General features: G+C 34.5%; 1 long non-coding RNA gene across 1 annotated transcript; it reads right to left on the reverse strand.

Moving 5' to 3' along the window:
• Positions 1 to 59,571: 59,571 nt before the first annotated feature.
• Positions 59,572 to 113,173, reverse strand: LOC135841078 (uncharacterized). The gene is made up of 3 exons (XR_010557836.1): positions 112,967 to 113,173; positions 69,036 to 69,321; positions 59,572 to 59,896 (listed from the first exon to the last, which is right to left on the reverse strand). It is a non-coding gene; the product is annotated as an uncharacterized LOC135841078 (long non-coding RNA).
• Between the last annotated feature and the right edge of the window lie 6,723 nt (positions 113,174 to 119,896).

Consider the following 119,896-nt stretch of genomic DNA (forward strand, 5'->3'; position numbering starts at 1 on the left):
CAAAAGAGAAAGACTTTGAATTTTTTTTTCTAATTTGTTCATTTTTTGAAAAAAAATATCTTTCAAGTTTTCAAAGAGATCACATCGCAATTATATGCTGGTTTTGTGAGGGTAGATTTTTGAAAAACTGAAATTTGCTAGGTGGGTAAATAGGATCATAAAAATGAAAGTGAAAAAAATATTTGAATCACGATTCTCGAATCACATCTTATTTTATTGCTTGAAGATTTATTCGAATCAGGATTCGTGAATAAAGATTATTTTGATTCAAATCGCGCTCACTTCTGCTGTTTTTTCCAACTGTTCCTTAAAAGTGAGTGATTTTCCAAATGCGGAGCTAAATTCAATTTTAATCTTGTGATCGCTTCAGCTGTTTATTTTTACAAGATAACTACGATCCGGTGCATCTTTTTGTTAATAAAGAGTCACTCACATAGGTAAATCAATCTCCTGCAAAAACTTTTTGAATCAGACAAAGTTCGACCGAAACCCCATCCAAAAATATACCATTATCAAAATATGAATTGTTGAAGTACAATTTTCGATTTTACATAATTAAATTTTAATAATTTTGGCCATTAAATTGGTAAAAATCAAAATTTTATCTAATTTACCTTGTAAGTTAAAAGTGGATAATGTACCTACTTATCCTATTTTTCATACACTGAATCGTTTGAAAATAGTCCCTGAAAGCCCCAAAACCGCTCGGTTTTTTGTTAAAATGTCGTTGTCGTCTGATGTATTTAGTTGACTGCCAGATATCATTTTTAAAAATGTGACTTTTTCCCTTTTTTTTATTAGGGATTCACGAATCAATCAAAAATCAATTTTTGAACAAACCCTTCTAGAAGGTCGTGGTAATCATTCAAAACGCTTGAAAGGGTGCCCAATGAGCACCGTCAACCTGTAATAGGATCTCAAGTTCATTTTTTAGCCCCAGAGTAATTTGGAATTTCTGGGAAGTACAACTTGCTAGCATCTTTGGAATGGCTTGAAACTTGTCATTTTCAAATTGAGAGGTTGAAATAAAGTTCCTAGATTACCTAAACACTTGATTTTATTCTTCACCTCATCGATTCATATTGTATGAAAAAATATGGATGAACTTGGATTAGATGTGGAAAAGTTGACAACCGTTTCCTATATAAGCTTTAAAAAAAAAGAAGAAATTCACCGATCAAAACCAACGAAAACGACGATTATACTGTTCGGTATGGTTTTATGAATTACCTACTTATCCCAATTTTATTGGTAGAGAAAATTTGGAACAAGACGAAACATTAATCGAAAAAATAAGCAGGTACCTAACCTACGCAAAAATACATCAGTTTTCGAATTTTGGCGAATTTTCTGAAAATCAAATTTGATCCAGAAATGGTATAAAGCATGGCTTATAGTTTTACCAAATTGATTAAGAAATCTGAAAATGTTTGTGTAATCAATTTTTAGCCCCTCGAATCAATTACATGAAACTGTATCGTACCGTTTTGGGCAGTTTTGAAGTCCACAACTGATTTTTGACTGATGAATTTTTCGCAAAATGTACCATATTATAGAGTTGCAAAGTTGAAATTAACTTCATGCGCTAATTTCAACATACTGGTTCAATCGGAGGTAGTTTCTAGCCGTTCTGGAGCCTTTGAATGTATTTTGGAAATTTCAATTTTTTTTTAAAGTGTCAGAAAAACCGTCCAAATTTTGGGAAACTGGAATTTTTAAAATTTTCTAACCTTCGATTGACTCAGCTTGTTAAAATTAATAGAATAAATTTTAGCTTTCTAAATTTTATAGATATGAAAAAATTTTGGGTGAACATTTCAACTTTGAAAAATCTGCTGAATGCTCCAGAACTGTTTATAGTTTCCAATCGATTCGACGAGTAAAAAATAGGGCATTTAATCTATGTATTTACATACCAAATTTCAGGTTTTGAGGTCAGTTTGATAAAATTGTGATTTCTTCTTCCCATTTTCAACTTCAATCGTCGCGTTGTCCAAAATTACCTACACCATGATTCAAAAATGCTCTTCGACCTCTAAAGTTTTGACTGCTGATGTTGATGTATCGTATGTATATTTATTTACATGGACTTTAGGGTGTGGTGTCTCCACTTCTTTAGTCCAACCTATCTTCGTTAATTTCTGTTCTGAGTGAAAAGAAAAATTTTATACTAGCAAAAATGAATCGGAATCTTCTACACTCTGTACATAACCAAAACTTACGTATGTACCTATTAGGAGCTTATAAGGTATCATTCAATTGTCTTCAGTGCCGGTTTTAAGGGGGGGGGATTTGGGTGATAATCCCCCCCCCCAAAAGGCCAGTTTTTTTGGAAAAAATTTTGATGCTATAGGCTAAAGTGGGAATTTTCCAAGCATTTTTGCGCTCTTGTTTCACTGAGATGGATGCCGATTACAAACCGATGTTCATTTTTTTCATATTTTTTGAGAAAAAGAAGCCTTTTTTTTCTTCTCAAGCCCACATTATACCTAGGTATATTCGTACACGATTTACTTACTTTGAATAATACTTTGCAGGCAAATTTCAGTCACTGAGGTCCCTCCTTTTTAAAAATTAAATAAATAAACGACATATTTATTCAGTGGCGTGGCCAGAAAGTGAAGGGGGCCATTGTCCTCCCTTGCGAACGAAAATTTGAAATAAAACATGCAAAAGTGAACTTTTTTTTTGTTGTTCAGACCCATTTTTTTCAAAAAATTTTCGCTCTCGCTTCGCTCGAGCAGTAATTTTGCCTTCCTTTTCATAATATAATCACCACACATCACGATAGGTTTCCAGAAAATGACTCCTAATTTCGATTTTTCATGCATAAAAATCTGGTTTTGCCTCCTTCTTGAGGAAATTCTGACTAGGCCACTGTATTTATTTGATTTCTGCTCTCCGAGAAGCTTAATTATACCCCCCCCCCCCCACCCAAAAAATGAGACGGCAAAATTGTTTGGTTCTGACCCAATTATCCCCCTCCAAGGAAAAATCCTGGCACCGGTACTGATTGTCTTTCATTGTGTCGTTGTTGTAAATTATTTTAACAAATGAAAACATTTTTTCAAATGTTCAAAGCAGTTTTTATTCCGATAAAATACACTTTGCTGACAGTACTTGCACAAAACAGTCTTCATACATTTTTTAGTTATTTCTTCTGAAAAAACGCCAAGTCTTAATTTAAAATGGAAATTATTTACAGTATTTAGAGGGAAAAGGAGCGAACTCCTCTCATTTAGGCGATAAATACATATTTATCAGACTTCAATCAGTCTAGTTCTTGTCTAATTCCAGAATCTGAACTGCTTTGATCGTCACCTTCCACGTCGGGGGTGCCTCGGATAGATTGTAAGTTAAATTGATGACTACTTACTGTCCAACTCACGTTAGTATCCAATCCATCGCATGACAGCAGAGCTGTAGATTCATTTAAAAAAAACTTGAACATGGTGGGTTGAAATACCTATGTGACATTTACCTTTTTATTCGAGAAGTCGAATTGAAAAATTAGGTTGGGATAGGTATTTGAAAGGAAAAAAATTGTATTTGACAATGAGTCACCATTATTTTTGGAGATTTTGGATTTCCTCAAAACAATTATTCAGAAGAAACAAAAAACTTGTCGATTAAAAAAAACTTGCCGTGAAATTTCACCCCCTAAAATTTTTTTCGATTCATTTTTCCTCAATTTTTTTAATGAGGCTTTTAAAGACCTACCCAAATCCAAAACACTGAATCCATTCGCTTGTTTTTTCATAACTTATGGTTAGTCAATCATGAAAATTTTTCATGTCACCATAATTAGAATGAAACCGGATCATGTAATTAAGTCCCCTCCCTCATTCAAGTACATACAATGGTTCAGATTTTCATCAGATGCTAAAAAGATAGTATTGCATGTAAGTAATTACTAAAATATTTTATAGTTGTTTCACTTTTCCAACATTTTTTGTGAGGGGTTTAGAAAATTACTTACCTCACTCTTTGAACTAAATTTATTCCAAAATCAAAATCGATCCTTCTTTTCACTATGCTTATACCTACATATATATTTTTGGGATCAAATTCGTATCGAAAACTTTCGGTTATAAGAAAAATGGCTTCTAATGAGAGGAACTTTGGAAATTCGCGCCTTTTTGATCTCCTGTCATTTATTTTTTGATTTTATTCTGAAAATTTTGTAATTTTTCAGTTATTACATTGAAATGATATAACTACTTACATAATGCGGATTCACTTCAGCCAACTCCAACAGAGCCGAATGGACGATGAACTAAAAAACATTTTAATACCTATGTAATAGGTACTTATACCTAACGAGGGTTGTTCAAAAAGTAAGGTTCGCCCACCCTATAGAATCGACTAAAATGGAATTTTGCGAAAGGGCGAGGTCTTAGTAAAACTCTCTAGGTAGTTTATTATGCTTCAAAATTTGTTTTTAGCCAAATGTTGGTAAAAAATGATGGTTATTGCGGTAGGGTCGACTTTTTTTAAGCTACACGAAATAATCGGACATCACCTTTTTGAAAGTTGCCGCCAACTTTGAGGAACACTCATTAATTTACTTTTTCAACCATGAATAAAAAAATCATCTATAAATTTTGGAAATTTAAGGTAAAGTAATGAATGATCGATATGTTCAAAGATGATATCGTGGGATTTGAGGCGAAAGAGCAACATTGGAATTGATTTTGAAATACAGCAACCGATACTCGCGAAGTTTCTTCAGCTTTTCGCACCAGATTTGTTTGACTGAAAGTGACAGATCGCCGCTCCTTAGCTTATCTTTTAAATGCGTTATTCTTCCACAAAATTCGTAATGCAATCTCCGAACAGGGTAGGTGAACATTTATTACTAAATCTCAGATTTCCGTTATTTATGGATGAATTTTGATTCATGGTTAAAAAAAGTGAATTAGGGAGTGTTCCTCAAAGTTGACGACAACTTTCAAAGAGATCACGTCAGATTATTTCTTGTAACATTTAGTCCGGCATATGACAATAGGAGTAATTGCACTCCCCCGCCGATCCTCCGGGACAACTTTTTTCTTAAAGGGGACATCCTAAGGAACATTTTAAAGCAAACTTGCCAAAAAAAAGTTGACCTTACTTACAAAATGGCGGCCATTTTGATTGACAGGTCAGCCGAATTCGCAGATTTTGCGTTTTAACACAGGACTTGCACGAACTTTTTCAAACTTTACAATGGTAAATCGAAAGATCATGCAAAAATTTATCACCTGTCAAAATTTCAAGTGCTAAAGTGCGTTTTTCGATTTTTGGTGAATTTCTGAAAATCGAATTTAGGCCAAAAATGAGGGAAAAAATCAAAATTTTACCAAATTGACCAAGAAAGCTGAAATTTGGGATATACCCTATTTTCGACATGCCAAATCAATTGGAAACGGTTTCAACCCGTTTAGAGCAGTTCTGGAGCCTCCAGCAGATTTTTAAAACTCGAAATTCCCACAAAATTCCATCAAATTGGAGTTGTAAAGCTAAAATTTATTCTAAAAACTAATTTCAATACGCTACAAAGTACTGCAGATGAATTTCAAGTCGTTTTGAAGCCTCCAGCGACTTTTTGAAATGTTGTATGACGTTTTTTTTGAAAATTGAAATTTCCTAAAAGTGGCTGGAAGCTTCAAAACCATTTGAAACCACCATGTAGTCTGCGAAGTAAATTCCAGCTTGCCAACTCCATTTGATAAATTAATGTTGGGGAAATTTCAAGTTTCGAAAATCTACTGGAGGCTCCAGTAATATTCAAAAAATTCACTGGAGGCTCTAAAATGACTTGAACCCACCTGAAGTCGTCTTCAGAGGGTGTTAAAATTGGACTGTAGGATAAATTTCAGCTTTCCATCTCCATTTGATGAAATTTTGTGAAAATTCAAAGTTTCAAAAATCTGCTGGAGGCTCCAGTAATTTTCAAAAAAAGTCGCTGGTGGCCCTAAAATTACTTGAACCCACCTGAAGTCGTCTTCAGAGGGTGTTGAAATTGGAATATAGAGTAAATTTCAACTTTTCATTTCCATTTGATGAAATTTTGTGAAAATTTTAAGTTCCAAAAATCTGCTGGAAGCATCAGGAATTTTCAAAAAGTCGCTGGAGGCTCCAAAACGACTTGAAATCCACCTGAAGTACTTCGTAGCGTATTGAAATTAGTTTGCAGAATTAATTTCAACCCTCCATCTTGGTTTGATGAAATTTTGCGGAAATTTCAAGTTTCAAAAATGTACTGGAGGCTCCAGTAATTTTCAAAAAAGTCGTTGGAGGCTCTAAAATGAATTGAAATCCACCAGAAGTCGTTTTCAGAGGGTGTTAAAATTGGAGTGTAGAGTAAATTTCAGCTTTCTATCTCCATTTGATGAAATTTTGTGAAAATTTAAAGTTTCGAAAATCTGCTGGAGGCATCAGGAAATTTTCAAAAAGTCGCTGGAGGCTCCAAAACGACTTAAAATCCACCTGAAGTACTTCGTAGCGTATTGAAATTAGTTTTTAGAATAAATTTTAGCTTTACAACTCCAATTTGATGGAATTTTGTGGGAATTTCGAGTTTTAAAAATCTGCTGGAGGCTCCAGAACTGCTCTAAACGGGTTGAGACCGTTTCCAATCGATTTGGCATGTCGAAAATAGGGTATATCCCAAATTTCAGCTTTCTTGGTCAATTTGGTAAAATTTTGATTTTTTCCCTCATTTTTGGCCTAAATTCGATTTTCAAAAATTCACCAAAAATCGAAAAACGCACTTTAGCACTTGAAATTTTGACAGGTGATAAATTTTTGCATGATCTTTCGATTTACCATTGTAAAGTTTGAAAAAGTTCGTGCAAGTCCTGTGTTAAAACGCAAAATCTGCGAATTCGGCTGACCTGTCAATCAAAATGGCCGCCATTTTGTAAGTAAGGTCAACTTTTTTTTGGCAAGTTTGCTTTAAAATGTTCCTTAGGATGTCCCCTTTAAGAAAAAAGTTGTCCCGGAGGATCGACGAGGGGGGTGCAATTACTCCTATTGTCATATGCCGGACTAATTGAAACAAACAAAAAAACTTACAGTATTTTGGTTTGAAGTAAGATAAACTATAGAAAGTTTTAGCTACAAAATGGTAGGTACCCCTGTTACTCCCAAAAGTCCATTTTAGTCGATTCTATATGAGAATGGAAATCTTTTACTTTCTAAACAACCCTCGTACTCGTATTTAGTAATATGATGTGTGAGCTAGGAATTTGAATGAAAAATATTTCGCATTTATACATACCTACTTTTAGGAAGTCTGTTTCCATCGCCGTTGTTCTAATGCTAAGCGGAATGGTATCCTAAAAAGTCACCAATCTGCGCCATCAACGTATCAACCAATTCCAACTGATTTGTAACTGCGATTAAATTATTTGCATGATTATTAATTGAATATTTTTATTTGCTTATTAAAATTACCTTAAGTTACATAAAAATGAAATCTTACCACAAATACCTTGATTAAAATGATGGTAAACATTTAGTGCTAGGTTCAAATTGATCGCGTTTTAAACTTCCAGGAGCGATGACTACTGCTTTATGCACAATGAATAATCCTCAACACATGTATAGTCATTCAGAATCGATGAATAATTCTCAACACATGTAGTCATTCAGAATCGAAAAAGTTAGGTGTAGGTCTTACATAGAATTTTAAATCTTTAAAATGAATCAAAAAATTGAGTAAAAAAGTATCAGGAAAAAAACAATTCACCGCTTGGTATAAATTAAATGAACGAATTACACATTTAGATTTAGAAAAAAATTAGTGGATGATGGGAACAACTACTTGACTACCATCCAAACCGTCTTATCTGCAAAATGAATATCTATACCTCCTAAATATAAATCCTCAAATTTTGATTTTTGGTTACCATATTAGTTGAAAAAATAAAAGTAACTTTATTTCAAAAATTACAAAATTGTGGATGGGAATGGCTGGAGGTTCTGGAGGAGAGCTGGAGGAGTGTAGCAGAAAATCTGACATCATATTTGCGTTCAGAGGGTTCACTGTTCAGTTCAAAAATATTGGAAATTGAGGGGGAAGAGGTCCTCGGAACGCGCAAGTTACAGTTTACCAGTTTCTAGGATCTAGCTTCTGTTCTCAGTTTTAATTTTCAATCTGACCTTCATCTATTTCTTCTTTCTTGAACATGAAATTGTTCAACTATGTAAGACAGAACATCACACAAAATAACAAAATAACAAAATAATAGGTACCTATATACTTTATTTACATCTTGAGCAACCGGATGAGGTAATTCGACTAGACTAAGTACTATTTACTCGTATGATTAATTGAAATTCCAGTTTCATGATTACTTACTTTTTAACATTTTAAAGAAATTATAGTTCGTTTCCTCTAATTTATCGTTTGGGAAATTACGAACGGAAATCTGAAATCACAAAAAATACTTAATAAAAATAAAAGTGTACCCAGTTTAATACATTGATGGATTACAAACCTTCAACTTATATAAGGACCCGTCAACTTTCTTCAGAATCTGAAAAATAAAAATTCATCAAACCTTCAGTTTACTAAAATTTTGGTGATTGCTATTCTAAGATTTCAAGTTTTTTATCAAACTTTTTCAGAATGTAAAAATTCTAAAATGAAGCATTACCGGACATTTTCCCGAATCCACTTCCTCGAAAGACGTTTTCCCGAACGACAAAATCCCGATTTGTGTATTCCCGCATTCATTTACCCGAATGCCCTGTACCCGAACCAGTAACTCGAACGTCCGAAATCCCGAATGCCTACATCCCGAATGCCTACATCCCGAATGCCTCAATGTATCCCGAATAATACATAGTACATTTACCATGGAAATAAAAATGATCAGGTGTAATAGGTACCTATACCGTGTAAGCACCTCAGATTACTCATATGAAAATTGAATATTCTACGAGTATAAAAAAATGGCCATCAGTGACAGGAAATTATTGTTGCAAGGATACGTACCTACGGTATATGTGAAATCGAAGATGAATACAGATGGAACCAAAACGTATTGAGAGATCAGACAGACGGATCAAAGACTTTAAGAGGCCAGATGGGCACCTTTGGGAAGCCAGACAGACGACCACGCGAAGCTATGGAGACATTTCAGAGATCTTATGTGATCTGGCAGGAAGACTGACGACCTTGAGAGGTTGAACATACGGACCAATGACCTTGAGAAAACTAATAGACAAACGACTTTTTCAAGCCAGATGGACGGGTCAATGATTTTGAGAGGCCAGACAGGAGAACATATTATGATTTTAAGAGAAGTTACTAAATTGCTGAGAGGTCCCCAAGAGAAAATAAACAATTTTTTTAACTCAATTTTCTTTCAATTTTCGGGTGTAGGTCTTTCGGGGAAACGGATTCGGGATAAAAAAAATCGGGATTTTGACATTCGGGAAAACGTCTTTCGGGAAAGTGGATTCGGGGAAGTGTCCGGTTACCAAAATGAAGTCGTTTTGAAATCGAAACCTGTTATAAAACAATTCACTCCGCTTCAGTCCAATTTTGTCGTGATGTAGAGTTTTGCCTTGTGAGCTGTTGGAGTTGCCAAAAAAAAAAAAAAAAAAAAAAATAGGAAGAAATCCTATTGTAAATCTTGAAAATATTAATTGTAGGTGACGAAATTTTGTACCAGATTTCTGTCAACTTAACCTTTCATTTACGTCTGCAATCTGCATTTTTGAATTTGGTTTTGGAAATCAACATATCTTTTTTGAGGGAATTAAAGTAATTCTGAACTCTTTGGAGGTTCTCTAGATTCTAATGTTGAGGAATCAAATTGCTTTGAAGAGTGTAATAGGGTACCCTGCCCATTGACTAAATCACAAAAAAATTGAGCTTTCAATGTAAAATTATTTTGGAAAATGATTTTTTTTTCTTAAATAATTCAACATTATGAGTAAAAAAAAACGAGATTTTATCACTTGATAGAAAATCCTTTCTTAGTGGCCTAGATTTTTGAACTGCCAGATGACCTTTTTTACTATCGTTATTACGATTTTTTCCTTATCGATAATTTTTCAAAAATATTTTCAAAAAATGCTTTTGACCATTGTTTTGTACGTTTATGTTGTTGAATTAATTATTTTTGAAAAAATTTCCAATTTTGTATTCATTTATTTTGTTGGAAATTAAGTATTTGAGCTGTTTAAAAATTTTCATTTTCCAAAATGATTTTTTATTGAAAGCTCAACTTTTTTGTGATTTGGTCAATTGGGTAGAATACCTAATTACACTCTCCAAAGCAGCAATTTATTTTCCCAAAATGGGAACCAAGAGAACCTCCAAAGGGTTAATTTCCAAATCGAGTATTGAGGTACGCGAAAGGAAAGTGGTCCACTTATTCTGACCTATGTTCTTTCATCGTCATGTCCATGTAATTGGTTCCATGAATATTGGGTTTCTAATCATGGAAGAATAATCAATAACTTACATACTCGAGTACGAGTTGAGATTGTCGTTTAGATGTCGTATGCGAAATTGGAATGCCTTATTTGGAGTCTGTCATTTCTAAATCGCATTGTGCCATCTGCCTACCTTTCAACAACGAAAAAAATCGTAAAAAATAGTGACAAAGAAAAGAAAGACGATCGCTGCGGTAGATCTGAGGTAGTGCACACTACATTACGCATACAAATACCTCCGCTTAATGCTTGTATGCATAAGGTAAGGCAAATCTACACAACATAAAGTCTATACGCGTACAAAAACGTAGGTAAAACAACGCACCACAGAATGAGAATACCACCCACACACTCACACATATGCAAGAAACAGCAAAAACAGCTAAAAAGCTTAAGTACCAGACCACCTTGCAACTTTAAGCTGAAAAGATTGTTATGACTGTAAAACTTTGTTATCTTTTGGCGGGAGTTTTCTGAATAATAATAACCGGCAACCGCTAACGACTACCCGGTGGTTAGCGCGGTGCGTTTGCTCATCATGCTGTATGCTTTCTCGTTTTTATGCATATAGCAAAAAGCAACGACAACGAGGACTGGGAACGAGAGGAGGAAACTGAAAAGCTACTCGGTTTCTAATCCTTTTTATGCTGTGTAGTGTGTGTTGTATACCTAGATTTACCTACCTGAACATCTTCCCTCCTTTAAGTGTAAGTATCGTTTCTTATTTCTGCTTTGTGTGCAGTAGACCGATTGAGTGAAGCTTATTACCTAATTATTACCATTACCTATTCCATTCATGATGGATAGGAAAAAATGATGGTTCAACCAACAATTGTTTCAATACGTAGAAGGAAGAACCAGGTAATGCGATAGAACGTAGGATGGTAGGAAAAATCGAAAAACTATTCGAATATTTCAGTTAAGGCATGAGGAAAACCACTTACCTACAGCAGACGGTGGCTTGAGTTTTCGGGAAAATATTATAGGGATATCTGTTTTTAATTTATGACAATAATTGACAATGGACGTCTGCAAAACCTTTTCTTCCAATTTTATTTAAAATTAAAGCCTCAATAGGTAACTTGGCATGGCAAAATTTTCATCTTGATAGTGTTACATAATTATGTTTTGGTAACAATTTTTCCAGGATTGCCACCACAAATCAATGAATTATTATTTAGGTATTCTATGCTGATTCACATTGGCAGAATATTCAGGGCACCTACGTTGAAAAAGAAACGAGGAACTGAATACGAGTAGATACCTATATTTACTTACGCATTTTCCTACAAAATTTTAATAGGCAAATTTTCGGTGATGGTATGATCATCAAGATATACCACATGCCTAACGACGAGGTATTTTGCTAGCAAAACGTGGTTTATTTAATTTTTTCAGGTCAACTTAGCTGCTTTTTACCTAAGAGTCTTGAAACGTTAAAAAATTGACCATGTAGATAGGTATTTCTAAAACCAAACAAAAAAATTTTCGATTGTTTAATAGGTAGGTATTTTTATCATAAGATATTGAACAAACATCAAGGAATTCTATGGAAAGTAATGAACAGAAGTGGATAGCAATTTGTAATTGCATTCATTTTATTCACGTTTGACTTCATGTTGATGTTGAAATTTACGTGAAAAATTATTGAATTTTTCATTTCGTTAAATTTTTTGCTATTGAAGAAATGAAAAATCAGCTTCAAGTTGATATTATTTAAGATCCGGTTCAGCAAACCAATGAAACAATGAACCAATAATGTGAAAGCAAATTCGAAAACCATCTTGCAATCAGCGAAAAGCTGATACTCGTACTTAGCTTGTTTAATAAAGTACGTATATGATGACTGACGTGGCGCTGACTTCGTTAGCATAGGTATACCAGTGTTCATTCTCTCTCCATTTGGATCTTGGCCTAATGATTTTTTGCATTTAACACAGATAAGAGTTTGAATCTTTGAGCAAGACATGCTTGATGTGATTTTTGAGACTCAGAATGAAAGCTTATAAAATTTAAAATAAGATCATTGTGATCAACACAACAGCCTTCAATTTTTGAAAAAATAGCAAAAATCAATTTTTTCAAAAATTGATAAAACCACCAAAAATGGCTCAATCACAAAATTTGATTTTCTTTTTCATGTAGACTGTAGAAGATTATTTCGGAGTGTTTTTTTTTTCAAGTTGGAGTACAAGTATACAGGGTGTCTGGTGAGTGGATATGTCAAAACTTCAGATTTGGATAAGTATTACCGGGTACCTACTACCTACCTATACAACTTGAAAGAAACGTTAGATGGACAAGTTGCATGCCTATATGTATCTTTGAAATATTTAAAGGGCTACTGAGCTTCGGAAAAAATTGAGAAAAACGTATTTTCGACCATGGGAATGGGCACCTAGTACTTTAAAAAATAAACAAATTGTCATTATCGAATTTTTGCCCAACTTTGAAATTAAAGTGGTTAAAAATATTTTTTTTAAAATATCACCAGCCGATTCGATTTCAAAGTTGAGCAAAAATTCATAATGACAAAATTTGTTTCATTTTCTAAATTACATACTGCCGATGCCCATGGTCAAAAATACGTTTTTCTCATTTTTTTCCAAAGCTCAGTTTCCCCTTTTTCAAAGATAAGCAACTTGTCCATCTAACGTTTTTTTCAAGTCGTACCAGGTTGTATCAAAATCTGAAGTTTTGACATTCACTCACCAGACACCCTGTATACATACAATAAGATGTGAGCCTAAATTCTTGTTTCTCAAAAACTTCGAGACAATGATATTTTTCACCAAAGCAGTCAGCATTTTTGGCAAGTATAACCTATTAATTAACCTACAAAAGAAATCTACCTGAAATTTCAATTGATTACGACGAGCGTCAAACTTTAAAGGGGAGGGGAGACCATAACGTACTTGAATTCAATACAAAAAGACATATAAAACACAAAACAATACCCAGATTCATGAAATTCAATTCAAAACTGGCTCAAAAACAAACCTTTCCAGTGACCAAGCTGAGTAGAATAAATGATCCAAGTAAAGAAACTGATCTAGTGAACGAAATGCCATCAAATTGAGCCTCCAATGGCAAATGGGCGAATTTAAAATAAGGCTTGAATAAACTGGCTCTTCAAATAATTATTGGACTCCAAGATAATTGGTTGACTTCTCGATCCAGTATAGTTGATAAAATTAAGACATGTTATCAATAATAAAATAAATCTCACCCAAGTAGAAATTTTTAATATTAGGCATAAAAAGAAAAATTGGGAAATTTTTACATTTTAGACAATAGGTATACCTATTCTTATAAAACAAAAACAGGAAAACCCGAAAATCATAAGGTTAGGTACATGAAACCAATTTATTCATTAGGTTTAAACCTTCAAATTTTATAAAATTGAATAGATTTCCATATCTACTGAATGTTGAATTCAAATGTTCAATGTAAGCTTGACATTTTTTTAAATATATTTTAAAATTTGACAAATCTCTAAAATCTCAAGTTATGATGTGATATTTTTTCAAAATCAAAACTCCGGACACCTTCTCCTAGTTCATTCCAATGTTGCAATGTGAAAAAATATAGTATTGTCAAATGTGTGCAGTCATCTTAAATGTTATCAAGAGTTCTTTGATTTGAAGAAACATTTTAAGCACAATGGCAATAAAGCAGACAATGAGCAGAAGTCAAATGCAAAAACTCTCTTGCAACCAGCAATAATTATTTTAATGGGGGAGTATTCATAAGTACATAATTATTATAATGCACTTAATCCGTTTTTGACATACACGAACGTAGAAAATACAGAGAAAAACCGAAGTCACCGTTTGCATTAATTACACCTATAGGTATTATTTCTATGGCCATTGGCCATGAACTATGAACACACCTGTCGACCAAACGATGTAAATTAAATCAATTATCATTGTGTATGATTCTATATGTACTTACAGAAATGAATTGACTCATAATTTCATTTACCTACTCTTTCTGGATTTCATCAAAAATGAAATTAGGTAATATGTACTTACATTTTGAACCATATTGGCACATTTATAATCGGTTTAATAAAGTGAACAGTCGAGCCTCAAGTGTTTAGCAAATGGGAAACATTTGGCCTCAAAATGAAAGCTCAAAGTTAGGTTGTTCAAAATGATGCATTTTCAATTTTTTAGGATCAAACTAAAAAATTTTGAATTCTATAAATGTTCCATAACATACCTATGAGTACAATGTCATAAGGAACATTTTAAAAAGTAATTGAGCAAAATCAGTTAGTTAGGAGATCCAGATTTATCTTTTTCATGATAATTTAATGTACTTGCCTACATCACACCAGAAACTTAGGTACGACCCAGTTGGCAAAACCGCATTTTTTTAGACAGTGCATAATGACTGCGGATCTGACTGGATAGCAGTCAGAATGTATTTTCTGACTGCCAAAACGGCAATATCTGACTGTGGTTCTGAGTGTGGATCTGACTTCAGATCCACAGTCATATCTCCACTCAGTCTTCTGACAAATCAGCGCCATCTTGGAATTTTAAAAAAATACTTGTTTGTGATTGGTTGATTGTAGTCAGACAGCGAATCTGAGTGTCAAAACGGCAATTTCTGACTGCATAAATGAGCAGTCAGATATGTATCACCAGAAAATATGTGCCAATCGGGGAATAAAATCGACAAATCTCTATTTTAAATACAGTACCTAGTCTCAACACTGAATAAGTGTGTTCGGAAAGATGGTTTCAAGACAGGGAGCGTCCGGTCTGTGTCCTAAAAATTAGGTTATTACAAATATTTGCTAGCATAAAATTTGAAAAATACAATTGATTACTTACTTCTAAATCTGCCTCAAATTGGTCACTATGCTGTGCAGCAGCCTCCACCATAATTACTTAATATTTTATTCAATCTGTCCTGTATTTGCAGCATGTGATGAGTCAAGATTACCTGGAAAGTGGAAATAAAATTCAAGAAAGAATAAATAATTATCCAATAATGGCCAATGAGAAAGTATAAGTCGGAAAAGGTAAATATTTTCATTTTTTTTTTTTTACTAAAAGGATACCATAACTCCTTGGCTAGGTCTGGACCAATGGTACAGATCCAGTGACAAACAGTGTGGCTATATAGGGCAGTTAAGTATCCGCAGCCAAAAAAGGTACAACCCAAATCGCACCTTTTTAGTGCTGTTTTTGAAATTTTAACCCACGCTTAGGAGGTGTAAGTACCACATCATTGCTTTCTTTGTGGTTATATTCGAATTTCTGCGTTTTTGACAGTCCACCTACGCTGACACCAGTATGTGTCCACGACATGATCGAGAAGTGGGCTGAAAGACGAACGTTCCTGGGGCAGAAAGTGTCCAATCTGTGCTTGATAACAAACCATTCAAATGTAATTTCCGACTACCGAGGATTTATTCCTATAAAGCAAGCGCGAAATTTGAAAAATACAAAGATTACCTTCTTACCCAATCTTCCCCAATTTCATGATTAATGTTCAAATGATCCCCAAAAAAATAGTGATTTCAAGAAACTGGCAGGATCTCCATTAGCATACCAAAACACTGTCAGGGAATCCAAAAGGTATACTAATGACCACACGCCCCTTCAACGACGATATTCATTTTTCTCACATTTCCAGGCATTAGATTACTGCGGGAATGAACTCTTTGATGTCTTGGAAAAGTGTGTAGTACGTGTTTTGAGTAGCTACCAATTTTTGACCAATTAAAAGTTACCTAAGGAATGATTTTTTCAATACACCCACGGCCACATCAACGGGGCGAAAATGGCATGCAGTGAGGTAATTATTTTAGCAAGTTACAAAAAAATTTACCTTAAACTTTAAAGGGGAAGGGTGACCATAACGTACTTCAATACAAAAAGACATATTGTGTAAAACACAAAACAATACCCAGATTCACGGAATCCAATTCAAAACTGGCTCAAAAACAAGCCTCTCCAGTGACCAAGCTGAGTAGAATAAATAGTCCAAGTAAAGAAACTGATCCAGTGAACGAAATATCATCCAATTGAGCCTCCAATGGCAAATAGGCGAATTTAAAATAAGAACTGAATAAACTGGCTCTTCAAATAATTTTATTGGACTCCAAGATAATTGGTTGACTTCTCGATCCAATAGGTGAGCCTATAGTTGATAAAATTAAGACATATTATCAATAATAAAATAAATCTCGCCCAAATAGAAATTTTTAATATTAGGCATGAAAAAATTGTAAATTTTACATTTTAAACAATACCGATTCCTATAAAACAAGAACAGGAAAACATTGAAAATACATGTTAGGTACCTACCTACATGCAACCAATTTATTCATTAGGTTTAAACCTTCAAATTTTATAAAATTGAAAAGATTTTCATGTTCACTGACAGTTGAATTCAAATGTTCAATAAAAGCTTGAAACTTTTTTTTATACCTATTTTAAAATTTGACATATCTCTAAAAATGTCAAATTGTGATGTTTTTTCAAAATCAAAACTCCGGGGCATCATCTCAGTTCTCCTAGCTCAATCCAATGTTGCGATGTGAAAATATTGCCAAATGTGTGCGGTTAGGTACCTATTTTAAATGCTATCAAGAGTTGTTTGATTTGAAAAAACATTTTAAGTAAGGTGCACCGGGGGAAGTTGGAATTCGGGGTAAGTTAGAAAACTTGCTCTAGCGCCTAGGGGTTTATATCTGGTGAAGTGCCACTAAAGGTGACTTGAGGGTACTACCCCTACTTCATCACGGCATAAAAATTTTTGCGATTCAGTTTCATTTTAGATGTCTTTGGTTCAATTGTATTTTGTTGTTGTTTTGAACTTATTTTGAATTTGGTCTAAAATACAGACTTTCTATTTCTTAGTTTTTCGCATATAGCGGACGAACCGTGCGTCCTAGTGAAAATCTGATGAGAGTAATCTCAAAGAGAATTAAATTCTCTACAATTTTGTTATTTATGCAATTTTTCTAGGACGCTCGGTTTGTGATCTACGCCTCTGCAAAGTTTAGCCTGTTCTGACTTCCCCCAATTGGGGTAAGTCAGGACATGGGAACCTACATAATAAAATTTGATCCATATTGGTTCATTAGAAGGGAAGTAACAGCTGGTCAAAGTTGAAATTGCGAAAAATCATTCTGACTTGCCCCGGTGCACCTTATAGTGGCAATAAAGCAGCCAATAAGCAAAAGTCAAATGCAAAAACTCTCTTGCAATCAGCAATAATTATTTTAATGAGAAAATAATTACAATTACTACCGGTGTTAGGTACATCATATCAAGTTCTGACTTACTGATTATATCATGCACTTGAATTGCTATATGTAGTGTATGATGTATCTCAGACAGCTAAACATCAAATATGTAGCTTTATTGTAGCTGTTGGCGATTGATCCAAGATCCTTGAAAAATGACGAATTGATTCTACCTAGTCCTTATCCTGCCAGAATAACCACATCAACTTTGAAGTTTGAAATATTTCTATTTTACACCAGTTGTAGTATTTCAATTACTAGGTACTTATAATAGGTACCGTGTGGTGATCTATAACGTTAAAACTGGGCAAGTTTTGCGCCCAATTGGAGTCTAAAAGTATCCTCGAATCGAGTCGGAAACAGTTTCGGGGGATGTAAAAACCTAAATCGCACCGTTTTAGTGCTCTTTCCGAAATTTTACCCCACGCTTAGGTAGTGTCCAGGTAAAAAGAACACAATTTTTTCGTAAATGATCCCACTTTGATACTCTTTGGCTCTGCTCTCTTTTGGTCTCGGGGGTCAATTTTTTTTATGATGCTTTTCCAACTCAAAAAGTATTCCCCCCTGGTGAATTTGATCCAAATCTGTATTAGCTTTTTTTCCACAGTCCACTCTAAATCTCAATTTTTAAACTTTCATGATGAATTACCAGAGAAATGCTCAACTCTAAACAAAGTTGAACAATTGGGCGTTGAATTTTATTATTCTGTAGATGAATAGGTATCAATATGAAATTGTCAAATGATTCCTTCTGCGATTATTATTTTGCTTTTTTTTTGCCAGCGATAATATCTTTGATACAAAACATGAGGATTTTTCGAATGAACATATTAGCGTTTTGACCTGTCCATCTCGTACATATACAGAATCTCACTGGCGCGATGTTTAAAAATTTACAGTGATGATCATGCCACACCAGTTTACACAGCAATTATTCTTCTGGTACTTAATGGTTATAGGGTGTTTAAAAACTTTTACCGTAGCCACATTATCCACACTCTGATTTTCCTATGAATCTTTTTTGTTTGTTTGTATCTTTCATTCCTAAAGAACCTTTTAAAATTCACATAGGTCGGCCCATCTGTCTATTTCCAATGCTATTTTAATCCTATTAAATTGCGCATGCTCCTTGGTGGGATTGTTAGCCATACACCTTTGAAGAGTGGTCGTATTACACTTCACAAATGAAAGTTTTACTGCACAAGTAGGTACATCAGTTTCTCTCCTATTAGTAGAAGATATGATTGGAATAATTTTTTGTTCCCCTATCCCCTTTCCTTCTGAACAGTAACCTTATCTATTATTTTTCAGCTGCATGAGAATGGCACAAAAAAGTATGGAGAAAGTACCTATCCATTGATGCGTTATTGATTGTGTTGTGTGCAACTGTGCACTGTGAAGTTTCGCAAATCAATGATCATCGTAGTTGAGTTATTTTTCTTACGAAGGAATCATTTGTACTGGCATTCTCCGATTTGAACGGAAATAAGCCATAAATCAAAAGAACGTGCCCTAAAACTCTTTTAAGCAACTAGAATTCTAAGTCCTAAACATCATTTTTGGATTTTTGGTGAATTTTTGAAATTTAAGACTTGGAAAAGCTGTTTTGAGGGCAATTTACTCAACATTTTCAGTACCACAAATATAATTTTTTTGAGCGAAGTGAACGAATGAGAATGATTTCTTCAATTCCGACACGACAACCAGTTAGTTTTGGACCATTTTGGAGGCTCTAAGTATTTTTTAAATTTTCTCTAGATGTTTCAAATCACCCTAGAGGGGCCAAAAATGAATTTGAGCACCTATAATTTTGGTCAACTCTGATTAGATAAATTTTTGAAGAATTGATAGTACCGAAAACGGTCGAGAGGGTGTCCAGCGAGCAGCTACCGAATTCAAACGTCTCATTAAAGTTCATTTTTAGCTCCTGTAAGTAGAGCGATTTGAAATTTCTGTAGAAAATTAAAAAATCATTGGAGACTTTTCACATTGGTTCACTTGGCTCTAAAAAGTGTTTGTGTTGTGAAAACAGAGAATGTTTTAAAATGTCCCTAAAAACAAACTTTTTAAATCTATAAAATCTGAAATAAACTCGAAAAGGTTGAATTTTTTGGAGGGGGAGGGGGTGTTTGTATGTAATTGCATGATTGTATGATCAGTTTCTAGTGACTGCTCTTGTGTGCTTACCAGTCTTGTCTCCCACTGGCGTCGCTAACCTATGTACCCAGTGTACACGGACACACCGGTTCATTTTCCAAAAAAAAAAAAGGAGTAAGTACTTACCAAGCTATTATAAGAGTTTGAACTAGCAGTTTGGATGTCGAGATTTTGATTTATTCCTTTCCTATTAAAAATTCAATTTTTTCAGCTTAAAATGTATATGACTGGTGGAATCGTGATGCATTGAATGAATGAAGTTACTTACTTAATTCTCAGTTCAAAACGAACATAGGTACATAATACAAAAAATTGGAATGGGGCTTTGAATTTTATTATTCTGGAGTTGAATATTAAGATGAATTAATTTTCGCATGATTCCTTCTGCGAATTGTATTTTGATTTTTTTTCAGCGATAACATCTTTGATAGGTACCTACAAAATACGAGTATTTATATGAGGATTTTTCCGGTTAACTTAAATATTTATGGTGATGATCATGTCATACTTCTTGACACAAAAATTATTCTGTTACTTAACGGTTATAGGATGTTCTGGATGTTTAAAAACTTTTGCCGTGGCCACATTCTCCACCATCTGATTTTCCTATGGATCTTATTTTGTTTGTTTGCATCTTTCATTCCTATAAAGAACCTGTTGAAATTCACATAATGTCCTGTAACGTGGTAATAGTTTCACTGGACAAGTAGGTACATCTCAGCTGCTCTCCCACTTAGTATAAAAGATGCAAATAATTTTTTGTTACCCTTTTCCTATCCTTCTCAATGACAACTTTATTATTTTTCAGCTAAATGAGGAAGACACAAAAAATGTGGTGATGAGTTGACCAATAGTAAACCCGGGTGAACTGTTTTCTTACAGAGGAATGTTTTGAACTGACACTCTCCGATTTGAACGGAAACAAGCCATAAATCAAATGAACACGTGTCTTAAAACTCTCGTTGGCAACTAAAATTTTAGATCCTAAACATAATTTTTGGTGAATTTTTGACATTTAAGACTTAGAAAAGGTATTAACCAATACTATACTTTTGGACCATTTTGGAGCCTCCAAATAGGTTTTAAATTTTCTCTAGAAATTTCAAATCATCCTAGATGGGCCAAAAATGAACTTAAACGTCTACAATTTTTGGCCAGCGCATGAGGGTATATAAATTTTTGAAGAATATTAATGAAGAAAATAGTCGAGAGGGTGCTCAATAGTAAACAGCGACCGAATTCAAAGGTAGGTACCATTAAAATTAATTTTTCGCTCTTCGAGAACGTGATTTGAAATTTCTGGAGAAAATTTAAAAATCGTTGAAGGTTCTTCAAATTGGTTCAATTGACTCAAAAAAAAATGTTTATATTGTCAAAACAAAAAACGTGTTTTAAAATTTCCCTAAAATTAGACTTTAAAATTTTTTAAATTTCCAAAAAATCGCCAAAAATCCAAAAATGAATTTGAGCAGCTGGAATTTTGGCGGAGGTTTTTGGACATGAGCTTTTGATTCAGTTTGGTTGGTTCGAATCGGAAAGTGTAAGTTTTACAAGTTCCCTTATTACTACCTACATAGACGAACATTCGAATTGAAAGTTTGTGTATCAAGTGGTATAATATTCGCTTTATAAAATCCCTAATAAACTTGGATGGTTAGAAATGGGGGGGGGGTGTTTGTAATTGCATGATTGTGAATGGTCACTTTCCATTGACTGCTCCATTTAACATGCGATGGTTCCGCTTGACGAATTATGGTTACAGGTTCATGTTAATGTTCTTAATGAAAAAAAATGCATGGAATTTTCCCATCTTCGTATGTACATTTTCATGAGTAAATGAACACTTGTACTTACCTTCGTATATGTTTGATAAACAAAATGCAAAGGTAGCTAAGTTGAAGGATAAAGAACAGTGATGACTGAAGAAAAATAATCTTCAAGATGAAAACCTATCTAAGATTTCAATTCAATTTTTGTGCTTATCAGTCTTGTCTCTGATATTTTACCTCAACACATCTACAAGACTATTTAATAATTTTAAATATTTTTTTTAGTAACATTTAATACTTATATTTTATAAATGAAAATTTCTGTTTTATAAAATTTAAAAATTAAAAATTTAAGAAAAATAAGCTAAAAAAGCTTTTGAACTCAAATTCAAATACTTATATCTTAATTTATCATTTTTTCTTTTTACAGTAGCATCAAATGGGACTCCGATTTCTGCGCATGCTCCTTCAACGGACGCATTACTATGCTCACATACTCCCTTTATTGGTGTAATTGTGCAGTATTCTACTGTGAATTTTTAGAGTTATTGCTGCTAGCAGCTAAAAACCCTATTGCAATTGATTTTAATCAATAATCATGAGTTTTTTTCAATTTGTATAGCCAATCAGTAACTCAACAAAAACAAAAAGCAAAAACCCTTTTGCAATCAGCAAATAGTTAGTGGCTTGTACGCATTGTGCCTCAGTTTCCTGGGACTGGACTGTATGCAGATGTCAAGCTGATATCATTATCCACGTTGGCAAAAATTAAGAAGTACCTTCAACCCCTCACCCCTCCCCACACACACACACAAAAATCGGCAATCCAATCTTGTAAGTGGTACTGAAGAGATTCGTTTTCTCATTTCCAAAAATTGACAAAAAACCACACTTTTTCCACAAAAATTGCAACGTGTTTTTTGTTGTCAAAATTTTCACTTTTCGGCAGAAATTCATAAAAATTAAGTAGGGTATAGTTTTTTAGTGAAATTGGTAAAAAAAAAATTGTAGGTTACCTAAATTATTTCTACCAGCATAATGGACGTGTGATGTTCAATGATGACCAAAAAAAGTACTGCATTGATGATGCCGATAACCTGGCAATTAGGTGCTCATCTGGTAAATTGTGATTTTGCTGGGTTTTAAGGAATGAGTAATTCTCAGTTTATTATCGTGAGCCATTGATTGGAAAAAGTTAATTTTAAATAGCATTACTGGAATGCTTTTGAAGGGGATCTATCTGTTCTAAAAGCAGAAAATTCACCGGGGCATGGCCGATCATTTTTTTTAGCTTATAAGTATGTAATTCATCAGTAGAAAAAGACCATCAACAAAAAGTACAAACACACTTGAAAAATATTTGATTTTCCATTTCAAATTTTATCCAAATTATAAAACTATTAGCTGAAAGTGAAAACCTTTTTGCAATCAGTAGCCTATCAGAGACATTCTTGTTTCAACTGCTTTGTATATCTATACTATTATCTTTTCTAGCTTAAAATGTATGCAAGGGTTTAGCTAATTTCCCACCATGTTAGACCTCTTCCTATTAAAATAAATAAATCTATCAATCCGAACGATTCGTTTTCAATCCAGTACCAGACTATACCAGCTTAATACCACACGAAATCGAGCCCACGAAGAAATCGGTACGAACAGAAGGCTCACAACGCTGCAGTATTTTTACTCGCGTTTCCTTCATCTAATAATAAATTTGGCTAAAAACTCGCTCATCGCGTATGCCACGCCATAAGAAAATAAAATAATGGCTACAGCCTGAGGACATACGGGTGAGTAGAAAAGAAGGATAAAGTGCCATAGGCGAAGAGTTAAGGGTTGTAAAAAGGTCGTTAAGAGAAACTGCAAAGGAAAGCATTATTTTTTACACAGACGAAGGGTTCAGTGGCAGGGTTCACTACGCCGAGTATAGCTATTCGTAACGAAGCAGCATATTTTTCATCCTGATTCGAGTTTCTTGCTTGACGACCTCTGCGACCATCGTCGTCATCTGGTCTCTCTCTCTCGACTGCTTGGTTATTTTTTGAGAAAAAACAGGGCATGCTGATGCTACGCTGGTTCCTGTTTTACATCTTCTTAGTTATTTTTTCTGCGCTAATTTAAGGCTGCAATTAAGTAAAGGAAGGGCGAACGAAGATAAAACCGGGCCAGATCACGCAGAAGGAGGGGTTAAAAGCATCGAGGCAATTATTTCGTTTCGCGAAGAGCATAATTTTTACTCGGTTGTCATGTGCACCGGTAGGCGACAAGCGAATAACACTGTACACTCGGTTAAAAGTTAGTTTTTACTAATGAGAATTAAAAGTTATAACTATAAGCGTCCGCCTCTTCTCACGATCGATGTTGGTGTCTTTTTCTTCTTTCTGTGTATTACGATATAGTAGGTAGGTGCAGAAGTGTGGTAGGTAGGCTAGCACAGCTACGTGTATACCATATATATACCTATAAAGGGTTCTCCATATACACCAAAGTGTAGAGTTTTCTAGCTCTTTTTATCTTACACACACTCGCACGCATACGACGACAAAACAATACAATATACGGTGCTACTCGTAAGTCGGTTTCGTCGGGAAATTCACCCCTCTCTTCACCTCTCGCCCCTACGTGATGGCAAAAGGAAAAGGATACGGCTTGGCGTGAATCTCCACGGGGAGATATTGTCATATACGAGGTCACACAGGCAGGAGGCAGGCCCGAGAGGAGGTGCAAGGTGCGGTACGCTATCCTCAACAGATATCCTTGTGCGTCTGCTGCCGTGATAAACTTTTCTCAACTTTTATAAAAGTATTGCTAGCTCTCTTTCTAACACCGAACTGAATCCCCCAGCAAATGGAAAAAGCTCTCTTTTCGGTCGTGCCTAATTTAAATTTTAATCTTTATTGCTGTTCTTTGTTTTATTTCTTCTACTTTTGCGAAAGGTTTCCTTCTCGCTTCGCCAGCACGCCATTGGCGTTACCGCGACGTATACTGTATTCCGAACAGCCGAGGGTAGATGAATCGAGGTTGAGGGGACAGGGTCTAACTCTGTTAGAAGTTAAAATGTCGAGTATTCCGGCTCGGCTCACGATGTCGGAGATGATTGCCGGATGAAATTGTCGAGAAATTTTTACCACTTTAGTAGGGTTAATTTTTATCTCGGGTTTTTTTCGTGTTCGTTTTCCATATTTTGGGATGGGAGTTTTTGGAATATGTTTTTTTTTCAGATGGTTTAAAAGGGGAGGAGAAAAAATAAGGGGGGTTTTGGATGACTTGAATTTTTGGATTGTCGAGATAGATGTGGTTATGTTTTTGAATCTTTTGAGATGAAAAAGTGTCACTTGTGTGTTTTTTTCTTCTTCTTGGAAAATTTGAGGTGGTGAAATGAAATTAAGATGGATTAGCACCGTCATGAGTTGAGGTATATTTGATGAAATTTTCAAGCTCAAAACTTGACATCGTCGTTCAGCTGAATTTCACGAATTTAAAATTTAAAAAAATTAAAATCACTTACTTCATTTGTTTTTTTTTCTTTTTTCTACCTATTTGCTATTGGAGTCGATTGTCAGCGATGAAATTTTTTGTAGAATGTTTTTTTTTTTAGATGGTTTTTGTGAGCAGGAGAAAAACTAGGGAGGGGTTTTTCGAGTCGAATTTCTGGATTGTCGTGATAGCTGAGGAACTTTTTAAGCATTTTGAAATTTTCAAAAGTTGAAAGTTGAACTTTCAATTTGAAAGTTCAAATTTCAAAATGGCGCTGTAAGTGGGAGCTACCACTTAAAATTTTGAAAAAATTTCCATAGATGTACATTTTGATACTTTTTCGAAATATTTAGGTTTCGAGTTGGGTCTCTTTGACGGAGGGGGAGCACCCCCACCCCCAAATTTGGGTGAAACTTTCAAAAGAAAATCTGGGGCATGTGATATATCGAATTGTATGTTTTCGGCGACGCTGAACACGAATATGATGTCAGATTTTCGATTGGACCCCATCCACGCCCCCTGGCACCTACCCACAGGGGGTAAAAATTCAAAAAAGTGTTTTGTTCGTGCGACACGTGAAATAGTATGTTTTTTGTAACGCTGAATACGAATATGACTTCATATTTTCGATTGGACCCCATCCACGGCCCCCAGCACCTTCCCAAGGGGGATTAAAGTCAAAAAAATGGTTTGATTCGTGTGACACATGAAATAGTATGTTTTCGATATCGCTGAACACGAATATGGCCTTAGTTTTTCCAACTGACCTCACCCATGGCCCCCAGCACCTCCCCAAAGGGGTAAAAGTGAAAAAAATGGTTTGATTCGTGTGACACATGGAATAGTATGTTTTCGATATCGCTGAACACGAATATAGCCTTTGTTTTTCATATTGACCTCACCCATCATTTTTTCACTTTTTTTAGATCACCAGATCACCCCTCATTGATCCCATTTCCCACACGTACTCTCTCCCTTTTCAATTCTTGGCTATCTTTCATATTACTTATGTATTAAGATGGATCGCCTGAAAAAAGTCGGTGGACTTTCGCCAAATTCAGTAGAGATCTTTATTTTGGGCTAGTTACACTGAAAATTTTTTAGGTCAAGAAGGTGTTCCTGGAGGGGAAAAATGGGTCCTCAAAAAGGAGGGTTTTTTGAAAAATCGTGGTTTTTTCGCTTCTGTCGCTACCAAACTTGTTTTAGGAAAAATGACCCAGTCCCTAGTGAAAGTATTTGAGATTTTGCGTCGATCTTTCAATTTTTTGACAAATTGAAAAAAATTGAATTTCTTTTTTTTTTTGTTTAAGTAATGTATTATTTTATCAATTTTTTTATTGTTTTCTAACGACTTATACAATTTTTGTTGGATTTTGTCCAATTTACCGGATTTTCTTCACTTTTGGGTAATTCTCAATAATGTGCCTTAATACAATTTTCAAATTTTTTTGCAATTTTTGCTGTATTGAGCCTAATTAGAGTTTTTGCGCGAATAAACTAATTACATATATTGTAATTTCTTCTCATCATTGCCAACACATAACCAATGAACGAGTAGTATTTTTATAATGCTAAGCAATAATATTTTGGCGCCAAATTCGGAAAAGTTACCTGCAGTTGTTTTCGTCAATGAGGATTTGAAAGGGCATATAGCGATTCAAGTAGGGGTGAATTGGCCCTTGAAACAGATTACAACCGCTCCTGCCTCAAAAAAGGTCAACCATGATGAGAGAAAATGTTGATAGAAATTTTGGACCCCTAGAGCAAGTATTTTTTGAGGGAGGGGCTGAAATGTTTTTTCCCTCAATTATTTCATTTTTCACCAAATCGCGTTTTTTTTAGATGGACGATAAAAATTTCATTGTTAGATATACTTACTTTGACCCTTCATTACAAAATGGCGGCTCAAAATTTTTAAAAGGGCATATATAACTTCCCAAAAAATTGCCTAAATTTTTTTTCCTACATAGAATGGTTTTGTTCTTTGGACTTTCCAGAACTTATCTAAAAAAAACCGCAAAATTTTCATCAGAACTTGGTGGAAAATGAAAAATTAGGGGTCAATAAGCAAAAAGTAATGCAAAAACTGTCTTGCAATCATCGAATTATAGCTGATGGCTGTTCTATCATATTATTCTAGTGAGTTTGTGTGGGTTTGTATTGATTTTGATTTTTTTGGTGGTGTTTTCTATAGTCGTTCATAACATATTTTCATAACTTTTCATGCTAGGTAATTTATCAAAATTTTGCTGAGAATTCATCATTTCAACTCTATTTTTAATGATTTTAATGTTTTTCGGTGGCAATATTTTCGCTAAATTTCAACAAATTTTGTTGGAATTTAATCAATTACTTAATAGGTACCTACTGGCAAATTTTCAAGATTTTGGTGGTTTTTAAATATTTTTATTTTTTTTATTTTGAATACTCCTTGGAATATTTTATGCAATTTTGTCCAAGTTTGGCCAAATTCCGTGTTTTTTTTCATGTTTTTCTACCAATTTCAACACATTTTCACGATGTTTTCTGCGATTAATTGAGCTGAATTTTGACGAATTTTATTAAAAGTTCAACAGTCGTTCAGCTAATTGTAAGTATTTTTTCAACTTTAAATTTTTTTACCATTGAAGCCTTTAGTTTACAAGTCTCAAAATGTCCCCTCTTCGTTTGTTGATGGTACCTACTTTACTTATATTATAGTTGCATTAATTTACATCAGCTTCCGAAGTAATTTCTAATGCACTATCGACTTTCGTCAAGACTACTCATTTGCTCAATGAACAACTGAAACCAATCTGTAGGTGAAGGGGGTGTGTCTGGCTCGAATACATAAATATCTAACAATTGGCTTATGAATATCTATTTGAATATTGTCAATTAATGTAGATGTTTATTCGACATCGAATAGACATGAAAAAAAGATCTTTGTGTGCTGCTAGGGGTTCCAAAATATTTCCCCAGTTTCATGGAATGATATCTTTCAATATTTTTTGTTAAATTAGGTAATGCAAAATATTTGCGAAGAAAAAATTTTCAAAACATAAATTTATCCAAAAATGAACGATTTGCAAATTTACAACAGCTCAGTCTTAGAACCCTAAAAGTGGTCATGGATTTTGATGGCAATCGTATAAATTGACGCAAAATTTCAAATAAGTATACATAGTTACTTTCATTTGAGACTGGGCCATTTTTTCCCAAAAATACAGTTTGAGTAGAGACAAAAGCGAAAAAACACTGATTTTTTCGCAAATGCCTTCTCTTAGAGTGCCCATTTCTTTCTGCCAGGAGCCCCTCCGGGCCTAAAATATTTTCTGAATGAATAACTTTCAACTCATAATTGAGGCCTCTGAGCTGCATTTGGAAAAAATCAACCGATTTTTGTTTGGTGTGATCCGCCCTATTGATTATAGGTACATCCACATAGAAGTAGAAATCTTTTTTTGAATTTTTTTTCATCTTTCGAAGGGTTTTACGTGACTTATGAAAATGGTACGATTTTGGACATGTTCGAAAGTTGCGTAAAATTACCTAAAAAGAAGTGAAAAAAAAAATCAAAAACAGCGTTCTCTCCTCCAAGTGGATATAATATGATCAATCAATCAAATCATTACCTTTTTTCAAATTTATTTTTAGTATAAATTTATGAAAAATTTCGTTTTTCATGCAACATTTATGTCACTTGGGAGGGATAAAGTTTATGTAACATGAAATTGTACTTGGAATGTGCCATGGCACATGTCACATAATACAGCCTATAAGTTTCGTTTTTCATGTGCCATTTCTGAAATTTTAACATGATGCAGAAATGTATCATAGATATGCCAATGAAAAAGACCTCTGCTCATGGTACATTAATGTTGCAAGAAAAACGAAATTTATACTTATGCTCTATTATGTGACATGTGGCATTGCACATTTATGGCAAATACTTGACACAGTCGGTGCAGATGAAATCGTCAAGAAATTTTTACCATAACGGGGAAGAGAAGCAGAGGGAGACCAAGGAGAAAACTCACGGATACCTCAGGCTCATCCTCAACAGGTTCCACACCGCAGCAGACAGGCCAACAGTCCTACCGCTTATAAGGAAGCGACGACGGTTATTTTCATCTGAGTTTTTTTCGTGTTCGTTTTCCATTTTTTGAGATGAGATTTTTTGCAATATTGTGTGTATTTTTTTCTTCTTGGAAAATTTGAGGTACCTAGTGAAATGAAATCAAGATGGATTAGCTCCGCCAAGGGTTGAGGTAAATAAGATGGAATTTTCAGGCTAAAAACTTGGCATTGTCGCTCAGCTGAATTTCATGAATTGAAAATTAAAAAAAATTAAAATCACTTACTTGATTTCTTTTTTTTCTTTCTTCTTTGTAATTGTTGAAGGTTCGAATCCTCTGTCCAGCAGAAAATTTATTAAGAATTGAAGCATGTTCCAGAAGAGTAGTTCAAAAATAAATATGTTAAGAATGGTACTACAGCTATAAATGATGAAAAAACTTGAATTAATAATTAATAAAAATAGTTAATTAATAAATACTGCTAAAACTAATGAAGTGCCATAAATGTGACATTAATGTGACTTCATTATGATACCTTGATAAAAAATCTGTGATATAAATATGGTACACTAGGCACCTTGAAGGCCCACATATGTGACATTAGATCAGGCTTGAAATGTGCCCTAGCTGATGGCACATAATAGAGGATACAAATTTCGTTTTTCATGCAACATTTATGTCACCTGGAAAGAACACAATTTATGTGACATGAGATAAGGCCAGAAATGTGCCATAGCTGATGGCACATAATAGAGCATTTATAAATTTCGTTTTTCATGCAACATTTATGTCACTTGGGAAGGATAAAATTTATGTAACATGAAATTGTACTTGGAAAGTGCCATGACACATGTCACATATCTATAAATTTCGTTTTTCATGTGCCATTTTTGAAATTTTAACATGATGCAGAAATGTATCATTTCCATTTTTTGAGATGAGATTTTTTGCAATATGGTTTATTTTTAGATGGTTCAATTGGGGAGTAGGAAAAGTAGGGAGGGGTTTTCGGAGTTTAATTTTTGGATTCTCGAGATAACTGCGATTATGTTTGAAACTAGGAATTGAGATGAAAAAGCGTCATTTGTGTATCTATTTTTTTCCTTCTTGAAAAATTTGAGGAACCTAGTGAAATGAAATTAAGATGGATTAGCTCCGTCAAAACCTGTGCTAAAATTTATGAAATTTTAAGGCTCAAAACTTGACATCGTCGCTCAGCTGAGTGTCATGAATTGAAAATTAAAAAAGATCAAAATCACTTACTTGTTTTGTTTTCATTTTTTGAAAAAATATATGAGGAAGCCAAATTTTCGTGGTTCTATCAGTGATTTTGGACACTTCTATGATGAAAAAAATGAGAGTTTTACGTTTTATAATACCTACAAATAAATACCGAATTGATAACGTAATCAAAGCAGCGCCATACACCAGAGCATAGCGAGCTAAGGAGGGCAAATTTACCTCTGGCTTGGATTTTGAAATCGATCAGTGAAAGTTTGATTACTGTGGTCCAAAACCTCGGTGACAAAATTCTTAGATCATCAGATCACCCCCCCCCCCCCCCCATCACCCATTCCGACGAGGATGGTAAATTGATACTTATTTTGAAATTTTTTATCTGCGGTAGTTTTCAAACGAATTTCATAAAACTGGCGGCGACGATGTAACCAATAAGGTACTTGACCGATTGACTTGAATGACTAAATTCAGATTTCCTTCTATTCTTCTTCGAGTCGTTTCCCATTCACCGCGACAATGAGTTCTTGGAGAAGGGGGACCGTAGTTGAAAATTGGAAAAAAATGAAGGAAATATTGATAATATTCGACCAAGAGTGTAAAATAATTCCGAATTTACCACCTATCCCTCCCTTTTCAATCCTTTGTTATCTTTCTCATTATTGTAGGGTGTTTTGCCCGAAAAGAAAATTCTACCGGCTTTCTCTAAATCTACAGCGTGGATCTTTATTTTGAGCTAAAAGTTATTCAGAGATTTTTTTAGCTTTGAAGGTGCCCTTGGAGGGGAAAAAAGGGTCCATTTTTCAAAAAAAATCGTGATTTTTTCGCTTCTGTTGCTATACCCAACCTGTTTTGGGAAAAATGAACTATGTAGTTCCAAATAAAACTACCTACATAGGTACATATTTGAGATTTTGTGTCGATCTTAAAATTTTTTGACAAATTGAAAATCCACAGTCAAGTTTAACAATTGGACAACCAGCGAGTAGTATTTTCAAAGGTAGCCAATTAACGAATAGTACTTTTATAATACTAAGCAATAATTTTTTGGCGCCAAATTCGAAAAATGTACCTGTAGTTGTTATCGTCAACGATGATTTGAAATTTTCGGATGAGATTCATAAAAATTTCAAGCAATTTTTAAAATCCTACTTGGTTACAATACATTTTTTTCGAATTCAATTTTATGAAAATCAGACATCTTACTATCAACAATTAGTGGATCTGAAAACTCAAAAAAGTACAATTTTTTATGCTAAATGTCTAAGGCGAGATCACGTTGATTGTGCAAGCAAAAGTTGTTTAATTGAATGTTCTAATTTATGAAAAAAAAATTCCGAATTCATTTTAATAAAAGTAAGTAGGTACTTACATTCTACTTTATAAATTAAGATCAAGAAAAATGGAAAATCAGCTTCAAGTTGATATTTAAAAGCGAACTTAGCAACCAACGCAACCATCAACCAATATGGTCAAAGCAAATGCAAAAAGTCTCTTGCAATCAGCGAATAGCTCTGCAGCTGATGGCTTGTCTTTGTTGTTCGCAATTTTTTTGGATTTTGTCCAATTTACCCGAATTTCTTCACTTTTGGGTAATTCTCAATAATGTAAACACAACTTTCAAAAATGTTTGCAATTTTTTCTGTATTGGGCCTAATTAGAGTTTTTGCGCTAAGCGTGAAAAAACTCTATTGTAATTGCATTTTTATCATTATCAACACTTAGCCAATGAACGAGTACCTACCTAATATTTTTATAATGCTAAGCAATAATATTTTGGCGCCAAATTCGAATAAGTTACCGGCAGTTGTTTTCATCAATGATGATTTGAAAGGGCATAGCGAGTTAAGTATGGGTGATTTGGCCCTTGAAACAGATTACAACCGCTCCTGCCTCAAAAAAGGTCAACCATGATGAGAAAAAATGTTGATAGAAATTTTGGACCCCTAGAGCAAGTATTTTTGGAGGGAGGGGCTGAAATGTTTTTTTTTTCCTTAATTTTTTCATTTTTCACCAAATTCTGATGAAAATTTCACGTTTTTTTAGATGGACAACAAAAATTTCCTTGTTATACTTTGACCCTTCATTACAAAATGGCGGCTCAAAATTTTAAAAAGGCATAAGTACATAAACTTCCCAAAAAGTTGCCCAACATTTTTCTCCTAGAATGGTTTTGTTCTTTGGACTCTCTAGAACTCATCTAAAGAAAAAACCAAAATTTTCATCAGCATTTGGTGGAAAATGAAAAAATTAAGGAACAAAACACAGTTTAGCGACCCCCCCCCCAAATACTTGCTCTCGGGGGCCAACATTTTTGTGACATTTTTTTCTCATCATGGTTGACGTTTTGGGGCAGAAGCGGTCGTAATCTGTTTTGAGGGCGCCATCACCTAAAGCACCATACTTAACCCACTATGCCTCTTTGGAGCGGATTCATAAAAAATTTCCAAACTATTTTCAAATGGTACAAAAATTATTTTTTGAATTCAATTTTATATAAATCAAACACGTGGAACTGAAAAATCAAAAAATAACATTTTTTAATTGATGCTAAATGTCTGAGGAGAGATCATGTTGATTATGCTATCAAAATTTGTTTAACGAAAAATTTGAAAGTACGAACCATTAGAGCAGTCAATGAGCAAAAAGTTGATGCAAAAACTGTCTTGCAATCAGCGAATAGCTGAATGGCTTGTTTTATCACTTGAATGGTAGTTTTGTAACGGTGAGATCTATCATGATGTAGATACGTGAAGATTATTATAATAAATGCCAGGAGGGGATGATGGAAATTATTCCTAAGGGGGTGAATAATTTTGCTCGTTCGGATAGCTCACATACCTATCTAGATCAATCTAGATGACACTGCTCATCTCACAATTAGACTCTCATACTTAATCACTCACACTGATCAAGGAAGAGAATCGAATAATTATACATAATTTATTGCAATTAAATAAATAATACAATATCTATGATATAATTATTCGGAGGACTTAAGCCAGTTATGCCTGTGCAAGGTGGCTCAACGGTTATAGAAGACTTCTTTAGGGTACTCCTTATACCACAAGGGTGGTAGGGGACTAAAAGGCAAACACAATAAATTGTGTTTCCTATATATTTCGTGGATGAACGTAAGGAAATTCAGTGGTTCTTGGGGCCATTGAAAGACGTAAGATTGACTGTAATTACTGTTAGGTAATTACAATCAATCTTAGGAGGATAAAGGAGATCAATTAAAGCACCAATCTCAAACAACTGTACACGTTTACTGCCTCTCCTGCGGTCCCCCAATAAATAAGACCTTTAGCGACAGCACTAGTTTTTAAGTACACATTATCTCGATTGACTTACCTCAATGTCCGGACTCATTGGGTAGTTTCAGGCAAATTTATAAAAATACCTCCTCACCATCGCGATCAAACGGCTAACATGATGAGGAGTTAATCAATTGAATAAAATAAAAAGTATTTACCATCAAGGACGGTTCGATAAATGATTGAAAGCACGGGAGGTCTAGGACCCCAAGAATCATTCAAAGACATTGCCACACGGCTGGCCACTCCGCGAACAAGTGATGAGACGCTCTCAACGATCTTCGGATAACACCTCAGATCATTGTAATAATAGTTAAAACGTTACTCTCTAGAGGGAGCACCCTCTCGAGGTGTATACCATAATCCTCACATACGTGACGAGTACAATATAGACCTCCTCAAGGATGTATTCCTATAATACCCCCTGAGGCAGTCAGGCCATAACTGCTCCTTACAGTTTGTTATATGTTTTGCTTTTTTCGGTGGTGTTTTCTGGCCATTCATATACTCGTATCTGACATATTTTCATATTTTTTTATGCAAATTTATCAACTTTTGCTAAGATTGCATCATTCTAACTATTATTTTCAGTGATTTTTAATGTTTTTCGGTGGCAATTTTCGCTAAATTTCAACAAATTTTGTCGGAATTTAATCAATTACCTATTGGCAAGTTTTCTAGATTTGGGTGGTTTTTGAAATTTTTTTTATTTTTTATTTTGAATACTGCTTGGAATATTTTATACAATATTTTGTCCGGGTTTGGCCAACATCCGTGTTTTTTTTCGTGTTTTTACACATTATTTCCACGATATTAATGGAGCCGAGTTTTGACAGATTTTACTAAAATTTTAACAGTCGTTCAACTATATAAGTATTTTTCCCACTTTGAATTTTTTAGCATTGAAGTCTTCAGTTTATAAGTCACAACACAAAATGCCCCCTCATCGTTTGTTGATTGTACTTACTTTGTAGTTGCATTAGTTACATCAGCTTAATATGAAGTAATTTCTATGCAGTTATCTGCTTGAATTAATCCACGCTAGGTCTGTTCATTTGCTCATTGAACAACAACAGAAACCGGACTGAAGATGGAGGGGGTGTGTCTGTGTTGAATAAATATCTTGAGATATTTAATGTACATAGATGTTCATTCGGCATCGAATAGACAAGAAAAAATAAGGTATACTTAGTTAGACATCTATATTAGGGCGGGTCGAAAAAAAACGTAGGTCTCGGAATTTTCTGAAATTCACATATGTGGTTCCTTTTGAGTTGAAACCACCCCAAAAAAATTTTCAGCCCCCAGCGGCACCATGGGGCTGAGCCACGTGGCCTCAAAGTGGGGCCATTTTAGCTAAAAATTCACTTTTTTCAGGTTTAAAGCTCCAAAATCGATTTTTAAAATTTACGGCTAGCACTCAATTTGTAGAGTTTGAGATGCTGAATCTTCCTGTGGAGTTCGTTTTTTTGTTCGGTGGTCCCTTACGTCTCCAACAAATCCTTGAAAGTACAAAAATAGCTGATTTTAAGGTGTCACGAAAACATTTCTGCAAATTTATGCCCAAATGGTGTTGTATAGGGGGACATATCAATGTAGTAAGTTGTATATGTAGTCGAGGGGTTAAATTTAGAATCATCAATATGCCCTCAGATCGCTGATAAGGTACATGATTCAAGTTTTATACAATATTTTAGGATTTCATCAATTTGAAAATTTCATCAGATAGCTTCTACCTACTTTTTTTCATGTTTTCAAAAAAATTTTCATTTCATTTTTTAAAAATTCAATTTTGAATGGCATGTATGTAAGTATCTTGGAAGTACACAAAACCTGTTTTGAAAAATGTGAAAATCATTCAAAAATATCAAAAAATGATGGACCATCAAAAAACGACAAAAATTTGAAAAAATGTCTCATTTGGGTGAAATTTTGCACAGACTGCTTAGATTATTGAAAAGTACCTCCCGGAAATTCTCAAAATTAAATGATGATTTGTCAAAACTGCAGAAAGTGTGATAATACTTGTCAAAATTGAGCCAAAAACCCTATTGACAATTTTACTAGCAGAATGCTAGCATTAGTAGCACCCACCTAGCATGAGTAGCAGAAAACTAGCATGATACTAGCGTTATGCGAGCATGAAATGAACTAGCATATCATTCTAGCAAAATACCAGCTTATTACTAGCATGATACAAACTAGCAAGAAGTATATTAGCAATGAGATAGCTACATGCTAGCAACATAACTACCGAATGAAGCTAGCATTTCCCGCTAGAAAAATGCTATCATATATCTAGTATGAGATGAGCTAGCACAATTCATGCTAGCAATATGCTAGTTAAACCCTTGCCCCTTAATTACCAAGTGATGCTAGCAGTTCATACTAGCTTGATGCTATCATATCGCTAGCATGGGGTGAGCCAGCAAAATGTATGCGAGCAATGTGCTAGTCAAACCCTTGCCTCATAATTACCTAGTAATGCCAGTTGTCCCTGCTAGCATGATGCTATCATATTGCTAATGTGAGATTATCTAGCAAAATGTATGCTAGGGATATGCTAGTTAAAACTTAGCACCATAATTATCGAGTGATCCCAGCAGCTCCTGCTAGCAAAATTCTACCATAATACAAGCCTGAGATGAGCTAGCACAATGTATGCTGGCAACATGCTAGTTATATCCTAGCATCATAATTACCGAGCGATTCTGGCAGTTTCTCCTAGCATAATGCTACCATGTTGCTAGCAATGCTAGCATGATATGAGCTAGTAAAAAGTACACTAGTCATACACTAGTTAATTCTAGCAGAATAATTATCTTATCAACAATTTTACTAGCAGAATGCTAGCATTAGTCGCATAATACTAGCACGGTGCTAGCATGGAATCAACTAGCAGATTACCAGTTAGAATGGTGTTAGCACTTAGCACTTTGCCAGCAGACATTTTATTGGAAAATTCATCCTAGCATAGAACTGGTATGATACTAGCATGCGGTGAACTAGCTAAAAGACAGACCAGCAATTTGCTGGTTACATGCTAGCAGCATAACCACCGAGTAAAGCTAGCAGTCACTACTAGCATATTGCTAGTGCATTGCTAGCACCCTGTAATGGTGCTAGAATGAGGCGAACTAGCAAAAGGCATGCTAGCAATCTGCTAGTTACATGCTAGAAATACAATCACAGGTAAACTTGCACTAGTCTACTGCTAGCGCTATTCTAACCTTGGTGAAGCTAACAGTCAAAGTACTAGCATGGTGCTGGATTTTTGTTAAAAGACTTCTTATCCAGGTGCTAGCAGTCAAATGCTAGCATAATGCTAGCAAATTGCTAGCGTTTTTCTTTATGATGATACACTTAACTTCTCTTAGATAAAGTATGTAGCCAAGTCGAATATAAGCTCAATACAGTTTCCTGTTTAAATTAAGAAGAGTGAAGTTGGCAAACTAATCACTCAGTTTATGCTAGTGCAATGCTAGTTCTAAACTAGCATTGTAGGGCAATTGCCCATTTTTGGATATTTTTGGGAAACGTACCATAATTAAAAATACCCTATTCTTTAATAAGGAAATTAATGCACTTCTAGCATTATACATATTATACACATGCTAGCATATGCTAGCAAAAAGCTAGCAAGATTATGCTAGCACCAGTAGCACCATTTTGAACACCTGCACTAGCATATCTGCTAGCAAACTGACGCTAGCATAATGCTAGTCCCCCTGCTAGAATTATGCCAATTGTACGTATGCCAGCATATGCTAGAAATATGCTAGCATGACTATGCTAGCACAGGTTGCACCATTTTGAACACCTTTCCTAGCATATCTGCTAGCAAACCATCGCTAGCATAATGCTAGAAAAATGCTGCTAGCGTGGTGCTAGTACCATTTTCCTAGCATTGTGCTGGCAACAGTTTGCTAGCAGATATGCTAGGAAAGGTGTTCAAAATGGTGCAACCAGTGCTAGCATGGTCATGCTAGCACTGTTGCTAGCATTTTGCCACTTGAAATTGTCAATAGGGAAAACAGTTTTTATTTTCAATATTCAAAGAACGAATAACATAGAAAATTTAAAAAAAAAAAAAATACTCAAAGACCTCAAAAATCCTTGTTTGATTCCACTCTAGGCATCGCGTTGATGCTTCTCAATTTATTTTCGATTATTGTCATTTTTTGATGGTCCATTATTTTTTGATATTTTCGAATGATTTTCACATTTTTCAAAAAAGGTTTTGTGTACTTCCAAGATACATACTTACATACATGTCATTCAAAATTGAATTTTTAAAAAATGAAATGAAAATTTTTTTGAAAACATGAAAAAAAGTAGGTAGGTAGGTAAGTAGAAGCAGTTTGATGAAATTTTCAAATTGATGAAATCCTAAAATATTGTATAAAACATGAATCATGTACCCTATCAGCGATCTGAGGGCATATTGATGATTCTAAATTTAACCCCTCGACTACATATACAACTTACTACATCGATATATCCCCCTATACAACACCATTTGGGCATAAATTCGCGGAAATGTTTTCGCGAAACCTTAAAATCAGCTATTTTTGTACTTTTAAGGACTTGTTGGAGACGTAAGGGACCACCGAACAAAAAAACGAACTCCACAGGAAGATTCAGCATCTCAAACTCTACAAATTGAGTGCTAGCCGTAAATTTTAAAAATCGATTTTGGAGCTTTAAACCTGAAAAAAGTGAATTTTTAGCTAAAATGGCCCCACTTTGAGGCCACGTGGCTCAGCCCCATGGTGCCGCTGGGGGCTGAAAATTTTTTTGGGGTGGTTTCAACTTAAAAGGAACAACATATGTGAATTTCAGAAAATTCCGAGGCCTACGTTTTTTTCGACCCGCCCTAATCTATATACGGTATTCGGTGCTGCCAGGGGTTCTAAAATACATTCCCCAGTTTCAGGAATGATGTATTTAAATATTTTTGCTAAATTAATGCGAAATATTTGTGAAGAAATAATTTCCAAAACACAAATTTATTCAAAAATGAGCGGTTTGCAAATTTTTAACCACGCAACAGAACCTTAAGAGTGGTCTTAGAAGATACATTCATTTGAGACTGGGTTATTTCTTTCCACAACAAGAACAGAATCGAAAAAATTTTGTTTTTTTCGAAAATTCCTCCTCTTTGATAGCTGATTACTCTCCTCCAGGGACACCTCCGGAGCTAAAAAAATTTCTACATATTGAGTAGGTAAATAACTTTCAACTCTACATTGAGGTTTCTGCTGAATTTGGTTAAAAAATACCGATTTTTATTCCGGGTGGTCCGCCCTATTGATCATATAGGTACCTATTATTAAAAAATAAACAGAACTCATCAATCATACAAAAATTCATTGGTCTATATTGTATGTATGTATTAAAAAGAAAAATCTTAATGGTTTTAAACAGTTTTGTGGTATTCAAATCCACCATAGAAACATTTTCATTCTTTGGTATCGTCGTTAGCTGTTTTTAAAAAATACTTAAATTGGTAGGTAGTTAGTAGTTACAAAACACAATATAAAATCTTCACAAAACGTTTGGAAAAGTATTGAGATCACTATTAGTGGAAGTTTAAAAAAATAATAAAATATGAATAAATCTTAACTCGCCAATTCGCTATTGAAAATTGAAATCCACCTCGTTTTAAAAAAATACCTACATACGTAAGTAGCTATGTACTAGGCTACAAAAACACAAAATACAAATAATTCATCGCAGTTTACAAAACGTTATAGGTATGAGATCGATCATTAAAAAAAAGTTTCTAAAAAATTTAAAAAACAAGAAAACGTCAGTAAATCTGAGGTGGTCCATTAGCTAGACCCTGTCGTACATTAATTAAGTTGTTGAGACAATTATTTAATTCTAGGTAACGAACAATTAATTCCGCCAAGCATTGTTGCACTTCCAAAGCGAGCTTTTCTATTTTAGTTATGAGTCTATTTGCAGCTCTCAATATGGGCGCTATACAGGTTAACCGAGTTTAAATCAAAATTTGCTAAAACCAACGCTTGTACCTGAGGAGATGTTCAAAAATTTCATCACGGGCAGCAATTCCTTCGTTTACTTTTTCTTCTAATTCATCTTTAATACGAATCTCATTGGCTAGAATCTCGCTCGCTTCTTCCAGTCTTTCTTTCATATAATCGCTGCGATTTTGGAACATTGGATCATTCTGATTCTCGTATTCATATAGAAGTAAGAAAATCCGTTTTTGAATTTTTTTCATCTGTCGCTCAGCCGAATTTCATGAAATGAAAATTTAACAAAATTAAAATTACTTACTTGTTTTGTTTGTTTTCTTTCTTCTTTTTGTGTAGCTCTCAGGAATTCGGATTTTTTTTTCGCATTTATAGATTTTGCAACCTACGGCCGCCTACAGCCTCAAATTCTTTGCTATCTTTCATATGCATGCACTTACATTTATTCTTCAAAACTCCCAGACATAAACATAATACCTACATTTTCTTTCAAAGAATGATTTAAAATTTTCAAAAATAATTATTTTAACAAATCGTCAACTCGTCATTTCTTTTGATGATTGGTACAATTTGGAGGACAAAGTAGAAGTCTTGTAAACAGTTTTGTTAGATACCTATCTCATTTTTTGATTTTTTGTGGCCATATTTTGCAGCTTGAATACTCAAATCAGAAAGTGCTAGATCTGTCAATGAATGCTTAATCTGAGGAACGATTTTGCTCCAATTTAAACGTTAAAAATTCGCCCATCTAAATCCATTTCCATAGAAATACCGATAAATAAAATCTTCAAATACGAATATTTACGTAAAAATCAACGTCTCCGCGTATCGAAACGTTGACGAAGCTTTTGCGTTAAATCATCATAAAATGTCACGTATTCTCGACTCAGTACTTATCGCGTTATTATGGAAAAGGGTAAACGTACGAAACGAGAATCAGCAGCACTTCCGACACCGACCAGAGCGACAACCACCACAGCAACGACAACAACAATACCAGCTAGGCTGAGATCAAAGAAACGTCGTCGTCGAACGAAATCGAAAATCGCCGATTATATCGAAGGCAAGATAAAGCTATCCGGCATTATGCATCCTAGTCGTATTACGACTATCGAGAAAAAACCTCATTTCCAATGCAGCATGGTAAACGAAGTCAGTACACCGGCTCAGCTACACCTGCGCAGATTCAGAAGCCAAATAGTGTGCCGAAAACCACCTCCTTTGAAGGATTACATCGACGGGAAAGTACCAGTTTCGTCGATGCTGCCTCCTGGTAAAATGAACGAAATACCTCAGAAGATCAAACAGTTGCAGATCTATCAACAGCGTAACTTCCCTACACTCGAGACGACTCTAAGAGGACGAGCTGTTTCGCGAAATCGTCATAATTACGATACCGGTTACGTAAAGAATGCCAAGAAGTCGATATCCGCTAAAAAATACGAGAAAGAAAGCGACGACGAAGATAAATCGAAAAAGACTCCGACCACGTCGTGTACTCCCTCGAAAACCTCGTGCAGCGATAGCCTAGAGATCGGAGGAGGTGACGAAATCGATGCTCAAAATGACGAATGTTTTTTAACGTCGAGCTCGAGGCATCGACGTCGTCTTCGTAGTAGGCAAAGACCACCAGATGACGATAGTTTGCACGGTTTATTGAAAAAAATGCAAATGCACGACGAAGAACGCGATCTGAACTCCACCTCGGTTGAAGACCTAATGATAAGAAGTCGCTCGAAAAATTCATACTCTAGTAGAAGCAGTCAAAGATGTATCGATCCGGTAATCGATACTATCGCTCGGACTAGCGTGTACTCGACCGAAGACGGTATCGAGACTCCTTCGGATATAAGCAGTGGTATGAGATTCGATAGAGTTATGCAACAGAATCGAATCATCAAGGCTCACGAAGAAATCGAGAAACATTTACTGAGTCAAATTGTTCACCTCAGACGAAGCAGAGATAAGTATAAACGTTGTTTTAGGGATATTAAAAATTTAGTCAGGATTTTATCGCAAAGGTCGTTAAGTTTTAGGATATTGAATATTGATTAATAATAACGGTTTATTGAATGGTTTACGTCTATCTACTTCAATTGTGCTACTATGAGAACCAACATTTTGCAAATATTTCGTGTTCATTGTCAAGATATCGTTTATGAAGTTGGGGAAATATTTCAGAATGCAGTTGTCTGATTTTTTGGTAATTGATAACTTCAAATAATCGGAAAAAATGGCAAAAAACCGGTAGGAATCAATTTTATTTTTTTATTTTTTGAAATTATTCATAATAATCAGACATCATTCTACCAACAAGAAGTGGAACTGAAATACTTATCAGAGAAATAAAATGTTTAAATTGATGCTAATTGTCCAAAATGGGACTATTTATGTTGATAAGGTATGGCATCAAAAGAGTTGTTAGTTGAATATTCTAATTTACAAGAAATTTATTCGACTTCAATTTAATAAAAGCATAGTTAGTAGGTACCTACATTCTACTTCATAAATTATAAAAAAGATCAAGAAATGAGAAATCCGCTTCAAGTTGATATTTAAAAGCGAAGTTAGCAACCAATATGGTGAAAGCAAACGCAAAAACTTTCTTGCAATCAGCGAGTAGGTAGCATGGCTTGTTTTATTTCCATAGTTTTTAGTTCAGTGGCAAAATGTATATTTTGGGCGATAAACGGCAAATTATGATAAAGCTTTGAAATTTGGTATGATGAACAAGGACACCAAAAGAAAATTTTTAAGCCCGGGAGGCAATCGCCAAGTCCGATAGGAGGGGAATGGGGGTGATTTGGGGGAGGGTTCAACCCCCCATTTTTCCAAATGGGGCTAACGGGGCGATATTGGTGTCAATTCCATATGATTGAACCCCGCTGAGTTCGAAAATACCATTACTTTCAAAATCTGAGGAAGAGGCATGCCTCAAATTTGAGATTTTCTGAGTGAAGTTTTTGCATTTTTCTCAAAAATACCCCAAAATTACAGTTTTTTAACCCTAGACGACACGCTGACCTTCCATCGACATTTTTATGGTCATTTTCGGATTCTACAGATCAATTACAATGCAAATCGACCATCAATACTTTCGCATACCTCTACCGTGGGTGTACAGAGGGGTCTAAAGGGGTTTAAAATTGGCGTTTTTTCGATATTTTCTCGCAAAAATCTGGGTTTTTGAACTGTGGACCGGATACAATGAGCGGGAGAAGGTTCTAACGTCGATTTTCGAATACTACAAAGCAAATGCCATCGAATAAGACTCCGAGGCACTTTTTACACCCCTCCTGGGAAGTAGTAGAGGGGGTCAAATTTGACCCTTATCTTACTTATGTTGAATCAATTTTAGAAATGTAATCAACGTAAGTGTACATTTTCTTACTACCGAGGTAATGATGTTTGTATCAATGTTTCTTGTACCGTCGAACTCAAATTTGCAATCATTTTTTCGATTCCAAGGGGAGAAGGGTGAGACCATATAGGGGAGTAGGTCAATTTTTCACAAAAAATCGACATGTGTATCAAAATGTAGGTTTTCAAGGACGCTGATTTCAGAAATGCCATCAGTTTTTGATTTTGGTTGAAGCTAAGGGGATGATACTGCATTCAAGGGGTGGGGGATGACATTTTTCACAAAAAATCTACATGTACGAAATGTAGGTTTTCAAGGATGCTGATTTCAGAAATTCTATCATTTTTTCATTTTGGTCGATCCCAAAGGGGTAATACAGCAGTCGAGAGGTCGGGGATGAAATTTTACACAAAATATCGCCATGTACATCAATCTTTTTTTTCAGTTACCTACGTTTTGTGTTCCGGCTCAGAGAAGTGGGAGTCTGAATAAATAATTCGACATAATTTTGTTCAAATATCTCCGATTATTCGTGGTATTTACGTGAGTGGCTAGTTACTAGATAAAGATTTTTTAGAATGAAAATTGTGGCATAAAAAATTTGTGCATCTTGAATATGATTTTATGTATTCCATAATCATGATAATTTAACAAGCCTTTCATATCTCATTATTTCATTCCAAAAGACACTATCTCCATGTAAATGTACGCTTAGACCTCTCATGAGAATAATGTGAGAATGAGGTTGAGAAAGCTAACCGAGGAAAAAGTTGGAAAAATATTTTTATAACTCCCAATGAAGCGAAAAAGCAATTCTCATTTTGTCAAAAATTGTACGAGTAGCACAAGCTTTCTTTTCTCTAATGCAGTATAATCTCGTTGGCTTAAACCCCCCATGAAAAATCGATAGCATTTCTGAAATCAGCATCCTTGAAAACCTACATTTCGATATACATGTCGATTTTTTGTGAAAAATTTCATCCCCCACCCCTTGAATGCAGTATCATCCCCTTAGCTTCAACCAAAATGAAAAACTGATAGCCTTTCTGGGTAGCGTCACAAAATCTAACTACCTTGTAATTTAATGGTTTTCTTTTCAAAACCACCTGGAAATACCACTAAATGATTACACAAATAAGAATTTTGGTGATTTACTCAATTTTGAGGAAAATACTCAGACCGGTAGTTAGATACTGTGATGCTAACCATCAGTACGCGTCACAATATCTAACTACCTTTTTATTTCGCTGTAAATCGCGGGAGGATGTGTGCGGTGGTTCTCCACTACGATGAGGAACATTCTCGTGATGTTAAGAATGCCAAATCAACGAATCGATCCGTTTTATTTTGAAAAATTATGAAAAAATTTGCAGGTATGTGTTGTATGAATTCATGTTTTACTTCCTTTTTTTTTTTTTTTTTTTTGTACAAGCAGCTGCAATATGCTATAAAATACCAAGTATAACATTCGAAAGCTGTTACCAGTGCTTCTTAAAAGAAAACTTGATTGTCTTTTTAAATATTCAATCACATTCATACGTTATCTTTTTAAAAATTCAATCACATTCAAATTTCCTTAATTTCTTGCAATATGTAGTTGTAATGATGGTGGTTGAAAATGAAAAAAAAACAATCAAAAAAAAATTACAAAAAAACAGGTAACTACACAATAACTAGAAATAATTAGAATCCATATTCCTCCCATTCTGCAAGATGGCGAAGCAAACAGTAAAACGTTTCCCCTACATTTTTTTAATTTTCGTAAAATTGCCTCCACATGTATTCGTCTAAGTAGGAGGCTTTTAGATCCTCAGGCACGGTCATGACATCCTTCCTCCGGAGGAGCTTCTTCACTCTTGACCAGGCCGCCTCAATTACCTGAGTATGAACTCCTGTCTCCGGATTTACAAAATTCAAGCTGTGATTTACAGTTTGGTGGGTGAACCCAGCCTGCTCCAACCCTGCATACCCCCTGCAAAGATCACTCCAAATAATCGAACCTGCGGCAACATTTTCCCTCAATTTTGCAACCAAAGTTTCAGCACTTCTGTTAGGTACAAAGACCAGGATCACAATCTTGGTCCTTGTATCCAACATGCCGAGTACCCACGATTCCGAAGCTACCAAACGTCCGCGGTTGTATTTTCGTTTTGAGAACACTTATTCGTCGACTTGAACAACAATGCCCTCACCCCCGATCTTAAAATTTTCTCCACCTTCCTCCCCATAGACGCCGCCATGAATCTGCAACAATGTCCCTGCTGTACTGGGACCACGCCACCACACTGTTCTTATGGAGTTCACAGTCTGAATTGGCGGCATCCACACTCTTATTTGAACTCCATAAGTACATCACCTCGAGTATCTTCCGGAGATCAGTGCTCATTTTCGCGAATAACGACCCTGTGAAAATGGATTTTGTACGACGACAAATTGCACAAATGTGCCGATAACCTGCACAAACAAATTTCCCAAATATAAGTGAATTTTGAAAAAAATTCAAAAAAAAATTGGAAAACAAAACCAAAAAAACATCAATGAATGAAACTCACCAATAGCAGTCATGCTAGATTTTTGTAAATACATTTTTGCAGTTTTATTGCGATGTTTCTTATTCGAACAGGTGAATGCAATAAATTGCTCCAAATCTAGTGTTGACACTCTGCTCGAATATTCCCCAAAATTATATGTAAAAGGCATTGATTCGTTGATTTGGCATTCTTAACATCACGAGAATGTTCCTCGTTGTAGTGGAGAACCACCGCACACATCCTCCCGCGATTTACAGCGAAAAAAAAAGGTAGTTAGATATTGTGACGCGTACTGATGGTTAGCATCACAGTATCTTTCTATATGTATTGTGGCAGTCGCCCTTTTTGAGTATTGGAATAATACCAGACTTTTTCCAAAGAGAGGCAATTTTTATTTTTGTGACTAGGATTGAATCGAATAGAATTGTTAGAGCTTTGAGCAGTTTACCCCCCCCCCCACATATCATATATCTGTAAACACAGCTTTATTGTTTTTAAGGTCTTCCATAACAGAATGTAGTTACCTAGTTTTCAATAAAATCTGGCTTGGGTTCACCTAGTGTTTCTAAAAAAAAGTTTTTTTTTGTGTTTAATCTAAATTAAAGTGTAAAATTGAGCATGTTTTAAACGTTTTTAAAGCTTGTTTAAAACAAAAAATTCCGTTTTTTCAATATGTGTAGGTAATAGTTTTAGATTCACTTTTTTTTCAAACTTTTTTGGTACCACTGTAGGTTGCTCAAAAATATAGTCAGAAGAGAATTCAGACCACATTCAAAGATATACCATCAGACTAAAATAGGCTATCAAACATTGAATTCAGTTTTTCAATTTTTGACAAAATTTTTAAAAATTCTGATTCATATTTCAATTTTTAATACCTTCATATGCATAAAAAAAATCTTATTGAAGAGACCTTCTGATAATATTCAGCTTCTATAAGGTCTCGTGACACCATCCTAATCGAATCCGAGATATTTTTCAAACCTTTTGTTCAATAGGTACCTACCTAAGTGAGTGCCAGTTCAAGTTTGCGTTGTTTTTTGAAAATCATTTTCAACAATTTGATTGACCTCAAATTGCAACGAATCGAGTTGATAGTTTACGTTGATGCATTCGCTTCAATTTTTTTTCTTCAAAATATTTTGTTGAAGGTTTTAAAAGCTTTTTAGATTCATCGAATGGGTCACTAGTTCACTACATTAATATAGCAAAGCAGTTGCTGTAACGTGGGAATTCATCGAGTGGGTTCTGTGATAGATAGGTACCTACATCTCAACACATGATGATATCATTACCTACATTCATACAGCACACACGAACAAGGTAAGTGTGATGATTGAATGGATGATTATCTGCGAAATTAATTCCATTCGACAAGGTGCTTCTAATTACTCGTATGTCAGGAAAGAAATGAAGGAGAAAGAAACATTTTTGAGATCAATTTTGGAGCGGTACAGAAATGAAGAAATCACCATCAGCAAATATCTATCAATTTTAGGACAACGATGTCACCCTACTTCCGTTTGAATTTTAAATGAATCGTATTATCTCCCTACTTACTACTTACTACTCACGCATATATTTTTAATCACGCCTGCCAATAAAGCAGACAGTACTAATAAGCCTGTAAAAGTGAGAAGGAAAATATGTGCGCAAACGAGTCGTATTGCCCCTATATGTCCCTAAGTTTCCTGTGCGCAAACGAGTTATGTTTTCCCCCATTTGTGCGCAAACCACTTGCAGCCGAAATTATTATGAAACAATTCAAAAGCTGGAAAATAAAATACATCTTACCGATGTACATTGAATGAAATCCCGGTTTTCCGAACACAAAAAATTTGATAGAGTGATACTCGGATAGATCGGGGTTAGGTGAGGTAGATGGGAAAGACTATCTGGTGGGTTTATAATAATACTTTCTACCTATGGATTTTCTGATAAATATTCCTAAGGGAATATTTTCAAGCACCATGCTAGCTCAATAGGTGCTTATACAGATCAATACGAATACCCTTTATACACATACAATTTCTTATTATCGTGTGGAAATAAAACACGAGACAATTGTTTTACAAATTGTATTATATCATATAAAACAATTGCGGACTTGTATTAATTATGGGGTTCGAAGTCATAATTAATTGAAAATAGGTATATTTAACCTAATGCTACACTAAACTAGTAGTTAAGCAGATTTTGTAGTTATTTCTCGAAAAGTTAGTTAAAACTTAGTAAAGATTAAGCATATCAAATAAAGGGGATGATTCATTTTACCTTAATTTGATCGGGCAAACGCAACCCAGACAGGATTTAGGATACATCTCCTGCCTCAACACTGTACACGTTCCCTGCTCGTCGGGGTGCTACTAATACTAAGCACGTCACAGGGTATTAGTTTTAGATACACATGGCCAGGGGTCGAATTCCTCAAGATCCGGATCGAATGAGGTATTCTCCAAAATTCCATTAATCAATCGACATAACATGATTAATGTTGATAAAACACATTAACCTCGCGGTGGGTTACATCAAAAAGCTAGCGGATTAGATCCTTAAGGGATTAATCGGCGATAATTTACTGAGGGTAGGAACCAAACATCGAATTAGCACTCGCAATTACCGAAACAAAGCACAGAACCATCCTTAAGGGGGCTCATACTTAGTGAGAGAATTTACGTTACATTACACTTTTTTGGAAAATATTTCTAAGTCCAGCCTGTGAAGCAGACTGTCAGAGATTCATTGTACTAACACTTTACCAAAAATTAGGAACCTTTTTACATTGAAGAGAACCTCGAGATGGTCTGTGCAATGGGTTATATAGGCGAAAGTTCAAGGATATGTATCAGAGCTTGGAACGACCTACGCTCGGAGATCTTGGGCTCCAGAAATGTAGGAGAAGTACGTTAAACTTCTTCAAAAGAGGGGTCACGATATAACCTCGGACGAGAGGTTATTGTACTACCTCTCTACGGAGTTAAGGCATATCTGCTCCTTACAAATTTTTTCCTGTTTTTTTTTTTTGTTTTTTTATTTTTTATTTATTATAACTTTAGTTTGAACTTTTAAAACAAATTTCTAAAAAGCAAAGCATATAATTCATTATTAGAAATTCTGCCATGATTAATACATTATTTGAATACCATAGGTTTGCTTTTTCGAAAAAGAACGTTTGACCCCCCTCCCCCGTCTGAGCTCAGTTTTCAAAATTCGAAAAAAAAATTTAGTCGTTTCAATTTTTTTAGTTCCTGCATCTTATTGAGGTTATTTGACCATGATTTTGGTCCATCAAAGTTTGAAAACAGTTGAAAAATGACCCAACCTAATTAGTAGTACCTACCTACTTAGTGGCAAATGAAAAAAAACTGCATTTGATGAAAGAAGCGTGAATTTTGGTATGATGAATTTTTGAACCAAAATGAAGTTTTTAAGATCGAGAGTCACTCGAGCTCCCCCCTCCTTCGAGGGGGGTGGGGCTTACAATTTTGAAAATTTTCCTGTGGATAGAGTTTTTATCAGAAATCCAATATTATGGTGTTTGCTGTTAGATATTGATCAGCACTTTCTATTTTCACCATTGAAACAATCGTCCCCCCTCTCCCCCTTGCGTGGGGCTCAGCCACCTAAATTGTGGATCTGGAAGACGTTAAGACTCGGAAATGTTATTTTGTGAAAATATACTAAGTAAAGTGTACAAATAATTTTGGTGGTTCATTTTTTGGTTCCCTCCCCCCCTCTGACCCCTGTGGCACCTTAAAGCTCGAAAAACTCGCAAAATTGCCGTTTTAATGACAAAACATGGTGGAAGCGGTGAGCTAGCGCCCCCATCAACCCCTAATTGCAAAAAAAAAAATATAAGCTGGTCAAAATTCCATCAGAATTGAAATATTAGGCCAGTTGCTGTTCAATATTGATCGATATGTTCCGCCAAAAGTATCGCATATCTCCTACCCCCTCATGGGGGCAGACCCCTTAAATGTGGAGTCGATGAAAAACCCACTTCTGGAACTGAAATTCTGTAAATAGATATGTACTTCTCTGGTCATGGGAATATATTTAATGGTCCATTTCATCGATTACGTTCCCCACCCCGCCCCCACCCCTCCCCCTTTATATACTATTATACAAAATTTGATCAAAAAGTAACCCCTCCTGCTTTGTTGCACGCTCCATAGAAAAGTTACAGAAGTCGTTGTACACTTAATGGATAGAGAATTTCCTCACGAGGTCGTGCAAACATCCAGCTTAAGTATGTTACCTACTTTTTGATTCACCTTGCTGCCTCTTTTAGAACCTGAGCTCTTGAATTGTGGCGATGACTTTTGACACCCCCATATACCATTCAATTAGATTGAATTATTCGCAGGTTTTCTGGGAGTTGTTGATTTGATTCCTAAAACATGAAAAATGGTCGAATTGATCCCTCGCTCGCCTCTCTTATTCATGTACGAATTTGATTACTACATAGGTACAAGAATTGATTCTCATCTTGTTTCTACTCATGTACCTACGGATTGAATTTGCAACAGTAAGAAGAGTGCCAAAATGTGACACTCAAGGAATAGATTTTGGATCTCGAGTGGCATTCAATAAAAAAAAAAACAAGGAGTAAGAACACTTATTGGCCGTAAAATGGAATTAATGCGGGTATATGTACACGAAAAAACGACGTTGGAATCAATTCGACTACTCCTGATTACTAAAGAATCATTTGCGAATCAACTCATCTACAGCCGATTAGATCATTGAAAGTTAAAATACTCAACTTACTATAAGCCATCAGGTATCCACATCGAAACTAGTTCATTAAATGCTGTTAATAATATACCCTTTCAGTTGCATCTCGTGTGATGAAAACATTTCTTTACCTGATGATTCGATGGAGAAAATTTGAATTTAAGCTTCTCTCAAAAAAAGAAAGTCATTTGTAAAATATCCTTCCAAGCTTTTTAATGAAGGAACTAAAAGTAGTATTTCGAAGAAAAATAAACGCTTACTTACAAGATTTAATATGCAGTCAAAATACTTAATCAACTGCTTGGGCCATAATTCGGAAAACGTTTTTTTTTTTACAAGAAAAGCAAAAATATGAAAATAGGTCGACGTTTTGAAAAATCGTTTTTTCGCCGATTTTGGTTGTTTGCCATACGAACTGTCATGTGATAGAGCCACAACACGTAATTTGGCCAAAAATTGTGTTGAAAGTGAATTTGAAGTTAGCATCTGTAGACTCGAAAAACAGCCACCACAAGTCGCTTTCTGTATTTATGTGTTTTCAATGAGTTGCTTTCATCCGGGTTTGATATTCTTTAAGAAAATGTTGGTCAGTTTTCATGTTTTTCTACTTAAAATGTGTTTTTTTCAAAAACTTGTTTTTCAATCCTGCGATTTCAAAAATGAAAAGAGATAGGAATATATGACATAGGATGCTGGGATTGGTCTCATTGGACTCCTTATGATTTCACGTTTTCAAAATGGCCAAAAAATTGAAAATGAGAAATCCGACTTGTAGTCCCTAGTCTCAGACCTGAAAATCATTTCCAAAAATTTGATGGACCAGAAATTGCAACGAATCGAGTTGATGGATCGAAAAATGACATGTACAAAGCAAGTTCAAGCTTTTTACGTTGACGCATTCGCTTCAACTTTTTTTCTTCAAAATATTCGGTAGGTATTTGAACCACCGGCAGAAATGAAGTTTAAGTTTGGAAATATTTGAACTTGACTGATCAATGGTGTCAGGAGAACAGCCTACACTCTAGTTTTTAGGGGATGTTATATAGTTTAAATTAGGTACTCGTTAAAGGTTTTAAATGGGCTTAAAATGAATCCATTCAAAAGCTGGAAAATAAAATACATCTTACCTCTTACATTGAATTAAATTCCCGTTTGCCATTTGTCTGCAAATTTTTTCAAGTAGGTATGTGACCTTTTTACAAAATTTTCTAAAAAGCAAAGCATTTAATTCAGTGTTTGAAATTCTACCAAGTTGAATACCTAGTACATTATTTGAATATAGATTTGATTTTTCTTTCAATTTTGAAATTATGGTGAGTTGATTCCCAAAACACAAAAAATGGTCGAATTGATTCTCATTTCATTTTTTCTCTTTGCTTACGAAGGAAAAATTTTGATTTTTCTTGTTTCTACTCATATGCGGATTGAATTTGCAACAATAAGAAGAGTGTGAAAATTTGACACTCGAGGATCAGATTTTGGTTCTCAAGTGGCCTCACTGAAAAAAAAAAACAATAAAAATTACTATTTCAGTACAGTAACCGGATCCAATCCAAAAATAATAGTGATTTTTACTCAGCCAAAAAATACATTTTACTATAGAATTAGGTAAAATTTATTACTCTCATAGTAAAATTTACTAATCTCATAGTAAAATTTACTAATCTCATAGTAAAAATCGCAATATTTTTGAATGGGATCCGGTTACTGTATGAAATAGTAAAAATTATCCATAATTTTTTTTTCCGTGCTTCAATGGAAAAAAATCAAGAAGTGTGAATATCTGTTGGCCGTGAAATGGAATTAATGTACGAGTGCATAGGCAAAAACTATGTTGAAATCAATTTTGTACGTACACAGTAGAAAACGACCCGAGAATCAAAATTCGACTACTCCTTATTAATAAAAAATCACTTGCGAATCAAATCATCTACAGCTGATTAAATCACTGAAAGTTGAAATATGTACATGACTTACTAATCCATAATTTTATCTTTGCGTACAAGGAAACTGATTATCGATGGAGAAAATTTGAATTCAAGCTTTTCTCAAAAAAAGAAAGTCATAATGTAAATACCATATAGGATAGGTACTCTCTAAATTTGAAACAGTGGAATTTTACTGCTTAGCAGTCACGACATTTTGCCTTTTTAAAAGCAATAGTTTTTGACTGCAAAACAGTGAAAAACTACCTACCGCTTTGAAAAAAGCAAAATGTCGTGACTGCTAAGCAGTGAAATTTCACTGTTTCAAATTTAGAGAGTACTTCCAAGTTATTAATGTAAGAAAACTGGTATTTCGAAGGGAAATGAACGCTTACAAGATTTAATATTATTCAGTTAAGATAACAACTAATTTCGATTATTCATGATTATCTTTTTTAAATGTGTTTTTCTCAAAAACTTGTTTTTCAATCCTGCGAGTTCAAATACATAATAAAAAGAGATACCTAGGAATATATGACATAGGAAGCTGGGATTGGTCTCATTGGACTCATTATGATGTCTAATTTTCCAAATAGCCAAAAAATCGAAAATGAAAAATCCTACATACTTGTGGCCCCTAGTCTCAGATCAGGTCACATTTGTTCTATAGGTATACCTACCTACATAGAAGTGCCAGTTCAAGTTTGTGCTGTTTTTTGGAAATCATTTACAAAACTTTGATGGATCTGAAATTGCAACGAATCGAGTTGATAGATCGAAAAAGCATACAAAGCAAGTTTAAGCTTTTATTACGTTGACGCGCATTCGTTTCAATTTTTTTCTTCAAAATATTAAGTAGGTATTTTTGAACTACTGCACCGGCAGAAATGAAGTTGAGAAATTTGAACTTGATTGATCAATGGTGACGACACAAGAACAGCATACTTACACTCTTGTTTGTAGGGGCTGTTATAGATTTTCAATTAGGTATTTGTTGAAGGTTTTAAAATGGCATGAAATTATTATGAATACATTCAAAATCTGACAAATAAAATACATCTTACCTAATACCTACAATGAATTAAATTCTACTTTTCCGTCGATTTATTTTTCTTTAGTTTGAACTTTTCAACAAATTTTCTAAAAAGCGAAGCATTTAATTCAATGTTTGAAATTTTGCCAAGGATGAATACATTATTTGAATAATATAGGTTTGCTTTTTTGAAAAAGAACTTTTGACCCCCCCCCCCCCACGGTCCGAGCTCAGTTTTCAGAATTTGATAAATTTCTAGTCGTTTCAATTTTTTTAGTTTAGGTGGTCTTTTGTAATTTTTAGTGTACTTGCGATCGCTTTTAGGCCATTAGACAAGTTCACGACTGAGCGCTAATAAGATCACCTACCTATAAGCTGAAAAGAACCAATTTTTTTCTCAACGCGTGAAAATTCTTAAGAATTTTAAAAACCGTGCGAGCTTGCAGAGCCAGAGAGACGGGAGAGGGTCAAACGGTCTTATTGAGTTATTGAGGTAGGTCATTTGGCCATGATTTTTTGCGAAGGTTGAAAAAAGTTGAATAACGACCCAACCTATAATTACCTATTTATGTACCAAAGTAGACCATAATTTTTCTCTCACAAGGCTATATAAATTTTACATTGGGGACTTGACTTCCCTTGTGGTAGTTCCACACTCAGAAGCGCAAATCTCGAGTAGGTACTTTTCAACAAAATTGAATGAAATTTTGTACACGAGGTCGTGCAAATATCTCGCCTGAGTTACTTTTTGATTCACCTCGCTGACTTTTTTATAACCCGAGCTCTTGAAGTGTGGTGATGACTTTTGCAACGTCCCTATATATTATTCAATTACTCGACGTAGATTGAATTATTCGCAGGTTTTGTGGGAGTTGTTGAGTCGATTCCCCAAAACCTAAGAAATGGTCGAATTGATCGCCCACCTCGTTTCTATTATGTACGAATTGATTTCCACCTTGTTTCAACTCTGAAAAAATCAAGGAGTTTGAATACCTATTGGCCGTAAAATGGAATTAATGTACGAGTGCATAGGAAAAAATGACGTTGAAATCAATTTGACTACTCCTGATTACTGAAAAAAATCACTTGCGAATCAATTCATCTACATCTGATTAGATCATTGAAAGTTGAAATACATAACTTACTAAGTATAAGTCATAAGGTGTTGCTATCATATTAGTGAAGTGGCGTGAATTTTTCTACAAATCTGTTTTTCTCAATAATTTGTTTTTCAATCCATGCGATTTCGAAAAATAAAAAGAGATGGGAATATGGAACATATGGCATTGGAGGCTGGGATTGGTCTCATCGACTTATCTACAGCTGATTAGATCATTGAAAGTTGAAATACATAACTTACTAAAAGCCATAAGGTATCCTATTCTTAAGCATGATTGATAGATTATTACATTATAATACACATACCATACATCTAAACAGGTCCATTATGCTGTTAATAATAGGTATACCCTTTTAGTTAGTTGCACCTCGTGTGATGAAAACATTTTCTTATTCAATAATTTTCTCTTTGCTTACAAAGGAAACTGATAATCGATGGAGTTTGAATTTAAGCTTCTCTCAAAAAAAGAAAGTCATATGCAGTACACATGTACCTACTCCCAAGTTTTTAATGTACGAAAACTGGTATTTCGAAGGAAAATAAACGCTTACAAGATTTCATTTGCAGTCAAAATAACTAGTATGAAACATCTGTTCAGGGTTGATGTTCATTCTTTAAATAATGTGTTTTTCTCAAAAACTTGTTTTTCAATCCTGCGATTTCAAAAAAATAAAAAGAGGTAGGAATATATGACATAGGAGACTGGGATTGGTCTCATTGGACGCATTATGATGTCTAGTTTTCAAAATGTCCAAAAAATCGAAATTAAAAAATCCTACTTGTGGCCTGTAGTCTCACACTAAGTCACATTTGTTCTATACATAGGTATACCTACCAAAGTGCCAGTTCAAGTTTGCGTTGCTTTTTGAAAATTATTTCCTAAACTTTGATGGACCTGAAATTGCAACGAATCGAGTCGATAGATCGAAAAAGCATACGTACAAAGCAAAGTTCAAGCTTTTTACGTTGACTCATTCGTTTCAATGTTTTTCTTCAAAATATTAGGTAGGTATTTTTGAACTACTGCACCGGCAGAAATAAAGTTTAGAAATTTGAACTTGACTGATCAATGGTGTCACAAGAACAGCCTACACTCTAGTTTATAGGGGCTGTTTTAGAGTTTAAATTAGGTATTCGTTGAAGGTTTTAACAGCGCTTGAAATTATTAGATATAGGTATAAATTCATTCAAAAGCTGGCAAATAAAATTCATTTTACCAACTATTGAATTGCAATTGCAGTTGTTACGCGATAGATCTATTTTACTTTTTAAAAACATTTTCTAAAATACAAAGCATATTTAATTCAGCGTTTGAAATTCCGCCAAGTGCAATACATTACTTGAACATAGGTTTGATTCCTATCAATTTTGAAATTATGAATCACGCTCATTTTAATGGGTGACTTGGGCGAGAAGAGAAGTCAAGTCTCATGTGTGAAATTTCATGGTCTCGTCAGAGAAAAATTATTTTCTACTTTTTGGTATATATAGGTAGTTAGGTACCTATGTAGTATCTTTACTGTATTAGGGTGTACCCCTTTTCAGCTTTTTTTTTCAACTTTGATGGACCCAAAAGTCATATGGACAAATGACTTGGATAAGACGCAGGAAAAATTTCCAACTTTTGACCCTCACACCGCCGGGTTGAGCTCAAAGTTTTCAAAATTTGAAAAATTTTTAGTCGTTTTAATTTTGTTAGTACTTGCGATCGCTTTTAGACCATTAGAGATCAATGTTCATTTTTGCCAGCCTCAAAATATTCGTTGTTTCCTTTAAAATACAATGATTTTGTAATTGTCTCCTTAAGATGGTGAAATTTAAATGTTGAACAACTACATAATTTACGTTTAAGTACGTGGTAGTGATAGTGACCGCAAATAAGACCACATAAAAACCGTGAGCTCGAGCCAGGGGTGGGGAAGAGTCAAACGATGACCGAAAAAATTGAAATTTCTTCTGCGTATTATTGAGGTAGGTAGGTTATTTGGTCATGATTTTTTTGCTACGGTTCATCAAAGTTCGAAAAAAGTTGAAAAACGACCCACACCCTAATTACCTACATATTATACATATGTACCAAAGTGAACCATAATTTTTCTCTGACGAGACTATAAATTTCACACTGGGGACCTTGTCTTCCCTTGTGGTAGTTCCACACTCAGAAGTGGAGAACTCGAGTATTTTTCAACAAAATTGAACGAAATTTCATGCACTTTTCATGCACAAGGTCGTGCAAATATCTCGCCTGAGTTACTTTTTGATTCACCTCGTTGTCTTTTTTAGAACCTGAGATTTTGAAGTGTGGCGATCACTTTTTGAAATGTCCCTAGGTATAGTATTCTTCAATTGGAATGAATTATTCGCATGTCTGATGGGAATTGTTAAGTTGATTCCCAAAACATGAAAAATGGTCGAATTGATTCCTTTCTTGTTTCTACTCATGTACGGATTGAATTTGCAACAATAAGAAGAGTGCGAAAATTTGACATTCGAGGATCAGATTTTGGTTCTCGAGTGACTCTCAACCAAAAAAATCAAGGAGTATGAATACCTATTGGCCGTAAAATGGAATTAATGTATATAGATATAAGCACATAGGCAAAAACGAAGTTTGAAATGAATTCGACTACTTACTCATGATTATTAAAAAATCACTTGCGAATCAACTCATCTACATCCGATTAGATCATTGAAAGTTAAAATACGTAACTTACTGTAAGCCCAGGTATCCTACGCTTGTACAAATGAAAAACATTGATATATTCAATGGAGAAAATTTGAAATTAAGCTTCTCTCAAAAAAAGAAAGTATAATTGTAAAATATACTTCCAAGTTTTTAATGAATGAAAATTGGTATTTCAAAGGAAGATAAACGCTTACAACATTTAATAAGCAGTCAAAATAACTAAGTTACTCATATTGCTATATGTATTCTACCTGAGTCCTGATACGACAGAAGGGGCCACAAGTCTGAAAACTTTTTTTTTTTTTGCAATAGATGTAAAAATGTGAAAATAAGGCGGCATTTTGAAAAATCGTTTTTTCGCCGATTTCATTTGTTACGACACGTAATTTGGCCAAAAATTGTGTTGAAAGTGAATTTGAAGTTAGCGTCTGTAGACTCGAAAAAGGGGCCACAAGTCGCTTTCTCACTTTCTGTATCTCTGTGTTTTCAATGAGTTGCTATGATCTAGGTGTGATATTCTTTTTGAAAAAAATTTTTTGGTCAGTTTTCATGCTTTTTTCTCTAAAAACATGTTTTTCTCAAAAACTTGTTTTTCTATCCTGCGATTTAAATAAATGAAATATGTACCTACTTGTACGATAGAAAAATATGGCATGGATGATGGGATTGGCCTCATTGGACTCCTTATGATGTCTACTTTTCAAAATGGCCAAAAAATCGAAAATGAAAAATCCGACTTGTGGCCCCTAGTCTCAGACCCGGTCACAATTTGTTCTATAGGTATACCTACCTAAGTGCCAGACGCCAGTTCAAGTTCGTGTTGTTTTTTGAAAATCATTTCCAAAATTTTGATGTGCCTGAAATTGCAACTAATCGAGTTGATAGGTCGAAAAAGGATACACATTTTTTTCTTCAAATTGGGTATAGGTATTTGAACCACCGGCAGAAATGAAGTTTAGAAATTTGTACTTGACTGATTATACAGGGCTCGGATTTTTATGCTGGACCATATTTTTTGTATGCAAAGGGGATAGGGAATTTTTCAATTATCTCCAGGATTCATGAAATTTCAAGTAAAATGAGCCTAATTCGTTAGAGCATATTTTACCATAAAAGCATAAATAAAAGCATATTTTGGCATTTTTCAGGGAATATTTTGCGTTTTTAGAGCATATTTTACGTTTTTTAGTGGTTTTTAGAGAATATTTTGCTCAATTTAGAATATGTATTGAAATTTTTTTTTTTGAAATTTGAGATGAGCAGAAGTCACAAAAGTAGTCTTCTGTGTTGGATGTGTCTAGTGAGCTTAAATTTATAAAATTCCATTGAAAAAATGAAAAGCATTATTATAACTATGAAATTTTCATAAGCCATCTCTCCCTCCACACATGTTCGGCATCTCTCCCATTTTGAGACTTTTTCTTTTTTCGTAAATTGATCTCACAAATCATTTGATATTGAAAAAGTTGTATAGCTCAAATTAATCTATATTAAATGTACTTTCCATTGGACTATTTGAAAACCAATTTCAGAATGTATTTTGAACGAAAATTTTTGTTTTAAAAATCATGAAAATTAATTTTTCAAAAAATTTAATCACTTTTTAACTTTACTTAAGGATTTCCACACACCATATTATGTTAGGTTGGCGGAATATTTTTGTTGCATGTAAGGTAGTTGGGTATAAGGTATGTTTCTACACTGTTGGATTTTCGAATCAGTGTTGCCAACATACCAAAATTGAAGGTGCGGCATCTCACCCGGGTTTACCTTAATCATCTCCTTAAGGTAGTGGAATTAAAATATTTAACTATAATTTACGTTTGTACGTGATAGTGAAGTGAGCGTTAATAAGACCGTGCCTACATATTACAAGCTGGGAATAGAATTCAATTTTTTTTCAACATGTGAAAATTTTTTTAATTTTAAAAACCGCCAGCTTAAGCCAGAGGGGCGTGGGAGGGCCAAACGTTGATCAAAAAATTTGGGATTTTTCATGTTAGTTTTTATCTAGGATGCTTAGTTTTCGATTCTTATTCAATAATTTTCTCTTTGCTTTCGAAGGAAATTGATAATCGATGGAGAAAATTTGAATTTAAGCTTCTCTCAAAAATTAAAGTCATTGTATGTATACATTATCAAGTTTTTAATGAATAACGTAAACTGGTATTTCGAAGGAAAATACTCGCTTACAAGATTTAATACAGTAAAAATGATCTATTGAATAACTACTTCATTATCGTAGTTAGTCGACTATTTCCTAGAAAAATCATACTTAATCAGACTTGCCTGAAAATGGCTTTTTGGGGCCGTAGAATTGATTTTTCATGTATCTACACATGGTTCATCCCAAAACCAAAAGTCTAAGTATATGGTTAGATAGAATGCATTTACTTACCTTATTTTTCTACTTTATAAAATGCGAATTTTATAAAAACAGAAATGAATAAAGTGAACAAGAAGTACTCTAATTTATTATTTTTGAACAGTTGAACTTCAATTTTAAATAATGAAAATAGGCAGGTAGATGAAACATTGTACCTACAATTAATGAAAGAGTGAAACGTAAAAACACTAATTTCTCTACATTCCACATTGATGGTTATATGCACCTGAATAAATCATCTTCACTGCTGGTATCAGCTGCTTCAGACGGCTCGAATTCTCAGGACTTTTTATGAGAAGGTTTCCTTATCTTCTTAATCTTGTTCTGACCGTTGAATAAATTCAGTAGCTTATCTGCATTGCGAATTTTTGAGTTTTTGAAATCATCCAATCTGCAACCAGTGTAAAGAGACATCTCATTAGTATTTTTATATGTAATAATGATGAACGCATTTACATTGTTTTTACGCAGTTCAAATTTACAAAACTTGAAAATTTCTGCCATTCATTTTTTTATTGTGTTCCCTCCTTTTTTTTTCTTTTTTTTTCGTACTATTCTGAGGGGAATACATCATACCAGCCAGATACACATAATAATCATACGTCGCTTGAAAAATCTTTCTCGTAACTTACATCACCTCGAATCTCGATTTCCACTCCCTTCCCTCTACATTCACTTCCCTCATTTTACCACAAATTCTCATTATCATCGTCGTCATCTTTCCGAACAGATTTCTTTCCTCTTCCTGACTCTCTCCCTCTCTCCTTTTTTTTTGACTTCCTTATAATATATTCATGGTATGGTATATTCTCTCGCGACTTTTTTGAACTTTCTGATACGGTATTATATAATACGTATGCTTCTCGTTCGCGCTATGGCAGAATGAAATTAATCATTTACTTTTCGAAATGGCAACTTTTAAATTAACGAAACTTGCTGGGAAAAATTTAGAAAAGTTATTAAATACGACAGTTATATAATAGTACGTTGTATAGGGAGCTGTATAGTTTGTACATTTTCTCGTCGTCTGTTTCTTTTTCAAAAACTCGCTTTTTAATACTCGTGCTTGAAATATGTCAAGATTTCTTCGAGTTGTTCATATACCCTATCGTTCTAGCGAGTTCACCTGTATACCTACAGCTGTATGAGGTGAATGGGTAGCTGGTAGGTAGGTGCGAAGTGGGGGGACTATTGGTGCAAAAAAAAAATTGAAAATTACTTACTGCAGCAAATTCAAACTTTTTCACTTAAGTGTAATAAGCGCTTTTATTAGATCTGAATTGTGAAATGAATAAATAAAAATCGTCAATTCCTGAAAAAATTACTCGAAACGTATATTCTACCCCCTGAAATTGACGCCTCGGATCAATTTCCACTATTTTCGAGCCAACCTGAAGCCACTGGCAAAAATTGACTGCTCTCTAGTAATTTCAAATAACTCCAGAAGGCGTTCTAATCAACTTCAGCTCCTGAAAATTTAATCCTGTCTATAGACACTGTACCTGTGCCCTCCGGGTAAGACACCGAACTGCAGGTAACGGGGAAAAGGGACGGTAGTAAAATCTTGTGTCATGCCAATTTCTCCCGCTGGGTGATTTTGGCTGCGCTGTACGTCAGTTTGCAGGCAACGGGGAAGAGGGATGGTAGTGATGCTCTTGGCTGCGCGCGCTGTACTTCGCAGTTCGCATGGTACTTCGTTCAAGAATTCGACACCAGCGCAGCCAAAAGCACCCAGCGGGATAAATTGGCATGACACACGTAATTCAGCCAAGATGGCTGCCAGTTCGTTGTCTTCCCGCAGGTACAGTGTCTATAATCCTGTCTCGAGTTCGAGATTTCGAAACGGTTAAAGCACGTGAATCGTTAATCCGAGGATGACAAGTTGAAAAGTGTATTTTTTTTACAAGATGGCGCAAAATCTCAAATATTTCAAAAAAAAATTCCAAAATTATCAATTTTTTCTACTTTTTTGAATTTTTTTCTAACCCTTGGAGTTGCTCCATCATCTCATAGTATAAATCAAGGGCACATTTTTCACATTTTTTGCGAAAATTGATGATTTTGGAATTTTTTGAAATTTGGGATTCTTTATTTGTTGAAAATACTTACACATTTTAACTCGTTATATATGCCTTCAATTTGCAATTTACCCAATCGATTTGGAATGTGTCGTGCTCATGGCAGGATATTGAAACTTTTATGTAGCTGCTGAAATTGACAGAACCGCTTTTTGGAGCGATTTGAAATTCATGGAGAAAAGTCAGATTTTGCCGGAGGCTTCAGGCTGATGGAAAAATGACAGATATTATTTTGAGGATTTGACTTTTCTACAGGGGTGCTAACCTTAATTATTTTTATTAAGGTTACGGTTTCACTCCAATTTTTTCGTTTACATTTTTCGGTTTTTGTTTCGGTTTGGGTTTGGGTTTTATTTACAAAAATTTTGGTTTTGGTTTCGGTTTTTGGTTTTTTCGGTTTACGCATTTTTTAAAAATTTCTTCAAAATTTCTCAATCTCAAAACACAAAGCGATTTAACAACCCAAAAAGCAACAAGTCAACAACAACAACCAAGGACCCAATTTGATAGGTTCATTAAATTTATCAATTTCCCCGGATTTCGAGTTTCAAAAGTCGAAAATGTGAAAAAATCCCCCCCAAAAAATTGAAAAAACTGAAAAAACCCAAACTGAAAACCGAAAAAAACCGAAATAAATTATATCGGTTTAGGTTTCGGTTTCACTCACTCTGCTTCATTATTATTGTTATGGTTTTTTTAGGGTTTTTAATTGGTGTTAATTATTTCAATTAGTTTTAATTAGGTTACTTATTCATTAAGGTCGATGCGCTCACGATGTCGTCGGAGTGAGGCGAGAAGGATTGATGATCTACTCGCCGCCATCACGGTTAGAATACGTCGACGAACGTACGGGAATCTCCGGTGAGGGATACCTTATGACCACCCCCTCGCCAATGTGCGAATGAAACCTCGCCAATGTGCGAAAGGTGCATTGAGTTGACACTTATTCTACATCGACGTATGTAAATGTAAGTAACCATTTGTCATGTTAACCCCTTTCATGTATACCAACGTGTGTTAATTGAATAAGTCATGTAAAGTGTTGTTAAACTCATGCTCATTATATATTTCTTTGTGTATAACTGTAGTTATTTATGGTGAGTGTGAACATCTTGTTAAGAGTGTAATGTCAACCTTTCCTACCTCACGCCCTAGCCGAGCATTTGAGGTATTCTGGTAAGTATTTCGTAGAAAGACTTTAAAGAATATTTCTAGGAAACAACACAACAGCAATGATGCGTGTGCCTGTAGCAATAAATTATGGTACAATCCCATCATGCTTTAAGTCATTATTACCTCTTACATTGGCTATTTTTTTATGGCTTTAAATTGTAGAGAATTTTGTCCTCTTTCCAACGGTACTAAAATTTTTGAAATCCGCAAAAGTCTTCCTTGAGGAAATTGACTTAACGAGCCGGAAAAGGTAGCCAATTTAACATATTGTTCTGTCCACTTTGCACTTTGAGGGGGCAGAACTTTTAAACCATCTCGAGGACCCCATTATTTTATGGTTCCAAATTGTAGAGAATTTTGTCCTCTTTCCAATGGTACTAAATTTTTTGAAATCCTCAAAGGTCTTCCTGGAGAAAATTGACTTGACGAACTAAAAAGGTAGCAAAATTCAACTTATTGTTCTGTCAACTTTGCACTTTGGGGGAGCAGAACTTTTAAACCATCTCGAGGACCCCATTATTTTATGGTTCCAAACTGTTGAGAATTTTGTCCTCTTTCCAATGGTACTAAATTTTTTGAAATCCTCAAAGGTCTTCCTGGAGAAAATTGACTTGACGAACTAAAAAGGTAGCAAAATTCAACTTATTGTTCAGTCAACTTTGCACTTTGAGGGGGCAGAACTTTTAAACCATCTCGAGGACCCCATTATTTTATGGCTCAGAATTGTAGAGAATTTAGTCCCCTTTCCAACGGTACTACAGATTTTGAAATCCGCGAAAGTCTTCCTTGAGAAAATTGACTCAACGAGCCGAAAAGTAGAAGTGAACAGCATTGTTTACAGCTATACTTGTAAGGTTTAGCCTACGATTCACATGGTGCATGTATGCAACCTGAAATGCGCGTTTTGCCCTTTAAAAAAAAATCAACTTTGATAGCTCACAATTTGGTTTTGAATCAGAGTTGTGAAGGTTCTCTGTTTTTTTTTTTTTTTTTTTTTTTTTTAGAAATGAGTCAAATTTAAATTTTGAGATACCTATGAAATTTTAGATGCTACCAACAGCTTATTTTTGAGGAAGTAGGTATTGAAAATATGTAAAAAAAAATTATGGAATTTTTAAAAATTGATTTTTCAATTTTGAAATGGTGTTCATTAAAAATGAATGGTTGGGGGAGGGAGAAAAGCTCAAAATGTAAGATTGACGTAGGTAATTTTGACCTTTTCAAAGGGAAAATGATGGAATTTCAACAGTAAGTAGGTATATAAGTGAGTAACATAACCAAGTTGATGGATTAATGTCAAATCAAATCATTGATAGTTTAAATTCGTAACTTACTCAAACGTCATCGAACATGTCTAACAACTTATGAATAGAGCCTGTATTTTACTCTTCTCATTTCTACATTTTTTAAAGTGAATCTACCTCAGCGTACTTATTTTTGAAAAAACAAAGCATTCACCAAGTCATTTACAGTTATTGAATAAACTTACTCACCAGCTCCTACACACTGCACAATAAGCCACCTAAAATCTACATATACGTAGATTAATATTTACACATCAAGATATGCAGCACAATATCCCATCTATATTCGTTCGCAAAACAACCATCAAGTGCACTGCATACTTATACTTACTAAAAACATTTACAAAAATCTACCAATTTGCATCAACGCAAAAAGAAGAACGTGGGGGGCATTAAGAAATAAGGGATGAATACCTACACGTCGAAGGAAATTTCAAAATAAAGTATACGTATTAGATATACGTATACACATATATACCACATCTTTCAAATGCTTGATGGAATATTTTGACAGCAACAAAAACACATCGCAAAACGTAAAGAAAATAAACGAATGGTTTTCAACTCGCGAATTTCTTCGTTTCGCGGGCGGATAACGAATTAATGGCTCGAAGTTAGGGGGGCTCAAAATTGCAGTTGGCTCGAGCAGTTTGGAATTTTATCGCGAAGGAAGATGTAGAGGATCAATTTTATTATGTGAAAGTGTTTTCTAATGTGAAATATACTCGTAGTGTTCATTGTCCAGCTTTAAAATATTTTCATGGTTTAGAATATTTAAAAGAATGAAGATTGCTTACTCTCTAGTAGATTATTTTTTCCACACTACTCAGGTTGGTCGACATGTGGCCTCTACTATAATAACGTTTTGTCTAGATTTGATGAACAAAAAAAACTTAATCTCAACTGAATCATAAATGAGAAAATTAGAATTTACTCCTGCTTCTGCTACGACTTCATTGATGACTGATGAGTCACTTTTATAATTATGCACTATTGGTTCATGCATAACGCACCTTGAAGCTAATAATTAATTAGCTCATTAGATATACTGTATGTAGTAAAGCTGCATCAGCATCGAAGGTGGTATCCGAGTTAAAAACGTTAAGAAACCCTGACTTTTTTTCTGGGTAAATATCACATGATAATTTTCGTTAGATGAGAAGCTTTTCCGTTGGGATTATTAATGAAGTGTATCTTCTAAAACACCAATAAAAGTGTGAAACGATGTATAAAAGGATGAAACCGCCGCTCCACGCAACGCATCACCAGCCTCTCCTCTTCCTTACTATATTACCACGTTCACCGCATGCATCCTCACCTTCGTCGTTTTCTTCTATTTTCTCTCACTCTTTTTAGTGTATATTTTTGCACGAGTATACAGGGTGTCCCGTCAAATATTTGCATTACCTATATTTCAGCGGTGGTGTGATCAGGAAACAGGAACTGGAGGTTGTTTTTAATCGGGGTGTTTATACTGCTTGATTTTATTTGATGGATTGATAAGTCATTTCGAAAATTTAAAAGTGTAATAGTAGGTATAAATATTCTTCCTACGTACCTACTTAACTATAAGTAATTTAGGGTGCATCGAAAAAAAAAATGGAGATTTTGACGAAATTTGTTGGAGACCTTGATTTTGAGTTGAAAATTAGGTAGGTACTCAAAAAAAGTATATGGGTCTTCAAACAGATGGAATTTTTTAAAAAAAATCGTTTTTATTTTCAATTTTCGAATTGAATTTCGTTGAGGAGAACAATGAATTATCATTTATTCAATAATTCATTCAAAAAATGGGGAATTTCCGGAAAACTTTGAACGTTGGAAACAAGAAAAGTGAAAATCTTCTTGCAGTCAGGTTACAAGGGAAATTTATGTCTATAATTATATCGGAATATTGGTTGGCACGACATTTTTCATTGATAAAAGAAGACGTTAGCACTATGATTTTTTCTGTGAGATAAAATCAGACCTTTTTTGGTCACTTCTTTTTTAAAGGCACGCCAATTATTCTTGAAAGTTGTAAGTCAATCATTTTTTGTGCTCCCTCCCCACCCCAAACATCCAAAAAAATTTACTATCGCGTTCAAAAAGTCCTCTTTTTGTTTCAAAATTATCGAACAAAAGTCTTGGTTTTTGCTAAATTGCTTCAAGTATAAGGTTCTGTTTTTTTTTTGCCAAATTCGTCCAAGTCAAAAAAAGTTAATTTTTGGAAAAGTTGTTAAAAAGCGTCGATTTTTGATATAATAGTCAAGAAGTGCTCATTTTGGCACAATTGTGAAAAAGTGTTCATTTTTGTCATTTTTGTTAGTTTTGTAAACATTTTTAAAAAATGACCATTTCTGGTAAAATTACTAAAAGGGTACAATTTTTGCTGAAATTGTTGAACAGTTCTGCTCTTAATTGCCAAGATTGCTGAAAAAAAATATGTTCTTGCTAGAATTGTCAAAAAATTCCCGTTTATCAAAATTATCAGAGAGCGTCAAAATTGTGATATTTTCTCATCAAAATTCTCAGGAAGTGGTTTTTTGATAAAATAATAAAATGGTCGTAATTTTTTCCAAAATATTGCTAAGAAATTTATGATTTTTTTGCCAAAACATCCAAAAAGCACTACCTAATAATCCATTGATTCTTCTCAACCCCCCCCCCCCAAAAAAATACACTGAAGCGAAGTCGATTAATTATATTTTTTAAAATTAGATAACTACTTTAAGGGACAATTTGCTTTCAAACTCTGAATAGAAATTAGTGAGTTTATGTATTGAATCAAACCGCTCATGTAATTTCTAATTTGAAATCTGAAATGTCTTTTTCAGATTCCAGACTATAAAACGCAGACATGTTATAATACTGGAAAGAGTAACTTATTTCGGTATCTAGATCTACTAACTTTGCGTTCGTAATATTGATCGACGATATTCATACAGCTTCAGTTCCAGAAAAACAACTTACTATTTTCCAATTTTTATTAGTTCCATTAATTTCTGGATATAAGCAGTATCTATCAATGTGTATAGTATTCACTTAATACTTGATTTAAAATGACTCCATTTATCCTAATGCATCGAATAAGCTCTACACAGGAGATGCTGAATATTGCTGCGTCATTTTCTCATCTCAAACATCATGCAAGAATACATCACCGTACAATAATATTTCTGTAGCTGAAAATGCATTTTTCGATTTTTCATGAATTTTCAAAAATCAAAGTCGAACCAAAAATTGGAAAAAATCTAAATTTTATCAAATTTACTTATACATAGGAAGCCAAAATTTGATGTTATACCTACTACATAATTTAGAGTTTCAACATTTTGAATCGATTAGAGGTGGTTTTGAGTCAATCCAGAGGCTTCAGCCGTATTTTAGATGTTCCTATAGTTTGCCAAGAACGCCTCATTCAGTGATTAGTGATTGTTATGTTCATTATCATTAGTTTCAGCCAAAGTAGATTTCAATTCTTTAAAAGTAGATATGTACCATGAAATTGGTGAAAAGTCAAAATTTTTGCGATCCACATAAAACTGACATTCAATTTCGAAATGTAGGCTTTAGGCGCTCTAACCACGAAAAACCAAGTATTTATCATTTCAGGTCTCCCTGGCTTCAATCTTTGACATTGTAGAATAACCGAATTTCCTTCGAGAGGGTTAGGTAAAAAAAAAAGAAAAACATCTCGCCTTTGGAATTTATTGAGTTGGTAATTTATCTTGTGAATGACGTGTACCATGGCTTCACCTCTAGGGTGCGCTGACCTCCATTGTGGATCTTAGCTCCCAAATTGGATTTTTGCCGAGACCAGAAATACTGATTTGAGCGGTAAAATAGCGATGTAGTGTATTAATCGTCACCATGCTAATTCTGCGTCGAATGAGCTATCAGCGAAATCTGTGAATCTCAATTGGCAGGGGGTTGGAGTTGAGGCTCCCAAAAGTGAGGGTTTTTTAATTCAAGTAGACAGGGCATGAGATAGTTCAATTTTCTCAGTTTGATCTGCGGATAAACACTGGACTCGTTTTACATCAATGTGGAGTCGATGGCTACACTCAAGTCGGAAACAAGCTGTCAGTACCTGTTCGGTTTTTTTTCCAGAATTTTCAAAAATCATCCGATAGAACTTGATGATTTTTGGACTCGTACGTTGTGTAGAATAACGCCCTGAATATTGTGAAAGAGCCGTTTTTTTGAAAATTTCATTTCTGGGAATGCTGTGGCTAAAATTCTTAATACGAACTGGAATGTCGTTACCTAGCTGGCTCTTTGGTTTCTATGTACCATAATTTTCGAAAAGACTGTGTGGCAGAATTTGATAATTTTCGAATGTACCTTATTGTGTGGAATTATGCTGTGAAAGTTATGATGACAAAGCTCCTTTTTCAAGATGAATTTCTGTGCGATTTTGAAATTTGTAAAGTCGCACGGAAATGAAGTTTCCAAAAGAAAAAAAGAGTTTGGTCACGATACTAAGGGCATAATTGTAACTATACCCAATATTAGTGTCCTAAAATTTTTAAATTCAGTCAGATAGCTACCTAATTTCTGAAAATTGATTGCAAAACCGACTTTATAAATTTTCATTATAAACAAACTTATTACACTACTTACAAATGATAAGTATTATTTTCTTCAAAAAGGTACTCAAAAATAAATCATTTTTAGCATCATTTCAATAGGTATGTATGCATGGTTCTTTCTCAAACATACATATGAATATGAAAAACACAATTTAATATCTATCAAACTTCTGCCTTGATTGGGTTGCATATGCAACTCATTAGGGTGATTCAGGTTGCATTTTTTTTACTCTTAATGGTCTTACCCCCTAATTTTGTTCTTTTTGACGAAAAAATGACATCATATTTTTGTTGGAAAATATTACGGAATAGGTACCCCAAAATATAAACTTACATTTTAAGTAACTAAAGGCAGTATGTGAATTCACTGGTTAAAATATCTATAAAAAAATCCTACATACTTGATATAGGCGTAATTCCTTCTGGTCCTCCTTGAGTTTCTCATTTAAATTCGTTTTTCTCTTTTTTGAGCTTCTCAATTTTTTGATTTTGGTTTTTCAATTCGCTCGTTTTTAGAGGCATGAATTGCTTCTAGTTCACGATTCTTTTATTTTCAACCATTTGAGCAGTTTCGAGTAGACATATTTTCTCATTTTTTTCTTACAGACGCTTTGTCCTTCTTACGGTCATGGCCATGACCATCCTCAATCGGGTTAGTTCGGCGTTATCATCCATTACAGGTTGTATCTACAGAACAAAATGTTGAAACTTTAAATTAGTGATAAAGAAATCTCAAGTTCTTATGGGCACAAAAATTATCTAGGTACACTCGTTTCGAAAGAAAACTGAGATTGGGGTCTCTATTATGTACAATCCCGTTTCAATTTACATGTTTGTCTCCTAGAAAAAAAAAGAGAATTTATCCGCTCGCCCCTTTCTATTACGCTATCTACTAAATTCATTATTTAAATTAGGTAGGTATTTAAAAAAAAAAAAAAAAAAAATACTTACGCAAAGGAGGAGTATCGATAAGGCCATTTTTTGGGCCCGGACAGTTATCGACTCGACCTTTCTTAAAATGTTGTAATAAATATACCAAATACAAATCTGTGGTTGGTTGACCCAAAATGACCACTTTTTGGACTCCAGGGGTTCCCAAAGTTGCGAATAAAGAAATAATTTTAGGAACCACTGACTATTATTTTCAAAAAGTTTTTCAGCGTAATATATCTGTTTGAACCTTATAAACGTCATGCGAGATGATTTTTCTATTTTTGACCCTCGAGGGCAGAAATTGAGAGGTTTTGATTTTTTGAACATTTTGGAACCAGAATTTTGGAACTACCCCTTTGAGCCCCGCTAAAAAGCTTTTTACAGTTAATTAATATCTGAAAGACGTCCATCTTACCAAATTTTCAGCTCAATAAAATTTTGCGCTGGTACTCAAAAATCCAATTTTCCAATTTTTTGCAATTTCGATATTTTGGGAACCCCTGGAAAACTAGAAACCTGCAATTTGCGCCAAACGTAACGTTTTGAGGTATATATTCAATCATCCAAATGAAAAAGTTTAATTAAGCTCCCTGCATATTCGTAATTTTGAACCCTTATTTTAGAGCCCTCCACTTTAGGCACCCCTAAAAAGGCGTTTATGCATATTTTTTCAAATAATTTGAAGAATTTACATTTGAAACACACTAGCAAGTACTTGATAATTTTTCATATGATTTTTCCTGTAACTTTCAACTGACATTTCTACTACGTTGAAATCGTTAAAACGTTATTTTCACGTCTTTTCGAAGAGTTAAATCTAATTGTTTGATTTGGCCCTTTTTACTAAGTCAATGCAATCATCATCATTGGATTAGGTAGCTAAAAAAAAAAAAAAGAATACTTACCTACTTATAAAGCTTTGTGATTGAAGTAACCATGATGTCTAATTTTGATGATCATTAGTTTTACCCAAAGTACGCTTCAATGCCTAAAAAGTACCATGAAACTAGTTTTGTGAGAAAACTCATAAAAAAAGGAACAAAAACGCTTACAAATGTAAAGTGGACTCAGCCATTGCTCAGCTTCGATTGCAGAGAAAATATGTACTTAAGGCAAGATATTGGTAACTATTTGCTAGATAGCGCTATTTCTTTCTATCCTAACAGAGCTCCCCTAGGAAGACCAGGGTCTCATACAGAGATGGAATCCATTATAATCAATGCTACATCGACTATTTTTCTCAAATAATCGAGCACAATCGTTGATTAATCAACCGATTAAATTGGTCAAATAAACATAGCACAACATGGTGTCATGAGGGACAGGGACGTCCGGTACCTTGACCCGTTGCACCTTAACCATTGACCAATCAAACAGCCTAAAATATTAGTACAATGTAGGTAGTTCTATGATCCGATTAACCAGTCGATTAATCGATGGTGTCCCGACTATTTATTCAGACCCAAATAATTGATTATAATCGGGAATCGTTACATCTCTGGTCTCACAAGATACAAATACATATAGCTAATGTGCAATTGAGTAGTACCTAATAAATGTACATACTATTTACATGGAGCAAATGCAATTGCAAATTACAGGAATATTTACTATGAGCGAGTATAATTTCGATCATTTAGAATGCCAGAACAATTTCGGGATTATTTACAATTATTCTTGAGAACTAATAGGTTCTACTAGAAGCTTAACAAGTTCTTGAACGCCTCTTTGGAATATGGATCCCTTAGCCTTGACCCCAACTTTACATAAGCAGTCTTTGGCATCCGGTTTACCTTTGACGATGCGGCCAAGTGGCCATGAACATGGCGACAGGTTCTCTTTCAGGATGATGATTGAGGACGTCTACAATCAAGAGATTTGGTTCTTCTTTTTTCCACTTCAGGCGTGTTTGTAATTGAGCAAGGTAACTGGATTTCCAGTTATGCTAAAATGTATCGATAATTTGATGCTGAAGAGTAAATCTTTCACCCAATGAAATATCAAAAGGACTAGGATTTTCTGAAAACGCTTACAAAGCTTACTTGCTTTGTTTACACGTGTACTTGCTTTGTTTACTTGTAATTATCATACAAAGGTTATAAGTGGACTGCCACACTGAGAAAAATGTATAGTATAAATTACAGTAAATTTATAGTAAACTTGCTCCAGTTTTGGTATTAGGCTTATACTTACTGAGTCAAAATTACTATTACTAAGTATATAGTAAATGAAATACTAAGTATAATTATGATAAAAAATACTATAATATAGTAAATATTACCATAATTATAGTATATTTTCATTTACTATAGTTATAGTAATTTCGACTATAATGCCAAAACTGGAGCACATTTACTATAATTAATTATGATAATTTATACCTACTATAAGTACAATTTTTTCTCAGTGCAGGAGTGCAGGGAAAATATGTACAGAGGCGAGGTATTGGTAACTATTCGCTAGATAGAGGGCTATTTCTATCCCACTCTCTAAATTTGAAACAGTCAAATTTCACTGCTTAGCAGTCACGACATTTTGCTTCTTTAAAAGCAGTAGTTTTTCACTGTTTTGCAGTAAAAAACTACTGCTTTTAAAAAGGCAAAATGTCGTGACCGCTAAGCAGTGAAATTTGACTGTTTCAAATTTATAGAGTGAAAAAAGTGATGAAAAATCAAAATTTTTGCCATTAACCTAAATCTAACATTAGACGCTCGTCTCCCTGGCTTCACTCCTTGACATTGTAGAATAACCGAACTTCCTTCGAGAGAGTTTCAAAAAAAAAACTTGCCATTGAAATTCGTATCTGATGAATGATGATAATTATTCATTATTTTCAGAATGTAGGTAGTTGATGTTCAAACTTTGGAATTAGACTGGTACACCCTGTATACGGTTATCCTGTATATAAAATACCTAGTTTTCCTATCCTTTTTTATTCCCTGCATCGTGTACTACAGTATATGGCTGGGTGGGATGTTACAGCAGTGGTGTGGCAACTTAAGTGATGACATCTTTTTCAAAAGATTTCGCCAACTCATTAAAAAAGCCCGTCGCTTTAACGACTACACCGACAAGGACGAAAGGTGGAGAAGACGAAGAAGAAATATTGAAAGGTAAAATGCGCTTAATCCGCCCAACACGATGAAAATTTCACCAAAAAGGGAAATACACTATGGTATTTCCTCGCGAGCTGCCCCAGCTTACATGCCACCTCTTGCAACACTTTCTTCTTCTTCTTCTTCTGTTTCTTCATGTTTTTCACGTCGGCGGTGTGTACGAGTATTATCGTTATAGCATAGAAGCGAAATTATACGAGTAATATACGCACACGACGACGAATATCGCTGTATAAATATAAAGAAAACGCAGCAGCCATCATCTGTCTGTATATACGTAATATACTTTTTCTTTATACTTCTTAATGAGTTTACCCCTGTGTATCTCCTCTCCCCTCCCCCCCGAGCCCCTGGGGCATGGCGGAGCATCCTTTTAAAAACGTATTAAGAAGGTGGTTCGATTTATATACCACTGCCACCCTGCACGTGTATCACTCATTACATAATATATCTGTGTATGTACACAAGGTATTAAGATGCTCAAACCCCTCTTCATTCCTCTTTACTCAATTTATTCGTTCGTTTCTTTAAAGAATTTAGCTTGCTTACTTATGGTGCACCTATAATGAATACTTATATTGTAATAAAACTTTTGACGTAACATACTTTTTTTTTCATTCCCTCCAGCAAATTTTCCCTTATCTGTTATCTGTGGCACCCTCGATCTAATTACCCGATTAATATTCGACTCTGCACAGCTCGACGCATCGATACATCGCATCACACGCTACTCATCTGGACGGACAGCTCCACACCCTCTACACACACACACACACACAGTCGTCAGATTCGAGTGGAAAAAAACAACCGTGGTAAATGAGAACATTTTTTATGAATGACCATACACAGCATATAGTGCATGGTACATTGTACTCGTACCTCTGCTTATTGAAAGCCAAGGTGCGATGTGTTTTTAATGGAGTCTGAATGATGACAGATACCTTCCTACCTGGCCCTGACCGTTGCATATGCATTCGTTTATAATTGACTTCGACCCTCTTTTACCCACTTCCACGCTACCGTGCGAGACATTCAAATTAAAAAATAGCCTTTTGGGTGGCAGCAGCCAGATAACCGACGGTATGGGAAAAAAATCACTTTTTCAACGGTTTGAATTTGAAAAGCGAAAGCGAGAAAAAACCACATTAGGTAGCCTAATATGTACCAGACGCATTAATAAAATAAACATCAAGGCGTCAGTTTCACGTGCCACCTGTAACGCCTTGCCTTTTGATGTGTTTGGTGTACTGTACCTATATGAATTGGATAGGGATGATGTTTTTATATAATGCTGGGGTTAATTTCTTCAAGTTTTTATTATTTTTTTTAATGTGATAAAAAAGGATGACCTGTAAAAAATCACCTTACGAAGAAGGTATCCCAAATATGTAGATCTATTATTTATTTTTTTTGGTACATTGATATTGTAAATACAGCAAAAGCTGTCAGCTGCAATAGAATAAATTGAAATTGAAATTTCTCCAGCCAAAATTTCAGATGCCAAAGTGCATTTTTCTATTTTTGATAAAAATTTTAAGAAAATCAAAAATTTATCAAATCGATCTAGAAAGTTGAAATTTGGTGTTTACTCTAATTTTGGCTCTTAAAGTTAACAGGGAACGGTTCCTAATTGTTTTGAGCTGTTCATGAAGCCTCCAGCAGATTTTTGAAACTTGAAGATATCACAAAATTTTACCCAATGAAATTAATAAAGACTAAAATTTTCTTTGTGCTTCAATTTCAACATTCTGAATCGATTGGAAAATGGTCTCAAGCCATTCGGGGATCTCTATGTATATTTTGGGACTTCCAGATTTTCCAAAAAGTGCTGTAAAACCGCGGTCCTGATTGAACTTCAGCGTGTATAAACGCGTTTAATGCTTTTTGATGAATTTTTTGACTCATTACTTATCATTTTCGCAGAATCTGTTAACGCCAGATCGAAAACGAATTTTTTTTCCACTGATTTTAATACGATTATAAATTTTAAAAATATACGGTTCTGAAGTTAAAAACTAATTTTGGAAAATTGCTGTGTAATCATGTCAAGTGGGTCATTAACATTCATCGAACGCGTTTAATCTACAGAATGGTGAAATTCATTTCGGCAGAATTTATCACATTTTTGGAAAAACTGGAATTTTCAAAAAATCGCTAGAGAGTCCGAAACGAGCTAAGATTGTTTTTTAGTTGACTCGGAATGTCAAAAATAGAGCGTAAACTGAATTTCAGTTTTTTTCGTCAAACGGAAAGAACACAGTAAATTTTTCAAGTTTCGAATTGTGATATTGCAAAATAAAAATAACTACTTACCTACTTACATTTTCGTTAGAGTATGGATCAATTTTGTCATTAAAAAGCATTAATCTCTTCTGTATGTTCTGAAATCAAGTTGGACAGATTTTCTTAGCACTTTTTTCAAAACCTGGAATTTCCAAAATATGGCTTCTGGCTCCAGTCCAGAACGGCTTGAAAACACTTCCAATCGACCCAAAATGTTGAAATTCGGGATGGATCCGGTGAATATTTTTCCAGCTTTATTGGGTTACATTTTGCTGACTGGAATATTCAAAAATGAACTAGAGGCTCCTGATCTGCTCATAGGGCTCATACCAAATTTCAGGTTTTAGGGTTAGTTGGCCACAATTTTGATTTTTCTCCATTTTTGACCAAAATTTGATGTTTAAAAATAAGCCAAAATTGAAAAATGCACTTCTTGTAGTTCAGAACCTGGAATTTTGTGTACCCAGCTACCTACAAGCAACTTTTAAGAAAATTTAAGAGGAAATAATCAACAGAAAGCAAAAGTTTTCTTGCAATTAGCTAATACTTGTAGCATTATGGTTTTAACTTCCAATAACAACGATTATGCTACGGTTTGCTCAATTCGGGGTCTTCTGCTAATACAGTCACATGTTAAGTTACAGAAATCCAAAAATAATTGAATTACTTAATATTCGATGTCTCGAATGGGAAGAGTTTCTGATGAAAACCAATGTAATTTCAACTAGTATTAGATATTTCTAAGCAATTGAGTACAATTTTGATTTTTTTCTCAATTTTTGGTCCAAATTAGATGATTAAAAATAAGCCAAAATTGAAAAATGCACTTCTGCAGTTCAGAACCTGGAATTTTGGGTACCTACACCAAGCTACTTTTGAAACTTTCCCCATTTTTCAAAGAAGCTAGGAAATATTCAACACTTGGAGGTTTTTTATAAAATTAAATAACATCCACCTCATGACCGGTTTTTTCTCTCAATCGATTGAAATGCGTGTCGATTCATTTCAGCAACAAAAAAATTCATGATCATAAAAATTGAAAATTTGTGCGAGGTGAACACCAGAAAATAATTCTGCTCTTACACAGATCCGTTTGAAAAAAAGATTCTATCTACCTACCCCAAAATTGCCGGAAACAACGAACATTTCCCTGATTCGGGATGTGATTAGTAGAAGAGCGATCAGGTAATAGAATTTGTATTATTTGGACGAAAAACTAAGAAATTCGAATCATTTTTATTTGGATTGGCTAAGTTTAAAGTCAAGTGTAAAATTTTTTTAAAAAAATTTAAAAGCGAACAATCAACAGGAAGCAAAAACTCTCTTACAATCATAACCTGTCATAAAAAAGGTGAAAATTTGCCAAATGAATCCCAGATAAATGCGTATACCCTCGCTTTGCCACCCACTGCTCAAGTTGGTTTTTAACTTTTTCTGCAGTTCTGATTTTCATTCTTCGTATTTTTTTACGCAATTTTTGAAAAATTCCTCAGTTATTTCAATCTGGGAACGGTATTTTTTTATTCAAGTCCAAGTCTAAGAAATAACCAGCAGTTGTTTTCGTCCGTGATGAGAATTTTAGCACTGTATCCATCAGAAATTTCTACGCAACTTTTAAATAGCAATAAATTTATGGAATTTTCAGTTTATTACCAATCAACAAACAGTATTTTGACATAAAGGCAATCAGCAATTACTGTTTATCAAAACCAAATTCAGGACTGATTTGGAATTTAATTTTCAATATTTTTTTTATTCGTGCATGTACGAATGATTTTATTTAGTTGCATGTTCTGATTTACGAGAAATTTATTTGATTTCACTTTGATAAAAGTAGCTGGTCTAGTAATGAATTATAAAAAAAAAAAGTCAAGAAATGAAAAATCGATTCATGCTTCAAGGTGATATTTAGTTGAAAGCAAATTTAGCATCCGATGCAACCATCAATCAACCAATATGATGGAAGCAATTTAAAGCAAATGCCAAAACTATCTTGCAATCAGCTAATAGCTGATGGCTTGTTCTATAAGTACAAATACGATACACTTTTTTATACCTTTTTGAGAAAATCAGAAATTCAGCAAATTGATCTAGAAATCTGAAATTTGGAGTTTACCCTAATTTCGGCTCTTGAAATTAACGCAGGGAACGGTTACTAATCGTTTTGAGCTGTTCATGGAGCCAACAGCGGATTTTTCAAACTTGAAGTTCCCACAAAATTTTGTCCAATGAAATTAATAAAAGCTAAAATTTTCTTTGTTCTTCAATTTCAACATTCTGAATCGATTGGAAGATGGTCTCCAGCCGTTCGAGGATCTCCAGCTATATTTTGGAACTGCCAGATTTTCGAAAAAAAGCTGTAAAATGGTCCAGATTGAACTTCAACGCCGCGCGTATAAAAGCGATTGTTTCTCGTTGATGACTTTTTTAAAACCAATAATTACACCCTATTTTTGCAGAACTGGTTTGTGCCAGATCGAAAACGAATATTTCTCTACTGATTTTATGATTATAAATTTGAAAAATATACGTTTCTGAACTGGCAAAAACTAATTTTGGAAAATTAGTGTGTAATCAGCGAACACGTTTATCTACAGGTTTTAAAATTCATTTCGGCAGAATTCGTCACATTTTTGGAAAAACTGGAATTTTCAAAAAATTGCTAGAAGGTTTGAAACGAGCTAACGTAAGTAGGTACCTACGTTAATTTCTATGTTGACCCGGAATGTTAAGAATAGAGCATGAACTGAATTTTCTGATTTTTTTCGTCGAACGGAAAGGATGCATTAAATTTGTCAAGTTTTTCAAATGTAAAATTTCAATAAAATACCTATTAGTGAAATAATAATATGTAATAAAAAAAACACGGTTTGAAAGTAAAATAAGTAACTTACTGAAACGAGTGTTTAATTGTTTATAAAAGTGCATAAAATGGACGCAACTGTTCTCCAGTACCAATTTTGCTTTGAGAAAAAAGATCAACATAACAAGTACAACAAAATTGATAAAAAAATCGTCCAAAAATTATGTGAAATGGATCATAATCAATCTAAAATATTGAAATTAGGGTATGGGTGCAGTGAATATTTTTCCATCTTCATTTGGTAACATTTTGTAGGAACGAACATTTTCGAAAATGCACTGGAGGCTTCAGATCTGCTCATATGGCCCATACTAAATTTCAGCTTTTAGGGTTAATTTGGTATAATTTTGATTTTTCTTAATTTTTAGACCAAATTTGGTGTTTAAGAATAAGCCAGAAATTGAAAAATGCATTTCTGCAGTTTCAGCAATTGAAAAACGTTTAAAATTCAACGTTTTGTGATGGGAATTTGTAAAAATTACCTAAGTATTTGGATGAGAAACTAAGAAATTGGAATCGTTTTCATCTGTATTGGCCAAGTTCAGAGTACCGTGTTGTTTAAAAAAAAAAAATTCAAAGCAAACAATCAACAAAAAGTTGGTTTTTTAAAATTCGTTGAATGAAGCGATTCTATCACTCATGGAGTAGAAAATCAAATTCCAACTACCCAACTCCATTTTTTTGATTTTTGAAAGTCAGATTTTGGAAATTATAACGTCATTAGGTAATTACTATTTTTTTCATCTAGTCATACTATACTTTGCTAGCTCTGCTAAATGCTAGTTGGTGCCAAGGACATTAAAATCCTGGCAAAACTGGAGTCATTTCAGCTAGCAACTTTCTGGCCAATTGCTATCATAGCCACAGCTAACGAAAGTGTATGGTACAGGGTGTCCAGAAATATCGAGTACCCCTAAAAAAGTTTTCTACTAAAATACTTTGGTTGGTCACAGATGAATGATAATAATGATAGCACATGATTGGTTGTTGGACTGGAGAGATAACATTCCACCAATCATATGCATCTAATCACACGTTGCCAACCTATATTTTTAATGAAAAACTTTCTTAGGGGTACTCGATATTTCTGGGCACCCTGTGTGCTAGAAAATAACTGGAGAATAACTACAGCAAGAATGATTAGCATATTATGCTTGAATGCAGTCTTGAAAAACAGCAACTTACTTACACATTCATAGGTGGCATGCTCCCTAGCTATATGTTTAATGTGCTGAATTGGGTGCATCTTTAGAGACGAGTTGTGGCCGAGCATGAAGTGGACATCTCACCAAATGGCAATTGAATAATAACTTCAAAAGGAATGAGTGAATTTATTTGAATTCATTTCTTTGCCATTGCGCATGTTATTTCACTCTTGAGTAAATTATATAAAAAATTTTCCAACATAAAAAATTTAAGGTACCTATGTGCGCAAATTTTGACGTTATAATACACTAGGCAACTGCAAATTTGTATTCGAGTTGAAAATGGTTTCAATCGATACTTTAAACTCTAAAACAAAAAACAGAGTAGGGTTTTTCAATTCGAGTTGTTTTTATGGTCAGGAGAGATCATCAAAATTACAATAATGACAGTTTTTGCTCTAGTTCAAGAGTTTGTGGCGACATCAGTATTGTTTTGCAAAAAAAAACAAGGTCATTTTCGGATTCTACGCACTTTTTTTTAGTAAACTACTTTCCCCGATTTTTAATTTTCAATGTTTCAAGCATAATTATACAGAAGATTTTTATTTGTATAATATTTTAAAACTCAGCGCGTGCGACACTGGCATTACTCCACCACGTAACCGTGACGCGAAACTGTGTTCACCCGAAATTCAAATTGAATAAAATTTTTCGTTTTTAGAAAAATTAGTCATACTAATGCGCTTGAAACTTCGAAAATAAAAAAACGGGGAATACTTAAAAATAAAAGTGTGTAGAATCTGAAAATGACTTTGGGTTTTTCGCAAAACAATACGGATGTCGCTACAAACTCTTGAAGTAGGGCAAAAACAGCCATTTTTGTAATTTTGGTCATGTCTCCTGACCACAAAAGCAACTCAGATTGAAAAATCCCTCTCTATTTTTTGTTGTAGGGTCTAAACTATCGATTAAGCCCATTTTCAACCCAAATACCAAAAAAAGGTCAAAAAAAGTTGCCTAAGGTTATAAAAAAAGGTCAAGACCTGAAAAACCAGCTTCATGCTTCAGCTGTTGATATTCAAAAGCAACCTTAGCAACCAATGCAACCATATTAATCAACCAAAATGGTGAAGGCAACATGATGCAAAAACTATCTTGCAATCAGCGAATAGCTGATGGCTTGTTATCTTCATTGTCTGCGTTTATTCTGAGTTCAAAGTAAAGTTTAAAAAGAAAAGTTAAAAGCAATAAACTGTCTACAGAAAGCAAAAATTCTCTTGCAATTAGCCGGGGCCTAGCGAATTCCTATAGCATTATGTGTGGTTGAATAGTTCGGTTTGTGGAAGTGTTCAATCTTTGAATCACCGGTCAACGTGCCTTAAACTCAGAAAAACTGGTAGATGAACAGTTGTTTAATCATCTATTAATCGATTTCACAAAAGTATATGTATACTCGTATGACTCGATGATGATAGCCAATTATAACAAATGGTGTTTCAACATAAAGGCAATCAGCAAATAACTGTTTATCAAAACCAAATTTGTGACTGATTTGGAATTTAATTTTTAATATTTTTTATTCATGAACAATTGATTTTATTTACTTAATTGCATGTTCTAATTTACAAAAAAATTATTTCACTTCATTTTAATAAAAGTAGTAGGTCTAGGTACATTCTACTTTATAAATTATTTTTAAAAAAGATCAAGGGCTGAAAAATCAACTTCCTGCTTCAAGTTGATATTTAAAAGCAAACTTAACAACCAATACAACCATCAACCATCATGGTGAAAGCAAATGCAAAAACCATCTTGCAATCAGCGAACAGCTGATGGCTTGTTTCTTTTAATTGGTTATTAAACTAGCCCTTAATGGAATCTCAAGATGGGCAGATCAATGGAAAATCGAGCTAAATGAGCAAAAGTCAACTCATGTTACATTTGCCAAGAGAAAATGTGATGTTCAATACTCAGTCTACATTAAACAGAATGAAATTCCAGCTGTCAGCCATGCTAAATATCTGAGTATTCATCTTGACTCATAGTCTAACCTGGAGGCACCGTATTGACCAGAAGAAGACTCAAATCAACCTGAAACTCCGCCAAATGTACTGGTTGATCCGACATCATTCAAAAATGAACATTGAGAGTAAAAGGCTAATTTATCAAATGATAATTAAACCAGTATGGATATATGGGATACAGTTATGGGGATGTGCTAAACCGTCAAATCGAAAAATCATCCAAACTGTTCAAAACAAAACTCTCCGAAGTCTGAACAATTATGGGTGCAAAATGGTTTCAAACAAATGAAGCACTGCATAAAGATTTTGAGATAGAGTGGGTGGATGAAGTTGTAAGAGAATATGCAACAAAGCATGAGAAACGACTTCACAGGCACATAAACCCAGAGGCAATTCAATTGGTAGATACTATAGTATGATGATTAGGCGTCTTAAACGTCAAAAGCCTCATGACCTAGTGATATAACATGTTATGCATATAGCAGATTGGTTCACTGGAACAAATCCGCACATGTTACTGGATAAATTTAAAGTTGAATGTATACTTATTTGAGAAGTATCTTAAGATTGTAATACAGTCGGCCCCGCTTATTATGGATCCGCTTAATAAAATCACCCGTTTAATAAAATCAAATGGCTTGGTCCCGATTTTTTGTACCTAATTACACAGAAAATCACTCGTTTAATGTAATCAAACTCCCCGCTTAGCAGAATCATTTTGTGAAAATATTGAGGTATTTTTGGGAAAATGGCTTGTTTTTTCATACTTTGAATCAAAAATTTTGGAATTTTTCACTTATTATTCTCTTATTTTTAAATTTTGATTTCTAACAACTTTCTCTCTAGTGATGATAAAGGGAAAAAGGTCTAAACATTTGAAAATTTGAAAAATAGATATGTTATGTACCTAAATCGCGAATTTGGGAGTACCTATCGTAAATTTAATCCATCTTTTTAGCATGCATGTACATTGCGAAGTTGTAGTAAATTTTTTAATGTGAAAATTGTGTTTTTTCAAAAGTTCGCTTTATAAAATCACCCGCTTAATAAAATCAATTTGCCTCGGACAAATGCGACCATAATAAGTGGGGCCGACTGTATTAAGAAATATCAAAAAAAAAAAAAAAAAAAAAAAAAACTATGGAATTGCTTTCAAAAACCCAACTCATCAGTATAGGTAGAGACTATTTTTTTTTTAAATTTATGGATGTTTCGATTGTTATGTTACAGTGCATAAATTATCATCATTTCACGCACCTACCTATTAGATGATAAATATTGTTCATGTTTTGTTGAAAATGTCAGCAAATGCTTACTTTATTTTTCTGATTTTCTGAGAATACGTCATGTCATGTAATATTTATTGTTCTGCTGTATTTTTCTAACCAATTTTTATTTTTGTACTCAGATCAAAATGTTCGAAGAAAAACGAAGTACTCAGATCAAAATGTTTGAAGAAAAAACGAATGAGAACGTTTGTGGAGGATATCATGTACGATATCGATCAATGGCAGCATGTTTATTGCTTATAGCTCTGAGAAAACCAGGTAAAATTTACTTACTACATCGATGGGCTACTTTTTTTTAGGATCAGGTGTCGATGGACCAAGATTTGTTAAGAGGAGTTGTGGCCGAGCAGATGTGGACATCTCACCAAAATGACAATTGAATCACTCCAAAAAGGAACGAATGAATTCATTTGAATTGATTTCTTCGCCATCGCGCTGCTTTTTTCACTCTGATTAAATTATACAAAATTTTTCCCAAAAAAAAAAGTTTTATTCCTTGCATGAAAAATCACGTACGATATTAAGACACGTACCAATGTGCTTGAATTTTGAAATATGTAATTCTGCTGAGTTGAAAAACTATACACCTATAATTTTTTTTACCAATCGCTTGTTTTTGCTTGACTGACACAATCTGAAAGATCTTGGTACGCAGGTTGAATATTTTTCAAACTTTTTTAGAAACGTAGTTTCCTTTTTTCATCACGAGCTAACGATAATCCAGCAAGCAACCATTCAACCGAATCCATAAATGTATTCATTTTGAAAAACGTCAACGTCGCGTCGACGACGAGAAAAAGCTGCCTGAGTATATATTTTATTTTTCGAGTATACCTAAAATTTTCCATCATTATTTCGTGTTCTCGTATAGCATTAACGTCACCCTGCCCCCTCCTCGCATCCACTGCCTCGTCGTCTTACTCACGCGTATTCATCGGGAACAAAACAAAAATGAGAAAATACGAAACTTTTGCACCCCTTTTTTACTACCACATACACAATATAAAAGGCAAGGCAGGTGGGCAGGTAGGTACTATAGGTATAGCGAAGAAAAAGAAAAAGCAGCGTCAGGTGAAGAAGAACGCGGGTACGCGCGCTACCAACAACGTGTACATATAGCAAAAGTTGCTGGCAAAAAAGGCGAAACGACAAAAGCTCATTTAGCCAAAAGAAAAGAAACTGAGCGAGCATAATGTTGTAGGGGGCAGAAAGTATAGAGACGCGAGAGCGTATTAAAAAAAAAAAGGTAAAGAAGGGTTGAACGCTGCTAGGTAGGTACATGTAGGAAGAGAAAGGGGTAGGTTTAGCGCGATGGCAAAAGAAGTAGTAGAAGAAGAAGAAGAATATATATAAAGTATATACAAAGAATGGTGTAGGAAAAGAAATGAAGAAAATCGAGAACGAGCCGGAGAATAAAGCACCACACACACACACACACACAGGCTCGACGACGACGACGACGAGCGAGAGAAAACGAATCGTCAGGAAAAAGGGTGGCTAATGCAATTTAAATGTAAGAAAAGCTGGCAGCAGTTTTCATTAAAAACTTTTCCCCGAAAGTAGGTATTGTCTTTTATTTGATGAAAGTAAAACTAAAGGTGGGTTTTATAACATTAGATAAGAAGAAAAGACTCGTGCAGTCCGCGCCACCGCCACCGCCACCGCCTCCTCACGTCGCCATCTCGCCATCTTTTTAATGGGAAAAATTCGCCTCATCGCCGCGCCGCCACTTTCATCCCTCTCTCTCTCACTCTTTCGGCGGGTACTATATTTTTCCTATTGTGTTTTCTCGTATATATATATAGAGAGAGTAAGGGTGGCGGAAACAGGGTAGTTGGAGGGTGATAGCGACAGCAGCAGCGTTACGACCACTAAAGGTAGCTTGGTTGGGGGTGGCGACGAAACGCTGGCTCGAATAACCACCCTCTTTTCTTTTCTTTCTACTCTCTTTCTACAATATTCATCCATCCAACCCTCGCCATCGTCGTATCATACCCCTACTCACCATCATCCCTATATAGCTGTACTCGACCATCACCTTGGCGTTCTGCGGCCTGTGCTGATGTTGCTGTCACGTCGACGTCAGCGTCGTCGTCGTACTCTTTTTTGAAAACTTCTCTCGCCGACGACGACGACGACGACGACGTTTTCTCTCTTTTCTAATTTCCCTAACTGACAAAAGAACCTAAAAGGCCTTTTTTCTCCTCGCCTTCGGGTATCCAACCCCTCTCACCCTCGTGCCTTCGCCTCTGACGAGCGACGACGACGACGGTTCGCTTACCTCAACGAAAAGCTGCGCTGGTTCGTTTGGCGTTCTTTTTCTAACGCCTGTACCTCGCTGCCCTCTTCCTCTGGGAATATTCTTCCCACTGGTAGTCGATTTTCTTAGGTTATACTCGCGATGTACAGACTTTCTCACTCTGTCTCATACTTTCGCGTTTCCAAGCTATATCAATACCGCCTTCATCGCCCTGCTGCTGTGCACTGCCCACGATAAAAAGGCCTTCGAAGCTCGAGCTTATATCGGACAAATTTAACCCCGTTATTTTACTTTCTTCTACACATACTGTGCCAACTGCCAACACACCCTTATATTATATGCACGATATTCTTTTAAATGTCGTCTTTTTTTACCCTTATTTTTTCCCTTCTTATTCTACCCTTTCTTCAACATTTATAATGTCGTACGTTTCTGAGCAAATAACATTACACCCTGGTTCGCATATGTACAGATTTCTTTCCTTCTTTCTCCTACAATAAAAATAATCACTATTCTGCTCGGCATCCCATAAGCATTATAAGTTTTTCGCCGAAATGCTTTTTCTTATCTTATTACAAAACGACAGGGTGGTTTTTGTCATTGTCGTCGTCGTCAAGACCCTTTTGCTCGTGTACGAAGATTTCCCTCTTTTTTTCCTGACCCCTTTTTCGAAAAGGATGCGCGTTCTTATTGTAGCGTGTAATATTGAATGCCATGCACCGTGCTATATACGTACCTATACACGATTATTATCCTTTCTTTATGCCAGCGCTTGGGAGAAAGGTTTCTTGTTCTTTAATTCACGATGGTGGGTTTTTTTCTCGTGTTTTACAGAGGGTCTTTTTACATTTAATGATTCGGGGAGCAAAAAAAAACACGTGGAAAGAAGATAAGGGTGGAGGATTTTCACCCTTGATGGTATCCAACTTAAAGATGAGGAGAAGAAAGTGAGCGAGTGGAGTTTTTTTTATTGTTTTTATTGATTAATGTTTTGTTGAAAATAGGTACAATTTTTAAAGAAATTTTTATTAGAGAAGTGTGTTTGAAAAGATTATGTTTTTTTTCTGAAGCTTAAGTAATGGAAAAGATCATTTTGAAAACAAAAAAAAATATTATAGAGGATGGAGATGTGAAGACATCGAAGGTGTAGGCATGGGATAATTATGTGAATGTTTACTTACTTGACTTTGAAACAGAACTCAATTTGATATCTCTGCTTCAGCTAGAAGAAAATCAAAAAATCGTCAACTAGGCTAAATCACTGCTTCAGTATACCTATAGGTATCTATGAAATCAAGTTCATTGGAAAAACTTTACACATAGAAGCTATAATAACACACTACCTATGATACAAAACATTTTTTTCACGTTGAACTTGGAGAGTGATATTACCTTAGTCTTTGGTCATCACGTTCACTTCATCATCTCATTTACGATTTGCTTAGGGCGGTCCACTTCGATGTAAATGTTGTAGGTAATGTATACTGTATTATTTCGATGTTTTGGCTTTATCCATGCGAAATATTGTAAAAGAACAAAAATACGAGTACGTACTTAAGCGATTTGCAAATTTTCAACTGATCAGTTGAACCTCAAAACTCCTAAAATAGGTTGAGTAGCAAAAGTGAGCGAAACGAGTGACAAAACCACGATTTTTTTCAGTATAATTTCAGCTCTTTGAGGGCCAAAACAATGTAGGTTAGAGCGGATTGTCCCAAAAAAAGTTAGCAGATTTTGACCAAATTTAGCAGAAACCTTCACTTTTAGTTGTAAGTCATTATAAAAACATTTTAGCTCGGGAGGTCCACTTGCAGGGGAGAAATGGGCTCTTAAAGAGGGACCATTTTTGAAAAAATTGTAGTTTTTTTTTCATTTCTGACACTACTTAACCTGTTTTGGGAGAAATGACGATTCAGTCTGAAATGAAAGTATTTATTGTTGTCAAAATCCAAGACCTTTTCTAGGGTTCTACTGAGCGATTAAAAATTTGCTAATCGTTTTTTTTTATGAATTCAAGTTTTAAAAATTTTTTCTTCGCAAACATTTCGCATTAGGTAACTTGGAGAAAATATTGAAAGATATCATTCCTGAAACTGAGAGGATACTTTGAAATTATAGTGGTTTCAGTGTTTGGATCATTATTGATGATGATGATTTCAAAAATTCGAGAAAAATAGCCAAAAAGTTGTGAATTTTTTTCGATTTTTTGAAATTCTCAATAATGATTTGGAACCGTTGTGTTCCAAAATATTTCCCCAGTTTCAAGTATGCTATATATTTCGATGTTTTGGGTCATTCCATGTGAAATATTGGAAAAGAACAAAAATACGAGCAAGCGATTTGCAAATTTTCAACTGCTCAGTCGAACGTTAAAACTCCTGAAACAGGTTGGGTAGCGCAAGTTAGCGAAAGGAGTGAAAAAAATCTCGATTTTTTCCTTAATTTCAGCTCTTTGAGGGTCCATTTTTCTCCTCTAAGGACACCTCATCCGGAGCTAAAATGTTTTCTGAGTAACTTCTAACGCAAAATGAAAGTCTCTAGCCTATACCGAATGTGGTCAAAATCTGCTTAATTTTTTTTTGGTCGATCTATCCTATAATGTAGGTAGAAATGAAAAATCAGCTTCGAATATTGATATTTAAAAGCGAGCTTAGCAAACCAATGCAACCATCAACCAATATGGTGAAAGCAAAATGCAAAAACTCTCTTGCAATCAGCGAATAGCTGATGGCTTGTTATAATTGTGTATCTATCAATGTCTTTAGTAATCGTGGGAATTCTTCCATAATTTTCAACACTTATCGATAACGACGAAGTTATTCTGATTACAAGAAGAAGAAAGCGTGAATAACTACAATTTCATATTAGGTTTTTTATTCTAATAAAATTTAATTCGAGAGCAATCACTCATTCTGGAAATTGAACATTTCCTTAAAATGATTCTGTGAATTTCCGAACCCAAACTTGAAGATGCAGACGGGAACGAAAGGTCGAGTTGATGGAAATTTTATTCATGTTGTAGGTACCTAGTATACTTAACAAGCCAATTAATTCAGTACATTTTTTGCCAACTTGAGCAGCTCACGAGGGAAAATTTTCAGTAGACGACTAAACTGAAGGTACAGCCAGGTCAAATGTCGCGAGCGTTCTCGATAAAATTTTCTTTTGAAATTTTTTAGGATGTTTGTGTAAATATGTACTATTTTTAAGCAGCATCAAAATTTCTACTAAAAAAATTCTCATTTCAGAAAACTACCAGACCTGTATGAAAAATATATGAAATAAAATTTTTCACCGCTTTTATAAGTTACCTGGTATATTTTAGAATTTGATTAGCTGATTTTGCCCCATTTTTTAAAATCAATTTTCATAGCTACTGAAATGAGCCTTCAATATCATTATTTCCCTTCACAGATTCCAAAATGAAATCGCCACAAATTTTTCGAAATTTTTATGCTTTTTCCCGTGTTGCACAAATTATTTGTAGATATATTTTATCCAAAATGGATTTTTTTTCAATTCATACAATTTTGTTATTATCAAAAGTTTTCCAAAAACTTATATTTTTTTCTAAATCTTAATGTTTTAAAATGAAAATTTTTCGAAGTCGAAGCTCTCAATCCTGCGACATTTGACCTCGTGTCATTTTAATTCGGTGATATGAAAATGTAAATGAGTGATGTGTTTGAATTTTTCATTGAAGATCCAGCATTTTTTTATCTTATAAGCATTCGTTTTGACTGAATGCTTTTTGAGAGCATCCTGAGCATTTTTGCTTCTTGTAGAAACGATCCTCTCACGATTTAATCAAACCAATCGACGATTAGTATTTACGTTACAAGTGAAAAGCGGAAATTGATCAGAAGTCCAGAACTGCAAACATATGATACGAAATACATAGTGTAATCCTACTATTTATTATGATAAATCGATAAGTTTTTTCTTTGGACTGAAAAACTTCAATTTCAAATTAACTTCTGCAGTATTTAGATGTAGGTATGTCAGGTAATGAGTTTTCCTATCAAGAATTGCGTAAAGAAAAATTTATATTAAGAGCGTGTATAGGAGCATATTAAAGCAACCAATAAGCCAGCATCAAATGCAAAACCCTTCTTGCAATCGGCGAATAGGTGAATGGATGGTTGAAAATCATAAAGCTAAAGAAACACATTTTACGCCCCCCCCCTCCACAGAATCTTTCTATTCCTGTTCTTACTTAGATTCGGCTTCTTGAACGCAAATTGTACAACCGATTTTATTTATTTTTATTTGCTCCAAAATTTTAAAATTCGAATGATGAGTTTTTAAAAATTGCAATTTTTAAATTGAAAAGAAAACAGGCCCGAATGAAGGGAGTGCAATAGCTTGTTGATAAGTGTAAAAAAAACAGGTTTTTCCAGGTGAAAGTGCGTTTTTTGACTTGAACATTACTTATTTGAATGATACATTTTTAAAAAATTTATTTTGAAAAAAAAAACACAAAAACCTAAGCGAAGCGAGGGCAAACGCTTTTGACAATTTGTAGGGGCCCCCTTGGTGTCTCGAAGCCCTTGGCGATCGCAAGGTCTCATAGGCCAGTCCACCTCTACTTATACGTGTCTTCCTAAAACGGTTTTACTACTCTGTCACCTAATTATCAGAACAGCTCAGACCGATCAAGCTACATCGTTCTCTAGCTTTAAAAAGGGGGGGGGGAATCTATCGACATAACCTTTTCATTTCAACCGGCATCTGCATCTTTAAATTTGGATTTGGAAAGAAACGTAATTGTTTGGAGGAAATTGAAAGTATTTACTTGCCATATACTTTCTCAAATGAGTGATTGCTTGAATTCAATTGTTATTTCAAGTTCAGCATACTTCTCGCAGGATAAATTTTTACATCTTTTCATCGAATTATTATATTGGAACGTTGAGGATTGAGTCTAATCATAAACGTCGTGCTTTGTGGTTAACTATATTACATACAGAAAAAAAACTGCTCTTTTTATGTAATTGTCTGTCAAGGGACTCACTTTGGTGTGCTTTGTGGGACCATTTCACCATTTATTCGTGCGATTGAGACGCAAATGACGTCAAAGTCCCACGAATATTAAACTCTAATCAGGAAAGAATATCAATAACTTACACAATCATTTTGTGCATTGATAAATACGCATAAAATATCATACATCGTATTATCGTCGATCTTTTCAGCAAACCGCTCAAAACTGTACCCTTGAGTCACGCCATGGTTGGAGACGTCGACTTTGAAAGGTAGAAGTTTCGAATATTTTGTAGCAGAAATTTACGACAACAGCGGCTTTTAAAAATTTTTTTATTTAAGGCTTCCAACGTGCAAAAAATACTCTTTTCAATTTATCGCATCGGATTTGAAATTTACTTATCCTGATTGATTCTATATTAAATTTCTAAATTACGTCAGCCATTTAAAAGTAACTTGGAGAAAAATCAACTTTTGTCGGAGGCTCCACTTCGGCTCGACAATAATGATGACTGGAAAATTATCCACTTGGGTATACGTGCCAATAGGCTGTTTCCACAATTTTCAAAAATCAAAAAATCAACTTCGGCTGTTCAAAATTTGGCTCTGAGATCTGGGCGACGTGCACTTTCAGTGAGCCGAACTGCTTAATTGGAGTGAATTGCTGTACCATTGTGAGTAGGTATCGTGCTCAGGCTCTTTTTAACAATTTTCTCAAAGAAGTTTGGAAAGCCTGCGAATTTTTGTGACAAATGCTAGAAACATCAAAGAAAACAAGAGAAAAATTCACTGAACTTCTGATTTCAAAACACCAAGTTAAGTGTCACATTTACACTTGCAAATCCTAAATGTGGAAAATTGTGCATTTTGCATGTTCATCCAAGTAAGATCACTTACCTATATATTATCATGAAATAAAAATGTGACGTGAATTACATCAGGCCGGGCGGTAGCACGGCGAGGGGGTTGGGAAACAGAACGTCGCCGCTACCGCAAACGCCTACTCTTCTGAGACCAACAAACGCGAAAATTAGTACCTTCTGATTTCAAAAACGACTGCACCAATTTCAAAGATTAATATGTCATTTTGAAGATCTCGACGAGCTTATCAACATACTAAAATTTGAAAGTTGTAGGTTTAATACCAAAAGTGAACGAGATCTTCAAACATGTCGTTTTTTCACTGTTTTTTTTTTCTTCATTTTCTTCAATAGACTTTTCAGAAAATCTGCTCGGCCAAATTCAACGAAATTTTGCATGATGGTGTATTTATACACAATTCAGGTCGCTATGAAGGGATTTTTGAAAAAACAAATTTTAACCACTTTTTTTCCAAATTTGAAAATTTTAAATGATTATTATTCAGAAACTATTGTTGCAAGTGAGCTAAAACATACAAAAGGCACTTCTCTATTGTGTTAGTGATCTATATTCCAAATTTCATTCTAAATGATTCTGTTTAAAAATCTGTAGCTTTGTTTAAGTAACTCAAACCAACGTCAATATTCAGAATGGCCGTTAGATTTAAAACTTATCATGTTGCCTTCGACACATGGGCGTTGTATGGAGTTGAAACGCGCCAACAACAACGCAGCCACTTGGCTGCATGACTTAAGCTTCGGCTTACTGCGCAGGGGGCCCTGGGTTTGAATCCCGCCTGTACCAATGTACAAAAATTTTGTTCCAAGTTAATTTTTTTTCAAGTAATTATTTTTTTACCAAAAAATTGCCATCACTTCATTATATATTCTTGAATTTTTCAACTTTGAAAATTGGTTTTGCTTTTTTTAAAATCTAAAAGAAATAATTTAAAAAATGAAAAAAGTCAAAATTTCACTAAGTATGCTAAGCTAGAAAGCTGAAATTTCGTATGTAATTTATTTAAGACAATTCAAATTGATTGGAAATGGTTGCATACCATTTTGAGCAGTTCAGAGCCTCCAGGAGGTTTATGAATGTTGGAATTTCCACAAAATGTTACCAAATCAAGGTGAAATTTTCCCAAATTTTTTACATCTACGCTACTTTTGAAATAAATAGATGAATAAATAAATGAATAACATTCACCAGAACAAAAAAATCTCCAGAAGAGAATTAATCCCCCCTCCACAAGGTTATTAAGGAAACCATGTTTAAGTGAAAGTGAATGCAAATCTAACCCAATAGTTTTATTATAAAATTTATAAAAATACAAAATTTGAGAACACCACTGATATGAACTGAACAAGATTCTAGTGCTAGAGAGAAAAGATTTGTTAACTCTCCCTCGACCACTGCCTTCTCATTCATTTTCACATGGTGGCATGGTGCACTCTCAGAAAAAATTGGTGATATCCCCCAAAAAAGTACCTCATGGTAAAAAAAAGGGGGTGTTGAAAAAGAACACGCTATGAAAGGCTCGTCACCATTACAAAAAAAAACCCTCAAAATCTCCATAACAGAAAACAACTGAAAAATATCCAAAAAAATGACCCAAAACAAAAAATTACTGATATCTCCTTTGCAGGGAGTTGGAGAATGATATTGGTTGGTACCTCTACCTATTTACCTACCTATGAACCTACTTCAGAGTCTTTGCACAATGAACAAAAATTTCCCAACTTCCGCCCACTTCTTCAGACAAGTAGGTACATTTCCGTTTCCAGCATTCATGAAGTATCCATGATCAAATTTGAGTGAGCGGAAGTTGGGAATTTTTTGTTCATTTTGCAAAGACTCTGAAGTAGGTTCATAGGTAGGTAAATAAGTAGAGGTACCAACCAATCATTCTCCAACTCCCTGCAAAGGAGATATCAGTAATTTTTTGTTTTGGGTCATTTTTTTGGATATTTTTCAGTTGTTTTCTGTTATGGAGATTTTTTGAAGTTTTTTTTTTGTAATGGTGACGAGCCTTTCATAGCGCGTTCTTTTTCAACACCCCTTTTTTTTACCATGAGGTACTTTTTTGGGGGATAAAAAATTTACGATATGTATCAGAGGAACTTGAGTCTTCAATGGGTGCTAGTTTTTAGTAAGTAGGTACTTATTTGTCGTAAACTTCACTGATTATAATATATCGTTTCTGTATTCAAATTCTGGTCGCATTTGCCGGAATTTCAGCCCCTGCGGGCACTCAAAATAAGAACCAATGTGAAGTTCAGAATTTAGTGTCAGTCATTATGATTCATGGGTTGGATTAGAACATTGTACCCTAAGCTTCTCAAAAATCTCAAATCCCCGAGAACTTGTTATAGCCTCTGCTCATCTAATTTTTCATGACTTACAGTCTAATACATCTGCAATCTGCATTCTTGAAATCGTCGCGTCTTCTGCAGCCTTCTCTATTTCGGTATTTCGGAATGTATGGGAGAAGAAGAATATAAGTATTGGACTATAAAGATATTATGTCAGTAATAAACGCTGCAAATTTGATGAATTTTGTATCCGCCAACAGGCCAACTTTGATTGTACTCAAATCTAAGATCGATGTTCGCCTTCTGAAATAAGAGGTCCTCCAGTGAACAGATCCATCACTCGCTCGAGTAATTCATTGTCATTGCCGGTGGTAAAGATGTCGTCGACGTATATGGCTAGCACACACTTCAACGCATATATACAACGTCCTCCATCTGTTCACCGAAAAAGACACGTGCATCCGAAGTTAGATTTTTCCAGTTGATGTTGTGGATTGGGATTCAAATAATTCTAAGATGTTGAAAAAATTATACCTTCTGGGTAGGCTGGTATTTAATTGTGTGAGCGCTATTTGAAGAATTCAAAACATGTTGAGGGGAAAAGCACACACACGATTCTCTTTTTTTCGCAAGCTGGCATATCTTCTTCTTCAATTTTAGAGTTACTGAAAATAATCAAAGAACCTTTTTTGTAGGAAATGAAAAATATTCTCTGCACATTTTCAGTATCTCCTTCGAATTTGAAGATACAACCTACCGAAAATGTAGAAAAAATAACTTTTTTTGGAATGAAATTGAAATTCTTCTACGAAAAAGGTCCTCTGAATATTTTCAGTGGCTACAAATTCGAAGAAGAATGCAAACTTGAGAAGAAAAAACACGAAAGTGTTCTTTTCCTTGCATTACTATATTTTTTCTATTTTTTCACGTATGTAGCTTCCACATGATTGAAAATTGGCAAAAAAAATGAAAACAACATTTTTTGTAGGAAATTAATTTTTCTAATCATCTCAAGATTTGAGTCAACAACAGCAACTTGAAAAATCCAACTTTGGATACACTTTTCTTCCTCCTATGAAGAGATAAAAGAGACCTAATCGGCGTGTGTTTGATTTGTGATAGTCTGAGTTATACATTGGTAATACCCTCGTATAAATTCACCATGCCACCAATGTCAGGAACTCTTTCATTTTTTAAATCGTTGAATTACTCGGCGTAATACCTACTCGAGTAATAACTTTATTTATGTTCCAGATTGATCGTATAATTCCTCAATGGATTGACACCAGAAAATGCTAAATGGTAAGATAATGCCCGACAAACAAATTTTCATTTTACTATACGTACAGGAAGTATTCTACCAATACTACGGTTACCATGTATAACACGGAACTTCCGTGTTCTCCTAATTAAAGAAAACATAGCGTAAATTGTTAATGAATTTAAATTTAAAAAATTCAAAATATGTAGTGCCTAAGTTTATGTCCTACGAATGAATTTTCCTTTTCATCATTAGAAAGAGATTTTTCTGTTCTATGCAATCGGATTATGTTAGGAGGAGGGGAACTTAATCTAGGGAGAAAATCAACCACCTAATGTCAACGTTAGAAGTTACTTTAGTGAAATTTTCGAAAATTTTCATAAATAAATTAAGGCGGCCTTATAGGTACACCTCCCTTATCTCAACAACCAATTCAAAATACGCGAAGAAAGAAGAGCAATTTTAAAAAATGAAATCAAAAGAAAAAAACAATTTTGTGCTCGTATGAAAATAAAACTATGCCTACAGAGAATTTCAGATCCTTGTTGGATGATAGATGATGGAAGGGGTAGGTACACGATTAGTTTGATTAATTGAATAAAATAGATTTTTATCGAAATAAAATAAGTGAGAAATGTCGAAAATTATGCACATAAGTACATACTCGTAGGTAGAGGTAGTTACATATTATGTACATATTATAAAAGGTGATACACGCGGTATCGTCATCTCCGTCTCATCCTACATCCCTTCACCCTGCTCTACAGCAGACGTAAAACAACTCGAGCGGTCGTATTTGGTGTAATTTTAACCGCAACTTCGTCTGCTACATGGTGTAGGTCTAGATCCTATACAGTACAATGCCATCCACATACGAGTACAACGTATCATGGCGAAAGTCCCTCTAATAAATGGGAGAAATGGAGATAGAACGACGAAGAATCACGCACGAATGATAGACGAGGTAATTTTCTCGATTACCTCGTGTTTTCTTCGGTATTATATTGTACTGGGGTGCGGTTATATTTGATAATATGTATCGCGTCTCTTTCCCCTTTTGTATCATGTGTCTTTCATCAAAGTATAGTATCACTTCTGTTTGAATGGTGCCCAGCTCAGCCCTTCTTATATAAGGTCTCGTGAAGTGAGAAAACCTCGTTTAAAAGGCGATTGTTTTTTCTTGTTTGGGTCGAGAAGTCGTGTAGAAACGAATTTTATACGAGGTGAGGTGGAAATTGAATGTGAGTGTTGTTGATGATAGAAAACTACTTTCTTGTCATATTTCAATTCAAAAATGTTTTTTGTGAGCCATAATACATATTTACCTACTGGATAAACTGAGTTTTAGGGTAGTTACCTACCTAACTGAATTGTTCACGATCAGTAAACATGTCCATCTGCCAATTGCACGTGTTTTAATATAGTTTTAACACAGATTTTGATAGTGAAAAGTGATGTCTATGGTTTGCTGAACTGACAAGCTTCTCATCTTTCTGTCGCGAAGGTGCCATTTTACAATGACACTTTGAGGACTGGGTAATTAATAGAAACGAGACGAGGTTCCAAGCAAATATATCCTCCTAAGTTAACATCAATCGGTGAATAGTCCACTTACCTAAATATGTTGGTTGCGGTAGTGGTACCCCTGCGCAAGATATTCACTCGAATAAATTTTCCCCGCACAACTTTCATAATTTATTTACCTTCGGTATTATATTATACGAAAAATACACAGATAAGAAATTGGAATAAATGACTCGAGAGACGACGACACAGCAGAGAACTCTTTATCGACGAGAAAATATTCTTCGTCGATGCCAATTTTGCATTGAAACAGCGATGGAAATCCCCCATCTATATCTCTCTCGTACCTCATCTCCATTCATTCGTTCGTTCGTTCTTCTATAGTTTTTCATATACTTTTTGTATACTATTTTCAAAATTTCTCGCTCCCGCGCGATGACTCTGTACGTATAGTCCTCTCCTATTTATGTATGTTTGTGTGTTAGTTAACCGTTGGCAAACAAACGAAACTAATTACAGGACTTAAAAGTTCTTTCGCCCTTTCGAAATGAAAATTCAAACAAATTTTCAAAGTACGAAGTTAAAGTTATCTTTTAAAATGAGAAGAACAAGATGATAACGAAGAAGTTTTCTTAAAGAATGATTGAAATTGCTTTTCGCGTAGAAAACTCCACGGCTTGTGCCGGTGCCGGTGCCAGTGCCGGTGTCCCTCCCATTCTGCCCGAATGCCCCCCTCTCCCCCCTCTTATCCTTATATAGTCTTCGTCGTCCTCGTCTTCGTCCTCGACGCACCAGTCGTGAAAAACAAGTATAGAAAAATAAAAGAGAAGTATGCGGAGAATTTCAAAGCAAATATTAAAATTATGGTACGGGGTTGCTTTTTCTTTCCTGCTCAAGGCTCTTGTTTCTTTCGCCTTCGTGATGGTGTTTTTCATTATTTTTTTTTCTCCTTTAAGGTAGAACCTTAGTAGAATCTTTTCTTCGTTAATTTGCCTATAGTCTTTGCAGGAAAAATTTGTAGCAGGAGGGAAAATTTAGTGAAGAAAATTTGGAATTTATGAGGGTTTCTTCTCTTGATGAATTGCAGGGTTAGTATTTTTTTTCTTTTTTTTTTTGGTGGATGAGGAGAAAGCAGATACATGAGAAGAAGTTACAATAGTCCTGGAATGATGTTAATCATGCAAAATTTTGGTTTTCAATGTGGGAAAAACAGTACCCTACTTACTTTCCTTGATTCTCAGAAAAAATAAATAACTGTACAAGTGCAACTTTTTTCAAAAATTTTCGTCTACTTGAATGACCCTTGAAATGACTTTCATGGCTTGAAACCACGTCTACCACTTTGTTACAAACAGGTGTGTTGGCAAAATTATACTTGGAGTACTTGGAATTTTATAGAATTTTTATGGAGTTTTTTTGAGGATTCGAGATCCACTTCCTTCTCTAAAAAAAAAAAACTATTTTCTTATTTAACCTACATTTTTCACTTTATTTTGAAGCAACGGTTTGAATTACGACGCCAAGATTTGAACCAGGCTAAGTCAGATTGAAACCAGAATCTAATAACCGTAATCAAAACAATTGGTGCTGATGCTGAAGTTTAATTTTGGAATTTTTTTTGGAAAATTTTTAAAATCCGAAAAAATGAGAAAAATCTAGCACGTGGCAATTTTGTTGTTTTTATTACATTTTTTGCAACGAAATTATCCAGTGTAAAAGATGTAATTAAAAACTTACTTCATTTCTACCCTCCAACTTGAAAATTACCTAAATGGGAACAATATTATAGGATAGGTACCTGGAATTTCGAAGCCACCAATGCCTGTATGTTTTCAATTTTCTCCAGGAATTTCAAATTACTCTGAAAGATCCAAGATCTTTGACGTCTTAACTTTCAGTTGATACTCATTAGGGAAATTTTAGCTAGGTACATTCATTTTTTACGTTTATTCGTTAAAAGTACGTCAACCGTTCTGATCAAAATATTCAACTTGCTCGCTAGAAAACAAAAAACTGGAATACTCTTTTGAGAAATCGGTTGTAAAATTTTAGAATTATTATTGGAAAAAATAATTTTTAAAAAAAATTTACTTGATTGAATACTGATTAGATACCTCCCACGAACAAGAATTGAAAATTGAATTAGCATCTAAATCTATGTTTTTACTCATAATCAGATAGGCAGGTACTTAGATACAATCAATCATCCTTTAGTTTAATATCATACTTAAGTAAAAAAAAACGATCATAAAAATAAAGTAAATCATAATATGAACTCATTTACAAAATTATTGTTACTTATTTGCAGTTGCTTTCAAATTTGAATATTGTCGATTTTATGAAAAAAAATTATATTATTTGGTAGGTAAGTTTCATTGTGGAGTAAAATCCAGCATATCTTGTTCTAACTAAATCAAGAACTTGGAAACGACACCCAGTTTGTTAAAACTTTATTCGTTCGAAGAAGCAATTAGCCATAGATAGAAAACAAGAACCCTTTTGCAATCATAGGTAGGTATAATTGGAAATTCAGACGTATCGTAATGGTATGCTAATTAGGTCCGATATTTTTCGTGTGAATAGATCTTGATGAGAGTTGATATCAAAAAAAGAGGAACCCGCAGTTTTTCAAGGGTATTTTGGAGGAGATGTGGGTATAAGGAATCAAAGTATTGAAGATGATAAGAATGCGTAGGTGCATGGGTACCTATAAATTTCGAGGGTGAATAATACATATGGTACGTTGAAAAGTTGAAACTACAAAATAATACGAGTTTAAACCTTTTCCCAATTTTGTGGACCTATACAAAAGAACTTTTTGGACATGTGGTGAAAATCAGAATTGCCATTTTTTGAAGCAAAGAAAAACAGTTTTGAAAAGTTTGAAAATTACATTTCAGGGCTACTTTTACGTTCAAAAATTCGAAAAAATTACCCTATGTTCAACTTTTTTTGTTGATTAACGTATTAAAAAATTGGCGATGAGGTTTTTTCGTTCTCTCGATTTCAAGAAAAAACGATTTGTCTTCGAAAAAGGTCGAATTTGTGCAAATTAACTCGTCTTTATGAATTTTACATTGCATTGAAAGGGAAATACGTACGTTGAAAGCAATTCAACTGTTATTAAACCTTCGATACCTTACCTACTTCACCAGAAGTTGACTTTATACATTTATAATACCTACTTAGGTAGACTTTTCATGTTTTTTTTTTTTATCATTTTCTTTGCTGCAATCGAAGTCATAGAAAATTGAAATTATAATTAATTTATGTGTCATGAAATTTTTCACTGGATCAACAAAGGTCTACCTAGTTTGAGCTACTTTTATTGATTCGTACAGTTTTGGTATAAAGAACGAGGCAATTGAAGAAAAAAATAAAACAACAGTGATGAGAATGCTGTTATACAAATTTTTTCTTTGAATACTTACGATATAAAATTGATAAAAATAGCTTTAGTCAATTTATGAGCATTTTCGAACTTTTAAGCAAATAAATTGTAAAAATGAGATTACGAAAAAATATCACCTCAACCCTTGCAGAAATTCTGTGACAATGACCGACAGTAATTTACAATTTTATAACAGTTACTGTTAAGAACTGTTAGTAATTAACAGTTTTTGTTAAGAACTGTAAGTAATTAACAGTTTTTTATCGATTGCTGACGGTTATACTCAGTAACAGTTAGTTTCTTGATGATTTCCAAATGTTACCAACTGTTATTGCCAGAGACACGGCGGCTACTTGACAGTTACTTACAGTTACCGTTAGAGTCATGACAGTGTCTAAATGTTAGCATAAGAAAATTGTCATTGATTGGGAAACGCTTGCATACAGGCTGAATTTTGGTATACTGGCCTATTTTTATAACCTGAACACGAATCCTTGGTGTCTCTGATGTCTGTCCCTAGTTTGCTTTCCCACCAATTGTGGATTTTAGCCCCCCAAATGAGGTTTTTCTCCCGTGTCTTCTCAAATTGCGGTCCTAGCTCAAAAATGTGGTCCTTAGAAGTTGTTCTACATCAAATTTCTCATCAGATGACCTATGAACCAACTTCGTCCCCCCAAGGGGAGGTGAACCTAGAGTCGATCAGCATCGAATAATAAAACGCTCAGGGGGAAGCTGAATTTTGGTATACTGGTCCATTTTTACACCCTTAAAACACGAATCCTTATTCCTTAGTGTCCAACCGGTTCCTAGTGACCTTTCCCCCAGTAGTGGATTTCAGCCCCCCAATGAGGTTTTCCCCCTACCCCCTCAAATTGCAGTCCTACCCCAAAAATGGGGTCTATGAAAGTTGTTGTACATCAAATTTCCTATCGATGATCTATAAAACAACTTCGTCCCCCTGGGGGAGGTGGACCTGCAGTCAATTTAATATAAGGGGTTTTTGAATATGAGTCCATGATAATTGATAGGTATGAAATATGTTTTTTTACAACAATTTTGACCTCAAATGGATTATGACCTCAAATTATTCCAGTATAGGGAGAACCTCTTTCAACCCTTCATACCTATTGTGGCTCATATTCAAAAAAAAAACCTACCTATATTCATTTGACTGCAGGCCCACCCCCCTCGGGGGGACGAAGTTGGTTCATAGGCCATCTGATGGGAAATTTGACGTAGAAAAATTTTTATGGACTCCATTTTTGGGCTCGGACCGCAATTTCAGGAGATACGGGAGAAAAACCTCAATTGGGGGTTAAAATCCACAATGGGGGCAGAAAGCTAGGGACAGGTGGGGTAGACCAAGGATTCGTGTTCAGGGTATAAAAATAAGTCAGTGTACCAAAATTCAGCTTGTGGTACAATGTTGGTAAATGAAAAAAAAAAGTTAAAAATCATTATCACTTGAAAATTGTTAAAGTCCAGAGTGTTGAGAGGTGCATATAAAAGCATTCAACACCAGTCCTTCCATCAGCTCCAGTGGTCTAGTAGGTAAGTCAGGTGAATAATGCAGTGGTGTGCAGGAGGTCACGGGTTCGATCCCAACCCCAGGTGGAAAATTTTTTTAGGTTTTTCAAAATTTTTTTGGAAAGAATTCTTCAATTTTAGCACTGCGGCTTACAGGGAAGCACTAAATTTAATAATCAAGCCACATATTTCCATTTTCTCCATTCACAATGTAAGTACGCGTAATTTTTAGTCAAATCACTAACAATTATTGTTAGTGATTTCACTAACAGTTACTTACATCCTTAGAAGGTGACGAAAAAACTGTCAGTTTTTTTTACTAACAATAACTGACAAGGAATTTCTGCAAGGGAATTTTTGATATGGGTATGTGATAATCAGCATAAACAGTTGTATGTGCTTGGGGTAATTTTTTCAAAATTTTTGAGTATGAACGCGATGGAGAAATATCATTTTCCAACGTTTCCGGCTAATTTTTGGTGCTCAGAAAAATGGAAACACTGATTTTCACTTCATGTTCAAAAAAGTACTTTTATGGATCCAGAAACTGGCACACGAAAATTCTAAATTTGTACAATTTTGTAGATTTCCAAAGTTTGTCGCTCGCTCTCAAACTTTACAATATTCCTACTTTCCTGCACGTTTTGGGCACCCCTATCTCTTTTGTGAATTCACTTTGAAAATTATACGGTTTATGTTATTCGTCATCTCTCATTGAGGTCTATCCAAACGAAAAATAGTTTGAAAATTGCCGACCTCGAGTGCAAAAAGCTAGCTGAACAATTTGGCATGAAATGACCCTTATGGATTCGTGCTTATTTATTGGGGTCCAATTAGACCACTGGATACTTCCAGAAAAAAAAAATGTTGTTTGTTTGCGTCTTCATAACTTCATAAGTACATAACTGACTTGAGCTTTTTGATGTCTTCATCGAGTATCAAATTCTCTCCAGAAATTTCAAGTCATCTTCTCTGGAAGGGCCTAAGTGATCTTTGATGTTTGAGGAAAAAATTCAAAAACATCATCCTACCTACCTACATTGATGCAACTGATAAGCTACTTACAAGCAAAAAGCAAAATCCCTATTGCAATCTTGTTTGTTTTTTGTTGTCTTCATAACTTTATCAATTAACTTGACTTTTTTCATGGCTTCATCGAGTGTCAAATTCTCTCCACAAATTTCAAGTTACCTTCTCTGGAAGGGCCTAAGTAATCACTGACGTTTGACGTTTGAGGAAAAAACTCAAAAACATCGTGTACATTGATGCAACCAATAAGCTATCTTACAAGCAAGAAGCAAAATCCCTATTGTAATCTTCCTGCATCTGCATCTTCATACCTATTTGTAACATTCATTTAATAGATTAGAACTTTTTGATGCCTTCATCGAGTATCAAATTCTCTCCAGAAATTTCAAATTACCTTCACTGGAAGGAGCTAAGTGATCTTTGACGTTTGAGGAAAAAATTCAAAAACATCATGTACGAGGGTGGTGCAAATATAACCCGGAATTTTTTCATAAAAAATTTTGCTATCCACCTACAGAGCTACAATTTTGTACAGTTATTCTTGGTAGTCTCTCTCATATAGTGTGTGCATTTGCCACCTCTTTGGGAGCTTTATAATTTTTTTTTTGCAAAAAGTTTGCGGCGTTTCAAGTGGCCATTTGCGCAAAAATGATTTTCCTTGATTATTGCTTTTGAAGTAATGTTTACTCAGTGCCTCTATCGATGGACCAATTTAGTAATTATCAACAAGGTGTCGAATCTAGACTATAAGGAAGGTGTTCTGGTATTTCTCATCCCAATTCGTTCAATTTTTTAGTCATAAGCCGAGCTGTATGCGCCCTGGCACTGTTTTGCAGCAATTTCACACAAAGAATCGTGATTTCTCGTCGTTTTGATCAGTATAGGAGGATTTTATTGTGCTTCTTAGGAGGCTACTATGTTACAGTGAGTTCATAGTTGGTTTTTAAGGCAGAAAATCACATGAGATTACCCCCTCATGTCCCAACACACTCTATACACGACCTTCCCAGCTGAAGCCCTGACCATTGCTTCAATTGGCGCTCCCTTCATCGTCACTTTTCCGCTATTTCTGAAAATTGAACACCATTCATACGCTTGGTTCTCATAAAGGCACGCATCCACAAACTATTCGCGTAATTTTTGATAACTTTCCGCGGATTTTACATGATTTTTGACCAAAAAACAAAAAATGATGCATTGCGCAAGGGACACTAGAACTTCATTCTTGCGCATGGCTAAAAATACACTAAAAAGTGAGGCTTCGCGGTTCCAGCTGTTCTTTATGTTTCATAGCACTCCAGTCTATCATCCAGTGCAGCAATTTTTTTCTAAACTCAATTTCTCACATGCCTGTGGGAAACTTCCGGGTTATATTTGAACCACCCTCGTACATTGATGCAATCAATAAGCTACTACATAAGCAAAAAGCAAAATCCCTATATTGCAATCATCGATTAGCAGATGGTTGTTTTTTTTATTTAAAAATTATAAGGAGTACGTAACTACGTATAGTTGTTTTTTACTAGCTAAGGACATTTTTCAAAACCACTCATCACTTTATTATTTTAGAGGAAAACTGTTTACCTCGTTGAAATCAGTGTTCATTTTTTATCATAATTCGAGATTTATCAAGTCGAAAACTTGATTAGGGTGGCCTGAGGAAATCGTTTTTCGCTTAAAACTCGAGTAACCTTTTTTTAAGAAGTCGTCTGTGATATCAACCTGCAAAAATAATCATTTTAGAATAAAAATCATTAATCATAAAATAGTGAAAACTTCTCCAAAATCAGCTTTCGAAACATATAAAATGCACAAATAAAAGTTCTTTGATCTACCTGTCATGTTTTTGTAAGATTTTATTCTTAAATTTTTAATACTGTTACTTGAAAAATTTCTATGTACTTACTTACTTACATAGATACAGCCAATCATCCTTGAGTTTATCATCAGTAAAAAAAAAAAAAACCATCATCAACATAAAGTAAAAACATGTGTCTGTATTCGTATTTACAAAATTATTGTGATTTGCAGTTGATTTCAATTTTGAATATTGTCGAATTGTTTTTTTTTGAAAATTATATCGATAAGTACACAGTTTTATTGTGGAGTAAAATCAATATCTTTTATTCCAACTAAGTAAATCAAGAGCTTAGAAAAATGACACCCAGTTTGTTGAAACTTTGTTCGTTTAAAGAACCAATTAGCCATACAGACAAAAAGCAAAAACCCTCTTGCAATCATTAGGTAGGTACCTAGGTAATTAAAAATTCCAACATTGAACGGGGCATTTTCTATGTGGAAAGACCTTAATGAGAGTTGAGATGAAAAAAGGCGCAAACCGCAGTTTTTCTAGGATATTTTGGAGGCCACGTACAGAGAATCAACGTGTTGAGGAACATAATAGGCTAAGAATGAGTAAGTCCCTAAATTTCCAGAGTAAATAATACCTACCTACGTTGAAAATTTGAAACTACAAAATGGTCCGAGTTTAACCCTTTTTCCAATTTGTGGATTTATAAAAGAACTTTTTGGAAATGTGGTGAAAATTAGATTTTCCATTTCTTTCAAGCAAAGAAAATTAGTTTTAAAAAGTTTAAAAATGACATTTTACGTTCAAAAATTTGAAAGGTTGACCCCCATGTTCAACTATTTGTGCTGATTAACGTATTAAAAAATTAGCGATGATGTTTTTTCGTACACTCTCGATTTCATGAAAAAACCATTTGTCTTCAGAAAAGGTCGAAATTGCGCAAATTAACGCGTCTTTATGAATTTCACATCGCATTGAAAGGAAAATACGTTGAAAGCCATTTAACTGTTCTTAAAACCTTCGATACCTACTTACCAGAAGTTGACTTTTATAATAGGTACTTAGGTAGACTTTTCATGTTTTTTTTTTTAAATATTACGTGAAAATCAGAACGCTGAAGGAAAAATTTACTGCAATCGAAGTCATAGAAAATTGAAATTATTATACTTAATTCATTTATGTGTCATGAAATTTTTCACTGGTTCATCAAAGGTCTACCTAGCTTCAGCTACCTATTTTTATTGATTCGTACAGTTTTGGTATAAAGAACGAGGCAATTGAAGAAACAATGATGAATGCTTTTATACCAATTTTTTCTTACTCATGGTATAAAATCGATAAAAATAGGTTAGTCAATTTTTAAGAAAATAAATTGTAAAAATGAGATTACGAAAAAATATCACCTCAATTTTTGGTGTAAATAATAATCAGCATAAATAGTTGTACTTGAAGTAATTTTTTCAAAATTTTTGAGTATGAACGCGATGGAGAAATATCATTTTCGAACGTTTCCGGCTAACTTTTGGTGCTCAGAAAAATGGCAACACTGATTTTCACCTCATATTCAAAAAAGTGCTTTTATGGATCCAGAAACTGGCGCACGAAAATCCTAAATTTGTACCATTTTGTAGATTTCCTAATTACCTAAGATGCCACTCAAACTTCACAATATTCCTATTTTCCTGCACATTTTGGGCACCCCTATCTCTTCTGTGAATTCACTTTGAAAATTATACGGTTTATGTTATTCGTCATCTCTCATTGTGAGGTCTATCCAAACGAAAAATAGTTTGAAAATTGCCGACATCGAGTGCAAAAAGCTAGCTGAACATTTTGGCATGAAATGACCCTTATGGGTTCGTGCTTATTTTATTGGGGTCTATTTTGACCATTTAAAACTGTGCCTATGGCCTATCGTAAATGTATGAATTTTAAAGTGACTTTTTAACCAACTGGATAGTTCCAGAAAAAAAAATGGTGTTCGTTCGTTTGCGTCTTCATAACTTCATAAGTACATAACTGACTTGAGCTTTTTGATGTCTTCATCAAGTATCAAATTCTCTCCTGAAATTTCAGGTTACCTTCTCTGGAAGAGCCTAAGTGATCTTCGACGTTTGAGGAAAAAGTTCAAAAACATCATCCTACCTGTACATTGATGCAACTGATAAGCTATACTTACAAGCAAAAAGCTAAATCCCTATTGCAATCTTGTCGTGTGGGCGTCTTCATAACTTTATAGCCACTGATTTGAATGATTGATGCCTTCATCGAGTATCAAATTCTCTCTAGAAATTTCAAGTTACCTTCTTTGGAAGGGCCTAAGTAATCACTGACGTTTGAGGAAAAAACTCAGAAACATCGTGTACATTGATGCAACCAATAAGCTATGTACTTACAAGCAAAAGGCAAAATCCCTATTGCAATCTCCTGCGTCTGCATCTGATGCCTTCATCGAGTATCAAATTCTCTCCAAAAATTTCAAGTTATCTTTTCTGGAAGAGCCTATGTGATCTTTGACGTTTGAGGAAAAAATTTAAAAACATCATGTACATCGATGCAACTAATAAGCTACCTACTTAAAAGCAAAAAGCAAAATCCCTATTGTAATCTCCTGCTCTGCATCTTCATAGTTATTTGTAACTTCATTATCTAATAATCGATTCCACCTTTTTGATGTCTTCATCGAGTATCAGATTTTCTCCAGAAATTTCAAGTTACCTTCTCTAGAAGGTCCTAAGTGATCTTTGACGTTTGAGGAAAAAATTCAAAAACATCATGTATGTACATTGATGCAATCAGTAAGCTATATATATACTTACTAGCAAAAAGCAAAATCCCTATTGCAATCATCGATAAGCAGGTGGTTGTTTTTTTTATTTAAAAGATTTATTGTTGTGTAATGTTTTGTGCCGGCTTAGTACATTTTTCAAAATCACTCATCACCTTGTTATTGCATGTAAGTAGAGGAAAACGGTGTAGCTCGTTGAAATCAGCGTTCATTTTTCATCATAATTAATTCAAGATTTATCAAGTCGAGAACTTGATTAGAGTGGCCTGAGGAAATCATTTTTTGCTTAAAACTCGAGTAACCTTTTTTCCCCCTTTTTTTTTCAAAGTCGTCCGCGATTTTAACCTACAAAAATAATCATTTTAGAATAAAAATCATCAATTAATCATAAAATAGTGGAAACGTCTCCAAAATCAGGTTTCGAAACATAGAAAATGCACAGAAAAGTTCTTTGCATTGATCTACCTATCATGTTTTTGTAAGATTTTATTCTTAAACTTTTAATACTGTTACTTAAAAAATTTCTATGTTGTAGTATGAACTTCATAGTTTGAAAAAATATTTCGGATTATATGCATGCAGCTTCGCCCCCCCCCCTGTACCCTACAAAAATGCCAATTTTTGAAGATTCTATGATTATTTCTTGATATTTTTTTTGTAAATACTGTATGACGTTTTTCCTATTCAGATCTCTTTCTTTTTATTTATTTAATTTTGTCGCTATCTCCTCTCGTCATAAATAGCCCGATGAATTCAAATAAAATGTAAATGTGTATTTCATCGAGTAGGTAGGTACCTACCTACTTCGCTGAATATCCCATTTTTTAGAAAAATTTCGATGTTGTTGCTATGCCTTCTGAGCCTTGAATGAGTTAGGTTTGGGTAGCTTTGGTTTTTTCTCTTTTTTATGACTTTTTCATCGGGTCAGCAGTTGTTTTTTAGTGTAACTATCGAACACAAGGAAGACAGTTTGATTTTGGAAAATTTTGGGCCCTTTTCGCTCACGTAATTAATCGATAGACTCCAAAGTGTAAATTTTCAAAGAAATTATTCCCTTATGAAAAGGACAATAATCACTTACAAATATATCTGTGCCTAAGTCATTTTTATTGATAAGATCACGCAATTAAAATACATATGTTTGCTATATTATATACTGATCCGTTTGTATCGGAACTCACATCCCGACAATTAAATTCGTCGACGATGACGCCATATTTAAAGATCATGGCGGTTATCGAGAGGGGAAAGCGAGCATGAGCCAGCAACCGAGACATAAAATCGTAATTTCACTAAAAGAAAAAAAAATAGGAAAGGAACACACTCGCACAAATCATCCATCGTACGTACATAAATAGTTAATATAGAACGCAACACACTCTCATCCAACCCACCACACACCCCATTGCCCCTAAATTCACAACCATGAAAAAAAAGAGAGAAGAAAAAAACATGGAACGCGGAAGCGAAAAAATAATATCTATGTGCACATCGAGAAGGGAAAAAAACACATTGCACGCGCGCAAGAGAGAAGAAAGGAGAAGGCAGTCACCACCGTCAGTTACTATATCGACGACTACCAACGACACCACTTCATCCCCTTCGTGAAATTCGCGGTGGCGGCAATAAAAAGCGTCGCGATGGTGAACTATAGGACGTGCAATGCAACCATTACTCCAGCGTACTCGTATTTACCATGATAACTCTTCATTACGTCGCGAGAATATACGTACGCGCGTATATTTTTAATCTACCCTCTTTTTTCCTCTTTTTTTTTCTTTTTTCGAAACCCACCCCTGCCCTTTTTCCTTCCTGCTTTCAGCTTCAATGTCGATTTAAATGTTATAATATCGAATCGACGAGGTCTATTTTTAATGGCTGTGCATTTTACCCCTATTTTTCCATTTTGTATTGATGTCCTCCGCCTCGCCCTTGTGCTTGGTTTGGTATTGCTTGAATGTGTCGGGAGTTGAATTTTCAGCTTATTGGGTATACTGAGAGAGTTTTTTTAGAAAATTTTATTCACTTGTAATTCGAATATTTATGTAAAAAGGTGTCTGCTGTTTGAGATAAGAATTTGAGTAAATGCGAAGATCTATGCATCGAATAAATGTCATATTATTATTTGCTTTTATTGAGAGTTCAGAAGCCGAGTGATGCTTGTTGAAGATGCTGATTCATACTATTGTAATTTTTCTGTTGAATTATTTCAGAAACATTTTAAAAATTGGAAAAACCACAAAACTGCTTTGAGGGGAGAGGGAGGAGAAGAAGAAGAAATGGTGAAAATAATTACTTGCTATAATAGTTATTACCTATTTTTTCTGTTGTAAAGAGGATGTGGGTTAGATGTATCATAGTATGCTTGCGTGTATTTTTGTGAAAGCGTTGAAAGTGGACGAGAGTAAAATTATAATCAAACACTTCATCGTTTGGGAGAATTTAAACAATCATGAATTTCGAAAATTTTCATTCGAAAAGTTGAACTGAAAAATAAGGTTGAATGTTTGAAAACAAAAAATGAATTTGAATCAACACGCATTCTAGAAAAATTGAGGATAATTTTTCTTCGAAACAATTTCCAAAGTCCAATTTAAATATGCAGACCAAATTTGAAAGTCAAGATGATGAGAATTTACTGCAAAATTTTATTTCCTGAACCATTGTTTCGATTCTATTCCGTGGAAGGTAAAAATGTAATGCCCTAAAACACAGCATTTTATTTCCTTTTTTTTTGATAACGTCCACAGCTTTGAGCTCACTAGAGAAAATTGGAATAAAACACGGTAAAATGTCAGAAGAGTTTTCGATTTAAAGAAAATTCATTTTTAAAAATTTTTGATAATTCTATCAAAGTAGGTATGAAAAGGTATGTTTTTATGGAGTATAAGAATTTTTTAACGAAACACATTTTCATTTTAGAAGACAACTAGATTCGTAAGGAAAATGTGGATTTAATTTTTTGTCGCTTTTGTGATTTATTTTTTCAAATTTGATCCTGAAAATTTGCTAATTTCTGTATATTTTTAATATTGAAATGAGACGTTTTCATCTCAGCTTATCCTTCAATCCCAAAATGTTCAAATTTAAAAACATTAAAATTCGTTCACTATCAAAAAAATATTTTCATCAAATTCCTGCTGAATTTAAGTCATTTCGAAATCGAAAAGCTCCTCGATAATCTGACCTGGTTTTATATGTACCAGTTTTGTATTGATGTGAATATTTTTCCTTGTTTAAGTGGCCTAAGTTGTCAAAAAAAAAAAAAAAAAAAAAATGGTGCTCAAATTTTTTTTTAGAAGTCTCAGTTGAAAAAATTGCGAAGAGGAAGGAATAGGAAAATTTTCAAATGATGAAATTTCTTATAGCGAACTTCTTTCGTTTCTACTCTTGCATTTTTAAATTTGGCTTTGGAAATCAACGTATACCTAATCGTTTGAGGGAATTGCAGATATTTTTAATCTCCAAGGTGACTGATAACTTTGGATACTTTTTTTCTGTCCTACATCATTATCTAGTTTTTGGCCTAAGTTTTTAAATGAAAATATCTGAAATGTGGCATTTGCGTATGACCTTTTTATAGATTCTTACCAATTTTCACAATTTTTTGAAAACTTACAGAATCTGAAAATGACTGAAATTTTTTTTTGGGAGGTTTCAGAAATAAGGTAAAAGTTGATCTTTCTTATCATTAAAAATAAAATTTAGAGTTTCAAAATGTTGAATCATTTTTTACGTAAATTATACGTAGGGGTATTTTTACCTTGAAATATCCAAAATAGGTAACGATTCTCCATTGTGGGATAAAAATGGATATCTACTTACAATATTATTAGATTTTGGCATCGGAGCTAAACATTTGTACCTGTAAACCTGTATATTGTGTGCCTGTGCCAATAAAAGTTGATTTGATTTGATTTAGGTATTATTTGAAAATTGGTAAAAAGTTAGAAAGTGTTTTGTTTAGTTAAACAAAACTATCACTTAGTGTTTAATACCTTCTCTCTTATCGAAAGTACCCACTTAAAATGAGTGTTCAAATTCTCACTCTGTTTTTAAAAATACTCATTTAAAGTGAAGAAAATGTCATTTTTGGGATTGCTTCGAAATTATGGAAAGAAGTGAAAAATTGCTTACTCAGTTTACTAATTATCGAATGTGCAAAGCTTTTATTGACTTTCAATTCATAAATCGTGCTTTTCTTAGAGATAAGAAGAACACCGAGAACTTGATGGTATTATTCAAAAATATAATTACTCGATGTGTTTTCACTTTTCCCAACAAAAAAAAAAGTAGGTATGGAAGAAGTTGGTTCATATTTTCGAATTACATATATTAAGCTTTCTCAAAAAATGAGGGCCTTCTGGGAAAACGAGGGCCCGAGGCAAGTTGCGACAGTTGTCCCCCTTTCTACGGCCTTGATAATGATGACTTACGAGATTGTTAGGTACGTATTTTCAAAATTCTTCGAACATGAAAAAATTCTAAAAAAAAAAGAAGAAGTAGAACGAAATCGCGTTCCTTATTTCTTGGTAAAAATAATTTTATTCCGCAACAGTTTTTGTAACAAAAATTTCAAAGTTGAAAGTTCTAATCTCGGACTTGAAAATATTCTTTCAAAAGCCTCGACTTATCATGCCATTTCATTATGTTTTTTCACCATCCATCGTCCAATGATGGTTCGCACTTGAGAGTTATGATAGATTTCTGTACTTAGTTTTCAACAATTTCATCAACTTAAAAAAATTAAAAAAAATAAATTTTTGCATTGTATGTACAGAAAAGATGACAGTAAAAAATCTTGGCTCGTGCTTACGTAGTTTCTGTCAAAAATAATTTTTTTCTGGGCCAGTTTTTGTAAAAAAAATATTGTGGTGTTGGGTAGAAGTTAAAAGTCTCTGACTTGAAATTTTTACAGCAGCCTTACCATTTATCATTTCATCAAATTCACCTCCCCTTCTTCCACTCATAATAAATTTTAATTTTTAAAGTCATTAAGCGAAATACGTGGTGGTTTGCTCGAATCTTACACGATGCAGAAACAGTAAATCCAAATCACATTCACGTTCATCGTATCAGAAAAATCTTCCTAAAAATTTTGAAAAAAGACCTTGAACTGCTGAAGAAATTTTGGAATGGTCTGAAAATGGATCGGCAGAGTATTCAAAAATATACAAAATCAGGCCTAATTTCAGATACTGTTTTCGTTCTTGGATTTTTTTGTGATTTTTTCATCACTAAAATTCGAACTGTCTTTCATGAAAACAATAAAATTTTATCAAATGGTGAAATGGAGGCAACTTGTAGGTGGAAAATTGTATCCAAATCAATCGAAGGAGCCCTGAAATATATTAAATTTTGTTTTTTGGTGTTTGTAATTATTACAATGATTATTACACCCATCGTATGAGATTTGATATCGATTGAATTGTTCAGGCGCTGGATTTAATTTTGGCATTTGTTGAATGGATTTTTTTTTCAAATGGAAAATCCAGAAACTCGTGGAAGGTTACGAAACTACCGAAACCCGTTATCATTAGATCCCTACTACGTATGAGGTGAAGATAAAGTAAGCAAGGCATAAAAAAAATTCAGCTTTATAAAACTAGCTTCTTAATTTCATACAATTTTGATGGGTTTCAGAACAACCATGATGAGAACCTTGTGCAAATACATTTCATCGAAACCATCTTCCGGAGAAACATTTTTTAATAACTTACTTTCATGAAATAAAATAAGTATAACTTTGTGTTGATATGAAATGTTGAAAAAATCCCAATTTGGTGATAGATAGGTATGGGTTACTGGTTTTTTTCTACGTAGGTAGTCATACCATATAAGTGAAAATTTCTTGACCATAATATTTTTCTAAAAATGAATCTGCCTAGGCTTTAAGTTAAAGTTCTCTCCTTCTCCTCCTCCTCCTCATACGAGTTAACACCATTCTTAAGCTACACTTATAAAACAAAGCGATAATTTTAAAAAAAATGTCTACAATCATATTTGTCGCATTCCTTCTCCATGCATCGTCGATCTAATGAAAACAAACGGTTTAAAGTGCACCATATTATCTCAATTACGTCGACAAAAAATTAAAAACGAAAAAAATCAGAAACAAAAAACACCGATGTAAAAAAGTATCAAGTGAATATCTACCTCGCGTAGACCCTTTTTAACGCGACGATGATGCTGATAAACAACATGGAAAAAATCCCACACTTCATATCACACCTTTTTACCTTATCTATACTTCCCTTCGTTGAAACAATAGAACCAGGCGAAGACAAAAGGGTAATGTACCTGCGTGATTTTTAATCCCTAATCCTTTCACGTTGCTTATATTTTTTGCGAACTTGTTACCAACCGGTTTGATTGTTTCAGAATGACTGGCCTAATTGTATTTACTCGTATATATAATTAATGCATAAGCAAGTGCTCCATACTCTGTGTGATTTAGGTGTTCGTATCTACCTATCCAGTGTTTTATGATATTATTCACCCCGTTTATAAATAGAGACAATGCTCTCGTCGTATAAGGTGGCTAATTAAACGCGAGTAGCCGATACTTTGGGACCCCAGGGTTCAGGGTTGTCTCTTTTAGTCGTCTCGACGATTCAGAAGTGGGTAATGAGAGGTATAAGTAGTTAAACGGTGCAAAGCAACAAGTCTCGAATATTCGTATGGGTGTATTTTACACGGGTAAATGTGTGGAAAAGCTGTATGTGGAAAAGGAACGTTCGTTGTGTGGGTGGTACGAGTGATTGTATGGTGAAGGGATTCGCTGCGAATGATGCGAGAAAGCTTTTGAAAAAAGGGTGACTCGAATTAAGCGAAGAGTGGTTTTTTGAAAATATGTTGCTTTTTTTTTCTTAATAGAGCTTCGATGTGGAGTGAAAAAGTGAAAGATTATTTACTTATTCGGGTTTAACTTACCTACCTTCCTCGAACAGTTTCTGGATTTTGGTACGTCTTCATTTTGAAGTGGGCCATTCACTCAAATAAAAATTTTTAACAAAATTATGATTCACATCAGCGAAAATCACCACAACTAAACATTTCAACACGAATTCAAACTGTTACGATATTACGTTCACGTATACTATTATAGACTGTATTAACTATGATAACATTTTAAAGAGAAGAGATGCTCGATTCGAGCATCAAAAGGTACCTATATCTACTACCAACCAGTAAACTCGAAAATCGAAAGGATAAAAAAAGCTAGTCAAACAAGTCTCCGATACACAAATATAAATTATCTCGACGCAGTAAAAAAACCAGTAAGCAAGTATCCCTTTTGGCGGATGCAAAAGATATTATACGTATTAGGTATAGGTAAGGTATACAGAATGTAGTTTAATGTGGTCATACGGTTAGCAGCCGGTGCACCTTTAGCCATTATCGTATTAAAGAGGGAAGAGGAAGAGATCAGGGTACCTCATCGCGACGTACCTACTGGACAACCGATGAAATCTTGAAAGGGTTGAACAGTCTGTACCTCGATGTACACTTTTACCTACCTATGTGTGAATATGGGTATCGAGTTCGATGACGAGAACATATTCGTACATATATACATAGTGGGTATTTGCAGTTGCTAGAATATTATAAATTCAACGGAGAATGGACAACGAATAATAATAAAAAGCGCCTATGAGTAAAAAAAAAAAAAAAAAAAAACGAGAAGATTACAATAAAGGTTGCTTAACCGATTACGCGAAGTCCGGTTTTCGGACATGGGACAACGTGTACTGTGTGCTGAGAATATTATTGTACCTATTCTTGTATGTATGTATACGAGGTAATGACGAGAGAGGGACGACTATGCGCATACGTTGATGTGATTTTTTTTTCAACCCTTTTTTCAATTGTTAAAGGTATTTTTCTGATTTTTATGCGAAGGTTTAGTGAGGTACTGTGTGGATTACGCAATGTGTCCAGCTAGTAGATAAACCGGACTGGACTGGACTGGACTGGACTAGACTGGGTTGTGTAGAATGGACAGTTGAATTTTTAGGACGAAGGGTTTTGGGGTATTGGTTTTATAATATTTAGAATGATTGTGCATTTGCTGCGGGATGGATTGGAAGAAATGTGCTTTGGGTTTGACCAAAATCGATGACGAGGGAAGTGTTGGAATGAGCAGTCTACGAGTTGAACGAAACTGAGCTAGATGAATTGAAAGAGCATTTTTTGAAACTCCACTTACAAAAATTTCAGGTCGTGAAGTTCAATTTTGGATTTTTGGTCAATTTTTTAAAATTTGAAACATCTCAAAATTTTTACATGGCCGGCAAAAGTGCTTGATAAAGTTTCAAAAGTGGCCCTATTTTTTTATACGAAATTTCAAAACAAACCAAAATTCACCCCTCAAATTGAAACTATTTTATTTAAAAGAAATATGTATTATAAAAATTAGATTTTTTACCATTCTGTCTCTAGGGGTCATTGGGAGGTACTCAACTTCAGCAGCCCATTCCTCCAAAACTATGATACTTTGATCAAAACTGATTTCACAGTTCAAAAGGGCATTGAATTTCGAACTTTTTAAGTATTTTGAAATTTTCAAAAGTTGAAAGTTCGACTTTCAATTTGAAAGTTCAAATTTCAATTTGAAAGTTCAAATTTCAATTTGAAAGTTCAAATTTCAATTTGAAAGTTCAAATTTCAATTTGAAAGTTCAAATTTCAATTTGAAAGTTCAAATTTCAATTTGAAAGTTCAAATTTCAAAATGGCGCTGTAAGTGGGAGCTACCATTTAAAATTTTGAAAAAATGTCCATAGATGTACATTTTGATACTTTTTTGAAATATTTAGATTTCGAGATGGAACTCTTGACGGAGGGGGAGTACCCCCACCCCCAATTTTGGGTGAAACTTTCAAAAGAAAATCTGGGGCATGTGATGTATCGAATTGTATGTTTTCGGCGACGCTGAACACGAATATGACGTCAGATTTTCGATAGGACCCCATCCACGGCCCCCAGCACCTCCTCAAAGGGGGGAAAAAGTTCAAAAAAGCGTTTTGTTCGTGTGACACATGGAATAGTATGTTTTTGGTGACGCTGAACACGAATATGACGTCAGATTTGTGATTGGACCCGTCCACGGCCCCCAGCACCTCTCCAAAGGGGGTGACCCCCCAAAAATGGTTACATTCGTGTGACACATGCAATAGAATGTTTTCAATATCGCTAAACACGAATATTGCCTTAGTTTTTCGAATCGACTTCACCCATGGCCCCCAGAACATCCCTCAATAGGTAAAAGTCAAAAAAAATTGTCGGGGGCCGTGGATGGGGTCCAATCACAAATCTGACGTCATATTCGTGTTCAGCGTCACCAAAAACATAGGTACTATTTCATGTGTCGCACGAACAAAACACTTTTTTGAATTTTTACCCCCTTTGAGGAGGAGCCGGGGGCTGTGGATGGGTCCAATCAAAAATCTGACGTTATATTCGTGTTTAGCGTCGCCGAAAACATACAATTCGATATATCACATGCCCCAGATTATCTTTTGAAAGTTTCACCCAAAATAGGGGGTGGGGGTGCTCCCCCGCCGTCTACGAGTCCCATCTCGAAATCTAAATATTTCGAAAAAGTATCAAAATGTACATCTATGGAAATTTTTTCAAAATTTTAAATGGTAGCTCCCACTTACAGCGTCATTTTGAAATTTGAACTTTCAAATTGAAAGTTCAACTTTCAACTTTTGAAAATTTCAAAATACTTAAAAAGTTCAAAATTCAATGCCCTTTTGAACTGTGAAATCAGTTTTGATCAAAGTATCATAGTTTTGGAGGAATGGGCTGCTGAAGTTGAGTACCTCGAGACAATGTGAAAATAATGGAGGCCTCCCTACTCGCCCCCTGAGGTGGCTGGGACCAAACTGATTGCGGCTTTCTTACTTACTGGGTGGGTAGATATTATTAAAAAAATTCAGCGAAATCGAAAGACATGGCTTTCAAAGTCGCCTTTTTTTGGTTGGGTTAACGTGGAATGACCTGTAGACCTAAATTCTATCCGAACAAAGTTATACATTTTCAATTTTTTTTTTTACTCAGTTATCGAATAAATAAAAAATTTCAATCCTTCTCCCTCTCCCTCCCTCCCCAATTATCTAAATAATACGATGGATTTCGACTGTTTGGGAATATTGTTTGGAACGTCGTCAGAACAATTGTGTATAGCTGATCACTCTTTAGCGGTTTAAAGAAGGACTAAGAAGAAAAACATGCTGAATTTTGACAAAAAATTGGCAAAAAAGTTTACCTACTGTATCTTATGTTGGATAAACATACACATGAGGTTTTATACAAACTGTCTTTTTTAAAAAAAGAGCCAAAATTTAATTCATATGATGAATCTATAATTGAGTATATTTTCTTGATTACGTACTATACGTAGCTGGGTACCTATCCCTGTATTTTTGTATTGTTTTCAAAAAATTAGTTTTTCTTAAAAGCTTCAATTCTCGTTGAAAAATGGCCCCGCGTTCCTGCCCATTGAATTTTTTCGAACTTGGAAAAACCTGTTGAATGAAATCTTATATCTAAGTTATTTGGTAATTTTTTATAATTTTGGAACGTGTCGTGTCCACTTTTGCGTTCTTGAAAAAGTTATGAAAAAATTGGGTCGCGATCTCAAAAACCTATGTTGGAAGATGGAAAATTTGGAACTAAATCATTTTGTATTAAATAATTCCAAAATGAGAAAAACTGATTTAAAGAAAATTTGATTAATGATCTAGAATACTTACCTATGTATGTAAATAGTTTAACCTCTAACGATCTATAATCATTTTCTACCGTAGGTATCGAAAACTCACTAAAAATTAAGGGATCAATCGATTTTTTCCGCGCAAGAAAAAAAAATTCCGAAGTTCAATTCGGAAATTTGTCCAAATCATCAAAATTTGACAAATTAAAGGGTCATTCCATGCCAATTCGGCGGATTTTTGCACGATGGATCTTCGATTTAAAAAAATAATCAGATCGTGTGTCGAGGTCATTAAACGATGAGGAGTCACGCAAACCGGACATTTTTGCGATTTTTTTGGCGGAGCTGTGCGGCTTCAAAGTTTTCCAAAATGGCCGAAAATGGAAAATTTCAGCTGCAAAAAGCTCCGGTTGTAAGTAGTATAGAATTTTGAACTTCTTGAAAATAGTAGTATGTACTTTGAGAGAGTAATCGACGAATGATGTCCAAATCAGTGTTGCCACTTTCAATATCTTAAAAAAAAAGATTTAAAAACTTATAATATCACGATATCCACGAGTTAAAATCCTGAAAAAATCTCAGTTCTAGTTCTTTTTATGTAGAAAAACGTATCAAAAAATTGGACGGACATTTTTTTCCATTTTTGAGAAAAAAAATACAAGTTTGGTACGTATTGCGAAAATACCATCAGAAACCTAAAAAATGAAAATTATTGCATTTTTGAGGTATTTTACCAATGTGTCGATGAACATTGAACATGTGGAAAAAAATCCCCCCTTCCCCCAGTTGGTAAAATATCCTATAAATGCAAAAATTAATACATAAGTAAGTGCCAAATTTGTAGTTTTTTTCTCGAAAATTTAAAAAAATGTCTGCGTCTAATTGTTTGATACGTTGTTATTCTACATAAAAAGGATTAAAACTGAGAATTTTTTCAGGATTTTCAACTCGTGAGGATCATAATTATATTTAAATGACAAGTTTTTAAATAATTTTTTTTTTTGATTTTTGAAAGTGGCAACACTGATTTTGACATCAGCCGTCGATTACCCTCTCAAAGTACATACTATAATTTGAAAAAAAAAAAAGTTCAAAATGATAGCCTATACCACTCACCAAATTATGAACATTTAAGCTAGAGTTTGCAACAGGCGGGGAAATAAAAAAGTGCCAGCCCTGCTTTTATATGTTTGTATTACGATGAATACATTTTTTGAGCAAAGTAATACCTACCTATAATTTGCGTTTCACCTAATACATAATATAGAACAAAATTCGAAAACGGTAAGCTTACCACGCAGTAACTCAGTACGAAATTCACCATAAGTACATGGATGTTCGAAATAAGTTTCCCAATTCTACGCCTGGTGCTGTTGTTGTATCATATTCAACGCTGACACGATGATGGACCTTTCAATTCAACCACCACTCATCCAAGAACTACCCTTTTATGGGCCATCCTAGAGCATCCAGCGATATTTCAATGTTCTCCAGAGACTTCAAACCATCCTAGAAAAGGCCAAACACGAACTTGCAAATCTAAATACATACGAGTATACGTACCATTGGTCTGCGCGAATTGGGACACAGTAGGATGATTAATACCGTGAAATTCCGAGAATGTCAATTTAAAAATAGTTTTTTAAAACCAATCTGTGGATCTAAATGACATCCGAACAACGTTATAGGTACTAAAGTTCATTTTTAGTTCCTCTAGACTGATGTGGAATTTCGGGAAAAATTTGAAAACTCGTCGGAGGATCCAGATTGGCCCAAAACAACTAAGCAGTTGTTGATATGTGAGGGTGGGAGTTGAATACGAGGAATGATTCACATTGGTTCACTCTATAACAATAAGAATTATGTATATTTCATTTTTAAAAAAATGAAATCTGACCTCAAAACAGTTTGAATTTTTAAAAATTTTCAAATTTTTGTCAAAAACCCGAAAATGATGGAAGTTTTAGGACATGTTGTAGTTGTTTTGATTCAACTTATAGTTTTGTTCAAGTCAGGGAGCTCCACTGCACAAAGTTTTCTTTTGTATGTACAATTGCGTTTTACCAACGGGTCGAAAGACTGTAGCCTATTCTTAAGTTTAAATCGTTCACTGTGTCATCTGAAAAATAAGCCCAAAAATTTTTTTGAGCAAAAAGAACTTTGATGAAGTCTTTCGACGGATCATCGTGGAGTAAAAATCAAGTAGCTGATATTGTAGAGAACGCAACGTGAAGATGTCAGTGGAGAGTTTTCAAATTTAAACATCGTCTTCATTTTTGAGACATTCCAAGAAATTTTCAGTTACGTACACTTTGCGGTAGGTACATCATTTTTGAATCAATGGTCAATGAGATGTAGTGATTCAAATTTTATAAATGAACACACCTGATTCATTGTATTTAATTTAGTGAATTGGGAATTTGGGATTGAATCGAAAGTACGTTATTTGGATAGAATTAAATACATATTACCTACTTACTGCTGAAATACGTATTTCCATAATTGAATTCTACGAAATAATTCTGTTGTGGTTCAAGCTAGACAGTAAGTTTGTACTGAGACAGTTTAACAGTTGAATATTGTACATATTATGGAATACCTACATAGTTTTGATAGAAACCTGCCTATTATTTCATATGACACTTTCATATATTATGGTGAATTTATCGATACTCCTCTTACACTCGACCCCCTTCCCTGTCGAAAATAAAAATTTTGAAAAATGTTGGCGCCTGGAAATTGTGATACATATGTATACTACTATGCTGTACGTGGTATGTTTAGGGGGAACCTACATGGTAACACTGTGTTGCACTGGCAACACTGCGTTGTATACTCGTCTTATAGACAGTAGAGGGAAGACTACGCACTCAAAGCGGGACTAAATCAAAACCAGTCGCGTTTCGGACGCCAGGTTTTGAAGAATTTGTAGAGGGCGCCGCGCATGTAACTTCGCGATTCTATAGCGATGCTCTTGAATCTACGTAGTTCATACATTTCTCGCGCTGTGAATTATAGAGGGCGCTCGCGCATGCAACTTCGCGATTACGAAAACCTTGCGCATGGAAAATGTACATTTTTATAACGATAGTGCGAAGTCTTCCCTTTACTGTCTATAACTCGTCTGCTAGCCGCATGAGCT

The sequence above is a fragment of the Planococcus citri genome, chromosome 3, assembly GCF_950023065.1.
Source record: "Planococcus citri chromosome 3, ihPlaCitr1.1, whole genome shotgun sequence".
Classification (NCBI taxonomy): domain Eukaryota; kingdom Metazoa; phylum Arthropoda; class Insecta; order Hemiptera; family Pseudococcidae; genus Planococcus; species Planococcus citri.